Below are 121896 nucleotides of genomic sequence, written 5' to 3' on the forward strand. Positions count from 1 at the left end.
GAGACCTGAACCCCAAACTCCGCTCTCCTAGGCTAGTGCCCTAACCCCTGGACCATCCTTCCCCTCATTAATAATCCCAAGACCCCACCACCACCACCACCACCCAGCCCTGAAGTCCAGATCAGCCCAGCAGCACCCTGGGAAGCAGGCCTCTCTCTTTGGAAGGAGTTTGTCTTCGCCAAACTTCCCTCATCTGAGGCTGCCCCCACGCTGCCCCCTCCCCCCCGACGCGGCTGGCAGCTCAGGCTGGCAGGCCAAGAACGTGCCTGCTTCACAGTGAGGATTTCCCAGCGGGCTCTGGCATGGGAGTGACCCTTGCTCCGAGGAAGGCGGGCAGGTGTGCATGGCCTCACTGCTGAAGATATTACACAAGAAATTTTGTAAGACCTTCATGAACTGGGTCTTGATCCACAAAATACTTGATGTTCTGATGGTGCCAAACTTTTGTGCAAAGGAGGTGTGGCGTACACGTGATTTTACAACACAAAATTAAACAAGCAAATAGCTTACACGCACTGCTTGAATCACCAGTGACAGCCAATGGTTACTCATAGAATCATAGAATATCAGGGTTGGAAGGGACCCCTGAAGGTCATCTAGTCCAACCCCCTGCTTGAAGCAGGACCAATTCCCAGTTAAATCATCCCAGCCAGGGCTTTGTCAAGCCTGACGTTAAAAACCTCTAAGGAAGGAGATTCTACCACCTCCCTAGGTAGCGCATTCCAGTGTCTCACCACCCTCTTAGTGAAAAAGTTTTTCCTAATATCCAACCTAAACCTCCCCCACTGCAACTTGAGACCATTACTCCTCGTTCTGTCATCTGCTACCATTGAGAACAGTCTAGAGCCATTCTCTTTGGAACTCCCTTTCAGGTAGTTGAAAGCAGCTATCAAATCCCCCCTCATTCTTCTCTTCTGCAGGCTAAACAATCCCAGCTCCCTCAGCCTCTCCTCATAACTCATGTGTTCCAGTCCCCTAATCATTTTTGTTGCCCTTCGCTGGACTCTCTCCAATTTATCCACATCCTTCTTGTAGTGTGGGGCCCAGAACTGGACACAGTACTCCAGATGAGGCCTCACCAATGTCGAATAGAGGGGAACGATCACGTCCCTCGATCTGCTCGCTATGCCCCTACTTATACATCCCAAAATGCCATTGGCCTTCTTGGCAACAAGGGCACACTGCTGACTCATATCCAGCTTCTCGTCCACTGTCACCCCTAGGTCCTTTTCCGCAGAACTGCTGCCTAGCCATTCGGTCCCTAGTCTGTAGCAGTGCATTGGGTTCTTCCGTCCTAAGTGCAGGACCCTGCACTTATCTTTATTGAACCTCATCAGTTTTCTTTTGGCCCAATCCTCCAATTTGTCTAGGTCCCTCTCTATCCTATCCCTTCCCTCCAGCGTATCTACCACTCCTCCCAGTTTAGTATCATCCGCAAATTTGCTGAGAGTGCAATCCACACCATCCTCCAGATCATTTATGAAGATATTGAACAAAACCGGCCCCAGGACCGACCCTTGGGGCACTCCACTTGACACCGGCTGCCAACTAGACATGGAGCCATTGATCACTACCCGTTGAGCCCGACAATCTAGCCAGCTTTCTACCCACCTTATAGTGCATTCATCCAGCCCATACTTCCTTAACTTGCTGACAAGAATACTGTGGGAGACCATGTCAAAAGCTTTGCTAAAATCAAGAAACAATACATCCACTGCTTTCCCTTCATCCACAGAACCAGTAATCTCATCATAAAAAGCGATTAGATTAGTCAGGCATGACCTTCCCTTGGTGAATCCATGCTGGCTGTTCCTGATCACTTTCCTCTCATGCAAGTGCATCAGGATTGATTCTTTGAGGACCTGCTCCATGATTTTTCCAGGGACTGAAGTGAGGCTGACTGGCCTGTAGTTCCCAGGACCATCCTTCTTCCCTTTTTTAAAGATTGGCACTACATTAGCCTTTTTCCAGTCATCTGGGACGTCCCCCGTTCGCCACGAGTTTTCAAAGATAATGGCCAATGGCTCTGCAATCACAGCCGCCAATTCCTTCAGCACTCTCGGATGCAACTCGTCCGGCCCCATGGACTTGTGCACGTCCAGCTTTTCTAAATAGTCCCTAACCACCTCTATCTCCACAGAGGGCTGGCCATCAGCAATGGCAGATACGTTCTCAAATTGTAAATCTACAGGGTTTTTTCCTCACAGGCATGAATCAAGTGTTCTGTACTCAGGCCAGAACCTGCAAAGATTCATAGAAACAAGACGGACTGGCCACCTGAATACTTTGGAAATAATCCCCAGTAGTTTGGAAGAGATTCACAGCATCCTGTCAGACTTTGGGCATGGATCTGGCACCCTGTCCATTGAAGCAAGGGGCTGTTCGAAGTTACAGAATCACCCAAATTCTTGTTCTTCACCGAGGTTATGAAAATGATTTTGAATGGTTCTTGCTCCTGTGAAAAGTCACCTTCAAAAGGAAGGAATGCAGGGGTGGCGCGTCTAATAGGCAGGGGAAGGCTGTGCCTCCCCAAACAGCCCCACGTGGCCCCACCCACGCGCCGACAGGAGACCCCCCTTCTGCTGCTAGTTGGCCCCAGTCCAGGCAGGCTGCTCCTCTGCTGGGAAGGGAAGCCTGCTGGGGCTGGGGCAGATGGGACTTGGTGTAGCTGGGGCTGCCCAGTACTCGGGGGGGGGGGCCGGCCCTGAGACCGCACCACCCAGCACTTCAGGGCAGGGGGGAGATGGGTCCACACACCGCACACCACTCCGGGGCTGGGGAGGGGGGGTCCGTGCACCGCCTGGTGCTCCGGGGCTGGGGGCCGCACGCCATGTGGTGCTCTGGGACTGAAGGGGGGGTGGCCGCACCCCTGCCCAGTGCTCTGGGGGGCCATGCGCCACCCCATGGTCCGGTGCTGGGGGCCGCGTGCCCACCTGGTGCTTTGGGAGAACCTTAACGCTGCAGCAGCTAACGTGGCTCTAAAATATCCGTGGGTTTCACACTACGTAGTTCTTCTCCCTCCAGATATTCGCAGACTCATGTCCAACACCTCAGTCATCTCGTCACCAAGCTATACGCTATTTAACCCTTTAACTCCTACCTTGGAATTCAGTCCCTGGATCCTTTTTGTTGCTCTCCTCTGAACTCTCTCTAATCTGTCCGTTTCATTCCACACCTGGATAATGATGGCAATATTCAAGGTGCGTCTGCCCTGGAGCCAGAGAGAGGGATACCTCTCATTACCTCCCACCACTTGCTTTGCATGCGCAGTCCCAAATCTCATTGGCTTCCACATCACACTGCTTGTCTGCTTGTTGTCCATGGTACAGTACAGTTGCCTGTACCATTCCTGCCTTCCAGTTTCCATGCTCCCTTTGGGTATTTGTGTTTTAGATTATTTCCCTCCAAACTGGATCGCATTTCATTTCTTTGCTGCCCATGTTTCTGAGCTCCCCAAGTCCACTTCACTATCCCTTTGTCTTCTGGGTTATCTGCAACCCCTCCCAGTTTACAGCAGTATCAGCTGTGAATTTCATTAACCCCTTTCCAGGTGTTCCCTCTAGTAATTCACTGGACCCCACCCCACAACTCAACCCTTTGCTGTTTATCTTTATGCTCTTGCCGGCGGCTTTCAGTCATAAGAACGGCCATACTGGGTCAGACCAAAGGTCCATCCAGCCCAGTATTCTGTCTGCCGATAGTGGCCAATATCAGGTGCCCCAGAGGGAGTGAACCTAACAGGTAATGATCAGTGATCCCTCTCCTGCCATCCATCTCCACCCTCTGACAAACAGAAGCTAGGGACACCGTTCCTTACCCATCCTGGCTAATAGCCATTAATGGACTTAACCTCCATGAATTTAGCCAGTTCTCTTTTAAACCCTGTTATAGTCCTAGCCTTCACAACCTCCTCAGGCAAGGAGTTCCACAGGTTGACTGTGCGCTGAGTGAAGAAGAAGGGCATGACCACATCCCTTCCCAAGCCAATTTGAAATAGTTTTTCAAGGAAGATTTCATGAGATGCAGTATCAACTGCTCTAATAAATTCCAAATTCATTACAGCATCTGCATGCCTTTCAAGGCACTTATTTTGTAATCCTATCAAAAAAGCAATCAGGTTTGTCTAGTAGGATTTATTCTTTATAAATCCTGTGCAGTTTATTGCTTCTCGGTTTCTATTATCCCATAGATGTTCAGCAATTGTTCCTCTTCGTATTAATTACATTGTTTAGGGGGGTGTTGCCCCAGGATGGAGGGGTGTGTTCCTCCAGAATTGTATTAAGCTAATTGCAACCATATTGCATGCATTCAGGCACCATGAATTAATAAAACAGAACTCCACTTCGTTAAGGGTTTATTTGAACAAGTCGAGCTTCTGGAGACAAAGTCAAATATTAGCTGCAGGCTGGCAGTCTCTGTTAATGGTAGAAGGGGAGAAAAGAGGCAACAATTTGAGGCTGAAAGAAAATAATGAGTTTTGGGCGCCTTTGCCAGAGAAGCTTGTTATGACGAAGATGGTTAGGAATGTTTGTTGAAGTTAGGAGAAGTGATGACCCAGCAGGGGTCACTATGAGCTGTGTGATTTGCAAAAGTTAGTTATAAAAAGACTACATAATAGAGTGTACTTTGAACAGTTCTCTGAAGCTAGCCAGAGAGACATTTCTGACATCATACTCCCCAGCAGGGAAGCGACAGGCCATCGCTGACCTGCTGCTAATTACTCAATACCATCTCAGATTCTAAGTAATTATTTGGGATGTTCTAAACCTATTGCTTATGCTGCTTAAATCTAATAATTAGTAGTTTTAGCTAGAGCACGCTTACTTTCATCAATCTGTCATCAGCCGGACGTGCTGTGTTCCGACTGATTTATTCCGGACACCGCCTGGAGTGAAACAGTTTTAAGTTACCACTGCTGTGGGTTCTGAAAACGGGGGGTAACAGGGGGAGGAGGTAGATTTATAGAGCCACAATTGCAAGGATTGTTCTTATTTACTTATTGGAAGGCTGGTACTAGATTCATTTTTTTTCAATCTTTTCAGATTTCTCCAGTTGCCGGTATTTCTCAGACATGTCAGTGCCATAGTAGGTTTGGTAGTTAATTGCCTTAAGGTGCACGTCACAGGGAGCAGGGGATTTGAATAGTGTAAAAGGTGCAGGACTCCTCCCCATGCCCTCTTGCGTCCAGGTGCTATGCTAATTCCCCAATGAAATGAAAAAGACAAGCAAGACGTTCACCCAGACTGCTTATCCGGGACACAAACGCCATCCGAGTGTACCAGTCTGACACCCAGGGCCTTTACCCACAGTCACACTCAACCTCGATTCCCATCCTTGGAGCCGAGACTTTCCTGCTAACTGCAACTCTTCTCCCAGACAGGCCTCCTGCAGCTATCTGGCAGATCCCTCCCCGAGTTCCTTTCCTAGGAGCTCTCCTGGGAGCCCCTCTCCTCGGGAGAACAACCCTCCGGCTGAACTCTGGGCGCAAGCTTTTCCTTATCTGTTCGTTACCAAAGACGGGAACAGCGAAGTGACTCATCTCACCAACAGCTCCCTTCCCGGAAACTCTTCACCACTCTGGGGCCTGAAGAGCTGGGGCCACTAAAAGAGTTCAAAGAAAAGGAGGACTTGTGGCACCTTAGAGACTAACTAATTTATTTCAGCATAAGCTTCCGTGAGCTACAGCTCACTTCATCGGATGCATACTGTGGAAAATACAGAAGATGTTTTTATACACACAAATCATGAAAAAAATGGGTGTTTACCACTACAAAAGGTTTTCTCTCCCCCCACCCCACTCTCCTGCTGCTAATAGCTTATCTAAAGTGATCACTCTCCTTACAATGTGTATGATAATCAAGGTGGGCCATTTCCAGCACAAATCCAGGTTTCTCCCCCCCCCCACACACAAACCCACTCTCCTGTTGGTAATAGCTTATCTAAAGTGATCACTCTCCTTACAATGTGTATGATAATCAAGGTGGCCCACCTTGATTATCATACACATTGTAAGAAGAGTGATCACTTTAGATAAGCTATTACCAACAGGAGAGTGGGGTTGGGGGAGAGAAAACCTTTTGTAGTGGTAAACACCCATTTTTTCATGATTTGTGTGTATAAAAACAAACATCTTCTGTATTTTCCACAGTATGCATCCGATGAAGTGAGCTGGAGTTCACAAAAGCTCATGCTCAAATAAATTGGTTAGTCTCTAAGGTGCCACAAGTACTCCTTTTCTTTTTGCGAATACAGACTAACACGGCTGTTACTCTGAAACCTAAAAGAGTTCAGTTCCCCTTCTTGGCTGTATCAAAGTCCGGGCTACTGTCCCGGGGGGGGGGGGGTGGGGAAGAGAACCCTTTACTCCAGGACCCTATAGCGAGCAGCCGTGCCATATCCCTTTAAATAAACGGTGTCACTGCTACAATTCCCTGGGCCACTTCCCCATGGCCCCAGCACATTCTTCACCCTTACTTTGGGGCCTTGTCCTGGTTCAGTCCCAGCAGCCAGCCTGGCGCTCCTTTGCGTTCTCCCACCCCTCTGGTCTCTGCCAGCACTGCCCTGTCCAGGGTCCTGTAGCTCCCTCAGCCAGCCAGGCACACCATCCACACTCCTCCAGCTCCAGCAAGGAACTAACCTCACGCCCTGCAGCTCTTCTTATACTAGCCTGCTGACAACCACTCAAGGCACAGAGTGAGCTTGTCACTTATAATTATGGGTGGAAAGAGCATGGTATAATGTAGCATGGTGTTAGTATGTGTATGCTCGAGACGTGTGGGCCTTTTAATTGCAATTTACATGTTTACAAGTTGAAGTATAACTTTAAGAAGTACTGAGAGTGATCTCTCACAGACTGGCCATCTGTAACAGATTGTGGCACTCAGAATCATTTCACCTGTATGATGTTGCGGTTTGAATGCTCTTTAACTTGCATTTAAGGATTTGTGCTTTCAGAACGCCAGTAAGGGATCTGTGTCTGATTTATGGTTTTAGATTATTAGTGTGCTAGGGATTATTATTCCTATCAATAAAAAGGTTTCTTGCTTTGGAAAAGAATATTGCCTGGGTCAGTCACTTATTGGAAGGCCTTATCTGTGTCCTTCAAGTATTTCCTTAACCACCCTGGTGACCCATACCTTAGGAAAAACAGATTAATGGGGCATTAAATAGATTACTTTACGGACTCCCCCAAACCTGTTTTTCAATGAGTTCCTGAACCAGTTCTTTTAAAACTCTTGAATGCAAATTATCTGGACCTGCTGATTTAAAATTTCTAACTTCAGTAGTTGTGGTTTAACATCCATCTGAGATAACAGTGGAATAGGAAGAGTGGTATCATCATCATCATCTTCGGTACTATTATTGAAAATTCTATCACTTCCCTCTAATAATGGACCAATACCATTGTTAAGATTCTTTTTGTTCTTAATATACTTAAACTTCTTATTGTCCTTAACTCTGCAGGCCATAGATTTTTCCTTATGTGCCTTTGCTTCCCTTATCAGTTTTCTACAGTTCCTAGCTTCTGATTGATACTTATTTTTATCAACTTCCCCTTTCTTCCATGTGCTATATATAAATTTTTAAAATTGTTTATAGCCTTCACTTCCCTTCTAAACAGGTCAGTGTTTTAACCAGTACGGCCTTCTTCCTCAACTGTGGTATTAGGTGAGGGAGGTGTGGGTTGTGGCTAAATCAGACCAGGAACTCCTTGCCAAACATTTTTTACTCTCCACCCCAGACAAGGATGGGATGGATCTTCCTCCTGGATGGACTCTCGTCATTTTCTTAAGCTTCATTTATTGATCTTCCTCCCAAGCGGGCAGTCAGCTGGCAGCAATCAGCTCTGTATTACAACTGTCTCAAGGCTTCCTTGCTCCTCACATCCTTGCTGTGGAAACTCGAGCCCAGCTGTGTCCCTGACATGAACCCCATGGCTGGTTCGAGGGGAAGGCAAATGCTTATTAAACAGCAGCCTTGGACGCTGCATTTCTCCAGCACAGGCTGCAGCTTGCATTGGACTCACCTTACAAATGAAGCCCTGACAGCTCTTTCCCTGGTAACTGGGCCAGGCTAATCCATCAGACAAGTATCTCCATCGGTAGCTATTGACATCTGCATTAGGGATAAATGACTCGGGGGGACGTATGAGCAGGGTTCATGTCTCGCTCTGACTCCTTTTCTGCCTTTAAGAATTCAGATGCTGCAGCGCAGTAGCTGCTGTCGAGCGTCCAGGAAAGATTCGTCCCCGGCGCCTGCTCCTTTGAGGATTCGACTCAAGGCCACAGAACTTGGGCTGGGGGAGTCCTGGGAACTTGGGCGACAGGTGCAGGATTTCTCCTTTGGGCGGTGACACCACACCTGCCTCTAGTCCTTGTAGTTCAGAAGGTGCAGTATAAAGCTCTTGGCTTTCATCCCTCTGAACTAAATCCAAGGCCTGAAACTCCGTAACATCCAGTGGCTTCTCTGAAATGGGTTGGTGGCTTTTTATCCCGTCACTGTGGCTGGGTGAGCCCATTGTAAAACACCACAGAACTGGCAGAAGCTGTGGAAAGGGAGCGCACCTCCAAGGTTATTCTCTCCTAGGGGAGAGCAGCGCTGGCCTCTGGGATGGGCAGGCAGGGTGCTACCCATCTACCTCATCAGCAACATGGCAGCGGGGAGCAATTCCCCTGTCTTCCAAACAACCAGCTCCAACAGCTGGTTTGAATGACAGCTGAGCAGGCTATTGCCATTTGGGGCAGCCCGGAAGCGTCGGCTGAGCAGGGAAAAATCCCCTTATTCAAATCCCAGGTGCCCTTCGCTTACTAGTACCCTACAACGTGGCACATTCATGGTGTCGGCAGTCTCCATTTGGGGCGGCGCACTGCAGGGCTTTGTCGTGGCACAGGAACATCAGAAAGGAGCCACGATCTGTCTCACCCCCGTTTGACCCTGCTGTATCTTCTCTGATTTTCTTTGGGCAGGCACTTGGGGCCTATCGCCTCCAGCGTATTTAGGTTCCGAACTTCCAATCACATCAATGGAAATTAGGAGCCTAAATATCTTTGAGGATTTGAGCCTTGATGTCTGAAGTCATCCTGAAGCGACCCAATCTGACAGTTTTCACCCCCAGACGATTACTAATGAGGTCTCTAGCTGGATCAGAGAGACCACCGCCAGCCGGCTGTCAATCACAATGTTTAACACATTGCTGGAACATGCCTAAATATTCCGGTGATGGAGAGAGTAGAAAGTGTGTGTGGAACAGTTTTGCAGTCAATTATTGAGCCTGTGGCATTCAACAGCAAGTGGGTTGGAAGAGAAAAAGAACTAAGATCAAACTCCAGGGATCCTTTAGGAGCTGGCATCACGGAATGGAAAAAATTACTTCCCCTTGATGAGAGGCCATCAGCAAACGCAGCCCCATGGCTCTGCGCCTTTGATTCTTTACATAATGGGTCACTCATCTCCAGCTTACCATGAAGACACCGTCCTTTCGCCTACTTGAAATCCCATTGCACCGATGCTAGCAGAATGCAGGCTAAATGATCGCTGGTTTTGCCTTCACTAAAGAGCTGTAAGTGGAAGTACAAAGCACAATAACGAAGCGCACAGATGCTGCAAAACACAGCACAGCTAATACTGGCAAAGGCATTCACGTAACAGAGGACGCCGAGAGCAATTAGAAACCTGGGCAGGAGAGAGAGAAAAATGTTTTTTTACACTCGTCTCCTACTGAAATCGGAGGTCTCTGGGTACGTCTACCCTGCAGTTAGCCATGTGCCTGCGAGAGCAGCTAGACAGACCTGCATGACTTTGCTCGAGCTCGCAGGCTAAACATTGGCAGAATGACTGTAGCGCGGGAGTGGGCAAACTTTTTGGCCCGAGGGCCACATCGGGGAATAGAAATCGTATGGCGGGCCGTGAACGCTCACGAAATTGGGGTGGGGGTGCAGGCTCTGGGGATGAGAGGTTTGGGGTGCAGGAGGGTGCTCCAGGCTGAGATTGAGGGATTCAGAGGGCAGGAGGGGGATCAGGGCTGCGGCAAGGGGTTGGGGCATCGGGAGAGGCTGAGGGGTGCAGGCTCCAAGCAGCACTTACCTCAAGCATGGTGCGGCCCCCGACCCAGCACCCCAGCCGGAGTGCCGCCGAGCCGCGTGGTGAGGCTTGCGGGCCGGTTTAAAACGGCTCGCAGGCCGTAGTTTGCCCACCCCAACGTTGCGGCTCTGGCAGAGGCTTGGGTTAGCCCCCGCCCTGAGTCCAAGCCCACCCCACCCAGCCCCGTTGGGCTGAGCTCGAGTGGCTAACCTGAGTCTCTGCCGGAGCTGCACTGTTCACACTGCTACTTTTTACACGCTAGTGCAAGTCTGTCTGCCAGGCTGGACGGCTCGCTCACAGCTGCAGGGTAAACACACCCTACGTGACTGTGCGGTGCACACACTTGCAGGAATAGCAGGGGGGCTGCAAGTCAGGACCCAGGTGCAGCGACACAGCTGTGAGTGTGGAACAGATGACCAGAGGTGCAGGGTTGTTTATGGGGCAGGCTGGCGGCGGAAACAAACAAAAGGACGAATTCCTTCACACAACGCACAGCCAGCCTGTGGAACTCCTTGCCAGAGGATGTTGGGAAGGCCAAGACCATGACAGGGTTCAAAAAGGAACTAGGTAAGTTCATGGAGGATAGGCCCATCAATGGCTCTTAGCTAGGATGGGCAGGGACGGTATCCCTAGCCTCTGTTTGCCAGAAGCTGGGAATGGGTGACAGGGGATGGATCACTTGATGATTCCCTGTTCTGTTCATTCCCTCTGGGGCACCTGGCATTGGCCACTGTCGGAAGACCGGAGACTGGGCTCGATGGAGCTTTGGTCTGACTCAGTATGGCCGTTCTTATGTTATGGGAAGGAGAGCGGAGATCTAGATTCCAGTTGAAAGCTTTGTGTTATTAGTCCCTCATTTTCAGAGCACAACAACACTTACTCACCTCAAGAGAACACCCCACCCCATTTCTGGCTTGCAGCAAGGCTCCCTTCTGAAAAGGATGCCTTTGAATCTGTGGGGTTATCCATTGGGTTCCACTGTTAACCCCACTGAGCATCTTCCAAAAGCACTGAGGGGTGACAATTACTGCAAACACGCCTTACAAAGCATCTCCACCAGCATGAACATAACCGGGGCCCACCTGGAAGAACACTGGATGCCATGAAATCAATTCTGTGATTTATTTCAGTTGCTGGTTTACAAAAGACGCTTGAAATAATAAAAGCAGAAGTGAGTTTTCAAAGCAGCATAAAAGAGCGATTAGTATCCAGCCAACCCCGTATGAAACCCTCAAATGTACAGCTTAAATTGACAACAAAAGCCTCAATCACAAGGAAAATAAACACTCGTGCCCAAGCAAGGCAGCACTTAGGGCTTGACTAGCAGCTGGCCAGGGTCCAAGGTTTGGGCAGGCGGCCAGGTCAGAACTGACATCACTGGTCTCCAATCTGAACAGTGGACATCAAGGGGCGCTAGCTGCTTTCAGGAGATTTCATGGGACAAAAAACTCCTCCACTCATCTCTTATCGCAAAGGCATTGGCCATGTCTGAACTAGAAAACAGGCCTTTCTGGTTTGGGGGCCGAGCCAACCAAACCCAGACCAGTGAGTTTGAATGCCAGAGGTGGAAGCTTAACCCTACAAAACATTTACAGGGTTTCAGATGAGTGGTTCAGAATCATTACTAACTGAATTAGCTGTAGATTTAGGAGGCACTTGGGAAGTCACCCATCCCCTCTAAACTCTATTTCCTAGCTTGAAATGCTCAGTCACTTCCTAGCCAGGGAATTTCCTCCCCTGCCCCGCCTGGCCCCTCTATTTTTCTGCAGTTTACGTTATTTGCTAAGTATATAACGACTCTCGATTTACTGCTCCCTGCGGCTTTCAGACTTTGATTTGGCCTCCTCATTTGCTGGGAGAGGTCAGTGTCTTACATCACAACACATGCAGGAGAACTGCCTCAAATCAGAGCCTGATGCTAAAATCCCTCGCTGAGATGCTTGCATTCAGACGCAAGCGAAAAGAAAGGCCGTTATCCTGCTTGATGTGGCTCGCTGGGCCCAGGCTTCCCCACCTTTTCCGCTGGCTAGCTTGAAAACCAAAACCCAGAGGCAAAACCTAGCTTATAGGGAGTGCAGCTGCCCCCAGTACGAAACTGGCAGGGCCCACACCATTGCACAAGCAGCAAGATACTCAAATGAAGCAGGAAGCTGGAGGTTGAAATCTTCCAAGGGCAAATTCAGAGTTTCGAAATCTTCTGCAGCAAAGAATTGTCATGAACATCCTCTAGCCACTTGATGAGGATCTTATTCAGATCAGCTGCCCTGTAAAAACAAAAACACAAAAACACTCCGTGAAGCTAGGAATACTCCTTACTGTGCTTTCTCCAGCCTAGTTTCACGTCCCAAGGAATTAGGCTTCCATCCATTTCCTAGGGAGACTGCTCCGTAGCCCAACAGATTTCACAGCTGTCCTGCTTTGCTGTGGGGAAATATTATTTCCCATGGAAAGTTTAGAAGAAAATGATACCTCGTTACCGCCAGTTGTTAATAAAAAGTGGCATTAACGTGGGGAAAATGCAGGCTGCCAATTAGAAGAGGCTGAAAATTTGACCCAAAAATGCCTTTTTGACTAAACAGAACGTTAATTATTTTATTGTTCTAATTTTTCAATCAAAGCATTGTACCAAGTCCAATGCCCTACCGAATACTATTACATCAACACTCCTGCTTTTATCAACCAAACTTGTAATCTCTTCAAAAAATGAATTGGACAAAATCTATTTTCCATAAATCCATGTTTACTGGCATTAATTATTACCCTCCTTTAAATTCTTTGTTATCATAGAATCATAGACTATCAGGGTTGGAAGAGACCTCAGGAGGTCATCTAGTCCAACCTCCTGCTCAAAGCAGGACCAATCCCCAACTAAATCATCCCAGCCAGGGCTTTGTCAAGCCTGACTTTAAAAACCTCTAAGGAAGGAGATTCCACCACCTCCCTAGGTAACTCATTCCAGTGTTTCACCACCCTCCTAGTGAAAAAGTTTTTCCTAATATTCAACCTAAATCTCCCCCACTGCAACTTGAGACCATTACTCCTTGTCCTGTCATCCGCTACCACTGAGAATAGTCTAGATCCATCCTCTTTGGAACCACCTTTCAGGTAGTTGAAAGCAGCTATCAAATCCCCCTCATTCTTCTCTTCTGTAGACTAAACAATCCCAGTTCCCTCAGCCTCTCCTCATAAATCATGTGCCCCAGCCCCCTAATCATTTTTGTTGCCCTCCACTGGACGCTTTCCAATTTTTTTCACATCCTTCTTGTAGTGTGGGGTCCAAAACTGGACACAGTACTCCAGATGAGGCCTCACCAATGTCGAATAGAGGGAAATGATCATGTCCCTCGATCTGCTGGCAATGCCCCTACGTCTACATCCCAAAATGCCATTGGCCTTCTTGGCAACAAGGGCACACTGCTGACTCATATCCAGCTTCTCGTCCACTGTCACCCCTAGGTCCTTTTCTGCAGAACTGCTGCTTAGCCAGTCGGTCCCTAGTCTGTAGCGGTGCATGGGATTCTTCCGTCCTAAGTGCAGGACTCTCCACTTGTCCTTATTGAACCTCATCAGATTTCTTTTGGCCCAATCCTCTAACTTGTCTAGGTCCCTCTGTATCCTATCCCTACCCTCCAGCGTATCTACCTCTTCTGACAGTTTAGTGTCATATGCAAACTTGCTGAGGGTGCAATCCACGCCATCCTCCAGATCATTAATGAAGATATTGAACAAAACCAGCCCTTTTGGCATTTCGCTTGATACCGGCTGCCAACTAGACAGGGAGCCATTGATCACTACCCGTTGAGCCCGACGATCTAGCCAGCTTTCTATCCACCTTATAGTCCATTCATCCACCCCATACTTCTTTAACTTGCTGGCAAGAATACTGTGGGAGACCGTGTCAAAAGCTTTTCTAAAGTCAAGGAACAACACGTCCACCGCTTTCCCCTCATTCACAGAGCCAGTTATCTCGTCTTAGAAGGCAATTAGACTAGTCAGACATGACTTGCCCTTGGTGAATCCATGCTGACTGTTCCTGATCACTTTCCTCTCATGCAAGTGCTTCAGAATTGATTCCTTGAGGACCTGCTCCATGATTTTTCCAGGGACTGAGATGAGGCTGACTGGCCTGTAGTTCCCCGGATCCTCCTCCTTCCCTTTTTTTTTTTTTTTTTAAAAAAAGATGGGCACTACGTGAGCCTTTTCCCAGTCATCTGGGACTTCCCCCTATGCCATGAGTTTTCAAAGATAATGGCCAATGGCTCTTGAATCACAGCCACCAACTCCTTTACCACTCTCGGATGCAGCGCATCCGGCCCCATGGACTTGTGCTCGTCCAGCTTTTCTAAATAGTCCCAAACCACTTCTTTCTCCACAGAGGGCTGGTCACCTCCTCCCCATGCTGTGTTACCCAGTGCAGTAGTCTGGGAGCTGACCTTGTTCGTGAAGACAGAGGCAAAAAAAAGGCATTGAGTACATTAGCTTTTTCCACATTCTCGGTCACTAGGTTGTCTCCCTCATTCAGTAAGGGGCCCACACTTTCCTTGACTTTCTTCTTGTTGCTAACATACCTGAAGAAACCCTTCTTGTTACTCTTAACATCTCTTGCTAGCTGCAACTCCAAGTGTGATTTGGCCTTCCTGATTTCACTCCTGCATGCCTGAGCAATATTTTTATACTCCTCCCTGGTCATTTGTCCAATCTTCCACTTCTCGTAAGCTTCTTTTTTGTGTTTAAGATCAGCAAGGATATCACTGTTAAGCCAAGGTGGTCGCCTGCCATATTTTCTTTCTACACATCGGGATGGTTTGTCCCTGCATCCTCAATAAGGATTCTTTAAAATACAGCCAGCTCTCCTGGATTCCTTTTCCCCTCTTGTTGTTCTCCCAGGGGATCCTGCCCATCAGTTCCCTGAAGGAGTCAAAGTCTGCTTTTCTGAAGTCCAGGGTTCATATTCTGCTGCTCTCCTTTCTTCCTTGTGTCAGGATCCTGAACTCGACCATCTCATGGTCACTGCCTCCCAGGTTCCCATCCACTTTTGCTTCCCCTACTAATTCTTCCAAGTTTGTGAGCAGCAGGTCAAGAAGAGCTCTGCCCTTATTATTAGAGTCCCTTATCAGTCACTCCATTGTTTTGCCCAGGATCGATGCCAGGCTGACAGGTCTGAGACTACCTGGGTCATCCCGTTTACCCTTTTTAAAGGCCAGGGGAGTTACGACAACTTATTGAAAAAAAATCAACCCTAATGGTCCAGACTGGAGGGACTCACAGGCTAGAACCCAGATCTGCAGGGCTCTGAGCAACTGAAGCATCTATGCTACCACATGGCAGAGTGGCAATCAAAGCACTATAAAGCCTGGGAGACTAAGGACCACAGGAAGTGCCACCCACAGAGGACCTGATTGGTAGCACCTCCCACCAACTTCTGATTGGTCCAGGTGCACTATTTAAGCATGGAAGGAGTTCTAGAAAGCTGTCTGTGCAACTTGGTAGTACCCAGTCTTCTGCTACAACATAGCTCTTTCTTATTCCCTGCATTGGTCCCAGCTCTAACCCTTAGCTTGATTCCTGATCCCAGCTGCCAGCTACGATCTTCAGCTAGACTCCTGATCCCTGACTCTGGCTCCAATCTTCAACTTGACTCTTGGTTTCCGACGCCAGCTCTGACCCCTTGGCTTGACCCCTGATTCCTGTTCAAACTATCAGGCCCTACTTCTGCTCCGACCACTAGCCCAGACTCCTGGTTCTACCCGCTAGGTCAGACCATCCATATCCCAGTTTTGACACCAGTGAGCTCCTTGGTCAGCTCTTCTAAAACTCTTGGATGCAAGTTATCTGGAGCTGCTAATTTAAAATGTCTAATATCATTAGGAGCTGCTGTTTAACATCCTCCTGAGTTACTGCTGGACTGGAAAGTATTTCCTCATCCTGTGATATGAATCCATCATCTGGCTTTTTCCCAGTAGAGAAACACAGGTCAGCATTAACTCACTGACCTTTGTTCCCTCTCATCCAAGTTGGAATGTGCATGGGAGGGGGTCTGCATCAATCCTCCAGCAAATCCATTTCAGGCCAATGGATCAGCCAACACAACCCTGCTAGACGTCTTCAAAGGGGAAGACCCACTTGTCAGTGCCTACTGTCTCCTCGGTACGAACCAGTCAATCATTTTGTTCCCATCCATGCAGATACTTGATATTTTATCCAGTGGTGAGAAGCAGACACATGCATGTGACAGACACAAAGGTGCGGGGGGCTCGGTCTGCTCGGCTCTAACGATGCTTGGCAATAGGGCACAGTGACCTCAGCCGGTATGTGGGGGAAAGCTTGGGCTGTGATTTTTCTTCAAGGATTGAACTGTGAGGCCCGTAAGATGGTCACAGTCCCTGTGATTGTCAAAAATAGGTCAGTGAACTGGGTGTTGAAGGCTCCTTTACCTCCTAGGCTTTGAACACCTCCTTTTGGAGACACCCAGGATTCATGCAAAGAGAAGCAGAACATTTGCATTAATGGGTTGGTCCCTGGATACCATGGTGAGAGGTGCTGTGGAAACATCTGAGACAGACCAAATCAGCCCACCTTGTTCAGCAGTGGCCAACATCAGAGGAAAGCAACAAATTCCAGTGTGGGTGATTCCCTTCTGCCTCCCTGAAATTCCCCTTGGATATGGGATTCATTTCCCACCCTACAGTGCTGCCTGGTATAGCAGCGATGCCAAACAGCTACAGCAGCCCACTCCACCCCAGAGTGGCGTGATCAACACAGGATGGCAAAGACGGTGCAAGTGAGGGTTGACAAGCTAGTGCTGTAAAGCAAAAGGAAGTCTTTAAGCGAAAGGTGCCAAGTTCAGTAGCAGGATTAAGAGAGAGAGCAAGGTGGTGTCTAATTATCTGCTACAGCCACAATTCAACGAGCAGCCCTTTCCCCCTCCCCCCAGGATATGAATGATCTTCCACGTCCCGGGCACATCTTGATAGCAGTCAGTAAAAGAACCACCCAAGAGACAATGTCACTGGGAAAGTGACAGGGCATCGCCTCCAGATGGAGTGAACCCCAAGTATTTATTTCCAGTGATAGACACTGATGATGACAGACATCGCTTCTGCTGACTCCAGTCTCAGAGGGAGACTGTGCTAGATAATAAGAACAGGAGGACTTGTGGCACCTTAGACACTAACATTTATCTAAGCATAAGCTTTTGTGGAGTCTTCCTGTTCTTTTTGCTGATACAGACTAACTCTGAAACCTGTCAGTGCTAGATAATGTCACCCCTTTGTCTGACGGATGCTGGTATCTCAGAATTACTCACTGGACCATGATCAAAAGGCTGCTTGTTGATTGGCTCAGAGGATCACTTGTCTTCCACATTAGCCAATCACATAGTAGCTCTCTCATACAAGTGCTTTTTGACATCTGTTGTCAGTAGTCCATGCATGTTGGCTCCAGGATGGCTGGCGGGGCCAGTGACCGAGTGGTAAATAGAGGTTGCATTTAATACAGTTAGAGAAATGTCAGCACGGAACCTTGACCTTTAAATCATGTTTCTAATCGCATTTTAAAAAAAAAATCTCTTTCTAGTACAAATGGTGAGAGCTGCTAGCTCAGCAAAGAGTCAACACTCCTCAGAACAAATGCTTGTGGACTGAACGGTGTTAGAGTTTCTCTGAGAAATTAAAGACGGAAAAGACCTGTTATTAACAGTCACTTGTTCAGCACCTTCCAGCTGAGGATCTCCCAAGTGTTTCACAGCACTCCCGAGTTAAGCATCAACGCTGATCTTCATTCTACCGATGAAGCAACTGTGGCACGTGTACGTTAACAAACTTGCCCTAAATCACACCCAAGGAACTGGGACTAGACACCAGATCTATCTATAGAATAGACAGAATCATAGGGTTGGAAGGGACCTCAGGAGGTCATCTAGTCCAACCCCCTGCTCAAAGCAGGACCAATCCCCAATTTTTGCCCCAGATCCCTAAATGGCCCCCTCAAGGATTGAACTCCCCTAGGTTTAGCAGGCCAATGCTCAAACCACTGAGCTATCCCTCCCCACATCCAGGTCCTTACACTGGGGTCTATCACCAACACCTGAGCTCCCCAGTTGCGGCACCTAAAGCTTTTCCTAAGTCATATTGACCATTGATCAATGCAGAACTGGTCCTTCTACTATCTTCGCCAGTGCCTCATCTGGTAGAGTTTGAAGTATCCAGGAATAGGGTTTCCGTTGGTTGATTATTCTACAGATCTGACTGGCATGGGGGGAGAACAAAGCCCACAAATAGAGCATCGAGCAAGAAATAAATGTTATTTTTGAGGTGATGTTTTGATCTACTCTATTGGGATCTAGCAAGGTCAGCATTGCCCTTTCACACAGTTAAAAACCAATTTAGGGAATACTAAGAGTACAGATTGCTGGTTTTGCAAGCTCATGTTGCAAGCTCACCAACAATTTGTGCTTTCGTAGCTTCAACTTGTCACAATGTCTGGAATCCTTGGGAAATCCCCTGAAGATTGCATTTTGCATGTAGCTGGCATCCTAGAGTTCTCTATTTAATTCAGCTTTTAGAGCCAAATCCTCAGATGGTGTCAGTCAGCATAGTTGGTGTGAAGTCTGGTTCATACACAAGGCAGTTTTCAAGGGATTTCCCAAGAATTACATGTTGGGAGCTTGAAACTGAGACAAGCAGAAGCCACTAAACTGCAAACATGTGATGAGTTTGCAACATGAGGAACTTCTGCCAGAGCGCAAGAGAGAAACAAAATAAATAAGATGTAATCACATTAAACAGCCATGGAACCATTTAAGTTTTGAAAACATCCATTCTGACATTCCTGAGTTATTTGAACACTAAGGAAGAAGCAAGTTTTCACCCAAGGAGATGGTACAGATGCTGGTTGGCCAGTGAATGACTCCAACCCAGCTTTGTTTCAGAAGTTCATCGGGATTGGTGTGTCATCCTGAACGAGGAACTCAAACTTTGTCTTATCTGAGGAAACTTGGTTTTGCAATCAACCTGAACACTTGAAAAAAATCACGTTCCAGTGCAGTGATTGGGCTTTTGTGAACTATACAACCATACCAAGGTGTGATACTCCACATGGGTGCATGCGAGCATACAGAACTGAAGGAGAAGGAGCCAGGAAACCTTGAGTTCTAACATGACTAGACCTCTGCCAGTGACCTGTGTGGGGCTTGATGCAAGCCAATTAATCTCTCTTTGCTTCCGCTGCCTTATCTGTGGAATGAAGATTATAATGTCTATCATACGGGGAGTTGGGAGCAGAGACTAATTAGTCTTTGAAAGCAAAAAAACGCTGGGTGAATGCTGTAACTCTTTACTGATGCACTGTCACATAATGCTTATGGGCCCAATTCTCCTCTCCTGTATCCCAGTGGAACTGCCTTGACTTGAATGGAGTTACCCCAGCTTTACACCAGAAGACAAATCAGGCCCAGTGAGACCAGCTGGGAAAATCAGATGGGATCCAAACTCTCCCAAAATTTAAGGAGCGTTTAGGTCCCATGGCAAAATAATTCAAACAGCCCTGGGGGAGAGGGAAGTGGAGGAAGCTCTTCAATCCATTCCAACAGTCATGCAGGCAACTAACGAATCCTCTGCTGGTTCTTTTCAAGGTGGTCTCTGCTTAACATCCTTCTCCTGCAACGTCACTGCTCTCTGGGCCTGTCAATGGGAGGCGCTCCATGTAGCTTCGGATCAGGCACTCAAACCTCACATATAAATTATTACGCTTTAGTACAAAACGCTACAATCTAGTTCTGGTCAAGGAGCAGTTTCCATTACAAACCCACTCTGCAGGCAGCCGGTGCATGCCGAGAGAGGTGTGAGCCTGTTCTGGTATACGTGCTAATAGAAAGTAACATTATTCAGCACTGATCTCTCTCCAGCCTTTGGACTGTCTAACAACTCTGACCTTTACTGCACTAGGCACTCCTAACACTGGCATTCGTACCCTGTAAAGCCAGGAGAATATTCCGCCTTGCAATTTAGTTGACGAGAGATTTTATATTATCTTGTAAAACAGCAGAAACCGAGTCTGATTCAAGTGGTGCTGCAGAGAGATTTATCTATCGGCCGTTAGTATTTATCATATTACACATGCACTTTGCAGAAGTCCAATTGCGCCTGCTGACTTAACTGCCTTTCAGTCTATCGGCTTTTTTACAGCTTTTCTGACATTCAGGCAGACCCGTGATTTAATTCAAGGAGTCATGGATGAGCAGTCAGTGGGGAGTTATTTTCCAAGAAGCCTCCCTGGAGAAGATGAAGTGCTCTCTCTCAGAGGTGCAGAGGTTCTGGGGCATGAAGAAGGGGTAGGTGGGTAATTTGGGAGGATGGATCCTTTCTGTGGGGCTGAGCTCTAGGAGAGAAACGGAATGGAGACTTACATAGACAAGAGACAGAGACCTAGGGATGGTGGTTTCACCCACTGGCTGATGGGCAAGGGTAAAGGAATCTCAGCTGTGTCGTTTCCTTTCCAATGATATGAAGGTTTAAATTAAAGAAAGGGTGGAGCCTTTAATTTACACCTTTGGCCCCCACCTCCCATTGTGGGTCTCTATTTGCTTGGGCCAGGCCCTTTCAAATACCTGCAATGTCCTGCTAAAAGTCAGCAACAGCTAAGGGGAAGAAAGAACTCGCTGCTTTTGTGGAAGGGGACGGTAGAGGTAGCAATATGGTTAGCACGTCTTACACATCCCAAGTGATGGTGCTCCCCCCACTTCCCTAGGCAGATGGCTTCTCAAACTCCTTGGGAGGAAGGATGGGCCAGCAGTTAGGGTGATCGGCAGAGACTTGAGCTCAACTCAACTCTGACTGCCTGTGTGACCTTGGGCAAGTCACTTAACCTCACTGTGCCTCAGTTTCCCCATCTGTAAAATGGAGATACTAGTCACGCCCTCCCTCCCAGGGGTGTGTGAAGATAAATATGTTTGTGACAGAGTGAAGGGTCACATGCTGGGAGGGAGAGAAGAAAAAAAGGAGCTGACAAATTATCCAGTCCTCTCAGAGACTGCTGCCAGTGTGTGTGTGTGTGTGTGTGTGTGTGTGTGTGTGTGTGTGTGTGTGTGTGTGTGTGTGTGTGTGTGTGTGTGTGGAGGGTGTCTGGGCCTACATAAATCAGACCCAGTTCCTTGCAAGAGGGGGAGAAAGATGAGGAAGGATGCACTCTGAAGCAGAACCTAAGGAAAAACAGGGGCAGAAAGGGGCAGGGGTTGAAGAAAAGATCAGCACCTGCTGGGGAAAACGTATTAGGTTTGGGGGGCAGGTTCTAATACGAGAGCACCTGGGAGACTGGCCCCTATCAGGACAGTGCAATTAAAATGAAATAAATGCACCCTCTTCCCAAGTCTATGAACTCTTTACAGCTGTTAAATTTACAGTGTAACGCTTCCACTTCTTAGAGGAAGGATCTTTGCAGACCATTTCAGTGTTCCAGACTGTAGAGCTAAGTGTTAGTACAAATCCATAGCTCGGTAGCTAGTGCCCACGTTCTCTAAGGCTCTAGGGAAGAGAAGCAGCATAAACTTCAGAAAGGGTGCCTGTATCCACTGCATACAGCACACTTGTTTGCATTTCCTAGAAGAAAGCCTGGAAATGGCCATTCTGGCCCCTATTTAAAATGGAAAATATACCGAGGAAGAATGTGAAGAAATGAAGTAGTCCGATAAAGGATGGATGAGCTAAGATACACTATTCTTGTGAGAATTTGGAGGAGCCCACATCCCATGACATAAATATCAGGAGCATTACTAGTAGCCCCTCAAATGCATTCACCCTGCACTAGGAGGAATCCGTGTCAGAGATAAGAACGTACTCCATGAGGGAAATGTAGTATAATGGTTTATTGCTAAACGAAAGTCAAATTGAATTTGCCATTCACACTCCTCCTAGACCCTCGGTGCAGAAGCCTCCCCTGGAAACTGAGGCCTTGCCAGAGAGGTAAGAGAACTAGAGACTTTGGGTGTAGATCAGGATACATTAAATAGTGACACAGTCCTTTTGATAAATATTAGTACCTCAATTACTGTCTGAACTCCCCGGGGCCGGATAGCACCCACCAGTTCACAATGCTCGCGACTGGGGTACTCAGACACTCCAGTAAAAGGGGCCATATAAGGACCACAGAATGTATAGGTTGAACTTTGACTAAGTTTTGCCTTTTCCTAACGAACCCCCATGACTCCGGCTCAGGCCCGCTTGCCTCACCGTCCACAATTCCCTTCCCCCTCCAGTGACCTGGAGATGCTGATGGTAATTGCCTCTCCGTCACTGGGTATGTGAGCCGCACACACTTAGCTGTTCTAATCCGTTCTTGTGAGACGATCCCTCCCAGCCTGGCTCATCTTTGGCTCTCTTTCGCTGATAATTACTTGTGTTGAAATAAGGGCCAGCTGAGGACATGGGCTAAGCTAATGAGGCTACTTTAATAGAGCTCATAAAAAAACCCCACGCCCCCCCAGCGGGCTGCACCGCACCATTCTTTACACAATCGCAAGCTGCCAGAGGACAAGCTTGGAAGCTGCAGCACAGTAAGGCAGGGATGCTTGGATCGCACACGAGCTGCCGGAGGTCCCAGCTGGGCTGATGTCACTGAAGACTTGCCCTGCAGCCCAGGGGAGCTCCCCATGCGGCACGACCGGGGCGGTAATGAACGCTCTCGTGAGCTGGTGGGCGGGACGTGCATTTGGGGTCAAATCCAACAGTCCCCATGCAGGCAGAACCTCCACTGACCTCACCGGGGGATTTTGCCTAAGTGCCGCAGCAGCTGGCTCGGTGGGGGTAGCCTCTCCGAATTCTTGTGCTGGGCCATGGGATGAAGACGAAGGCTCGCGGCAAAGTCAGGAGCTGTGTTGTGGCCCCGGGCGGTAATGCTGCCATATGCACAGGCCTAATTCATGGAGGTGCTGAGCCACCCTGGCTCCCTCTGAAGTCAATGGGAGCTGGGGGCGCTCAGCCCACTGAAAATCAGAGCCAAATACACAGTGATCTGCCATGACCCATTTGGTCTGGTCCCTCCAGCATAGGCTCATACTTGTCACTAATTCATTTAGCTAATTGCACAAGGCTTCATCATCGAGCCGGGGGTGCAGGGGCAATAATCCGTGATGATCCCTGTGGGCAAATCAGTTCACGGATCAGACCACAAGAGCTGACTGCCCTTACTAGCTCCGCTTGCAGGGCTGCGAGCGTTCTCAGTCACCAGACCCATCCGAGCCTTTAGCAAACACCAGCCACGGCGCCCCACTCCCTCACCACACCTATTTAGACTTGCCGAAAGCTCGCTCTGTGCAAGGTCACTGGAGCGAGAGCTGGCTTCCAAGCAGCGCTTACATTCAGGCCCCCAGCGGGTCTTTAACCGCTCGCCAACCCGCCCCCGCTGTGCATGAGGTACCTTTCCATCTGAATCCAGTGTCCGCACTCTTCAATGTGGCCCCGGGTCAGCTGGGGAATCTGGACAGAGGTGCAGAAGAACAATGAGACACGGTTTCGCTCCAGAGAGGCTGCCGTGCCCCTCAAAGGTACAAAGGCTTTTAGAACAGGTTGCTGCTTAGGACCGGCCGTATGGGATCAGCCCCATCGAGCCTGGCACTATGACCCCAGCGGTGGCCAATTCCTGACGCCTGAGAGGAAGGTCAACTCCCTGGCCCTGGTGTGTGGTGCTATACCTAGCTCGAAGAGCATTTCGGCCTGACCCCTGCATGTGGCCTGAAGTATGAGGTCTGATCGCCCTTCTCAGCTGGCACAGCTTACGGGATTTATGCAGCTCGTTAGTCAAGGAAGCTGCAGGCTTTGGTTCAAGGCCCTCCTGCTTCTGGGAACTCCCCACAGTTGCTTCACACGTGAAGCATGAGCCACTTACGAAGGATGCATTCAACTGGGACGGAGTCTGAGGGAACCGACGTCAGCCCAACGACACTGGAGATCCCTGGCCGCCGGGGAACCAGGACGCCATCAGGCAGCGTCTTATCAGGGTGGATAAGGGTGATCACTTACCCACTCCTCCATGCCTTTACTCAGCTTAGGATGGAGAACAAAGTCCTTCCCAGCAGTAACCATCAAAGCTGGAACCAGGATCTGCAGGGGGATCAAGACAGGGCTAGGAAACGAGACGCCCCCAGATCAAATCGTCCGCTCTGTAAACCATCTCCTTCCCCAGCGGGGTAGCGATCAATAGCCACTACCAGCAGTGTGGAGTGGGGCAGACTCGCCTGGACTCCAGGGGAGTGCGGTGGGCAGGGGACAAGAACTGTGGTTACCTGGCAGCTGCCCGGCTCACTGCGTGGCCTCCTGCACCACCTTAGGAGCCCAGATCTGCAAGGACGGGGAACACGGCTAGGGAGAGTGGATTGCTCTCAGACCAACAGGCCTTTACAAGCCACGGCAGGGACAGGAGCTGGGAGAGCCAGGGGCTGCCACACGGCAGTGAGTCTGGAGAAGTGGCAGCCCTGCCACCTGGCTGTCCCACTCTGCTGCCTGCCTGCCTCCCTCCCCAGGTGATGATGCGCTGCCCAAAGGCCACGCACAATGGTGCGCATGAAACACCTGCAGAAGGGGAGCCCCAGGGCTTGTTGCAATTGCTCCTTTGCAGATAACCACACTTGAATTTCAATCCAGTTATCCGGTGTATGGAGAGCATGGGCGGCGCGTGAACCACCCCCCTTCGGGGAGGCTAGTCCTCTGCCCCCCCACCACCTCCCAAGGCCCTGCCCCCCCCCCACCTATGAGAGCCCCAACCGCCCCCACCCCTGCGGATGGAGGAGCCCTGGCCCACCCGCCCCGACCCCCAGGCCACTGGCTGCTCGAAGCCCCGAGCTCCAGGCCACCAGCTGGATCTGAGCCCTCACTGGCTTCAGGGGAGAGGGGGAGTGTGGGTGGGGCTGCAGCATGGGTTAGGAGAGGCTTTGATACCCACCGCCCCTGAGGGAGAGCTACAGGCTGAAGCCCCAAAGCTTTGCGACCTTGGCAGGTATTTCTGCTCTACTGTACAGGAAATCACTCGGGGATGCTCGCCCATCCGGAGGTACAAGGAGCCCTTTTGAACTGCCCCAGTTAGGACAATTTATGCCCATCCAAGCCCTGTGGCCATCCCAGCCAGAGCACCAGCAGACAGACTGTAGAGAGCAATTCTGCACTGGCCCCAAACGATCATTCCTCGATCTGAGACCACGCTGACCAACCAGCCTGACCTCCCGCGTCAACCAGCCCTGAGAAAACAGCTGGACAGAGGGAGTAGCTGGGCTCTAATGACCCTTTTCTGTCCCTCTTCTCTGAATTCCCCAGGGTAGCTGCTGACCCAAAGAGAGCAGGGCAGGGACAATGCAAGCAAGACCAGAACCCCAGAGGGACATGCTGTCACACACTGCCCTGGGGGCGAGGGAGAACGGCTGGGACATGACCACTGTCTAATATAAATCACGACCCAGCCAATCAATGCCTCAGCTGATCTGCAGTGGAGGAAGTGCCCTAGGCTAGAGGCCACCCATGAACTCAAGAGTTGTCGTTTATATTTGTTGAGACTGAAAAGGAAGCGAGGTCACAGAGCCGGCGCATGCCGGCGCATTCACTGCTCCAGCCAGTTGGTTAACCGCTCAGTGCCCTTTGGGTGGCTGGTACTGCCCTCTTGCGAAGGCAGCCTCGCTGAGTGGTTAGAGTACAGAACTGCTGTGAGACCTTGTCATGCCACCTCACTTCTCTGTGCCTCAGTTTCCCCAGCTCTGTAAAGCATTTTGAGATTTCCGGAGGAAGAGGGCTGCATGAGTGCCAACTCCTGTTCTTCCGAGCACAGCCAGGCTGACCCCAAGTTCCGGCGTGGAGAATAAGGGAAAGCAAGAAGGGGCAGAACAACACCGGGCACTGCGGCAGGGCAGTTTGGCAACTGCTGAAAGCAAATTCTGGGACTGTGTTCAAATCCTGCTGGGGTGGTCAGGCAGATTCTTAAAGGTATTTAGGTACCTAAAGCAGGCATCGCAGTACCTTTACAAATCTGGCCCTAAGTCCATAACCTACTGCAGCACCCCGTCCCGCTCCTGGCCAGTGGAGGATGGTTGACTCCGGGTGTTTTGACCAGGTGACAGGGATTTCAGCCCTCCACAGCCCCATATTCTCACCCTCTGGAAACTTTTCCTTTCTTGCGTGGAAAGGAGCCCCTGGGGGAATAGGCACAATGCTCCTAGAGGCTGAGAAGGAACCAGTTGCCAGTTCACTCCATGGGATGTACTGAGTGGGGATGGGTGTGTCTCAGTCCCAACTGCGGGATGACCCACAGACCCACAGGATCCCCAGGTCAGGCTCCCACATGGGGGTACCACGAAGGGCACCCTGCCCTTTGCCAACACTTTGCCTCTGGCAGAGAACACAGACATTCCAGATGCCGGATCCCAATGTGCCTGCAAGCCTAGAGGAGGATAGACAGATGAGCCTAGCGCCTGTTACCAAGCTATTGTGGAAGTAGATAAAGGGAATTTGGATGCAGGTCTCTCTATTGAGCAGGAGTCAGGCTAACTCTAGCTTTAATAACGTGAGATTTGTAGCAGCGGGGATAGCGCAAAGCGAGTGGAAAACAACTGTGAAAGAGGCTGTTGTGACCTTGTATTAGATAAGAATAGAATGCAGACTGTAAGAGAAACGGTAAGAAAAATAAGAGATCATGAAGGAATATGTATAAACAATATGCAGTTGTTGCTTATTATTGTCTGTAATAAAGGTATAAACACTTGCTCTAATTGTTTTCTTGTAGACACCTGCCTAGGTGGGGGAAACCCTGTGTCCGAGTGCACTCTCTCCCTCTGTGCAATTGCTTGAGGTAATAACGTGTATCCGATTTGCTGCACCCAACCCGAGAGTGAGAACTCTGGTTTTTTTCTCCGACACTACTGTTAATTCTGCTCCAGGTAACGAAGGCACCGCGGGCTGCTCCCAGCACGGTTCCTCATCTGCGAGTGGCCCAGGGTCCGGGATGGAGAATGCGAACCCAGCTCCGGCCCCTGCTCCGAGATCAGAGCCCAGAGGCAGCTGCCGAGGGACAGCAGCACTAGGATCCGCTCTCACCTTCCTGTCTTTTGCAGAGACACTCCACTGCCAATTGGCTTGCATGTTCCGGTACCAGTTCAGTGGTCTCCTAAGGGTGAGACAGAGAGAGAAAGGTGGGAGGGACTAAAACCATTAGTAGGGATCCCCGAGACGTTCTCGGTTGCTGCATTCCTTGGGGAGGTGCAGCTGAATCGGCAGGCCGAGATTTTGGCTGAGTTGGTATTTCCTTGCGACCCCAGGGCAGACCCCCCACAGCCCTCTTTGCTGGGCTTTCTATGGTGGTTCATCTTAGGATCCACTTGGGAACACGTGCAAGGCCTCCACGCAGTGGGGAGATTCTCAGGAGCCCCAGGCAGGGGACAGAGCGGTTTGTTTGCAAATGAAACAGCCGAGGGCCTTACAACAACTTCCCTGGGAACATCCCAGGCAGAGCCGAAGTTACCTCCCTCTCGCCAGCGCCAGACTCTTGCTTCGTTCTTTAGCTTAGCTTTTACCTGAAGCCAGACTTTTTATACTGCTGGATGAAGTACTGGAGATCTGCTCCCTGTAGGATCTGGCTTGGAGGTGGGTCTTCTGGCTTGCCAGCCAGAAGCCCTCCTGCAGAGAGAAAGAGAGAGAGGGTGAGAACATCTGCTAGGCACCGTCATGGGCAGGATCAACTGCAAATGATCCCGAGGCCGTGGCTCCAACAAAGGACTAAGGGCTTGCAGAGTGCCTCTGCAGACTCCCTGCACCCACCCTCTCTGTCTGTGCCGAGTTGTAAAGCCGGGTGACGCTCTGTGAATGGGATTTAGGCCGAGACAGGGAGCCCTGTGGTGACGGGTGGATGGCATGTGAGTTTCCTGCCGGCCCAGGAGTTCAGGCTCCTCATTTAAACAGCTATAGGAGCGGCCTCCTCTCCAGAGGCGCGTGGCAGCTGCAGCTCCCACGGAGGGTGCTCAGCGCCTGTGACCGCAACACCGCTTATTTAGGCACTTAAACGTGGATTTAGGTGCCTCGACTTTATGCACCAGAGCTCGTGATGTTCGGCCCAACGGCTACAGGGGCAGTGGGACAGAGGCCCAGTGGTGCCAGCTGGCAAAGGGTTCTCTAGTTTGTAACAGCAGCGCCTAACACGCCCGACAAACTCACTGCACCTACCACTCTGCTTTCACAGAATGTATCCATACCGGGGGTCACGTGAGCCTCACATGCAGCCCTGGCATGTCTAGGTGAGAACACGGCACCGGTAGAACTCACAGTGTGACGTTAAACCAATACGGTTAAACTGGTCCAAAAGGCGGGCCCACACTCCTCGTTCGCTGCGAGTCTCGTTTCTTTTGGTGTGAGACTCCTTTATTTCAGTTTCGCTTGCATGGCTTGAGAACAGGTTTCAGCTAAACCCAGATTAGCTGTTCACACTGAAATCCACACAGAGGTTCGCTCTAGGCTGGTTTCAAAGCCAACTTCAAGTCCTACCAGGGCATCTTTCTCCTTTGGACCGGCCCTCAGTGCCCGGAGTAGAACCCTGCAGCCCTCTGCATAGGCCACCCCTCCAGCTCTCCTGCAGGTTTTTGCAGGAGCCCCGTTTCTGGGCACGTGCCTCCAGCTGGAGCTGCGTAATGAATGCTTATCGCTGCTGCTATTTATAGCGCCCTTCTGCAGCGTGCATTGGTGGGTGATTTGATTAGAAAGCGCTGCGTAAGTGGATTTGCAAGAAAGGGAAGAAACCCAAGAAGGGAGATAGGAGTTTCAAAGCGTTGCCTTCAGGGGCTCTGGTTATCATTCAGCCGCTCCACTCAATCCCCCTGGCCAAGGCCTCCCTGCTGCTGCCCAGCTTTTAATTAAGGGGACAGGATGAAGGGTGTTTCTCAGATTGGTTCATAGATTTCACTACTCCCACCCTCGCCTAGTGCATGATCTACCCAGAGCAGCTTGCAAAGAAAAGCGATTTCTTTCTTAATACCAGCCTCTCTCCTCCCTGGAGGCACACAGGCCGGTTTGTTACTGCAGGGTTTCTCCCAAGCCTTGGGCTGCACACGCTGGGGTGTTATTGTAGGGTTGCACAATTATGGGACAATATGGACTATTATGGGACAATTCAACGCTTCTTTCTATCCACTCCTCCGTACACCTTCTCTCTCTCCTCCATCCCCTTCTGTCGTGTCCCTGGACTTTCTTTCGTCCAATGAACAACTCTACAATAACATACCTGCGAGCGTAGCCCAGCCCTTGCAAGCAAACCAATCCTTTGTTATTGTAGGGTTCCTTGTGAAGTCGGGTCCATTCATAAATGATCTGGAGGATGGTGTGGATTGCACTCTCAGCAAATTTGCGGATGATACTAAACTAGGAGGAGTGGTAGATACGCTGGAGGGCAGGGATAGGATACAGAGGGACCTAGACAAATTGGAGGATTGGGCCAAAAGAAATCTGATGAGGTTCAATAAGGATAAGTGCAGGGTCCTGCACTTAGGAGGGAAGAACCCAATGCACCGCTACAGACTAGGGACCGAATGGCTAGGCAGCAGTTCTGCGGAAAAGGACCTAGGGGTGACAGTGGATGAGAAGCTGGATATGAGTCAACAGCGTGCCCTTGTTGCCAAGAAGGCCAATGGCATTTTGGGATGTATAAGTAGGGGCATAGCGAGCAGATCGAGGGACGTGATCGTTCCCCTCTATTCGACATTGGTGAGGCCTCATCTGGAGTACTGTGTCCAGTTTTGGACCCCACGCTACAAGAAGGACGTGGATAAATTGGAGAGAGTCCAGCAAAGGGCAACAAAAATGATTAGGGGACTGGAACACATGACTTATGAGGAGAGGCTGAGGGAACTGGGATTGTTTAGTCTGCAGAAGAGAAGAATGAGGGGGGATTTGATAGCTGCTTTCAACTACCTGAGAGGTGGTTCCAGAGAGGATGGTTCTAGACTATTCTCAGTGGTAGAAGAGGACAGGACAAGGAGTAATGGTCTCAAGTTGCAGTGGGGGAGGTTTAGGTTGGATATTAGGAAAAACTTTTTCACTAGGAGGGTGGTGAAACACTGGAATGCGTTACCTAGGGAGGTGGTAGAATCTCCTTCCTTAGAAGTTTCTAAGGTCAGGCTGGACAAAGCCCTGGCTGGGATGATTTAGTTGGGGATCAGTCCTGCTTTGAGCAGGGGATTGGACTAGATGACCTCCTGAGGTCCCTTCCAACCCTGATATTCTATGATTCTATGCTTGGAGAGGAGGGGAGGGAGCCCTGGGAACAGCTTGGCAGTACCCCCCTCTGGCAAGCGTTTGAAACTTTGTTGATGAGAGAATTCCGCCTCCGCCACTAACAACAAGACTGGGAGATAACTGGGGAACGGGACAACAAATTCCTTCCCACCCGGCCCATTTCGTACCCTTACCTTGCTCCCGGACATTGGTGAAGTTGAGTGGAACAGGCAGTTGGTCCTGCAAGAGAAGTGGCTCTAATTAACAGGAGATAATTAACTCCCAGGGCAGCCGGCCAGAGGGGAACTCGGAGAAAAGCCTTGGGAACAATTATGCGGCGCCAGGGATTGATGTATGGGGTTGGATTTAAAAAAGCTACGTGCATAGCTTGGCTGAGCAGTAATCAAGGTGCGAGGGTCAGGGGAGGGAGAAGGGGCGGGGGGCAACGAGAACAGGGCCATAATAGTTGAAGTGACCCAAGAGGCTACAGAGCAATGGGGTGAAATTCACAAAAGTTGGGAAAAGCTCCGGGGACAGCAAGACGGATCTGCCGGTGGAACAGACTCCATGGGGAGGGGTGGGGCACCCCAGTGCTGGTATGTTTCATACTGGCCCTAGGGACCGTGCTGTAGGAACAATCCTACCTCAGGACTCTGACCCCACATCTCTGGCTCCTACAGTTCTACAGGCCAGACTGAGACACTTACGTGAGCACAGGAGCCATGCTGGGAGTGGGCGGGGCCACAGGGAGGATGCTCCGCCCCCTGGCATGCTGACATTAAATATGGAGCCCTATCCAGCTTGTCTTGACATTTACTAGGGCAGAAAAATCCCAACAGCTCTTTTCCCCAGTGATTCCATGACTCCGTCTGCCCCACGCAGAGGCCAGGTTATGCAGCATTGCTCCTCGTTAAAGCTGTTGGCTCCATCTCCTACGAGGGCTGCACCTGGACAGGAAGCTAACGAGCCTGGAAACGTACCATTATTGGTTAACTCCACCGTGACAGGTTGGCGTTGCAGGGCAGCTGCAGGGAAGTGACAGGCCAGGCTGTGAAATGGTTCCCCAAAGCTCCATATGAAGGTGCTTTTGTGGCCCACAGCAGCACTGGGCCTCCCCTGTGCTCTGCTACCAAGCACAGCCACCAGAGCCACCGGGGAAGGGGCTTGCTGGGGCCTTCCGAAGCCAGGAGCCAACAGACCAAAGCAGCGCTGGATTTGATCCGCGCACACGGAGGCTGGTGCTCTTTGTAATGAGGCTGCTTGGATTTTAGGACCTGGCCCAGTCCTATCCAGACCATGCACAGTCCTACCCAGAGCTTTGCTTGCCCGGCTTGGAGCAGACATTGCAGAAAGCTCTAACCCAGCCAGCCCCAAGCAGCACGAGATGCTGCGTTTGGGGCGAAGGAGGATCCCAGTAATTTGCGAGCGGGCCCCGAGCGCCCCATGCTGCTGTTGGAGCACACTCACTCTCCGCTGGGACAGAAAACAGTCATTACTTGATGCCTGAACCCCGATGCCCCAGTGGCATGCAAAAGAGTTGGTTCAATTCCCAGGCTGATCTCACTCCCTGGACTTTCACAGGACGGACTGTTACTCCATTGGCTCTGCAAAGGCCTGGAAGCCAAGCCAAAGAACGGCAGCAATGGGCCATATGTCCCTGCTTCAAGCATGTGGCTCCCCCTTCGACCCCCCTGGATTTACACTGTATATCAGGTAAATCTCATTATCCCTGAGTTAGTGATGGCAAAGAGCAACCGACAGTGAGTTAGCAAGTGAGCCGGATTAAAAAATAAGCCTTAACTATGAATCTTTCTGCCTTCCAGACTTCAATTTTGTTTAAATTATAAAGCTCTATCAAGGGTTTTTGCCCTGAAGCTGCTGATAAATATTTACTGCCTCTGTTCTAGGTTAATGAAGTTATTTGTATTGTGCTCCGAGAAGGAGATTAAGAGACTTGATGTAACCCCTGGAGAGTGTTCAGGCTGTGCCATATGCTCAAGGCCCTGCGCCCTCCACCGAGTCCACCCCCAGCCACAAAAGCATGGGACAGAATTGAAGCATGTTTCCTTAAAGTACATCCCAAGCCCTTACTAGTGAGAACATGGTCTTCCAAACGTGAAATGGAGGTAAGGCAGACACCAGTGCCTTGGTTGAGTCTGCAGACAGCCCAAATTACTGTCTTCAAGAAAGGTGTGAATTAACACCCTGTTCATCTCAACAGAGCATGTTAACTCTGAAACGTACCCATGATCTAAATGCCAACATTCTTCTCCAAACATCCAGCGGGCCCATCACCGTTGGATGGAGTAGCAGAAAGCAGGGTCGGGGGTTGCAACAGTTGGCAAAAATTCCAGCTGAGTCTTGATGCCAAACCCCTCCCGCCGGAATTTATGGTCAGGCCTCCCCAGGTGAGAGAGATGGGAGCAGAGAGTTAACTTTGTGTACTTTCATCGTCAGGGTTATAAGACTCCCTGGCCACAAACACGGCAGCTATTTGGGTTCAGTGCTGGGTGCAGGCTGTGGCCGGATCATCAGCCTCTGCTTCTCCTCCTTCAGACCCCAGTTATGGGATAAAGATCACACAAAGCCCCGCCCTGCCCAGCCGCATGCCCCGCCCTTACCTCCTTTCTGATGGATCGGATTATGATCCTAAACGTCCTGCTCAGATCCTTCTCCAGCTCAAGCTCAGCAACACCCTGAAAGAGAAACAGCAGCAGCTGCTTTCAATCACCCTCTCCAAAGAGGATCCAGAATCCTGGCGGGCGGCTTGGCGGGAAGAGGCCTGCCGGGTAGTACGGAACCTGTTTCCCAGGAATGGGGTGTTTGGTTGTTATCAGCGCAGCTAGGATGGTGACATTTCAAAAGACAACAAAACGCTACGTTAGGAGAACTTGGATCTCCCATGGTCAGGGGACCGGAGAGCTCAGGGCCCTTTTATCTCTGGTCACCCAGACGGCTGTTCAGTGACCTATGTGAAATGGGTACATGGCACAGCGCAGCAGAGGGCAGAGCAGCCCCACGTTTCCATGGCGTCGCTGGTCCAGGGAGCTCCACCGCTCCCGACAAACAGTCTCACCCCGCCTCAGCAAAATAGGGGACACAGCCACTTCACAGGGACTTAACTTCTCTCCCCACTCATTCTCCGTGTAAGTCCCACGGCAAATCAGAGGTAGAGTAGGAAACAGCACCCAGGAGTCCTGGCTCCGAGTCCTCTGCTTGGCCCACTGGAGGAGATCAACAAGGATGCCAGCAACAGTGCCAGACATGACAGCAGTTTTGTAACACACACACCCATCTGCTAGGGACTAGACTGAGACACCGCCCCCTCTCCCCAACTCATTTAACTTAGGGGCTACCGAGCAGACGTCAGATGTGAAAACTTCTGGTGGCCATCCAGGGGAGCTGCAATCCAGCTGGTGACCTAAAGAGTGAAAGGCTCCAATAACACATTACCAATCCCCTGCCGGCCACCAACACAGGTGGAATGTGAACTGGCACCCAAAAGGTACGAGGCTCTGACACATTTAAAGATACGTTATCCTAAGACCCTGCAGAAGCCAGTCAATAGTCCTGGTCCCCGGCTTTCTGGGCTGCCTATTTGCTAACACGCCTGAGCTGTCGGCTGGAACTGATTGAATGGCCCTGCTTGCATTTCAGTTCTGCTCTCACTCACTCGAGCTGCCAATTAAAACGAAGCACCTATTAAAAAGAATTCATTTGGGGGAAAATCCAAATGCTCTTAGAAGGAGAGAGAAGGGGAAAGATTAATCAGCTTTGGGGCTGGGGGATTTTTTTTTTTGCAGGTTCCCCACAGCTCCATCAGGGCCGATAATGCATTGGGCGGGCAGGCGTGTCTTGTCTACCAAGTCCAGTCTGGAGGCTCACATGTGCAGTGGCTTCGCATGTACTGAGAACAGGGGAAGCGAGGGTTAAACGCAATGAGGGGTTCTGTCCTGCCCTGCAGTGACAATCTGCGATGGGGAGGAGACTGCAGTTGTGAGCAACGCCTGGGAAAAGACGAGAATGTTGCTTTTCATACAAAAAAACCCCCAATTTTAAAGCCTCACAGAGAGAGCAAACAAGACAGAAAGCTGGGTGGCAGGCGCGCACCCCAGATTTCTCACCATATTTTGCAGACCCAAGAGGCAGGGGCGCTGGAACGGGGGAGGCCAAGGCCCGCCCATTTTTGAAAGTGTATAGGCATGGCCCGTCCACTTTTCACCATGGGCCCGGCCCTCTGCCCCTCCTCTCCCCCCCCCCCCCGAGGCCCTGGCCCAGCCAGGCAGGAAGCTGGAGCCCAGCCCAGGTAAGAGCGGCCCGGGGAGCCCAGGCAGCTGTGGGGAGCCGCAGACCCTCTACCTGCCCTGGGTGGAAGGCCCAGGGGTTGGGGACATAGGCTGAGGGCTGCTCTTGGGTCCTCCCACCCCGGGCAGATAGAGGGGCCCAGGCTCCCCAGCCCAGCTCCAGATTGGCCAAGGGGCAGGGCCACGGAGTGGGTGAGGCCTCAGGCCCCCCCACTTTTAGGAAGAATCTGTCGCCCCTGCCAAGAGGCTCAGGCAGTTTGGAGAAGCAACCAAAGGGTCAGATTTTTTCTGCTGTGTACCGAGTGATGCTAACCATGTCAGGGTTTTTTTTAGGCTGCAGGAGACACAGGCCAGGTTCGATTCTGGATGTTGTGGTACCCTGCAGCCTGGCGTTTCTGGATGTCATTTTCTTCTGACTCCATGTAATGGATTGGAAGGGGTTACCTTATTTCAATGGGACTCAAGGTTTCATTATCCACCTCCCACAGGATGGGCCATAGGGTAAAAAAATACAATAACATCGATCTGATTGGTGGGGGTGGCATGGACTGATGTCCATTCTGCGATTCTAAGAGAGAACCCCTATCTAAGTGCTAACGACAAACAATACCCAACTCTTAAAGGGATTTTCATCAGTAGATCTCGAAACACTTCACAATTTTAAATGTATTTATCTTGACAACACTCCTGTGAGGTAGAGCAGTGCTGTGATCCCTTTTCCAGAGGGGAAACTGAGGCATGGAGCAGCTCAGCGACTTGCCTAAGGGTACACAAGAACGGACCAGGAAACTGAACCCAAGACTCCCAAATCTTATGCTATTGGACCACTTTTCCTGTACATGTATGGCATTGTTTAAGTATGGCATTGTTCCCACTCCACCATAATCTTGGACCACAAATCATGCGTCTCCAAACAAGTATCACTCACCACTATGCACTTCTCCCTAGTGAGAGATATGGGGGAGGCCTGGAGCATCCTCTACAGGTTGTCTACAACACTGGATTTCTAGGAGAGGAACTTTACTGTTGTGTAAGCCACTTAAATCAGAATCTTTTTGGCCCGAACTGAACTGTAGCAAGCACTGGCATGGAACGAGGCAGCCCGCAGCACCAATTCACTCCATCGCAGTAGGACACCAAGAATCTGGCAATTCCAGGAGGCAGAACGCAATTACCCAGTGTGGAATTTACCCAGGGCGAACGGGTTAACTGCTTTGCTGTTGGGAAAAGCACCATGAGTTCTTTGACGACCACAAGTGCCTTGGGTTCACGTCTCATCTGAGGGACGGTCCCTCCACCAGCAGGGCCTCATGGCGTTGTTTACATGCACAGAAACACTCAGCTATCGGTTCCCATCTGCAAGAAAGCCGTCCGCACCCGGGAACGGATTGCTCTTCTCAGAGCCAGTATCAGCCATCGCCGATGGACCCATCTTGCTACGTAACGCAGACATGCCCTGTCCCCCAGGAGCCCAGCTACATCTGCCAACAGCCAAATCTCCTATGAACCTCCCAAGACATTTGAATCACCCGCTTTCCGGGGGGCTCCATACCGTACAGCAGTCGCACTGCTCTTGGCTGCCGCCTGCAAGCTAGAGGGGAAGGCCCTGACGCGTGCACAGGGAACCCTTGAGAGTAAGGATGCTCGGACGCCAGGGAAAAGCTGCAGGGAGCCCACGATGTAGCACCCCTGCAGCGAAGCAGCATGGGGCTCCCAACAGGGTCAGCCTGCTGCGCCCCAGAGTTGTGTTGACGTCCGTCAGCCGGAAGAGCCTCCCACTTGAACTGACTGGATGCAGAGGGGGCCAGGAAGTGATGGCGCCACTAAAACTCTTACGGGTCCTGCGCTCTGAAGCCCCAGATGCCTAGTGGCCCTGGAAAGTGCAAGAGGGCTGCCAAAGTGGCAAAACGATGGAGGGGAGAAAAAGACAGTTGGAAATAGAAGCCCAGCACAGAGAAAAGAGTAGCAAGGGGCTGCTGCCTGGAGCAGAGGACAGAGAATAGCCATGGGCCAGAGAACGGGAAGGCTGAGGGCAACCACTGACTGATGGAGGTTAGCGAGAAACTTCTAGTCAGGGCAGGTTACTCCCTAATTACCCCTAGGGGTTTTTTTTGCCCCTTCCACTGAAGAGTGGGATGCTGGACTGGGGGGATCCCTGGGACGATCCAGACTGGCCGTTCCTGTGTTCCTAATTCTGCCCATCATTAACATTCACTACCATTGGCCTGGTTCCTCAAGTGACGTCCTAAGTAGAGTGCCCATTCAATTTAAGGACTCTCTGCATCACAAAAGCGCCAAGTCAGGTGCCCTGGTTCCCACATGGTTAATCTCAGCAGTGCAAACAAGACTGGCCCATGGTGCACCTGGGAAGGAGGCCGGGACTGTTATGTCCCCTCTCAGGCTTCTCTTTTCCAGACTAAACAAACCCAATTTTGTCAATCTTCCCTCATAGGTCATGTTTTCTAGACCTTTGATCATTTTTGTTGCTCTTCTCTGGACTTTCTCCAGTTTGTCCACATCCTTCCTGAAATGTGGTGCCCAGAACTGGACACAATACTCCAGTTGAGGCCTAATCAGCGTGGAGTAGAGCAGAAGAATTACTTCTCTGTCTTGCTTACAACACACCCTGATAATACATCCTAGAATGAGGTTCGCTTTTTTTGCAAGTGTTACACTATTGACTCATATTTAGCTTGTGGTCCATTATGACTCTTGGATCCCTTTCCACAGTACTCCTTCCGAGGCAGTCATTTCCCATTTTGTATGTGTGCAACTGATCATTCCTTCCTAAGTTGCATCCTTCCATCTAGGTTGCATTTCCCTAGTTTGTTTACGAGAAGGTAGCGTGACAGTACCAAAAGCTTTACTAAAGTCGAGATATACCACGTCTACCGCCTCTCCCCTATCCACAAGGCTTGTTACCCTGCCAAAGAAAGCTATCTTTCTGGGTACATGCTGGCGTTACCATGGGGATCTTCCCACTGGATGAGAAGGAGCTTCCGGAGGCATCATTGGTGGTACCTCTCCAGACTCTTGAGGAGCTGTCGATAGGTCATCCAGGCTTTGCATCCATAAAGGAGTGTAGGAATAACAATTGCTCTCCATTACCCCTTGTGGAAATCTGGACCCATCAGGCAAAACTGAGCCCACTCAGCGCTTCCTGCAATTTTTCTGCTTCTCTCCAACGCTCCGCCAGGCTGACGTCCGCATGGCAGCGGCTCCACTTCCTTGGGAAGCTGCCGTGGTGGTGGGAGTGGGGGAGCGCGCGCAGCTGGGAGCTGACGCAGGCTTTCCAGGGAATACGCAGTAATTTCATTTAGCTTTGCCCAGCGGAATCGTTAGTCGGCGAAAGGAGAGAATAAATAATAAATGACAGGCCCTGGCTCTCCAGCTGTTTGGAAGCAATCAGAATTAAAACCGTCTGGCTGACGCAGCCTGGCATGATAAGGGGAAATAAATCCAGCCTGTCACAGCCCTATTTATATTTGCTTCAGGCTGAAGGTGTTATTCTAGCTAGTACCAGGCGCAGGGATGTGTGGCGGGCGTGTGGCACAGCCATGCCTCCTGTAGGGAGTAATGCACACAGCTAGCTTTGGGGAGCAGGACAAAAGAGCCCCGGAGGAGAAGACAAAGGATTTCTGGCTGGCTAAAACTGACTCTCTCTAGGGACAGGGTTCTATTGTTTGAGGGGACAGACAGACCCACACAGATACCTGCTGGGGGTCTGAAGAAGTTAGGCCTTCCGAGGCACACCTCCAGGTAGAATAGACACAGGCACAGACCATTAGTGTTTTGAAATCCATTTACACTTCCATTAGCTTTGCTCCTACTATTGAGATTAAACGATCATAGAATCATAGACTATCAGGGTTGGAAGGGACCCCAGAAGGTCATCTAGTCCAACCCCCTGCTCGAAGCAGGACCACTTCCCAGTTAAATCATCCCAGCCAGGGCTTTGTCAAGCCTGACCTTAAAAACCTCTAAGGAAGGAGATTCTACCATCTCCCTAGGTAACGCATTCCAGTGTTTCACCACCCTCTTAGTGAAAAAGTTTTTCCTAATATCCAATCTAAACCTCCCCCACTGCAACTTGAGACCATTACTCCTCGTTCTGTCATCTGCTACCATTGAGAACAGTCTAGAGCCATCCTCTTTGGAACCCCCTTTCAGGTAGTTGAAAGCAGCTATCAAATCCCCCCTCATTCTTCTCTTCTGCAGGCTAAACAATCCCAGCTCCCTCAGCCTCTCCTCATAACTCATGTGTTCCAGTCCCCTAATCATTTTTGTTGCGCTTCGCTGGACTCTCTCCAATTTATCCACATCCTTCTTGAAGTGTGGGGCCCAAAACTGGACACAGTACTCCAGATGAGGCCTCACCAATGTCGAATAGAGGGGAACGATCACGTCCCTCGATCTGCTCGCTATGCCCCTACTTATACATCCCAAAATACCATTGGCCTTCTTGGCAACAAGGGCACACTGCTGACTCATATCCAGCTTCTCGTCCACTGTCACCCCTAGGTCCTTTTCCGCAGAACTGCTGCCTAGCCATTCGGTCCCTAGTCTGTAGCTGTGCATTGGGTTCTTCCGTCCTAAGTGCAGGACCCTGCACTTATCCTTATTGAACCTCATCAGATTTCTTTTGGCCCAATCCTCCAATTTGTCTAGGTCTTTCTGTATCCTATCCCTCCCCTCCAGCGTATCTACCACTCCTCCCAGTTTAGTATCATCTGCAAATTTGCTGAGAGTGCAATCCACACCATCCTCCAGATCATTTATGAAGATATTGAACAAAACCGGCCCCAGGACCGACCCTTGGGGCACTCCACTTGACACCGGCTGCCAACTAGATATGGAGCCATTGATCACTACCCGTTGAGCCCGACAATCTAGCCAGCTTTCTACCCACCTTATAGTGCATTCATCCAGCCCATACTTCCTTAACTTGCTGACAAGAATACTGTGGGAGACCGTGTCAAAAGCTTTGCTAAAGTCAAGAAACAATACATCCACTGCTTTCCCTTCATCCACAGAACCAGTAATCTCATCATAAAAGGCGATTAGATTAGTCAGGCATGACCTTCCCTTGGTGAATCCATGCTGGCTGTTCCTGATCACTTTCCTCTCATGCAAGTGCTTCAGGATTGATTCTTTGAGGACCTGCTCCAGGATTTTTCCAGGGACTGAGGTGAGGCTGACTGGCCTGTAGTTCCCAGGATCCTCCTTCTTCCCTTTTTTAAAGATTGGCACTACATTAGCCTTTTTCCAGTCATCTGGGACTTCCCCGGTTCGCCACGAGTTTTCAAAGATAATGGCCAATGGCTCTGCAATCACAGCCGCCAATTCCTTCAGCACTCTCGGATGCAACTCGTCCGGCCCCATGGACTTGTGCACGTCCAGCTTTTCTAAATAGTCCCTAACCACCTCTATCTCCACAGAGGGCTGGCCATCTCTTCCCCATTTTGTGATGCCCAGCGCAGCAGTCTGGGAGCTGACCTTGTTAGTGAAAACAGAGGCAAAAAAAGCATTGAGTACATTAGCTTTTTCCACATCCTCTGTCACTAGGTTGCCTCCCTCATTCAGATACTTTGGTTTAATCCCAGGTCTGGTCACTCTATTCATTGCTGGTCACAGATGCCCTCAGGGAAGAAGTGCAGGGGCTGAACCTGCTGGCTAAGCACAGTGAACCCCAGGGCCTGGTCTGAGAGTGGAGAACTGCAGTATTTCATCCCAGGAGAGGTAAAGACCCAAGGCCTGGCACCGGAGAGCGTGCATTTGAAGAGGCCAGAGCGGGGACAGAGGGACAGCGAGCCCTGTAATGATGGCACCTGCATTCAGAAATCCTATTTACACTGGCTCTGGAGGGATTACCTCAATGGCCCTGAAGTCCCAGGCTGTTCTAGGGTTTTGTACTGCTACCCAGCCCCATAGTATCTAGGTGCTTTCACCCCCCAATACTAGTTGAACTGGGATAGGAGCCACACTGCCAGGCCATACTGCGCTTCTGTGAATATCCAAATGCTCAGCTGCTAGACCACGGGGAGTTCTCTGGCCTGTGTCAGCCAGGAGGGCAGACCAGACGATCACAACGGCCCCTTCTGGCCTTGCTACGAGTAAGAATCGAGCTAGAGAGAACCTCACTCCGCAATGACTTTGCGATGTGTCCTTCACTGCAAGCCTGGCAAGCCTAAAGGAGCCTATCAGAGGGGAACAGGTAACATATGCGCATATTCATTTGAAGCCCAGAAGCTGACATTGCGTTTCCTGAGGCTGTATCAGGCCCCTTTTGAGGTTTTGCTTTCTTGTTAAATGCCAGGGGCTCCCGCTCTCCCCCTCAGCGGTCAGCCAAGCCCTGGGCGTGCAGCCACCCTGCAAAGCCCAGCTCAAGTTCCTGCCACCCACTAGTGCTCTGCTTCCCCACGTGCACCGTGACGACTTCTGGGGGCGCAGCCCACATGTTCCTGCACTGCAGCAAACCAAGCCGCTCTATGATTCCACCCCACTGAAGCGTGGGAGAGCTTGCCTGGCCTGCTGGGCACACAGGGGCAATTGTGGGAAGGCCCTGGAGGACTATCAGCACCGAGCGATTTAGCCTGCATCCTGGGCTACCAGCCCAAGTGAAAGCGGGACATAGGTTCCACCCCACACCCCGAACGGGACCAGCTAGCCTGAGAAGAAAGAACCATGACACTCACGGGAGAGGGATATATGTGTGGGGAGGGGAAGCTGGTTAGGGGCCATGCCTGGGTAAGAGCCTGGACTAACTGCAGCGAAGACAGATCTCCCCATCCTCACTTTTGTAACAAAGTTTTGCAGTGGGCGAGACATGCTGAACAGCCCTCAAAACCCCAAACTTCCCTTCGTCCTCAGAAACAGACCCAATACCAACCGCTTCCACGTCCACGTAGCCTGACTAAATGCAGTGCCAGGCTCAGGACTGGAATGGAGATGCGGGGGCGGGAGGGAACAGGATTGGGGTGCAGTAATTGAGCTGTGTGAAAGGTTTGTGCAACACCCGAGTCTGGCCAGCATCATCAATCTGTCACTTTCATGAGCACTAATAAAAAAAATTCACTCCCAACCATCTCAAAAGGGAATGCAGTGGTTCACCAGCCTCTTTGCGTCGCTATTAATTCCGGTCACTGTCTTGCAGGAACAGACTTCAAAGTATGTTCTCTGCCCATCCAGACTGGAAACTGCCTTCAGAAGAAACAGATGCTCTCATCCACCCACCCAGAAACCACATGCAGAGGAGGCTGAAGTGTAAATGCAATTCCCATTAGCTAGTGCTCATCAACTCGCTCTCACTACATGCCCTTCACGGTGTCCCGGCTCACCCCCTCCTAGAGTGACCAGATCCCAACAGTAAAATATCAGGACACATGAGGGAGGTGGGGGGTGGAGGTGGTGATATACCGTATCATACATAAACATGTAGAAAACCATTGATATTAATAGTAATGGTATATAGAATCATAAGACTGGAAGGGACCTCGAGAGGTCATCTAGTCCAGTCCCCTGCACTCGTGGCAGGACTAAGTATTATCTAGACCAGTGCTTCTCAAGCTTTCTGATGTGGGGGACCGGCAATTTTTTTCCCCAATGTGCGCGCAGACCGGCAGCCGATGGCTCGCGGACCGGCAGCGGTCCCTGGACCACCACTTTGAGTAGCACTGATCTAGACCATCCCTGGCAGGTGTTTGCCTAACCTGCTCTTAAAAATCCCCAGTGATGGAGATTCCACAACCTCCCTAGGCAATTTATTCCAGGGCTTAACCACCCTGACAGTTAGGAAGTTTTTCCTAATGTCCAACCTAAACCACCCTTTGCTGCAATTTAAGCCCATTGCTTCTTGTCCTAGCCTCAGAGGTTCAGAAGAACAATTTTTCTCCCTCCCCCTTGTAACTACCTTTTATGTACTTGAAAATGGTTATGTCCCCTCTCAGTCTTCTCTTCTCCAGACTAAACAAACCCCATTTTTTCAATCTTCCCTGACAGCTCATGTTTTCTAGACCTTTAATAATTTTTTGTCGCTCTTCTCTGGATTCTCTCCAATTTCTTCACTTCCTTTCTGAAATGCGGTGCCCATAACAGGACACAATGCTCGAGTTGAGGCCTAATCAGTGCGGAATAGAGCGGAAGAATTACTTCTTGTGTCTTGCTTACAACACTCCTGATAATACATCCTAGAATGAGGTTTGCTTTTTTCTGGAACAGCGTTACACTGTTGACTCATATCTAGCTTGTGGTCCACTATGACCCCCCCAGATTCCTTTCCGCAATACTCCTTCCTAGGCATCATTTCCCATTTTGTATGTCTGCAACTGATTGTTCCTTCCTAAGTGGAGTACTTTGCCTTTGTCCTTACTGAATTTCATCCTAATTGCTTCAGACCATTTCTCCAGTTTTTCCAGATCATCTTGAATTTTAATCCTATCCTCCAAAGCACTTGCAACACCCTCCCAGCTTGGTATCATCCGCAAACCTTATAAGTGTACTCCCTATGCATCTACATCATTGATGAAGATATTGAACAGAACTGGACCCAGAACCGATCCCTGCAGGACCCCACTCGTTATGTCCTTCCAGCATGTCTGTGAACCACTTTCAACTACTCTCTGGGAATGGTTTTCCAACCAGTTTTGCACCCACCTTATAGCAGCTCCATCTAGGTTGCATTTCCCTGTTTGTTTATGAGTAGGTCATCCTTGACAGTATCAAAAGTTTTACTAAAGTCAAGATATACCACATCTACCACTTTCCCTCCTACCCACAGGCGTGTTGCCCTGTCAAAGAAAGCTATCAGGTTGGTTTGACATGATTTGTTTTTGACAAATCCATGCTGACTGTCACCTCAGTCCCTGGAAAAATCATGGAGCAGGTCCTCAAAGAATCAATCCTGAAGCACTTGCATGAGAGGAAAGTGATCAGGAACAGCCAGCATGGATTCACCAAGGGAAGGTCATGCCTGACTAATCGCCTTTTATGATGAGATTACTGGTTCTGTGGATGAAGGGAAAGCAGTGGATGTATTGTTTCTTGACTTTAGCAAAGCTTTTGACACGGTCTCCCACAGTATTCTTGTCAGCAAGTTAAGGAAGTATGGGCTGGATGAATGCACTATAAGGTGGGTAGAAAGCTGGCTAGATTGTCGGGCTCAACAGGTAGTGATCAATGGCTCCATGTCTAGTTGGCAGCCGGTATCAAGTGGAGTGCCCCAAGGGTCGGTTTTGTTCAATATCTTCATAAATGATCTGGAGGACGGTGTGGATTGCACTCTCAGCAAATTTGCGGATGATACTAAACTGGGAGGAGTGGTAGATACGCTGGAGGGAAGGGATAGGATACAGAAGGACCTAGACAAATTGGAGGATTGGGCCAAAAGAAATCTGATGAGGTTCAATAAGGATAAGTGCAGGGTCCTGCACTTAGGACTGAAGAACCCAATGCACAGCTACAGACTAGGGACCGAATGGTTAGGCAGCAGTTCTGCGGAAAAGGACCTAGGGGTGACAGTGGACGAGAAGCCGGATATGAGTCAACAGTGTGCCCTTCTTGCCAAGAAGGCTCACGGCATTTTGGGCTGTATAAGTAGGGGCATTGCCAGCAGATCGAGGGATGTGATCGTTCCCCTCTATTAGAGATTGGTGAGGCCTCATCTGGAGTACTATGTCCAGTTTTGGGCCCCACACTACAAGAAGGATGTGGAAAAATTGGAAAACGTCCAGCAAAGGGCAACAAAAATGATTAGGGGACTGAAACACATGAGTTATGAGGAGAGGCTGAGGGAGCTGGGATTGTTTAGTTTGCAGAAGAGAAGAATGAGGGGGGGATTTGATAGCTGCTTTCAACTACCTGAGAGGTGGTTCCAGAGAGGATGGTTCTAGACTGTTCTCAATGGTAGCAGATGACAGAACGAGGAGTAATGGTCTCAAGTTGCAGTGGGGGAGGTTTAGATTGGATATTAGGAAAAACTTTTTCACTAAGAGGGTGGTGAAACACTGGAACGCGTTACCTAGGGAGGTGGTAGAATCTCCTTCCTTAGAGGTTTTTAAGGTCAGGCTTGACAAAGCCCTGGCTGGGATTATTTAACTGGGAATTGTTCCTGCTTCGAGCAGGGGGTTGGACTAGATGACCTTCTGGGGTCCCTTCCAACCCTGATATTCTATGATTCTATCACCTTATTATCTTCTAGTTGTTTGCAAATTGATGGCTTAATTATTTGCTCCATTATCTTTCTGGATACAGAAGTTAAGCTGACTGATCTGTAATTCCCCAGGTTGTCCTTATTTCCCTTTTCATAGATTGGCACTCTATTTGCCCTTTTCCAGTCTCCTGGAATCTCTCCCCTCTTCCATGACTTTTCAAAGATAACCGCTAATGGCTCAGATACCTCCTCAGTCAGCTCCTTGAGTATTCTAGGATGCATTTCATCAGGCCCTGGTGACTTGAAGACATCTAACTTGTCTAAGTAATTTTTAAACTTCCTCTTTTCCTATTTTAGCCTCTAATCCTACCTCCTTTTCACTGGTATTCACTATGTTAGACATCCAATCGCCACCAACCTTCTTGGTGGAAACCGAACCAAAGAAGTCATTAAGCAGCTCTGCCACTTTCACATTTTCTGTTATTTCCCCCCCCGCCATTGAGTAACAGGCCTATCCTGTCCTTGGTCTTCCTCTTGCTTCTAATGTAGTTATAGAATGTTTTCCTGTTACCCTTTATGTCTCTCGCAAGTTTGATCTCGTTTTGTGCCGTGGTCTTTCTAATTTTGTCCCTACATACTTGTGTTACTTGTTTAGATTCATCCTTTGTAATTTGACCTAGCTTCCACTTTTTGTAAGACTGTTTTTTTTTATTTTTAGATCATTGACGATCACCTGGTTAAGCCAGGGTGGTCTCTTGCCAGACTTCTTATCTTTCCTACACAGTGGGATAGTTTGCTCTTGTGCCCTTAATAATGTCTCTTTGAAAATTGCCAACTGTCTAATTGTTTTTCCCCTTAGACTTGCTTCCCATGGGATCTTACCTACCAACTCCCCGAGTTTGCTGAAGTCTGCAGAACAAGAACACAGTCAATTCCCTACTGTCAGAAAGCACAAGAGGTATCCCCAGAAGACAGTTTGCTACGAGGAACATTAAACCTGATCGCACAACCCTGACTGCAAGGGGATCTCTGGCGGAAGCTGTGGATGACACTCACGCTCCATGAGACAAGGCTCATGCTGTCTAACCTGAGAAGGGGACTTAGTGTTCTGGGCCCCGATCCTGCAGTGCAGTGATTCTCCTCCGCATCATGGTGCTGGCAGATCCTGGTGCTACAGTGAGCCATGGGTGGCTCAGCCCAGAGCAGGGGGATGCTCCAGTGCCAGAGAGCCAGCAGAGCAGTTCCCTATGCCACTCCCCTCCTGCTGCCAGGGATAGCGGGCACGCCATGCACCCAGCCAGCTCGGTAGTGGAGGAGCACAAAGGCCAACTTTCCCCTCTCCAGAGCTGAGCTGCGAGCTCCTCAGACTACGTACAAATGGAGCCATTAGCTACAGGGTGGCCAAAACGTCTTGAGCTTAATCAAAAGTGGAGTTTTGGAGCTGGCAAAGGAGGAATTAAAATTTTGCAAGTCTGATTTCAGGCTTGATTTGAAAAAAGCAGATTCTCTTCCCTGAAGGCACGAATTCGCAGCTGCCGTTTCTATCCGTTGGACCGGCGGGCACAGCTGGGCGGACTGTAGGCGCTAGTATGCGTACCTGCAACCACCGGCTCTTAACTCTCATCGCTCTTGTGAAAGCTGCACAAGCCAATCCGAGCTGAAGCTAGCACTAGCAGGGACGGCAGCCCTGGCGTTCGAAGCTTTGGAAGCAGCTTGCGTGCTCCCATCAGACCCAAGGAGGACGCCTGTCTTGTGTGCTCTCTGCACGGAGCCTAGGGGTTCTGACTGGGTTTTCATTCATATTCCCTACATAACCCAGGCACGAGACCCCAGACTCCTCGAAAGCAAGAGACTCTTTGGCCTGAGACCTTAGGAAGTGAAACCAGTCAGTGTCACAGCTTCCCACGCATTTCACGACCTGCATTGTAGAACGCTGTAGCGATATAGGTCTGCGTCTTACTGCAGTGCCTACACAGATCTCGATGCTGGTCTCATGGTCCTGCCACCCCTGCCTGCCGCTTCTCCCAAGCCTGTCCTGCTTCTGCTGGCCCTCACCTCCCTCCCTCCATTGACCTGTTGCACACTGGGGTGGAAAAAGGGGAGTCCTCCCCTCAGTCCTCAGCCGGGGGAAGCCTGAAGCCCTAGTGGTCTCACACACCCCTCACCTCCTCCATACAGTGATTCACCACCTCAAACCTGCAGCCAGGCTGGGATTTTCAAAGGAGTTACGCACCTAACTCCTCAAGGGGCTCTTTTAAAAATTCCAGCCTAAACTCATACAGTCCCTCCTGAGGCAGCAGTAATTCTCAAGATTTCCCGACTCCCAGTCCTGTGCTCATTCCCATAGGCCACACCACACCCAGGGGCCCTGGTAAGCTTCGGGGAGATGAGGGGCAGGGCTGGCCTAGCAGGGGGAATTGTAGGTCAAGATCAAGGGCCATGAGCAGAGCCATGTGTGCAGGGAACCCTGGTCTGGAATAGTAGGAGTGCTGCAGGTCAGGAGTAAGGTGCATCAGCAGAAAAGGGTGTGGGGGAGCCCAGGGTCATGTGGGGTGGACTGAGCTATGTTGGCAGAGCTGTGCAGAGTGCAGGGGTGTAATTCTGCCAGCACTGCAAGAACAGGGGGTGCTGCAGGCCAGAATTGAGGTGCCTCAGTAGAGCTCTGTACTCGGAAGCGTATACAGCTCCTGTCCTCATTAAGCCAAGGTATTCGTCCATCACTCTGCTAGGCAGACAGCAGTCCAGTTCTCATTGCTGACCACTGCAGCAATGCACCACGGGATGCTGAACAGACTGCACCCCCCCATCCCATTTAAAAAAAGCAGACGACAGAAACACTGCTCTGTCTGGATCCACTGCACCCTATCCAATTTGGAGTCACGCATGTGGAAGGGCGAAGAAAGAAGCCGAGAACGTAAACGGTTTCAGTTGGATATAGAGACTTAACTTCCAGATGAAGACAGCGTGTTGATGGCGTTTAACAAACTGGCGGTTAAGGCAAAGCTGTGATTTCTGCTCAAACCTGGGATTTGTCAGGCTAGAACAGCACACATTTGCAAACCCTTGATGTTGAGAAAGATTACCCCTTGCTAGCTGACTCGGGGGGCTGTTGCCTGCCAGAGGGACGAGCTTTAAAGATAAAGGTTCGTCTTGAATTATAAAGCCAGAGGATATCTGACACGGCTCCTAGAGCCAGGTACAGAACGCTGGTTTGGGCATGTGATTAAAGGCTGTTTCATTACGCCACGCAGTCGTCCTGGGATATTTATGAACGACTGTTCACGGCTGTTCCATAGTCCTGCCTGGGGAACACTTAGTTAGCCCTCGTCTGTGCAGTTGTCCCATTTGCTCATGCAGAGGCAGCCAGGATGCAGCTTCCACAGTCCCCTCGTGAATGTGGTCTCGGACATTCAGGCAAAGTGAAGAGATGCTCATGGGCTCACCTGGAAGGAAACACCCACCGTGTATAGCACATGGCTTCATTTGCCTAGCTCAGAAAGACAACTCAACCCCACCTAGTTTAACAGGATTCCAGAGAGTCAGGGGGTTTCAAACCGGGGACTGATGCAGCCTGGCTGCTGCTCTGGGTAAATCTCACACTAGAAAGACACAGTTTAAAACCCCTGGTCAGCAAAGCAGCTCCAAACTAATCACAGGTCAGCCACATACCCGGATGGTAACTTCCAGGCCCAGACATCACTCTGCTTCTGGTTCAGAGCCTCCCCGTCTTCCCCCAAAGTTTTCCAATAGCTCCTCAATCCTCCAGGAAAGTGAGGCTGGACCGTAATCTCCCCACCCAGCCACCGCGCTCTGCTGTGAGAATCAATACTATGCCCGCATCTAGCCCCTCCTAAAATCCCATCCCTGGCTCCCTGCTCCCTTCAGTTCCTTACTCTCATCTTCAAGGCCCTGCGCATCCAAGCCCCTGCCTACCACTCAGAACATCTGCTTTCATTCCCTCTGCCAAGGCCTCTTTGCTCAAAGGGCAGGAGCGTCTTCCTATCTTGAAAGCACCAGAAAGTCCGTCTGTTCTTTCTTTATCTCCTCACCTGCCTGCCAAGCGTGACAAACAAAGCTCAGCTCTGCTTCTTGGGTGGAAAACACATGGAGGAGCAATCTGCCTAATTATCATTTAAAAGACAAAGTGTGAAGGGAATATGTGAGGCCAGGGCGGAATTCATGCTGGAAAACTTGCCATGCACCACCAGTCTGAGTCAGCTAATCGGACTTCTAACATGCTCTAAGTGATGCAAGGCTCGGCCTTCTGCCTCCGACAGGAGGAAACCCACTTGCCATCCTCAGCGCAGCTCAGAGGCTCGGCCCCCAGCTACGAGATGAGCATGTTAAAGGTTTGTTATCCACCTGTCCTCTGTCGAGAGAGGCTGCCCTCTACATTTCGTTTTTCACAGAGAACAGGGACTGAGCAGGTGGAGTTCCCACCTGTTCCGAACAAAGGGAACATCTATACTACTGCTAAAGTCGATCTAACTTATGTCACTCAGGGGTGGGAAAAAGTGATGCAAGTTACAGAGACCTCCCACTAAACTGGAAGGAGAGGTAGATACGCTAGAGGGTAGGGATAGGATACAGAGGGACCTAGACAAATTGGAGGATTGGGCCAAAAGAAATCTGATGAGGTTCAACAAGGACAAGTGCAGAGTCCTGCACTTAGGACAGAAGAACCCAATGCACCGCTACAGACTAGGGACCGAATGGCTAGGCAGCAGTTCTGCGGAAAAGGACCTAGGGGTGACAGTGGACGAGAAGCTGGATATGAGTCAACAGTGTGCCCTTGTTGCCAAAAAGGCTAACGGCATTTTGGGCTGTATAAGTAGGAGCACGGCCAACAGATCGAGGGACGTGATCGTTCCCCTCTATTCGGCATTGGTGAGGCCTCATCTGGAGTACTGTGTCCAGTTTCAGGCCCCACACTACAAGAAGGATATGGAAAAATTGGAAAACGTCCAGCAAAGGGCAACAAAACTGATTAGGGGACTGGAACACATGACTTATGAGGAGAGGCTGAGGGAACTGGGATTATTTAGTCTGCAGAAGAGAAGAATGAGGGGGAATTTGTTAGCTGCTTTCAACTACCTGAAAGGCGGTTCCAAGGAGGATGGATCTAGACTGTTCTCAGTGGTAGCAGATGACAGGACAAGGAGTAATGGTCTCAAGTTGCAGTGGGGGAGGTTTAGGTTGGATATTAGGAAAAACTTTTTCACTCAGAGGGTGGTGAAACACTGGAATGGATTACCTAGGGAGGTGGTAGAATCTCCTTCCCTAGAAGTTTTTAAGGCCCTGCTTGACAAAGCCCTGGCTGGGATGATTTAGTTGGGGATCGGTCCTGCTTGGAGCAGGGGGTGGGACTAGATGACCTCCTGGGGTCCCTTCCAACCCTGCTATTCTCTGGTTCGATGATAAGCGCGATCCACACTGGCGCTATGTCAGCAGGAGACACTCTCCCGTTGGCAGGCAGCGTCTTCACCAGATGCGGAGCATCTGTGCCAACGTAGCGCTTCTAGTGTAGACCTGCCCAGAGTAAAACGAAACCACTTGTACTCTACCCTTTCTGCCTCCCTGGGGCTTGTAACTCAAATCAAAGGCCTCAACCTGAGTTCTCCCCAAAACGTATCTGTTCCTTCACTATCCTAGCAGGACCTCTCCTGACCTCAGCCCTTCATTCCCACAGCCCCCAAGAGACACACTCGTACCCTGGGGCTAGCGAATGAGCTCCTCCTGCCAGCATCAATCCACTGCAATCACTCCACACCCGCATGTAATTACTCCGCATGCATGGCTTTAACGCCAGAGACTTTCCCAGGCAGGCTCCAGCACGTGGCACTTATTAGGGCTCCTCTTCGTCTCGATCCACTCTGGACCTCTCTAGGAAGAGCCCATTTGGAATGGGTTTCGGTTCACGCAGACATCTGCCAGCTGTGGCGGGTCCCGCAGCCACGCGGCTGTGGGCGTGTCTCTAAGAGGGATACTGGGCTGCCCTGGAACTAACCCATTGCCTTTGAGGGCACCACACAAGAAACATGAGTTCGAGTCTCAGCTCTTGATCCCTAAGCCGTTGGGTCGGAGAGCCGCACTGAAGCAGGATGTTCTGGCCCAGTGGGGACAGAGCACAACATCCCTCGCCAGGAATGGGCCCCAGTCCCTTCTGTTCTTCTCCTGAACAAGGGTTGGTGGGGATCGTGGAAAAACTGGAGGGATCTTTTCAGGACACAAGGGGCACCCAGGGGACATAATAAGGAAGCAGACAGGTTCCACCGCCGCTGCCGAGCCAGGGGCTTTAATGTGGCCTTGGCAGCCGCCCTGTGAATAGCTGAGGCGTGGACGTGTCACCTCAGCGATGCACAATAGCTCGGGTAGAAGTGAGCCTGCTGCCCCATCCTGGCTCAGCAGCGGCTGACGGCTGCTTCCCTAGCAGGGGGCACGCAGCAAGGGAGAGTTCGGTTACATCTGATTCGAGGATGAGCCCCACTCACCCTGGGGCCACGCAGGGACGCCCCCTGTTGCCGCAGAAGTCCAGCTAGGTACATACTGGGACACAGTTCCCAGCAGGGGACTTGATGCGTGTGCACTGGTTGTGATGCAGAGTTCAGGAGCAGCTATCGGCCAGAGCGGCCAGGCGCCACGGTGCGCATGTCCTGGAGGCAGAGCTACTTTTAAGTGCTTTAAGGCTGCACTCTGCTGCTACAGGAGACTTGGGGATGCCTGTGCTAGCAGGGGACTGGGCTCAGTGTCCCCTAGGACTTACCAGCTGGTCATCGCTGGAGAGTGTCAAAGTAGCTAGAGGTGATGAAGACAATCCCGCCATGCCCTTCGCTGATCCCACTTCGGATTTGCTTGTGGCGGCTTGTGAAACTTTCCATGCTTTGGCTGTGCTGGAAAAGGCCAATGGGAGCCTTGCCTAGTCCAGGCCAATGGCCTATGCTCCTGAGCACCGCACACGCCCATTAGTGTTGCAAGCATCTACTGTCCTTAACCTGGCACTGCCCATGTCCAGTGCCTGTAATGCATGGATAAGCCTCTTCGACCAAAGCCTCTGAGGCTCCGAAAGCAAGCGCCGAATTTGTTACGCAGAGTTCTTTAAAGAGGCGAGCAGGGGAACTCATGAATCTTGCAGATACTTGCGCAAACCCTGCAGTGTCTTTCTCGATCCCATGACACTTCCTAGACACTTGGACATTGGAACTGGTTTCCACAGAGGTTGAGATGTCCAAGGGTGGTAGGATGGGGGGGGGGGGGGAAGCAGTGCCCAGGAGTCTGCGATTGTTCATTAACTCTTTTGGAATAGCGCTATGGGATCTTTAACCCCCTGCCTTGATAGATACCAAATACAGGCAGAATCAGTCTCAGTTTCTCAGTTTAACATCTCATCTGATGGACAGAGCGTAACTACTGGTACACGCTATACCATCAGTGGGGCATATGGCCAAGAGCAGATGTCTCATCAGAAGGAGAGAGATTACCAATGGAACCATCTCTCTCAGGCCAACTTTCCCCGCTACAGCTGTTTTATTACCTTGCGAGTTCTCCTTTTCCGCTCAACTCCATTTATGGCACTACGGGGCTAAATCTTTGACAGGCAGAAACGATCAGAGCTAGACTGAAGACAATCCAGTTATATGGATTTACAGCAGCTCCAAATCTGGCCATCTAGCCAGAGCCATCGTTTACATTTCCTCAGGTAGAGTTCCCTATTGATGCACTAACATCACGGGACTGGCAGGAAGGCAGAACAGAACCGGTGGACCACAGGTATCCAGCGCACTGGAAATAGAATGTCTTTGGCTCGTACTCACCGGCTCCTGGAAATAAAGCTGATAGTCAAACACAGGATGGGCTTTGATCATGTCCATGACATTCACTTTGGGGTTCGCGGGTTTGTATGGCGTGTTCAGCCCAGCCACCGCCCTAAGACACCAGCAGCAGGAATCAGAGAGGGAGAAACCAAAAGATCCAGTTTACAAGCAAGAGCGATATGCTCTGATTCAAAGGGCAGACTCCGAATCTGCACACTGGCATTGGGCTGCGCACACACACAGGGGCGTTTACATAGGTCAGGAAGTCGCCCATGAGCAGGCTTCTGAGAGAAGTGTGATATGGACCTTTTCAGGGGCTCCCTCTGAGCTTCAAGCGCGTGGAGCTCCTTAACTAGGACTCCACCGCAAAGGAGTCTGGGGGAAGCAGAGCCATTGTTTCTGTGATGGGAGGGCAGCAAGAGCAGCAATTGGTGAACTGGGGTGGGGGAGATGGATAGCAGAGACTGTCACTCCTATTACACCCCAGGCGTAACAACAACATGTTAAGGACCAGATCCGCAATGGGCACAATTCACCATAATCATATTGGCCTACACAGAACATCAATTTACACCATCTAAGAATCTGGCCCCGAGTGCCCAGAGCCGTACCCTGTGGTGAAGCATCACTTGTCAGTGGGGAAGGGCCCAACGAAAGAGGTCACTGAATCCCAGATCTACTCAGTCCACAAACTAAGGCTCTAGCCACCATCACACCAGTCCTGCAGGCTGGTTTCAGATCCAGCTTCAACAACTGGCTGAATAATTCACCAGGAATTGGCTTAGGCTCTAGGACCCTTACCGTGGCAACATGCATTACATCCACATCGAGAGATCAGAGTTTAAGACCAGAGAGGTTGGGGCAGACCAGCAGGAGGATGTGCAGAGAAAACTCACTGGATTGGGCTGCTCCTCAGGCTGCACTTGTTCAGTGGCTAAACAGAGAAACTGTCTCCTGGGCTGGCATCCCGGCTACTTTTCCCATCACTAGCTTCACCTAGTGAGGCTCTACTCTGAAAAGGGTCCCTACAAATGGTTTTGTGAGAGGTCACGTTTGTTATGCCTCAGTGACTCCATCAAGCATGCTCAGTTGGAACACAGATGTTTTCCTCCACTAGCCAGCACTGGGAACTCAAGCTGGGCTCAGAGTCATGCTGGCATCTTTCCTTCTCACATGGGACCACCACTTCTAAAGGTCCTGTGAGGAAAATTGGGTGCTTGGTGACACCTGTGCAACCCCAGTGCTTTCCGGTTAGGACTTCAGTAGCACCTGAGCAATGCCACTGATTTACACAGGTGTAACTGATCAGAATCTTGTTAATGGTGCAATTGATGATGCCCCCAGAGGAAGAGAATCCAGCTCACTTGCTCTCAGCTGTGTTGGCTCTCGAGGGCTAACGAGAGTAAAGAGCAGTAAAAAATAACCTTTCGCCCCTAAAACGAACAGTTCTGCCTCAGACACTCACAACAGGGAGTAGAACTGGTGAGTCAGCAGAGGCCTCTTTGTACACAGTCACTTTTCAGAGTAGAACCTCGCTTCTAACCAAGTTTTGAGCAAATAAATATTTTCAAGAGTCAAGTTGGTGACTGTGGTGATAATTTATATGGTGGAAAAAAAAACACCTTCTGGTCACATTAGTGGGAATCAGGAGCATTTTCTCAGCATTCTCTTCCAAAAATAATCTAATTTCAGGACAGATTAAAAACAACAACCCATGACTAAGTCAGAAAGCTCATTCCATGATACCCCCCCCCTCTTTGGAGATTAAATTATAGGGGAGACATCCGATGGTGACTTACCTCACTCGCTCTGGGTAAAAGAGGGCCATGTTCCACACCACAGCTCCGCCCCAGTCATGGCCGATGAACACTGCCTGGGAAATGCCCTAGAGGAGTACAGGAAACAAGGAAGGCGTCATTGTGAGCATGTCAATGGGTCAGTGATTTTGGGGAGCAAATGTGGTTTTCAGGGCAGAAGGAACTCCAGATACTCTGGCTAGGAACACAGGAGAGTGATTCAGCACTTACCAGTGGGCACGAAGGGTCTTTGGGACAAGGAGACATTTGGAAGCTCTCCACCAGCCAGAGTGAGAGAGGAGTGCGGCTCAGCTTGCCAATGTGGCAACGTCTTTCTTCCCTACACATTCAGAGCACTCTGCGCCAAACCAGGGGTCTGTCCATCGGGGAGGGGTCGGCCAGGGACTACAGAACAGGCCAATGCTCATTGTTCCCCAGCCCTGGGAGGATGGGGAAAGGGACAGCCAGAGGAGGTGCATTTCCACAGTCCAGCTGCAGAAGCTCTGAGAGCATGGGTCCAATGCAGCCGCAAAGCTAGGGAGTTCTGCTTCATCCTGTCCCCGTGGCAATCACTGCTAGCAAAGCCAGGGAGCAGAGTTCTTTGCTGGCACTTAGCTCCTAATCCAGCAGGCTGGGTAGCCCACCCAGCGTGAAAACCAGCCTACTAGTGACCTTGCAAACCCTCAATCCAGCGTACCAGTCTGTTATCACCAAGGACAAACTTCCATTCACAATGCCCCGGACTCCACCCAGAGCCTGGGGCCGAGCACAGGAACCAAAGCTAGCCTCCCGCCAACCTACAAGCCGGCTGTCAAGTGCAATTCATTTAGCTGCTGGCTGGAGTTTTGCTGGGTCTTTTACAGATGAATCAATTGCTCTCCTGACTCCTGCTGGCTGGGAAGTTTAAGGCCAAAGGCTGGATTCAAAGGGCACCTGGGACGTGGTGTCAGCTGGAGTCTGTGATGGTCTCACTCCCGTAGCCCTCCTGACAGTGCTGTGCTAATGTGTAAAAGAGCCTCTATTGATGTAACTTACAAAGGAGCTGGGAGGAGGGGTTTCTTCCCCATAGCGCCTTACGTCTCCTGCTAGTTGCATTCCTTGTGTCTCTCGGCATGTGGCTTACAGGAATTTAGCCTCCCTTCCATTTACATCAGGTGGCCAAGTTTGAAGCGGATACGTAAGCAGCAGGGTCAGTTACGTGTAGGCAAGTGGGTACAAATCAAAGGCAGGGCAAGAAAATTTGCAGTAGCATAAATCATCAATTTAAGCAGGACAAACCCTTCGCGTAAACACACAAACTACTTTAAACTGCTCTTAAGCTTAGTTCAGTAAGGCCTGGTCCATACACAGAGTTTCACAATCCAACTAGAGGTGCGACTTTAAACCAGTTTAGTTAAAGCAGTTCAAAAGGGTACAGGGGCACTCTTACTGGGGTCTGAGAGGGGCTTATTATAGGTTAGCCTGAACAGATCTCTAACAGATTTAGGACAAGGCACTGGAATAAGTCAGGATATTATGGGTTCTAGTCCCAGCTCTGCTACTGTCTGGGCAACTCGCTTCCCTGCCCTGTGTCTCAGTTTCCCCCTCTGTAGAATGGGGATAGCGATATTTGCCTTTCTTTGAAGAGCTGCAGGTGGACAGTGCTACGTGAGAGCTAAGCCTTGCTGTTAGCCACCACCTCTTAAAACACCGGCTTCGCAATGAGGGCTCAGCAGCTGTCTCTTATTGTAGGAGGCCTGGCCTTGCCACAGAAGGTCAGAGGGAAAGGGGACCCGGCTCTCACGAGAGGCCACTAAACCAACTGCAAAACAGCAGCAAGACGAGGAAAGCAATTTGTTCCAGTTTCGATTGGCCAGGCCCGGCCCGGCCTTACCTTGAAAGACCATGGTCGCATCAGTTTCAACAAGATACAGCTCAAACCACAGCGCTCCCTGTTTAGATGTTATTTGTGTGTCCTGATAGAGGCTGGGCCTGGCCAGACTCTCTCTCCTCCTCTGCACGTCCAGCCTTGCTACAGTACCGAGCTTCTTCAGAGGGCACAGAACCCCCCTGGGGAGCTGAGCCCCCTTGCGGGGACCAGGTGTCACGTCTGGATTTCACAACTACTACTACTTTGTGTTTCACTGAAGCGCTCACAGCACTTACAAATGGAGGCACCATTATCCCCAGATGGGAAACTGAGGCAGAGAGAGGGGGAAGTGACTCACCCAAGGTCACACAACTCATCAGTGGCACAGGTGGGAAGAGAACCCTGTGCATTAGCCATTGGACAACACTGCCTCCTAGTTAAAAGGGGACTGGATACCGAAATGAACCCAAGCCACTGTCCTGCCTGCCTCCTCTCTGCTAGTCTAAGCTACTTGCATGGCCCCTACTTCCATCATACCCGAGCGCCTCACGATCTTCTATGCGTTTATCCTCACAACCCCCCTGCGAGGCAGGGCAGAGCCATTAGTCCCATAGTACAGAGGGGAAACTGAGGCACAGAGGGACTAAGGCCCAGTGGTATTTAGGTGCTTCACTATTGAAATCAATGGGAGTTGAGCCCAGATCCTCGAAGTGACTTGCCCAAGGTCACATGGAGAGCCAGGACTTGAACCCAGGTCTCCCAAATCCATGCCTTAACCATCCGTCTTCATGTCCGCTGGGGTCCAGGGGCTGATGTGAAATGAACTGGTGGGTCTCAGTTGAGTTCCCTGTGGAACAGGCACACCAAAAATGACCCGCAGAAGTGGCACGTTGCTAGCAGTCTCAGCTGACAGGTTACAAACTCAGCGTGTCACGGCCGATGAACAGACTTCCCTCCCACCTCTAAGTGGGGGACACTCGCAGGGGTGCAGGGAAGCTGCTGTTCTGTGTCTACTCAAGACCCTCAGTGTGGTCCCCTTCCGGCTACGGCTGGCCACTGCCAGAGCCTCATCGGCACCGTGCGTTCCAGCAGGGGCGCACGGAGCAGATTTTGATTTAAAACCAGGCTCCTTTGTGAAGCATTTTTCCCCCAAGCTGTGCAACTGCTCAGACGCCAGCTGCTGCAGCAGCAAGAAAGAAAGATCAAGGGCTTGTCAAAAGGTTTTACAATCCGCAGCGGTCACCGGGCCGGGAGGGTTTAATGACAATGTATCGGGTTGGGGCTGCAGAAAGAAAAAAAGCAATCGATCAGGAAACTGCAGGCCCTTCCAGGCAAATGATCCTTAACCGTCCCTAACCAGAGGGGAGCAGCTACCCAGAGCTATTGAGCAGAGCTGCTCCATATGGAACCGCTGGCTCACAGCAACGGCCCGTGCGCCGAAATGGAGATTGAACAGTGCTTAAACAGAGCAGCCATTTCAGACCCAGAAGTTACACTGCAGATTAACGCCCAGTCCCCATCTCCCAGCGCAGGAGACAGAGGGAAGGGCAAGGGGAGCAGATTTCCAGTCCCTTCTGCAGATTCTAGTTCCTCCCAGGCATGCTAGCTGCATCGTTGTGGGTTAGGGTGACCAGATGTCCCAATTTTATAGGGACAGTTATTTGGGGCTTTTTCTTATATAGGCTCCTATTACCCCCCACTCCGTCCCGATGTTTCACACTTGCTATCTGGTCACCCTATGTTAGGTACATACCATAGAGACACAGCCCCGCCGGCAGGGCCACTCTGGAGGCAGGCAGGCAGGGAAGGGAAGGCGGCTCGGGGAAACCCCTGTGTGCACGGCACGGGCAGCGAGGATTGGAATAGAAGGGACTATGCCTAGTGCTGTGTCGTCACCCCTCCTGGCACAGCACCGGATCCACCTCTGCCGCAGAAATAGTACGTCCCGTTAGCCAGCACATCGCCCCAGTGCCACAAGAGGCACTTGACGGAGGCATTACGCTGGCCAGCCACTGCTGTGGACGTGCTGCACCTCCGCCCCCACCCAGGGGCCTAGCTGAGCATGCCGTCAGCGATGCCGATGTACGAGGTGGCCATGGGTGGCGCATCAGCTGCCCGTTCGGGGAGGCCTGCCCCCAGCCCTTCTTCCCCACCCATCCCCCACTGGAGCCCCCGAACCCACACATGGCCACCAGCCCTGGGCCACTCAACCAGCCCCAGCATCCCCAGCCTCAGATTGCCGGGCACCAGTCTCAGCCACCCTGAGTCCTGGGCCACAGGCCGGCCCACCCAAGCCCAGACCACAGGGGAAGAGCGAGAAGCAGGAGGGGTCTCTGGGTGAAGCGTGAGTGGAGCCATGCCTGGCTGTTTGGGGAGGCTCAGTCTCCCCTGGCCTGTGATACCCACTGCCCATGGGGGTGGCCCAAGACTGGACCCAATAGGGGTATGTGGATGAAGGGCCAGAGCTAGGATGGGGTAGAGTTGGGGCTGGGGATATTAGCAGAGCTGGGGACGGGGAGCCTGGACCTGGAAATGGCACAGATCAGGATTGATCGTTGCCCTTCTTTGCTCCTTTTCCAATTTTAATAGCTATTTTTAGAGTCACATTTACCTAAAGCGTAAGGGTCCTTCTTGATTAATTCAGCAAACTCCACCACCACCCCCAGCACACCTGACAGGTGTGTAAAACATGGGTTAGAACGGCAGAATCTGTCCACATATGTGTATGCATTCATGAATGGGATATTAAACAATCTGGTAGAGTACTTTGCCCAAGGGCAACATAACCCAACCGCCAGCCTCACTCCTAGGACCAGCCACATTTACTGGCAAATCTTTCCACAGCTCTGCCCCATGTGACATTTGCACGTGAACAATGGTGTGAACGCTGGGTTAATCAATATCGGACTTAAATCCAGCCAGCCTACAATGCACAGACTGCAGAGAGATTTATTCCACCTCTTCACAACAATCTGATCGTTCTCCATACAGTCAAATGGATTGGCCAGCTCTGAAGTCTAGGTAGCAGTCACTGAGGAACAGCCCAATAAACTGGCACCTCCTCGCCGGGAGTCCTGGAAATCAGGAGCAGATATTGATGCGCCAGGACTTGCACTTTGAAAAGCTTACGAATATTGGTTCTGCTCTCGCTGCATCTTCGTGAGCAGATGACTAAGAGCAAGTCTGTGGCTTACTTTTGCTGCCTGTTTTCGCCAAAGCAGATTCGCGACTGAAATATGGTTGGATCTGAGGGAAGATGGGGGCGGGAGGAGAAGAGGATGGTCAAGAGCATCCTCTCTTCCTCTCCTCTAATGGAGGAGAAGAGGATGGTCACACTTGACTGGAACTCAGGAGATGTAGAGTCGCTTCCTGGCTTTAGCCAGAGCTCTCCCCATTCCCATGCTACCTCCCAACACTGCTGTGAGGCAGGGGGGAAGTGCTCCTAACCCCATTCTACCGAGACTAAATGACTGGCCTAAGGTTCCTTGGCAAAGGAAGGAACTGTAAGCAGACCTCCTGAGTCCCAGGCCAGCACCCTGACCTCTGGGCCATATTTCGTCCCCTATCAACCCATCACTTTCGTGAGCAGTCAATTCCATCCGTAGACTGAAGGGGCCCTGTCCCAGGTAGGTGCCCAAAGTGAAACCTAGCATTTGCAAAAAATGCATCCACAGAGCTGTAAGATGCCAAGTTAGCATATCGGCTAAGACTCAGCTCAAGAAAGGGCTCCATTTGCGACTCACCTGGAGGAGCCTGCAAGAATCACAGCTTGAATCTTGGCTGGAGTAGCACGGAACAGACCCACACACACAGTCACAGCCTATCTGGCCACCAGGTTACTCCTGGGGGAATTCTACGCCACTGGGCACATGCAGAATTCATCTGCCCACCCACAGATATTTTTTCCCACTGCAGAAAATACATTCTGGGGGAGAGGCGCCACAGTTATGCCTTTCGCCCACCAGTGGCTGCTGTGGCACCAGAACAGAGGGCAGTTGGCTCACTGGCCATAGCAGCCCAGCAGCCAATACGGGGGAGGAGAGGCTGCATTCCCCACAGCACCCTGACCACGGGGCCAGGTGAGGAGGCACAGGATGGGTGGGGGGGAACAGACAGAGCAGGGCACATGGGGCTACTGGGGGATTACATGGACTGGGCTTCAGAATGGCGAGTGAGGGGACAGACTGGGGCAGGGGCTGCATGGGAGAGGAGGGTGCAGGGACACAGGGACGGGAGAAGAGAGGTGGCTGAGTGGGGTGCAGGGACACCTGGGGACAGGGGCAGATGTGCCTGACTGAATGGGAGAGGCTAGGGGTCAGCTGGGGTCTGCCTGGGAGAAGCTCCCCAACTCTGTAACAATCCCACCCCCCAAAAGGTTCCATACTTCTCCCACCCACACCCAGCAACCCCCAGGTTCACTCCCAGGCCCTCTTCCCGGCAATTACGTTCCTCTCCCTCAGCTCCTCCGTTATCCCTGACTGCCCCAAGCCTTTGCGCTGCTGCTGAGGGGTGCGGGAAATACTTTTCTGCATTGCAGTTTAAATGAATTATTACTCAAAGCTCTCTCTTAATATGCCGAGTAAGGAATCTATTTGTCAAAAAACAGTTCCTGAATCATTTTTGTCGTCTGTATTGTTACACACATATGTGCCCACAGGTGTTTTGAAATAAATTACCAAAATAATTGAAGCTGGCATGATTATAATATGTTATTTTGACAAATAAAATATGAAGAATTCTGCAAAATTTTTAATTTTTGGCACAGAATTCTTCCAGGAGTAACCAGGTGCACTGGGGAGATTGCAGATTACTGGTGAACTGCAACCGTAATCCTGACATACTAAGCCACCAGCACGCATCACCTAGCTCCCACACGCAACCCTTCCATAAACAAACCAACAGCATGTGCAGCCCAGTGCTACATATAACCCTACCACAAACTGCAAGCGAGCCCAATAACCCATCTGGGTACACACAGCAAAGAGAAACATCCCAGTTACAGCACCCTCTCTCTATGGGGCTAGAAAAGAGTACAGTAAGATACGCTTTTAACAATTACCAATACCTCTCTCAAGTCAAATGAGTTGCATTAGGGAGCATTCTAGTCTGTAACGAACCTTGGATTCTAGCCAGCATTTGAATAATGAAGTGGACATGAACACTGGTCTTGGACTGAAATCAGCTTGGCAGTGGATGGGGTTGTGAAATTAACAGCTGAACAGTTATAACAAGAGACACATGGACCGTGGTGTGAAAAGGCCATCCGAAGAACCCACTAAGCATTCCCAGCCTTTGAACGGAAAAGGGCCCAATGGAAGAGGCTCGGGCATCTCTTGCTGCAGTCCCCTGGAGTAGGATTTAGAAATGCATTCATGGGAACACTCTATAGAACAGCCTTCTAAGAGATTCTGAATTGAACTGGACAGGCTTGATTCTCCACGGCCCTGCTCCATGCACAGACTCGTACACTCCCGGACAAAGCAGGAGTAGAACTATGTACAGGTGCTAATGACAACGCAACCTGCAACACGGTGATGGTTCATGGCTCAGCAATCCTAGCTCAGGGGCACTCAACAGCACATGGGTACACAATCAGCAGCTGGAAATATCTGCCACTCCAAGTATGGCGAGTGTTCCATCATTAGGTGACTTGTCCCTCTCTTCCTGGAGTCAGCTTGTCATGGGGAACTAGCTGTCCCCGAACTCCATACCATACTTAATACAATCCCTTTTGTAAAGCGCCAGATGGAAAGATGTTGATCTATCCCAGCCCTGGGCACCCACCCACCAAGAAAAGACCGCCCCACGCTGAGAACCTAATCAACCCCGATGAAAGCAGCAGGGCCTGCCACAATGGGCTTATCAAGGCTAGGAAGGAGAGGTTGGCTCCTTGTGACATTTCACTTTTAAAAGCCTTTCATGATGCTTTCTACACAGCCGCTGCTGAAAGGAAATGTTAATTGGGTTTCTGGAAGACTGCGGTGGTGTCAGAGAAGGGCTGACATGTAAGATCTGACTTATCAGCCCGGGAACCCTTGTGCTGCAGTTGAGTCTGCACATCAATTATATGACAAACTCAATTCCTCCATCTTATCTTCCTAATTATTTTTCTTTCACCCTGTCCATATTCACCGCCCTGGAAAAATGCATTAAATGGATCATCACAGATCCTAACAAAGCTAGGAACAGCAGGAGCCGAATTTCCAGGCTTATAGAAACTGAAGGTCATACTAGATGAAAAAGTTTACCCTGAGGTCACAGATTTGACCTACTACCTTGAAGTTGAGAGAGTATTCATGGTCTTGGGCTTAGCTAGGTCCCAAATTTTCTCCTACAAGCACTGAGGTAGCTCCAATGTCTTAGAGGTAAGAAGTCCCTTAGAGCAGCGGGCCAGCCGCCAGGCAAGCTTTGCTCCCAGATCTCACGCGCGGTAGGGTCCCTCTAGCAGTCCTGGAAGGTGCTACGGCTACAGAAGGTCATACCCATAGAGAGAGGTGGTTGCTTGGGGAGACCGTATGGAACCCTGAGAGCTGTAAAGCTCAGACCGTGATACCCTGAGCTTTCCTGGGGGAAAGCCAACAGCGTGACTGGAGCACAGGGGAGACGAAGACCCATTCTATTCACCAGGCAGGCTGCCACACCCTGAACCAGCGGAAGCTTTCCTTGAAGGGCTTGCCTTCCCAGGCATGGCACATTGCAGCCAGCCAACCTGCAGGTCACAAGAGCAAATATTAACCCTCCTAACATCCTTGGGAGGCATCCCCAGTCTGGGGAAACTGAGGCAGTGTGGGTGAGTGACTTGCCGGGAGTGAGTCACTCTTGAGCTGGAAGTTGAGCAACCATCCGGGGGCCACGGCAATTAGAACCCTGCATTCAGTCCAGGAAAGCCAGAACTCAGAAAGGAGCTGGACAAAGAGCCTCTGAAGCTAACAGCAGGCCGGAGGGGTTGAGTTACGAAGGAAGACTGAGAGGTAGGTAGGTTGATATCACTTGGTCAGGGGGGCACTCATGGGAGGGGCAGGGCAACTCAAACATTCGGGGGGTAAATAGCAAGAGCGGGAAGCAATAATCGGTAGGTGGGTGACACACGCCCCTCCATTGTACCACCTGTACAGAGACCCCAGCAATGAGGGTGGCATAAATGATTGTACGTGGCAGATTCATGCAATACCATTGACGTTTTAGGTCAGTTCCCTGCCCTCCTCCGAAGATGGACCAGGGAAGAGTCTTCAAAGGAAAGTCAGGGGCTTCTGTCATTTAGGACATTTAAAGAGAGGCAGCATGGTCTAGTGGACAGGATACTGGTGACCTGGTTTTATTCCTGGCTCTCTGTCGCTGAGCAGCTGTGAAATCTTGGGCAAGTCTTATTTAGACTGTAAGCTCTTTGAGACGGGGCTATCTATGGATATGTACAGCACCTAACACAATAGGCCCCAAATGAGATCTAAGTGCTCTCTATATCAGTGCTTCTCAAGCTATCTGATGTGGGGGACCGGCAATTTTTTTCCCCCCAATATGCACACAGACCAGCAGCCGATGGCTTGTGGACCAGCACCGGTCGGCGGACCACCACTTTGAGTAGCACTGCTCAAAATAGATAACAGGCTGGCAAAAACCCTAGATATTATACTATAGGGAACAATCTTGCATTGGCTGGGGGAGATGGACACAATCAGTCTCCTCCATTTCTTGAATCATGCCGTTGTTATAGGGTTCCTGTTCTGTTTACACACACACACACACACACACACACACCCCCACCCACCCGGCTCAAAGCTGTGCTTTCACAAGCAATCACAAAAACAACAAGGAGTCTGGTGGCACCTTAAATACTAACAGATTTATTTGGACATAAGCCTTTGTGGGTAAAAAACCCCATCTCTTCAGACCCAGAAGTGGGTTTTTTACCCACAAAGGCTTATGTCCAAATAAATCTGTTAGTCTTTAAGGTGCCACCGGACTCCTTGTCGTTGTTGTGGATACAGACTAACACAGCTACCCCCTGATACTAAGCAATCACGGTCACTCAAAACATAGTTTAATAAAAACACCAGCATTGCACTGAAGAGATCCTCAGACACACAATGCACAATTAAACCAACCTGCTAAACACGTTTCCAGCCACCGCAAACGTTGCAGAGAATTTCCAGGCTAGGCTGCTGGGATTTGGGCAGCTGACGGTAGGAGCTAAGCACACAAACAGCATTCCCATCAATCAGACTGCTTAGGAGACAGGATAGATTTTCCTTTTCGGGAAGGATCAAACAAACAAGTGAATAAATACCTGATTTTTCAAAAAGCGAGTGTTATCTGATGAGCAAGCAAAGTTTGTTTTGTCCCAATTGCTTTAAGTACCTAGGGCCTCCCAAGAAACATAGATTGATACGATCTCCTGCAAAACATTTTTTAGATTACTTACCTCCTGGGATCAGTAGCACGGCTCTTAAACTCCATCCCCATACAGTTATAGCTGGGCAGCAGATGGTGCAAAGAGCATTTCATCTGCAAGCGAATTAAGTGAAACATGGAACACACCCCTCCACAAATGGGTTAGCCACACAGATTTAACAGTTAGCACTTATATGGCGCGTCCACGTTTAATTAAATTTCAGATGCTTGCCACTGCCATCTGGATCGTGACAAGAGGGCGGCTGAGAAAGGGCCTTTAGAGTGGGGAACGGGCAAGAAAAATAATGGAAGAACCATTCAAGTAAGCAACCATTCAAGTAAGGAGAAAGGAAAGGATGCTTTGAACAGTTCATCAAGTGCTGCCAGGCACTACAGAGCATTTGATATAATGTCTGCAGGAGGAAGGACTCCTGAGGGATTCAAGATGAGATATGGAGCCTTTCATCTCTAGTTTGCCATTTCAAAATCTGACCTGGGTTGGTAGTTAACTCAAGGGATCTCCCTTGACATTAAAGCGGCAAAGAGATGAAAGTACCTCTGGCTCTCAGCGTCTGTAAACTGAATGGAGTGAGGCTGGGAAGAGATTGTCTCATGGCCTGGGGACAGCCGTAGCAGCTGGGAATATTCATCCAGAAGGACCCCAAGGAACATTATAAGCCACACAAGGGACCACATTGCCCCTCACCTAAATGCAGCAACGTATGGGGTAAAACACGGCAGCCACTTAACATCACACATCAATGCTACACAATTATAGAACAAAGTGATAAACAGCCTTGTTCACTCTACAAGGGGGACATTTTAGGGTTGGCAAAATGCAGCTGTATGCCCAAAACAATGGCTTTTTAGCCAAAGCCCGGCTCTTGGATAGGCTGCCCTGGGACCCTGAATAACCACCAGTAGCCAGGACGACAAATACTTTTCTGTCTCATCCAACAGATAGCACCTCCAACAGTGCCCCCTAGCACCAAGCCGGGGCACTGCTTCCCTACCAATTAAAGGAAAGAGAGTGCTCAATGTGAACGACACTTCCTGCTGCACATGGGGGTTCCTTAAAAACTGCCCATCCACACACTGACCCAGCCTAGCTACAGAGTTCTCGGTAGGCAAAGAGTTAACAACATAACCTTTCTGCCACTGGGAAGTCTGCTTACTCAGAAGCGTCCAGAACACACAGAGGAGGGGGAAGCTGTAGCGGGGTTGATTCTTTATCAAGTGATTCAGGCATTGTTTAAAAATTATGTAGCAGAAGGTTCCCAATTAGCCAGTGGGTATTTAAGATGCAATTAAACTTCTCCTTCAAGCAGCAAAGCAAAAAAAGTTGTCACGTTCCTTGGAAGAACCTGCAGATGGCAAAGAGGTTTTAATCCTGTCCCTGTTGCTTTACACTGGATTCTCTTTCAGCAGCACATGTGTCCTTGGAGGGAAAGCTGGCAACCTACATAGCAGGATGATGGGACTCACAAGGAATGCATTAGAGAAAGGAGCTAGCAGAGAGTTGGCCAACTGTTTGTGAAATTTCCTTTGTGAAATCCCAGACAGCTAATTCCTTCAGTAGTAAAGACCACAGAGGGGCATAGCAATTAGAAATGATGAGCATCTGTCAGGTTGTCTACACATGGAATACAGAACAGTACATACGTTCAGCCAGATATGGAGAGAGGCAGGGGCCAAGAGTGGAATCTCAACCAAGCAGAGCCGATTGGGCTTGTTCCCACCAGGTCTACAGGGGTCCATCTACACGACCTATGGGCTTTTGAGTGTAGGGAAGAGCACCACATGATGCAGGATACTTCAAAACATGGCTGTATAGCAATGTATGAGAAAATGCTACTTCCCTCCCAGGCCTTCTCCAGACTGCTTGCACTGGGCAGGATACAATTCAAGCCAAACTCTACCTGTAATTGAGATGCAAAATGCCCAAATTATTGATACCAGGTTTGATCTCTTAGGTGGCTTGTGAGGCTGGGCCAAAAAGGGTTAAGCAACTTGCAGGCTAATTGATCCAGATTCAACCTTTAGAGACACAGTAGTAAACAGTTGTGCTTTTTGTGTGTTTACATATATCTTGTTAGAGGTTGACAATGTAACCAAATAGTTCCTGTCTATGGCTGTATTCTGTTAATTCAGAGATCAAAAGAAGATCTTAACATTTAAATGTACTGATATCACTGTCTTAATTTCTCTTTGAAGTCGGTGGTCAATCTTCTGTAAAATGACGAAGATAAGCAACTGCCTTATGTTAATCCATGTAGCTAATTACCAGGGATGTTTGGGAAATGGGTCTACTTCCAAGCCAAAACGATTGCCTATTCTTCACCAAGGACTGCATGCTGCACCAGAATCATAGAATCGTAGAATATCAGGGTTGGAAGGGACCCCAGAAGGTCATCTAGTCCAACCCCCTGCTCAAAGCAGGACCAATTCCCAGTTAAATCATCCCAGCCAGGGCTTTGTCAAGCCTGACCTTAAAAACCTCTAAGGAAGGAGATTCTACCACCTCCCTAGGTAACGCATTCCAGTGCTTCACCACCCTCTTAGTGAAAAAGTTTTTCCTAATATCCAATCTAAACCTTCCCCACTGCAACTTGAGACCATTACTTCTCGTTCTGTCATCTGCTACCACTGAGAACAGTCTAGAGCCATCCTCCTTGGAACCCCCTTTCAGGTAGTTGACAAATCCCCCCTCATTCTTCTCTTCTGCAGGCTAAACAATCCCAGCTCCCTCAGCCTCTCCTCATAACTCATGTGTTCCAGTCCCCTAATCATTTTTGTTGCCCTTCGCTGGACTCTCTCCAATTTATCCACATCCTTCTTGAAGTGTGGGGCCCAAAACTGGACACAGTACTCCAGATGAGACCTCACCAATGTCGAATAGAGGGGAACGATCACGTCCCTTGATCTGCTCGCTATGCCCCTACTTATACATCCCAAAATGCCATTGGCCTTCTTGGCAACAAGGGCACACTGCTGACTCATATCCAGCTTCTCGTCCACTGTCACCCCTAGGTCCTTTTCCACAGAACTGCTGCCTAGCCATTCGGTCCCTAGTCTGTAGCTGTGCATTGGGTTCTTCCGTCCTAAGTGCAGGACCCTGCACTTATCCTTATTGAACCTCATCAGATTTCTTTTGGCCCAATCCTCCAATTTGTCTAGGACCTTCTGTATCCTATCCCTCCCCTCCAACGTATCTACCACTCCTCCCAGTTTAGTATCATCCGCAAATTTGCTGAGAATGCAATCCACACCATCCTCCAGATCATTTATGAAGATATTGAACAAAACCGGCCCCAGGACCGACCCTTGGGGTACTCCACTTGATACCGGCTGCCAACTAGATATGGAGCCATTGATCACTACCCGTTGAGCCCGACAATCTAGCCAGCTTTCTACCCACCTTGTAGTGCATTCATCCAGCCCATACTTCCTTAACTTGCTGACAAGAATACTGTGGGAGACCGTGTCAAAAGCTTTGCTAAAGTCAAGAAACAATACATCCACTGCTTTCCCTTCATCCACAGAACCAGTAATCTCATCATAAAAGGCAATTAGATTAGTCAGGCATGACCTTCCCTTGGTGAATCCATGCTGGCTGTTCCTGATCACTTTCCTCTCATGCAAGTGCTTCAGGATTGATTCTTTGAGGACCTGCTCCATGATTTTTCCAGGGACTGAAGTGAGGCTGACTGGCCTGTAGTTCCCAGGATCCTCCTTCTTCCCTTTTTTAAAGATTGGCACTACATTAGCCTTTTTCCAGTCATCCGGAACTTCCCCGGTTCGCCACGAGTTTTCAAAGATAATGGCCAATGGCTCTGCAATCACAGCCGCCAATTCCTTCAGCACTCTCGGATGCAACTCGTCCGGCCCCATGGACTTGTGCACGTCCAGCTTTTCTAAATAGTCCCTAACCACCTCTATCTCCACAGGGGGCTGGCCATCTCTTCCCCATTTTGTGATGCCCAGCGCAGCAGTCTGGGAGCTGACCTTGTTAGTGAAAACAGAGGCAAAAAAAGCATTGAGTACATTAGCTTTTTCCACATCCTCTGTCACTAGGTTGCCTCCCTCATTCAGGAAGGGGCCCACACATTCCTTGGCTTTCTTCTTGTTGCCAACATACCTGAAGAAACCCTTCTGGTTACTCTTGACATCTCTGGCTAGCTGCAGCTCCAGGTGCGATTTGGCCCTCCTGATAACATTCCTACATGCCTGAGCAATATTTTTATACTCTTCCCTGGTCATATGTCCAACCTTCCACTTCTTGTAAGCTTCTTTTTTATGTTTAAGATCCGCTAGGATTTCACCATTAAGCCAAGCTGGTCGCCTGCCATATTTACTATTCTTTCGACTCATCGGGATGGTTTGTCCCTGTAACCTCAACAGGGATTCCTTGAAATACAGCCAGCTCTCCTGGACTCCTTTCCCCTTCAAGTTAGTCCCCCAGGGGATCCTGGCCATCCGTTCCCTGAGGGAGTCGAAGTCTGCTTTCCTGAAGTCCAGGGTCCGTATCCTGCTGCTTAACTTTCTTCCCTGTGTCAGGATCCTGAACTCAACCAACTCATGGTCACTGCCTCCCATAAACTATAAAGGGGACTCTTGGGTCCTGATCCTTTCTATCTCAAATCTGCTAAAGCTTTATCAGAGGAAGCACTGAGCCACAAGACTGAGGTCTCCAATTTCACTTTGGGTCACCCTGATATGGAACATTGGACTATATCCATGGACTAATTCTGAAAGAACTCTTTGCAACACTCAAGTTCACTGTCTCTACTATGAAACTGGTCGACAAACTCGATTCATATCTGTATGTATAATGATCTTTTAACCAATACTCTCTCTCTCTGCTTTTTGAATAAATTTTAATTTTGTTAATAAGAATTGGCTATAAGCATATCTTTGGGTAAGATCTGAAATATTCATTGACCTGTGGAGTAACGTGTACTATCCTTTGGGACTGGCAGAACTTTTTATATGACGAACAAGATTTTCAATAATCTTCATCGTATTTGACGTGGCTGTCGGGATGGAAGCCCAAGGCTGGATTGCTTTAACGAAACTGTGTTTTGGCTTCTGTGTAACCAGTATGGTATTGTAGAAGCTGTTTTGTTGCTAGCTGGGTGAATCTAAGTATTGGAATAACCACCAGGTTTGGCGATTATCTGTCCCATTCTTTGCAGTTTGCCCTAATCGAGCAGCTTCAGCGTGCTCCCCACCCAAGACTCTGGTCACGGTGGCGTAGTCTGACTGGGATACAAATTACCACAGGTTAATTGGGTTTTTTGGATCAGAACCACATGTGTGTCAAAAATTAATTTTGATACTGGAGAGTTTTTAAAGGTTAAAAATCAGCTACAGATCATATGAAGATCTTGACAGAAATTAACAGAAATTGAAGAATTATGCTCACAGAGGGGGTTGTCTTTTAAGAAAAAGGCCCCAGAGGAAGAACTGAAAAAATCTGTTAACGGTCAGCAATCAGGAAGCAGGAGCAGTAAGAAACAAGCAGCAACTTGAACATGAACAAAAACTGGCAGATCTTTGATTGCAGAAAAAGTAAAAGATAGCGGATATGGACTTAAAGAATAGCCTCAGAGATTTGAGATTGGTGAGGCATATGCAGAGAAATCAAGATTTGTATTAAAGCCCAGATCAGAATAAGTATAATCACAACACGAACGCATGAACAGTATAACAGAACAACCCATGTTACACAGACTGACGCATCTTACGGGGAACACACAATGAAGATGGAAGAGGGAACCCTTCTTCCTCGAGTTTGGTGTTAAGGTTCCCATGGTCCGACCATCCCAACTAGGGGCCGGGTGTACTCCTCTTTTCTGTCCCTTTCCCTTTCCTCCACATGTCTGGGACCATATCTGCTTAAGTTTCAGCCCCCTGCCCATGTCTGGTATTCTGTGGGGACCAATTTTAGCTGCTTGTATGGCCATGCCAGGCCAATGCATTTCACAGTGGCTTTGACCTGTCAATGCAGTCTCAAACCTGCTCAGAAAGGTTCAAATAAACTCTTAAAACCAGACTATTATTGTGGTTACTATGTTTATATTGCTCAATCTTATGACCCTTGGGTCAATCAGTCATGCTAACTCGAGGCCTTATGCTAACTGCTAACTTATGGCCCAGCCTGTTTAAGACATTCATTTTACATACTCTTACTTACATTACAGCTTTAAGTGTTGATTTCTTAAACATCTTAACATGTCTTGAAGGTACACAGGCCTGAACCCAGATTATGAATTACCCAAGCTTAGGTCAGCTCATACTTGGAAGACCAGGTCAACATACCCACCTTCCAAAACTCACATGACTCCTTGTTTCATGATGGCCATAAATAAGGCCCCAATCCTAAGAGGTGCGGCCAACCCCTCACTCACAATGAGCACAAACAGGAGTAGCAGGTGTTCAGCACCTCACAGGATCAAACCCACTGCGGACAGGAAGAGCGGACTCTTCCAGCTCCTTGAAATGAAAAAGAACAGAGTTGTTCCCAAAAGGCACAAGGTGTTTTCAAATATACACATGGCCAGCAAGCCTCCGGACACTATGAAGTTTTAAAACGGGCGTAGCCTGATCAAATAACCCTAGCCTCAGCAAGAACCCTAGCCGCGGCATTCCTTAGCGTGCACTTGCTCACAATAGGCCCGAAGTCCGGAGAAGAGAAAATTACGATGAGCAGTTGAAGAGAGAAGTGGGGTTTTTATCCACGAAAGCTTATACCCAAATAAATCAGTTAGTCTTTAAGGTGCCACCAGACTCCCTGTTGTTTTTGCAGATACAGACTAACATGGCTACCCCCTGATACTTTGTTTCCTCTGAACCTTTTCTCAATAGAGGGGAGCCTTACTCCAGCAAAATTACAGACACAATTAAGAGACGTTTTGGGGCAGGGCCACGGCCACGTTCAGATCTGTGGCAACGGCTGCCTTCTGCTCAGAAACGTACAGAGGATGGCAAACATTTTATCTATTGGGAGCGAGTGGCTGTAGCTGCTGGAGGGTGAGTGGCATTTCCTTGGAGTCTTTGCTGTTGAGGGCACAAACATGCCCTGCAGTCACATTTCCCTATGCACTGCAGGATGGGGATTGCCATCTGGGGGACATGTTTACAATATATGGGGACACTGTTCTTATAGTCTTATCAATAACATAACATAGGAATGGCCACATTGGGTCAGACCAATGGTCCATCTAGCCCAGTATCCAGTCTTCTGACAGTGGCCAGTGCCAGGTGCTTCATAAGGAATGAACAGAACAGGGCAATTATTGAGTGATCCATCCCCTGTCGTCCAGTCCCAGCTTCTGGCAAACAGAGACTAGGGACACTCAGAGCATGGGGTTGCATACCTGACCATCTTGGCTAACTGATGGACCTATCCTTCATGAACTTATCTAATTGTTTTTTGAACCCAGTTATAGTTTGGCCTTCACAACACCCTCTGGCAAGGAGTTCCATAGGTTGACTGTGCGTTGTGTGAAGAAATACTTCGTTTTGTTTTAAACCTGCTGCATATTAATTTCATTGGGTGATCCCTGGCTCTTGTGTTGTTTGAAGAAGTAAACAACACTTCCTTATTCATTTTCTCCACACCAATCATGATTTTATAGACCTCTATCCATATCCCCTCTTAGATGTCTCTTTTCCAAGCTGAGAAGTCTGTCTTTTTAATCTCTCCTCATAAGGAAGCTGTTCCATGCCCCTAATCATTTTTGTTGCCTTTCTCTGTATCTTTTCCAATTCTAATATATCTTTTTAGAGATGGGGCAACCAAAACTGTTCAAGGTACCATGAATTTGTATAGTCGCATTATGACATTTTCTGTCTCGTTGTCTCTCTCTTTCTAATGGTTCCTAACATTGTTCGCTTTTTTGACGGCCGCTGCACTGAGCCGATGTTTTCAGAGAACTATCCACAGTGACTCCAAGATCTCTTTCTTAAGTGGTAAGAGTTAATTTAGACCCCATCAGCTTGTATGTATAGTTGGAATTATGTTTTCCAATGTGCATTACTTTGCATTTATCAACATCAAGTTTCATCCACTATTTTGTTGCCCAGTCACCCAGTTTTGTGAGATCCCTTTCTAAAACTTCACAGTCTGCTTTGGACTTAATTGTCTTGAGTAATTTTGTATGATCTGCAAATTTTGCCACCTCACTGCTCACCCTTTTCCAGATCATATATGAATATGCTGAAGAGCATTGGTCCCAGTAAAATATTTTGGGTATACAGTACCCTGCAGTACTGCTTAGGGGCCCCAAGGCATGGTTCAGGACCCCACTGTGCCAGGTGCTGTACAAACAAAAAGATAGATTGTAAAATCTTTGGGGGCAGGGGCTAAGTAAACGGGTGTCCCTTGCAGGTACCACTGCGCTGTTAGCACAGAGGAATAATGGTGTAGTGCACGCCTGTGTGAAATGAGTTTGGCAGATCTCAGCCCAGACCCACCAAGCAGGCAGGTGTCTGCATCACAAAAACTATCACTGCTGTTGGTCCCTTTTGTTGGCAGCCTCAGAGAGGTGGTCAGGGATTGAATAGGCCAGGGGGAGTATGTTCACCTCTTGGCCAGAGAAGTGGTCTCTCCAGGTGAGGGCTGAGGCTCACTGGTGTGCTGTGTTTATGAAGATTAAGCATAGCCCCACTGTGCAGAGGGCTGTTCCTATCTAGTTAGAGTCCCTTCAAACTATGGCTCCCGGGCCAGATCCGGCCCCTTGGGGCTTTGGATCCAGCCCATGGGATTGCCACCCCCATGAGCCCCGCGCCGCTCTCGGAAGCACACCCCACACGCCTCCTGCAGACCAACTCCCTGCCCTGAGCTCCCTGTCTGCACCTCAGCCCCCTGCAGCACTCTGCACCCCAACCTTCTGCCCTGAGCCCCCTCCCACACTCCGCAGCCCTCCCTGCCCCACTGCCCTGAGTCCTCACCCACACTGTGCACCCCCTCCTGCACCCCAACCCCCTTCCCTGAGCCCCCTTGTACACACCGCACCCCTCCTCTGCCCCACCCCCTTGCCCTGACTCCCTTCCTGCACACCGCACCCCCACCCACACCCCGCACTCCCTCCTGCACCAGCCCTACATTCATGGCCCTGCAAGCAATTTCCCCACTCAGATGTGGCCCTCGGGCCAAAAAGTTTGCCCACCCCTGGCATATACACATGTATTATCGAAATACATATCTCATGCAGCGTATTGTATTTTCCTAATAAAACCAAGTTATTTTTATCTATTTGAAGGATACAAAAGTAGGGTGAAAAAAATCAGAAAAAAATGAATAATACTTTTTGTAAAACCTGGGCATTTTTCAGTAAAAATCAGTTTAAACTGAAAACAAAGGGGATTAATTATAATGCTGTGACAGGACAAACCAACCATCGGAATGAGGGGCACAAAGGCCAGCCCAGAACTTATGTTCAGTGTAGGGAATTCTGATCAATTTGCCCCACAGAAGACATGACAGCTCAGCCCTATAAGCACGTATGCAGGGTCAATACACTCTCCAAGTTAAGGCTGCCAAGAAACAAAGTAATCAGACACCAAGTGTGTCAAATGTCAGCATTAAACAACAGATACGTGCAGTCAAGGTAATTTAGATAAATCCCCAGCAGTTAAGTCGTTAGTTTAAAAAGTCTAGACAGAAAAACCATTCACAGAGGAAAGTAGAGTCCAATGGTTAGGACACTAGCCTAGGAGTTAGGAGGACCAGGGTTCAATTCCTTGCTCTGCCACAGACTTCGTTTGTGACCCTGGTCAAGTCTCTCTGTGCCTTAGGGTACGTCAACACACCAACTAGAAACCCACAGCTGGCCCGTGCCAGCCAGCTGGAGCTCGCGGGGCTGTTTCATTGCTGTGTAGATTTCCGGGCTCCAGCTAGAGTCCGAGCTCTGGGACCCTCTCACCTTGCAGGGTCCTAGGGCCCAGGCGCCAACCCAGGTCCGGAAGTCTACGCAGCAGAAAAACAGCTCTGCAGTGTGAGCCCGAGCCAGCTGGCACCAGCCGGCCCTGGGTGTCAAGTTGCTGTGTAGATGTACCCTTAGTTTCCTACCTGTGCTATGGGGATAACAGCCTCCCCTACCTCCCAGGGGTGCTGGGAGGATGAATACGTTACAGATTGTGAAGCACTCGATACTATGGTAATGGGAAGGAACACAAGAAAGATAAATATTTTTTTAAAAACCTTAACTTAACTTAAAAACCCCCCGGCACAATTGTTATCCCAGCACTTTGCTTTTTGAACTATACCGAAGCTGCCTGAAAACTCCCACAAAACCTTAAGACTTTCACCTAGAGAAGCCCCAGGAAGAAGAATTTGAATCTAGATCGGCTCAAAGAGCTGGTGGAGCCAGCTCATTTCCAGCTATAAGTTCCGTAAGATTCATAGAGTTGATGGCCAAGAGGGACCATGTGCTCATCTAGTCTGTCTTGCTTTGCCACACAGGCCATTAAATTTCACCCAGTCACCCATGTACTGAGCCCAATAACCTGTCGCGGGCAGATAACGACACCTCTTTTGTAAAGCGCCTGGAGATCTGTTGATAAAAATAATGCTGTACAAGAATTAGGTTTTATATTGTTGTGTTTGGCTAAAGCAAATCTTCCAGAAAGGCAGCCAAGTCTTGATATGAAGAGCTAAAGAGATGAGGGGAATCCACCATGTCCCCTGGTAGTCTGTACCAATAATTAATCACCCACAGTGGTAAAAATCTGCCTTATTTCCAGTTGGAAATGGTCTGGTTTCAGCTTCCAGCCATTGGCTCTTGCTCTGCCTTTCTCCACTAGGTTAAAGAGCCTCAGTACCTGGTATTTACTTTACACTGTAATCAAGTCACACCTGAATTTCTTTCTCTCTCTCTTTTTTTTTTATTTATAAATTCAGCTCTTTGAGCCCCTCACAAGAAGGCACAGCCTCCAGCCATTCAGTTTCTGTGTTGCTCTTCTCTGCTCCACCACCAATATGTCAACATCCTTTTTAAAATGTGCTCACCAGAACTAGCTGCAGTATTCCAGTGCCAGTCTCACCCGTGCAGCAGACCGAGGTAGAATCATCTCTCTGCTCCTACTCACCACTCCCATTCACCGCCCCCAAGGATTGCATTAGCCCTTTTCTGTAACCACATCCCACTGGGGGATCCTGAAATTTTCCTCAGCATCTTTTCTTTCTAGGATACAGTCCTCCCCCCGTCCCCCTTCTTTACTCCTACATGTATAATATTGCATTTGGTTGAATTCAAGTCACATTTTGCTTGAATGGGCCCAGCTTCCCATGTGATTGAGATTGTGCTAACTTCCCTGCCCTGATCATTTACCCTTCCATCAATCTTCAGGTCAGCAGCAAATTTTACAAGTCATGATTTTGTATTTACTGCCAGATCGTTGATGAAAACATTCAGCAGCATGAGGCCTAGTCCCAATCCTTGCATAACCCCACTAGAAACACCCTCGTTGGTGTCATTAGAGATCCATCAAGTAGACAGCTCTTAACCACGCACACATTGAGTGGACTGAAATTGTATAGGGTTAATTTTTTACCCAGAATGTCATACGGTAAGAAATCAACCATGTTACAGAAATCTAAGTATATTACATCTATGCAATTACATTTATCAACCAAACTTATAACCAAAGAATGAAATCAGGTTTGACAAGCTGTATTTTCCATAAAGCCACACTGACTGGCATTAATTCTCTTCCTATGCTTAATCCTCTATCAGTTGAATCCCATATCAGCTTTTCCATTATTTGTCATGGAATTGATTTCAGGCTAACCAGCCTATAATTACCCATCCTGCTTGCCAGTGACGAATTCTGTATCCATCATAACGAGGTCCAAAACAGAGATTATCTCATGCTGGTTCAATACCTTGTGTTAGAAAATCACCATCTATAATTATTAGAAACTGTAAAGGGCATGTTAATTGTCCCATCACAGCGCTAATATCATCAAATTTCTTCTTAATGACATTTTCCCATTCTTCTTGCTTGTTATCCAGCCTCCTGCCACTGGTATAAAAGCAACTGAAAAAACATTCTCTTCACATCCTTTGCACACATTGGTGCAATCTGTTTTCGACACTGAGTTTGAGCGTGTACCTCATTTGCCTCCTTAGCATGCTCCCTGTTAGTTTAATACGTTCCTGGCTGCTCCAGCTAGTCTCCAACTGAGACTAGCATCCCCCCACCCATGAGATACAGGCCCTTCTTTCACTGGAATGTGGCCCCTCTCCACCAACCCTCTCACTTCATACCAGCCATGCAGACGATAGTTCATCTTCAGTATTTTCTGCCTTCTTCTCAGAGATCCTTCCAGTCCCACAAGCAAGAGATCACCTGGATTTTCCTCCTCTTCCGCTCCCCTCCAAGATCCTTGAAGTGTTCAATAATCTGTATAGTTACACACTGGAACCAATGATATGGCATCATGTGGATCACCATGACTGGATCACCAGATGACTTCGCAATCCCGTGTCTTCTCTCCAGGGAGACAGCACACAGTCCTGCTGTCCTTGTGTCTTTCTCTGAAGTCTGTCTGCTCTCCTCCACCAATGACGACTGGCTTCTTAGGACGGTTGAAGAATATTTCTTGGTAGCTGCTTGCTTTTTACCACCAGGATGCTCATCAGGTGGGTCCACTGTAGCTTTCCATTCCATCCCGTCAGAGACAGGAACCTCAGTAGCTGACTTGCAACGTATCGGAGAACTGATACTTCGAAAGGGTGAACATCCCCTGGTTCTCTTTCCCCTCTTGGTCACCAGTTGTGAGCCCACTTCTTTGGTTTCTATTCTCTCCAGTTCCATGATCACTGATTCCCCCCAGTGGTGTCTGTGGCAATGATTTTGGAATCTAGTCTCCAAGAATCATAAAAACGTAGGGCTGGAGGAGACCTCAAGAGGTCATCTAGTTCAGTCCCCTGGACTCACGGCAGGACTAGGTATTGTCTAGACCATCCCTGACAGGTGTTTCTCTAAAATGCTCTTAAAAATCTCCGATGATGGCGCTTCCACAACCTCCCTATGAGGGAAGACTGAAAAAAATTGGATTTGTTTAGTCTGGAGAAGAGAAGACTGAGAAGGGACATGATAACAGTTTTCAAGTACATAAAAGGTTGTTACAAGGAGGAGGGAGAAAAATTGTTCTTCTGAACCTCTGAGGACAGGACAAGAAGCAATGGGCTTAAATTGCAGAAAGGGAGGTTTAGGTTGGATATTAAGAAAACCTGTCAGAGCGCCTGGTTAAGCACTGGAATAAATTGCCTAGGAAGGTTGTGGAATCTCCATCATTTGGAGATTTTAAAGAGAAAGTTAGAGAAACACCTGTTAGGGATGGTCTAGAGGGATGGTCTAGATAATACTTAGTCCTGCCATGAATGCAGGGGACTGCACTAGATGACCTCTCAAGGTCCCTTCCAGTCCTACGATTCTAATTGATTCTTCTCCTTCCTACGGGTAGTGCTTTGTATTTATCCTTACTGAATTTCACCCCATGTAATTCAGACCATTTCTCCAGGTTATCAAGATCATTTTGAGTTCTGATCCTGTCTTCCAAGCACAGATATGGACTGAAGTTTAGATCTAGATCTGGTATTTGAGATCACCCACCCCACTTACCAACATTCTTTCCACTCCTCCAGGCCAGGATCGCTTTGCAGGGTTTACATGCAGCATCAATAGCAACAGTAATTTTTATGGGTTTCAGAGTAACAGCCGTGTTAGTCTGTATTCGCAAAAAGAAAAGGAGTACTTGAGCTGTAGCTCACGAAAGCTCATGCTCAAATAAATTGATTAGTCTCTAAGGTGCCACAAGTACTCCTAGTAATTTTTATGAGATTCTGGGCTCAGGATTACAGGATTAACGATGAACTTCGCCAGCCTGTGATACACAGAAAGTCTGTCTAGATTATCTTTGGTCCCTTCTGGCCTTAACGTATTAAGCATTTATTGATGTAAATGGGACATCAATAAGACTTAGGCCAGGTCTACGCTACGGGTGCTGCCGTAGGTATGCTGCTACACGCCCGGAGTGTGGACGCAGGGAAGGTTGTGTTGTCCTTGGAAATTAATCTCCCCATCTGATGGTAGCTAGGTCAATGGAAGCACTTGATCACCTTCTCTGTGGGCTGCCCTGCACCTGTTGTACCTCCTGCTGATGATCCTAATGGTCCTTTCAGTCCTTAAACAGAAAATCAGAAATCCTGGCCCCAGCAGTCCCAGCACTCTGTAATGAGCAGCTGACAGGACATCAGCAGACGGGGCGAGCCCCGCTGTTACAGCACACCCAGCCCTGAATTCTTAACAGGTCCCTGTCGGCAGCTCCTTGTTTAGGACACACACTGTCTCACCCTGCTCCCGGATGGAAAGGGGAACATGACGAGCCACGCTTGTGCAGCTGAGGCGAGCAAAAAGCCCAATCCCCTTTTTTGCTGGAAGCACTAAAACCACCGGCCTGCTCCCCCTCCCCACCTCCCGTGCTGCCCGCTCCTTCACCGATTGCCACGGCAATTTATTAATCCCAGACTCAGCACTGAGGGGGTGGGAGATGAGGGGGGTTTCCATTCCACAGAGGGCACCAAGTGGCAGGCGCCCTTAGAGAGAAGACGCACAGCTGGAGACGACCACCATGGTTAGGCTGGAGCAATTTTCCACAGCGAGGCATGGGGCCTTCACTCAATTAGGAGTTCAGCCTCTGTGAGCTAACTGGAGTCAAAGAACATGCTCCCTCTTCTGCCACAGAGCCGCCTGCTAAGAGGGAGGGAGGGACAGCAGCTTCAGAGACCAGCCCTGAATGGTTCCGCACAAAGGCTACGAGGCTTCGCGCTCTCAGACCAGCTCCCTCCCCATGCCGACGGCAGGGAGCTCCTCCAGGCAAGGTTGCTGTGACTGATGCATTAAGGCAAGTTTTCCTAGCTGAAAAGGGGCTGCAGGACAGGAAAGGCCATCACGGGGGCTGGGGCAAGGCGCAGGCCCCCAAGCCTCTCCCACACCCTGAGGCAGCTGCATGGCTGTAGTGTCGGTAAAGTGGATGGGCACTGTGGAAGCCCCCGTGTTCTGCTGAGGCCTTGTCCATGCTGGGATTGTTACCTGTGTTTGCTCGATTAACGCTAGCGCCAGTGTACCAACCCACATTACAATCACACCTTCCACTGCAGCCTAGGCATAACCTTAGTGAGCTGTCCAAGGTCACACCAAGAAATTGAACCCCCAGGAGCTCCCGAGTCCCAATCAAATCCTTAACCGCAAAGCCAACCTTCCTCCCCAAGATCCAAGACCATTCCCTTCTTTCTGAAGTCTTCACTATTTTTGATGCTCTCTGATTATAAGGTGAAGTTCTCACTGATGGAAGATGCCAGCCTGGCAGCCTTGGAGTCCTTCATTCACAGGGCAGGCTCACCACCTGCACTGCCCACTCCCCAGATAGCAGGTCCAAACCCTGACCTGGAAATACTGCTTTTAGGGCTAGGAGGGGCAGTTCAGTCTCATTCAATCCCAGGTTACTGCTAAGAACGGAAGCCCAGTTTGCATCAGTTGCAACGGACATTTTGGGCAATGCAGCTAGTGGTCCAGCCAGGACTGCACACAGGCCATCAACCCATTGGCCTTCAAACAACCAGATAACTTTCATCTCCCACGGAGCAGGGGCAGCTTTGAACTCGTGACTTTGGCAGCAAAAAACGACATTATTCTAGCGCCAACCCCTTGATCGTCCCTTTAGTGTCGGTGTCCAGTTAGCCGGGAAGAAATTTCACACACAACTGCAATTCTTCCCCCCACAACCAGGTGGAAAGTGCTCCTTGGCCTCCTGAAGCTCAGGCCAGCTCTTAAGAGCCGGCCTTTCCCCTTCAGTTTCATTTTTTTGTTTTCCACTGGAAGCGGGAAAAACGGGTTGCACAGTACCCCAGGGCGATGAGAGGCCTTCTGAAATGCTCTGCACCCACACACCTGGGGAGCCAAGTCCGCGATGCCTTCCCCAGCCTTAACGAGAGTCCTGATCAAAGATTAAATAAGCCCTCAAGCCCTGCTGGTCGTAGAGCTCAGCAGGGCTCCTTCCCATCCCACGTTTACCCACAAGGCAGGTGCTAACCACCCAGAACTTCTTCCAAGATGCAGAGCAGGCTTCTTGGTGACCCCTGCCTCCATTTCCAGCTCTCCCCCTGCAGAAAAAGAAGCTGCTGACGGAGAAGCTCTGCAATTGGGCAAACTATAATCCCCTGCAGGTTCAACCGAGTCGTCAGAACTCCTCACCCTGCAAGGAAATGGCTGCTTTCACCCACAGCAATGGCCCAGCCGCCTGCAGCATGAGATGCCATCCCATCCGCTCCCCATAGGCTCTTTGAAAATAATAGACAAGCTTGGAAAAGCCAAGCACTTTTGAGAGCTAGCCAGCAGCCGTGACTTGATCACGGCACGAGAAGCGGCACATCTCACAAAATGGAGAGAGAGAAGCTGGACCAGTACCTGGATGGGAATCCTCCAGGGAACAGCTAAGTCTCACAGACAGTCATATCCAGCCTGGCTCACTGTTGGACTAATGGCCTAGCATGGCATTAGGGAATGCTGTACTGCCCTCTTGGAGATGGCTATGCCGTGTTCTGCATCCCACTTATGGATCCTGAACCATTGAGGGGATGTGTGTCAGAGGATTGCTATTTACTTCCCAAGCAGAGTGAAAAGGAATAAGGAAGTCTCTTCAAATACAGACTTACATGACAGGGTAACAAGCCTTGTGAATGGGGGGGAAGCGGTAGATGTGGTATATCTTGACATTAGTAAGGCTTTTGATACTGTCTCGCATGACCATCTCATAAACAAACTAGGGAAACACAACCTAGATGGAGCTACTATAAGGTGGGTGCATAAATGGTTAGAAAATCTCTCCCAGAGAGTAGTTACCAGTGGTTCACAGTCATGCTGGAAGGGTATAACAAGTGGGGTCCTGCACGGATCAGTTCTGGGTCTGGCTCTGTTCAATATCTTCATCAATGATTTAGATAATGGCATAGCGGGTACACTTATAAAGTTTGTGGACAATACCAAGCTGGGAGGGGTTGCAAGCGCTTTGGAGGATAGGATTAAAATTCAAAATGATCTGGAAAAACTGGAGAAATGGTATGAAGTAATTAGGATGAAATTCAATAAGGACAAAGGCAAAGTACTCCACTTAGGGAGGAACAATCAGTTGCACACAAACAAAATGGGAAATGACTGCCTCGGAAGGAGTACTGCGGAAAGGAATCTGGGGTGGGGGGGGGTCATAGTGGACCACAAGCTAGATGAGAGTCAACAGTGTAACGCTGTTGCAAAAACAGCAAATATCATTCTGGGATGTATTAGCAGGAGTATTGTAAGCAAGACACAAGAAGTAATTCTTCCGCTCTACTCTGCACTGATTAGGCTTCAACTGGAGTATTGTGTCCAGTTCTGGGCGCCACATTTCGAGAAAGATGTGGATAAATTGGAGAGAGTCCAGAGAAGAGCAACAAAAATGATCAAAGGTCTAGAAAATATGACCTATGAGGAAAGATTGAAAAAATTTTGGTTTGTTTAGTCTGGAGAAGAGAAGACAGAGGGAACATGATAACAGTTTTCAAGTACATAAAAGGTTGTTTCAAGGAGGAGGGAAAAAAATAGTTCTTAACCTCTGAGGATAGGACAAGAAGCAATGGGCTTAAATTGTAGCAAGGGGAGTTTAGGTTGGACATTAGGAAAAACTTTCTAACTGTCAGGGTGGTTAGGCGCTGGAATAAATTACCTAGGGAGGTTGTGGAGTCTCCACCATTGTGGATTTTTAAGAGCAGGTTAGACAAACACCTGTCAGGGATGGTCTAGATAATGCTTCGTCCTGCCTTGAGTGCAGGGGACTGGACTAGATGACCTCTCGAGATCCCTTCCAGTTCTATGATTCAATGATTTTTTAAATTTAACTGTTAAAGTTGTGGCAACAAAAATGAAGAACAAGCCGTAAGTTGAAAATTGCAACCCTCTCAGCTGCTGCATGGAGGAGTCTGTTACTAGAAGGCTCTTTAATTGAGCGGATAAAGGCAGAATTTAGCTCCCAGCCACTGCATCTCAGCTCGTTAATTTCAAACTTGAAACAAGATGCACATTTTCAACAAGGAGGGTCATTAGCCATTGGAGCACCTCCCCAATGGAAGGGATGGACTCTCCATCAATTGGAGTCTTAATAGAGATTAGACCTCTTAAACCTGAAATCCTTGGGCATGGTGCAGTAAACACTAGGGGAAATTCTGCAGCCTGTGGTATGCAGGAGATGGTTGGAACCATCTCTTCTGGCCTCCACATCTTTGGGGAGAAGATGGTGGGTTCCGTTGTGGAAGAAGGCACAGATACATGCAGGAGAAGGATAAAGAAGGGGACATGTCCTACCGGCAGGACGAAGGCAACATGGGGAATGGAGCAGTAAGATCAGAAATGCAGGCCAAGATGTGCAGACCGCTGGGATGAGAACAGACAGCTTAAACGCAATAGGAAGAGAAGTTTCAGAGAGCACCGGGGCTGTGGGGAGAGACTTACGATTTGGAAGCATGCAAGCTACGCTATTCCTGAAAATAAAGGTTGGCAGCAAGTTTGCCCATCAGCTGGCAGGATATTTCTGAGACTTCTGTCACTCATCAGGTTATACACCAGCTGGAGTACAAAAGCACAGCAATTCCTTCATCCTCCCTCTCCATTTCAGAGATGTCTAGAAGTAGCGTGGTGGGGCTGCTGCATTTATGGTCTCAGCAACTGGTCAAACACACACAGTCTGAGACTGGCTTTTCCAATCCACCTGGGATCGGGGTCACTCCGGGCTCCTCTTCTTTTGTGCCTCATCCCCCATAATGCAGGTTCTGGGGACCAAACTGGTCCCTCACTGGAGCTGTATGACCGTCAGTGGGTTTGCACGGATGTCACTAAGTGGGGCTCTGTGAGCAGAAGCTAGGAGACCATTCTGCTAAGGCACAAGGAAGAACACACTGCAGTTCACTCGCCTGTAACCAGGCCCTGTGGAGCTCTCAGGAGTGAAGCAAGAAGCACTGTCATGAGGGTCAGCTGCAGTTCTGATGCCAACATACAGCAGAGCTGCTGAAGAAGCCCCCCTTCCCCCCCCCCCCGGGTTTTTGTTAAAAAACAAAAAACAGTCTCTTTACAGAGCAGGACAGCACTTCAGGCTAGGCTAGCTCTCTGGGAAGATGTTCCAGGATATAGCAGGGAAAACCCCCGACAGACACTGACATTTGCCTGTGTCACTACTCTCCCCCCCCACCCCACCTCCTCCCCACCCCAGACACTGGTCATCTCATTTAAAGGAGTAGGGATTGATTCTAGTCTTTCAATGGGATGGAAGCCACTAAACACTGTCCTAATTATATTGTCAAGGCAGATGAATGGCCCCAGTGGTGCCAGGAGGGTATATTATTTAATACAAGAGGAGTCAAGCTGCTGACCTTGTCATTTGCTGCTTTGCTGCGCAACCGCCCATGTGTCAAAGGGAAAAGCGTTCTCCATCACCGAAGGGCAGCAAGACAGGATTTGCACGTAAGTGAATTAGAGGTGGATCAACCGACTGGTTAATGATATACTGAATGAATTCCAGACAGAATGAGATCAGGGCCCATCTAAGTCCAGCGTCCTGTTCGCTACAGTGTCCAGTAATAAATGCTTCAGAAAAATATGCAAGGATCCCTGTGGAATAACCTACCTATCTTTTTTCTTAGCTCACGGCAGCAAGCAGATGGCTTACACCCCAAGGCATGACTGTTTAAATACCTTCTTCTAGCTGGGCTACTCTGTTCACAGTATCCACAATGATTTTGACTTCTCTTAAACATGGTCCTCAATTCTTGGCCCCCCGACACCTAGTTACAGCAAGTTCTGCAGGTTAATTATGTAAAAAGACATTTCCTTTCATCAAGTTTTAAATGTTTGCCCTTTAGTTTCTCTAACTGCCTCTTTTCCATGGAGGGAAGGAAAACCAGGAGCACTCAATTCACCAGTCCGTTACAATTCATTGCTTTGTTAACAGCTACCATGTTTCCCTCTTATTAAATCTCCTCGGTAGATGTATCAGCCCCAGGCTTGTCCATTTCTCTCCATACTGAAGTCCTCCCATGCCGCCACTCGCTGGCACCCTCTCGCGAGTGATGATTGAAACACGCCCTGTTATTCCAGCTTCTAGAGGAACTGCCAAATTACTCTTCCAAACTGTACAGTGATCTCATAAATTGAGCGTCCTTCTTCTAAGCACTCCACAGGGACCGAACGCGTTTCATTCGCAACCTTATCATAAATAAATAAATAAATATCAGCGCAGTTCTCTAGAAGTGAAAAGCTAGCGCAGGAACCCGCTTAAAGCAAGCCACTTCTTCACAAAGCCAGGAGAGAGAAAACAGCTGGGGATTCCCCAGTAGCTGGATGCTGAAGCTCTTACAGTCTGGAGCTGCACAAGCTCCTGTGTGGATTACCTGCCCCTTGAAAGACACAGGGTGTCTACACTGCAGCTGGGGGCATGCTTTCCAGCTTGAGCGGGCAGCCATGTACTAGCTCTGCTCGAGCAATCGTGCTGAAAAGAGAAGCGTAGCTGGGAATAGCATGGGCAGCAGTACAGGCCACTGCCGGAGTACAAACCAGCCCGGAACCCCTGGGTACATACTTGGCTGGCTAGCCCAACCCACCAGCCACGCTACCCCCCAGCTGTACTGCTATTTTTAGTGCACTGGCTTGGACAGAGCTAGCTCATCTGCCTACTCAAGCTGGGAATCATGCTCCCAGCACAGACATACCCACACAGTGACCCGAGGGGAACGTACCACAAGTCTGCAATTCTTTGCATGTCCTCTATAAGATAGGTTTCAGAGTAACAGCCGTGTTAGTCTGTATTTGCAAAAAGAAAAGGAGTACTTGTGGCACCTTAGAGACTAACCAATTTATTTGAGCATGAGCTTTCGTGAGCTACAGCTCACTTCATCGGATGCATGCCGTGGAAACTGCAGCAGACTTTATTTATACACAGAGAATATGAAAAAATACCTCCTCCCACCCCACTGTCCTGCTGGTAATAGCTTATCTAAAGTGATCATCAGGTGGGCCATTTCCAGCACAAATCCAGGTTTTCTCACCCTCCACCCCCCCACACAAATTCACTCTCCTGCTGGTGATAGCAGTGGGGGGGGGTGGAGGGTGAGAAAACCTGGATTTGTGCTGGAAATGGCCCACCTGATGATCACTTTAGATAAGCTATTACCAGCAGGACAGTGGGGTGGGAGGAGGTATTTTTTCATATTCTCTGTGTATAAATAAAGTCTGCTGCAGTTTCCACGGCATGCATCCGATGAAGTGAACTGTAGCTCACGAAAGCTCATGCTCAAATAAATTGGTTAGTCTCTAAGGTGCCACAAGTACTCCTTTTCTCTATAAGATAGCAACATCCTTCCCTTCATCCACACAGCCCCCTCTCTTCTCCATCAGCCCAGGGAACCATTTACTTCTGCAGTTAGTAAAAAGCAAAGCCCAAGAACTTATGCTGAGCTAGTCTAATGCAACAAGTCTACAGGTTAATTGCTGTAAGAAGAGAGAAGAGACTGCAATCACTGCCTTCATCTCTTAGGCAAGCACAGCAATATCTCCCAGCAGAGGCTGTATCAGATATTAAACTAATAGTAGGTTTGATCTTAGCCAAGAGGCAGAATTAAACTATCCACTCCAACTGCTCAGCGAGTCACCAGGGATCTGCCTTTCATCTTCGCTCCCCCACTTTAATTCAAGATTACAAGAGATAAAGCTTTACAGGCATTTCCATCATCTCTCATCTCTCCCTGGCAATTTCTGTTCCCAGCAAGTCTGGGGTAACATTGAACAAGGAGGAACGGTGGGTACAAGTTACACATCTCATAATGCTTTTCCCCAGGATCTCTGGCTGTGGCCCAAACCATTTGGATTTGTACACCTCTGTACACTGAGCAAAGGAAAAACATAAGTCACAGGGGGGTTTCTCACCAGTTTGTCCAGGAAAACCACAAGATCCTGTGAGGGGGAAAAAAGAAATAGATAATCAGATTTCTTAGCCATGAACACGTCACTATCTTAAGTGCCAACAGAAGAAGAAGGCTGTTTGCCTTTACTAAGAGATCTCCAAAGTCACCTGAGATCCAATACACCTCCCCATCCCTACAAGGTCAAGGCCCTGTACTCCAAGCCTTCTGTTTAAGATTAGATAGGAAGGATGGTCTGGGAGGGAGACACTGGGCTGGCATTCAGGGGATTTGGATTCAAATTGCCAGCTCAACCAGAGCCCCTGTGTGCCTACAAGAGGTCACAATTATGCTGAAGTTCCCCATCTATAAGATGAAGATAACGTTTTGTCTTTTTAGACCTTTGGGGCAAGGACTCTCTCACTATGTCCATGCAGTGCTTTGCACGATGGGCCCTGATCTTTGCCCCTCAGTGTTACTGTCACTACTAATGAAGATTATACAACAAGAAGACCTCATCCTGGCATGAGGGAGCCTTTCCTTCCAGGATCTGCAGTGTTGCGTGTAGCCTGGCAGAAGAAGAGCAAGCTACACTGTACGACACTGCAAACCACTAAGCAGAGAGTCGGATTTATACTGCACTCCTTGCTGAACTAAGTTCAATAGCACAGGTCCCTGAAGTTGGAAACAGCAGCCATGGAACTGCCTTTGTTCTCCCATCCCATACTGTACCCTTTTCTACCGTCCAGAGACGCACCCGGGTCAGAACCTTAACTAGGGAGCTCCATAATACACACAGACCTAGGTCACAAACAGAAATCAGGACACAGTCTCCTACCTTGCATATTTCTTCCTGGGAATATTCTTCTATGTCTGCAAACAACAAAAATTAATTATTGAGCTCAGTTAAGTGCCTTTCCATTTAATTTTTAACATTCTAAATCTGCCATGTACCAGGCTGCGGCCCCCTGGCTCCCACCAGCTCTACAAAAGGTCAGTACACACCAGGATTCATCTCATCAGCCACTGCACCGTCTTTAAGGGTCGGGGGGGGGAGGGGGGAATGGGAATGTCCCTAGGATTTCCATAGGCCTGCTCTGGGACACTGATTAAGTACAGCTGCTGGGTTCAACCCCAGAAGTGGGTGCATGTTAGTGGTGGTGGCAGCAGGTGGGGGGGTGGGGGGGAAATGATCCTTCTATGGCAGTTTGTCAAGTGCTTTGGGGTTCAGGATTAGAGGCCTGGCACAGCAGAAGGACGTGCTGATCCGATTTCAGATTCAAGGGCAGGAGGCGGTATCATGAAAAAGCTCTCTGCCTGCAAGGTAAAACAAGAAGCCCTCCTGAAACAAATTCTGAAGTCTCCTCCTATAAGCCCTGCTATGGAGGATTGAGGAGTAACTACAGGGGGGATTTAAGGAGACAGCAGGTACTGTCACTTCCCAAGCTGGACTATGACCAGGGCACCAGCAGCCAGAGCCACTCAGCGACTAGAGCGATGAACGGTGCTATAAGGGACTAGGTAGATGGAAACAAAGATTAGAAAGTCTTGCAAAAAAAAGCATCAAGGAGCTCTAACAACAAATGGGTCAGGGCTAATCTAGACCAACAGGAGCAGAGATCACACGTCTGCACCAGACCCTGCAGAAACCAATACATATCAAGAGTGTACTATGGTCCCCAACCCCTGCTGACTGTGATCCTAGGAAAACCAAGGCCTTTGTACCTACCGCAGGAAGGAAATTAACTGCAGTGACCTTACAGGGGCTGCTCCCCATGCACCAGCAGGGGTTGGCTCCCCCACATCCACTCTCTGTCCAGACATAAAAGCCCTCTGGAAAAATGCCCCAGCCGTGCTCAACCAGTTCCTAGGCAAGCACCTCAGATGTGCTGGCCTGATTTCAACAACGTTGTGAGTGATGGGATACTTTACCACAGGAAGCAAATGAGTATTTTCCAACCATATTAAAAAGGAACTCGTCAGTTCAACCACTGGTTACTGGGCTTGAGGAGGGAACCAGCCGGCTGGTGAGAGTCTACAGCTGGTGTAGGGGAGAGGACCGGCATTGTCCCTTCTGGCCTTAGATCTACCAATAAACACGGCAGTGGGTGTAACTCAATGAGCAGATGTGAGGGGGCTGGGAAACATGGGGTGTTGGAAGGAAGTGGGCTCTGGGTAGCCATTAAAGAGTACAGCGGGCACTGGTAGTACCTAGGTAGAGGCAGCTGCAGAGAAGGGTACTGACATGGCCCTCCTGATCACTTATATGTAGTATCCCTTTTCTCCCAGACCTTAGACTGCAGACTCCTTGGGCTGATGTTCTTCTGTGCTTCGCTAGGTTTGGAAAGCGCCCAGGGCCAGATTTAGGTGCCTGAAGACAAAGAGGCGCCAAACAGGACTTACAAAAGTGCCTAAGTGAGTTAGGTGCCTCTCTGCATCTTTAGGTGCCAAAATACCTGTGTCAATCTGGCCTCTGGTCCATTGTGGGCACCACAGCAACGTTCATAGTGAAACGATATTAAATTAACAGAGCACAAAGCAGTGAGGGCTGCTGCTTTGATCAGGCCTCAAGATTAGCAATGGCATTTCACAGGGCCTTGTACCACCAGCCCTTCTCTTCCCAGCCCGCCTCGATGTTCACTCTCAGAGTCGTGCGCGAATGCCCTGAAGCAAAAACGAAGATGCACTGTACAAGAGAAAGCTATTTGGCGTGACACAGATATTGCATAACAATGTGGTTACAGCCTGGACCAAAACCCAGTTAGAACCAGCAGGTTAGGAGGGCTCTGGGGATCCCAGCCAGACGCCCAGCCTCTGTAGTAGAGCCATGCAGGGGAAGACTCAGGAAAGCAGGGTAGGGTGGGTGGCAATAACAAACCCACTCTACCAGCTAGCCACACCACTCAGCTCCTCCTGCCTTGGGACAGGGGAGTGCGTGCTGCACTGTTATTGCTATTCATCAGGCCTGGATGGCTCCAATGACGCTCATTCCCCAGGCTTCCAGATGGCTCAGGGGATCGTTAACGGGGGACAGAGCCTCTCGCTCCTAGTTTGCTGGTTCAAATCCAGCCCAGGCTGGTAGTGACAAAGTCACTGAGATCTAGCAGCTGTTGGGTAGTTCATGCAAGGAAAGAGGGTGTCAGCTGTAGGTTCTCCCTACGGAACACCACCACTTGTTGGCAGCCGCAGCCAAGGCCAAGGATGGAATGGGTCAAGGAAGATCACCACCTTGGGTTTTCTTACAAGGTTTCCCATTCAAGTGCCAACCAAGCCTGACCCTGCTCAGCTTAGAAGTTAAAGGGGCAACTTGGGTATCTACAGCCAAGTCACCTCTTCTTGAGCTATTCTCCCAAGGCATCCTGTGGGCAAGTTCACATCAAGGTTGTGCCAGGGGTGGAAAGAGACAGAAAATTAAAATAAGACAACTTGAAACAGTCCGTGTCGTGAACAGCACTTTTATAACTGACACGCCAAGTGGTTTCCTCCTTGACACCAGGTAAACACTGGGAGGCTTTTGTATTTACTTTCCCTGCTTCAGAAGCATTTCAACTCCAAGCCACTTCTTAGACAAACACTAGAAGGAATAGATTCCCAGGGTGAGCTCAAATCACACCAGAAGATTCTAGGAACCCTTGGGAGGTTATGGGGGAGGACAAGGGTGGGTCGGCAGACATACAGATACCAAGTGCATGTCAAGATGGTTTGGGGCTGCTGTTCAGTTTGTGCCACATCACAGACTTAGAAGTTAGCGCAAGGGAAGAGATGTGTCAGACTATCCGGTTCTTCTCCCTGCAAGGGTGCAATTCTTCCCTACAGTCCCTATAGTCCCAGGAACTTTAGCAAAGGACAGGACATTCTCCCAAGAACCAGGGCTTTCACTACTTCCCTTAGGAGACTCCTGCAGCCTAAATAGTTCTCACCAAGAGTCAATTCTACCCAAGAGTGAATTCTACCCAATATTCAGCCTCAACTTCACCACAATAGTCCTAGCTAGGACCCAACCCAAACAGACACGCCAGAAGGCGGTGGAACAATTTATCTCTGCCCTTCGTTGCTGAAGGGAGGAGGAGAGGATTTGAAACCCGACTGACCTGGGGGAGCAGTGGAATCTCCGTAGCCTTTCATATCCAAAGCCAGGACCCGGAAGCCAGCCTCAGCCAAAGCAGGGATCTAGAGCAGAAATATAAAGAAACACGTGACCTTGAAACAGACGTGCATCTGCTGTAGCTCACCCCACAGCTGGGAAGTGGACCTCCATTTATTTGAACTGTCCCCTTTTAGCATCCGTCACTATAGCTACTATGAAACACCAGTCACAAAAGCTAAGATGCCACGTGAATTCCATATGCTGGAAGGGGCATAAGAACGACAGCAGACACTGTTCTAGCAAATCTTTGTAGCCAGGCAAACACGGGCAAGAAAATCCAAGCCAGCTAGCACCACAGTCAGAACAAGACAAGAAAGAGAAAGTCAGCCACTAAAGAGGAAACGTGCCTTACGTGGTGCATTGGCATTCCGATTCAGGCCAAGGCAAATTGCAGAGGCTGAGGCCAAGAGAATAAACCCTGTATCAAGGCAGAGATTCCTCGGGGGTTAGAGGTGGAACGTGAACATCATACTAGGCATTCAATCAGCGAGAGGGAAAGAGGGCTGGGCAGCAGAGCTCATTTGTGCACAATCACCTCTTGGCTGTGGGTTCAAAAATGTGCTTTGGGTCATAGAATCACAGAAGCGTAGGACTGGAAGGGACCTTGAGAGGTCTAGTTCAGTCCCCTGCACTCAAGGCAGAACTATGCAATAACTAGATCATCCCCGACAGGTGTTTGTCTGATTTGTTCTTTAAAACCTCCAATGATGGAGGTTCCACAACCTCCCTAAGCAAATTTATTCCAGTGCTTAACCACCCTAACATCCAACCTAAACTGCCCTTGCTGCAATTTAAGCCAATTGCTTCTTGTCCTATCCTCAGAGGATAAGAAGAACAATCTCTCTTCCTCCTCCTTGTAACAACTTGTTATGTACTTGAAAACTGTGATCATGTCCCGCCTCAGACTTCTCTTCTCCAGACTAAACAAACCCAATTTTTTCAATCTTCTCCCACAGATCGTGTTTTCTAGACCTTTAATCATTTTTGTTGCTCTTCTCTGGACTTTCTCCAGTTTGTCCACATCTTTCCTGAAACATGGCGCCCAGAACTGGACACAATACTCCAGCTGAGACCTAATCAATGTGGAGTAGAGCAGAAGAATGACTTCTTGTGTCTTGCTTACAGCACTCCTGCTAATACATCCCAGAATGATGTTTCTTTTTTGCAATAGTGTTAAACTATTGATTCATATTTAGCTTGTCATGCACGATGACCCCCAGATCCCTTTCCACAGTACTCCTTCCTAGGCAGTCATTTTCCATTTTGTATGTGTGCAACTGATTGTTCCTCCCGAAGTGGAGTACTTTGCATTTGTCCTTATTGAATTTCATCCTATTTACTTCAGACCATTTCTCCAATTTGTCTAGATCATTTTGAATTTTAATCCTAAACGCCAAAGAACTTGCAACCCCTCCCAGCTTGGTATCATCTGCAAAAGTGTACTCTCTATGCCATTATCTAAATCATTGATGAAGATATTGAACAGAATCAGAGCCAAAATTGATCCATGTGGGACCCCACTCGTTATGTCCTTCCAGCATGACTGTGAACCACTGATGATTACTCTCTGGGAACGGTTTTCCAACCAGTTATGCACTCATCTTATAGTAGCTCCATCTAGGTTATATTTCCCTAGTTTGTTTATGAGAAGGTCATGCGAGACAGTATCAAAAGCCTTACTAAAGTCAAGATATACCACATCTACCGCTTCCCCCATCTACAAGGCTTGTTACCTTGTCAAAGAAAACTATTAGGTTGGTTTGACGTGATGTGTTCTGGACAAATTCATGGTGACCTATTTATCACTATCTTCTAGGCGTTCGGAAATTGATTATTTGCTCTATTATCTTTCCCGGTACTAAAGTTAAGCTGGCTGGTCTGTAATTCCCTGGGTTGTTCTTATTCCCCTTTTATGATTGGCACCATATTTGCCCTTTTCCAGTCTGCTGGAATCTCTCCGGTCTTCCATGACTTTTCAAAGATTATCACTAATATCTCAGATACCTCCTCAGTCAGCTCCTTGAGTATTCTAGGATGCATTTCATCAGGCCCTGGTGACTTGAAGACATCTACCTTGTCTAAGTAATTTTTAACTTCCTCTTTCCCTATTTTAACCTCTGATCCTACCCCCTTTTCATTGGTATTCACTATGCTAGATGTCCAATTGCTACTAACCTTTTGGTGAAAACTGAAACAAAAAATGTAATTTAGAACTTCTGCCATTTCCACATTTTCTGTTATTGTTTTTCCCCCTCATTGAGTAACGGGCCTACCCTGTCCTTGGTCTTTGCCTTGCTTCTAATGTAGCTGTAGAATGTTTTCTTGTTATTCTTTATGGCTCTAGCTAGTTTGATCTCGTTTTGTGCCTTGGCCTTTCTAATTTTGTCCCTACATAATTGTGATAGTTGTTTATATTGATCCTTAGTGAACAAACTCTTCAGGATTGGACTGGTGGGGTACGTTGCAGGTCACAAGTGGGAGAGGTGGGAAATCAGTGAGAGAGGTACGGAGCCCAGACAGGCTATAACAGGGGGCTGCAGAGCAGGACTGAGGTGCTGCAACAGGGTGGCTTGACCCTTCAGGGCCGGAGGGCCTGGAGCTAGCCAACCTTGCTCACTAAAGTGGCCCTGCTGGATCGGACCAGTTAATTACCTATCAAGGGCAGCAGCTGGCTGCAGTGAAGGGGGAAACTCAGGAAAACTGCAGAACTTACAAGAGGCTCCTGCAGGGAAGACCCCAGTACCAGGCGGTTTGGAAGTCAGAGCCAGAAACCTGAGGCTCCAGCCAGCTAGGACCTGTGAGCGGCCTGCCAAAGCAGGAAGGGCTCCAGGCAGGAAGGCGTGGGAGGAGGGTGTGGCTGACAGGAGAAGAAAGCCACGCCAGACCCTGGAACTGGCGGCTTCGGGTGGAGCAGCCTGGGACAGAGGGAGAGCTCCCTGTGTGGCAGATCAACCAGGGCCAGGTCTGAACTCTTGGGTTACCATGGTGGCCTTGGGCCCCTGAGGACTGTGGGAATCACTTGTGTTAAGCCAGCCCCGGGTGAGGCGTGGTCAGCCACAAGAGACTGTGTGGAGTTTAAGAGACCCAACATGAGAGCTCACAGAGGCAGCAGGGTACCTGCGAAGCGAGTGCTGGCCACAAGGGGCTGCTACAGGTGGCCCAGCAGAGCTGAGTGTAGGCCCCAGGCTGGAATAGCAGTGTGGGGAGATAGGGCAGAAGCGAGGGGCCAAGCGGAGAGAACAAGGTAGTGCCCTGCAGCACTCAGCACTATGCCTTCGCTTGCTGCTCCCAGCCCCTCTCGGGAAGCAGGCAGGTCACTGAACACCTAGAGCTGTGTGCCAAGACTGTCACGCAGCAGATCTCATTGCGGCTTCAGTCCAAATCATGTGCTCAGGGGACTTCCCACCAACACCCGGTAATTACCACCTGCCGGAGCATTGCTGTCCAGGACAGTCTGTTATTGCTCTGAGTCTGGCCAGGGCAAGTTCCTCAGGTCTCTGAGCTGACCGAAGGCAGGGGGGGGGAAGCGCGGTTGCCATCACGGCCCAGCCGATCAGTCATTTCAGCAGAGCAGGAGGGGCTGGGAGAGGGAAGGAAGAGGTGACAGAGATGGAGGGAGGAGCTCTAGATTGCATATGGAAGAGGGCGATGGGAGACATACCAGGAATGAGGTGGAGTCAGAAGTGGCCTCCACCCCTCGCCATACAGTCACACAAGTGTGAGAGCCCCCACAAGTCCCCCCTTATTTCTTATCACAGAAGGCCACACTCTGGCATAACAAATCGCCACAAGATGCTGCACAGAGGTGGATGATAACACACAGCACCGCTGCCAGCCATTAGCCTGGCTTGGCATTACCTGGTACCTCCAGGAGAACCAGGATTCAGGGAAGCCATGGCAGAGGCACACCACTGGGCCATTCCCCATCTCGACAAAATGCAGCTGGACTCCAGGCTAGAGGGAAGAACAGACAAAGAGCACAAGTTTATTCCCTGCCCCACAGTCCTTCCCCGCCCCACAGTCCTTCCTCCTCCGTTTTACCTGCAGCGGTTACACCCCACCCCCTTGCTGCGTGCCGGCATACGGAAGCCGGCCACAGCGCCTGGCACTTGGGTCATCGGCCATCCAGAACCTTAGCCCCTGGCTGTAAACATTTCCCACCTTCCCGTAGCCTGGCCTATTCTGCAGCAGAGACCAGACCAGTGCTCTCTCTGGTCCGGTTTTAAAGGATTTGACTTCCGGCCTGGCCCTCAGGAAACAGTCTCACATGGTCAAAAAACATCCCCCCGTGTAAAGTCTCTATCTGCCTTACTTGAATTTCAGCCCATTGCTGTTAAACACCACACACTGTGACCCGACCCTCGATATAGCTCCTCTCCCTCCATGGCGCCAACACCCTTCAGATGTATGAAGAGTGCCATCACTGGATACTTATGGCCCTCAACACCATAGTACTGGGAACCTTCACTACCAAGATGGCTTTCCCAACACACTGTTTGTTACAGCCTACCTTGATTGGCACATAACCATGGGTCAGGTTCACTGGGTCACACGCAACTGGCTGAGTCTCTTCACGGCCAAGAAGCTACATGGTGAATAAAGAAAGTTCTCAGTTCTATCCCAGACACCCCCACTGCCAGTGATGGTGCCCAGCAACTCAGTGGCCACAGGCTGTTTGCACCAGATAACTTTCTACTGCTCAGCCAGCCTTCTAAACCAGCCCCACCCTCTTTGGGAAGCTTCCTTCATTCAAAATGGCCATAGCTCATTAGGCGTCTAGCTCAGGGTTTCTCAAACCACCCCCTTCTGACCACAAAAATTACTACACAACCCCAGGAGGGAGGACCAAAGCCTGAGCCCACCCGAGCCCCACCACTCCAAATGTGGGGACAAAGCCCAAGCCTGAGCCCCGGGTGAGGGGACTGAAGGCCAAGCCCCGCCGCCCTATACCCCAGCAAGCTTAACATCAGCCCTGGCGACCCATGTTGGGGTCCCACTGCAAATCTAGCCGTTTGCCCATGTTATGAAAACCCCAAGTGATCAGGCAAGACTGGCAGTATCTGCAGAAGAGAGAACCCAGACTGGCTAAGACAACCTTTGGCGGGGCGGCATGACGGAGTCCAGGGCTGGGCGAGCAGTACCGGAGTGCTCTCACAGCCGAGGGAAGAGGAATCGGCCTTACTCATCCAATGCCATTATTCCTTGTCAGTTCTGAATGGAAACAGGCCAGGAGGCAGCTTTCAGATCCAGAGGCCACCCAGCAAGCTCAGGCGGGAGGTACTGATTTCAGTTCCTCTCCGATTAAGGGGATTAAATTAATTCACGGCTTTAAACATAAATACCTACACTAAGGGGAAAAGCACGGGAAGGAAGACTGCATGCATCTCTAGGTGTTACATGCACGTTGTAGAACCCAAGGTACACCTGTTAGAGCTCCCCAAGCCCTGTTAAGGGTGAGGATTCCCTGAGAAGGGAGAGAGGAGAACTGTAAAAGCAAGCAATAAAACAAGATTTCCACGCCACTGTAGTACACCAAGGATACTACTTGGTCTCTTACTTCCAGTGCTTGGTCTTTTGGGGAGACCATCAATGAGGAGGGCCAAATTGGCACTAACTTTGGTGGTGGTTTGCATGACATGGGCACCTGCCATTGTAGGAAACACAATGAAACACATGGTTTGTTTTTTGTGGTAACCTAAGCTACCAGTCAGCTACCCAGTGGTGGTAGCTGCCAGTCAGGTCTGGATTGGAGCTTGTGACCTATAGGAAAAAGGCTTTGTGCTCAACCACCAATCCTTCGAACTATCCATTTCCACTCAAGTACATACACCAATGCTAGGCACCCAAATGAAAAGCCATTGGGCACCTAGAGCCTTATTTGGGCAGCTCGGATGGGATTTTCCAAAAGGTACATTGCTTCTTTAGCAGCACAAGTCCCATGACTGTCAGCCGGATACTTTTAAGTCACTTGGATGCTGCTGAAAATCTCACCCCTACCAACCACCTCATGTCAGGCACCTCCACAGCTCTCCGCTACGTTACAAGACAGACTAAAAATCTTTTAAAATCGTAATTGCTACTATTTGTACTACTGTAGTGCCTAGAAACTCTAATCGTGGATCAGCGCCCCTCTGCGCTAGGTGCTGTACAAAGATACAGGCTGTAAACTCTCTGGGGCAAAGATCAAGTTTAAGACAAGAAACAACAGGCAGATACAGCAAACGGGTAGTGGGGAGCACAAGGGAACAATGAGAATACCAGTCAAGCAGTGGTCACAGCACACCCGCTGCCTAACTTTTTGGGTTTAAAATATTCTGCCAGTTTTGATCGTCAAAGAATTTACACCCCCAATGCGGATTTTTGCCTCAGCATGGTATTAGCAACCTAATCGCAAACATTTAACACTTGTAAGATGCTTTGAGATCTATGGAAGAAAAGCATCACATGTAAGTGATACGTACTTTCACATAAGTGGAACAGCCTTAAAACTAATGTTGTGTGCAGTTGTTGTAGCCATGTTGGTTAAAGGATAAGACAGACACAAGGTGGGTGAGGAAATATATTTTATTGGGCCAACGTCTGTAAGTGAAAGAGAAACTTTTGAGCTCTAAAGCTTGTCGTCTCTTTCACCACAGAAGTTGGCCCAATAAACTATACCTCACCCACCTTGTGTGTGATAAAATAAAGGTCAGAGTGACAGTGCACTTCTGCACAGCAAAGTCCAGCCTCTACTAACATAGCTCGGTGAACCATTAACCACGCCAGACAACTCTCCCAAGGGTGAGAGAAAGGGTAGAAGCTATAAGGAACCCTCTGTAGGGAGATGGGAGAGGAGCTGCGTACAACAGAGCCGACGTTACAACAGGTCAGGAAGAAGGAGTCTTGGCAGATGGCAGGCTCTGCAAGGTATTAACCTATGAGCAAGAGAAGCGTGGAAAGCTTCACTCAGGCTCTGCAGGTGGTAACATGATCTGCTTGTGATTAAATAAGCCAACATTAGTCAAACACTGCAAAAGGTGAGAAAGGCTGAGTAGAATTACAATCACTAGGCACCTTAGCGAAGGAGAAACCACCTCTTAGTACTGATCCTCAGGGCACCACACTATTAACCGCCTTCCGTGCTCATTAAAGTCTCACTCTGGTTCCTAGCTGACAGTTCTTAATCCATTACAGGGCTTTACCTCCTTATCAGATCCACCTGTGGGACTTTTGAAATTAATTGTATCTGCCAGTTCTTTTGACAGCCTCCTCTATCTTGCTACCTCTTCTACAGAATTCTAACCGATTAGAGCAGCAGGATTAACCCTTCCATGACTTCCTCCCGTTTTATTACATTCACCCAGGTGCATCATAACGGAACCATGTTCTGCTCTCACTCTGGATTGACAGAGGCGTTAGTAACGCCATCACTACACCTGAGTTACTCTGGATTGACAGTGGCATAACTGACAGCCCAATTTGGCCCTCTGTCTCTAACAGAGACGGGCGAAATGAGGGGATTTTTACTTTCGGGCAGCCTCATCTGATCTGGGTTTCGTTTTTGCCAAGTCAGGAGTGATCTAGACCTGGGCTCAATTTGACCGGAACCCTGAAAGGACAAGCCCATGACATTTCAGCCTAAAGGTACAATATGCAAGGGATTCTGAGTCCGCGAACAAAAACAGGCCTTGGAATAAAATCAGCATCACAACCACACTTATAGCATCCCTCAGAAAAACAATGTACAGTGCAGGGTCAAGAGAGCCACTCTATGGAAATTTTGCTCTAAATTATAGTACGCTAGGCAAGAGCAGGAGTCCCTATCTACAATAGGGTTAGGATATTTCTACAGCACCCAGCTTTGTGGTATCTAAACTCTGAACTATGTATTCTGTCCAGAGGAAGGAGACAGTAAATACACAGATGCATATCGCACTTAGCCACTAGATACCTGAATTCCACACAAGTCCTGCAGTTCCTTCAGGGCAGCATCAGTGTCCTTGACAAGGATGGTGGCTATTCCCATTTCCCGGGCTGGCTTTAAGTTAGCTCCAATGTCATCCAGAAAAATAACCTGAATTCAGGAGAGATTCAGAACCTGGGGTCAGTCAAGGAAGAGGAGAGTTTTGGGGAGAATGGGGGGGAAGGGGACGTTGCTGTGATTCCCCAGTGATTTGGGCCAAGAGATTTTCACATCAGTGTCTACTGATTTTGGGTGCCCAACTTGAGAAGCCCTGGTTCACAGCCAACAGGTGTGCCCAGCACTTTCTGAAAGCCAGGCCCCATGCCTATGTCTAGTTGGGTCGCTTTGGGCAGTCTTTGCCATTGTCCCTAAACTAGAAGCAAGTTGCGCCTTCACCTCCTGCGGTTTCGCCTTCAGCACGCCCAGTGCATACTCGTAAATTCGAGGGTCCGGCTTCTTCAGACCGATGCGACAAGACTCGATCACCAGATCAAAATGTCTCTTCAGCAGAGAGAGCGTGAGAGCTGTGAGGTGTCTGTGAGGGCTGTCATCTATCCAGTTATTTGTGAGCACACACGTCCTGAACCCTGTAACGGGACAGATGATTAAATGGGTCGAGGGGCTATTCCGACTGGGAACGATTAAGGAGAATCCTTTTCTTTCCATTACCCAGCTGTCTATCAGCAATTACACATCTTATATCTGTATGTCCACTTTAACCACAGAGGATCTCAAAGAGCTTTACAAACGAAGGTCCCAACTTTGTGAGGCTCTACTCATTCAAGGTGTCTAACTCCTGAAGTCAGGAGGGACCATTCGAGTGACGACTCCCTGTTGAGCAAAGGGTGCACAATCAAGACCTTCTAACACCACCCAGTCAAGTAATCCTGTTCAGAAATTTACCAAGTTCCATCTTAAAGTCAGGTAGGTTGTTAGATGAAGAGCACAACGCTTCTGTTATACAACAGTTTGGGACAGGAAGTGAAGACAAATCCCATGTCCCAGTGAGACTGTTGGTGGAATTTAGGTAGGCAGAATGGAATCTGGCCACCATCAGAGGTTTCTGCTTCTGGCCACTGGGTTGAAGAAATTGGCAGGACTTCATTTTGGGAGACCGAACAGTCCGTCTAAGGTAGCCGCTCCATGCAGATTTGGATGCAGTCTCTTTCTAAGGCGGTGGTTCGGTTGCTCAGGTCTCTTTGGCCTAGTCCCAACTGAGGATTGGGTTTTTCTGTTTGTTTCCAATAAATCCAGCTGCTCCCAGGATTAATGAAAACCAGGTCTGATCCAAAGCCTATTTAAGTCAGTGGGACTCTTTCCCCTGAAGCCAACAGGCTTTGGGTCAGGCTCATAGTAACTATAATTTCCCCCTCCTCTGGAGTTAATGCCCTCCAAAGCGACACAGTGTTACAGAGATTGCTAGACTGTTTAGTTAATTGTTGTTGGCTTGGTGACAGCATGCCTGATTTATTTGGTAATAACGCACAGAGAAAATATCTAATTAGTCAAGTGGTGGTAAGTAAATATCAGGGAAGTACTTTGAAAATAAAGAGCCGCATCTAAGCCTCACGATTTCATTGGTTAGAGGATTTGGAATGGTTTGCTGATGAGTGATGGCTATCTGCTGCTGCCAGAGATCAACGGCAACCAGCGCTTTGGGAAGGGTGCGCCATGGGAATTCAGGATACATTTGGGCCAGGGATGGAACATTATTATGTAAAGTAATGCACACTGGAAAAAATAACCCCAACTATACATACAATATGATGGGGGCTAAATTTAGCTACAACTAATCAGGAGAAAGATCTTGGAGTCATCGTGGATAGTTCTCTGAAGACGTCCACGCAGCGTGCAGCGGCAGTCAAAAAAGCAAACGGGATGTTAGGAATCATTAAAAAAGGGAGAGAGAGTAAGACGGAGAGTATCTTATTGCCCTTATATAAATCCATGGTACGCCCACATCTTGAATACGGCGTACAGATATGGTCTCCTCATCTCAAAAAAGATATACTGGCATTAGAAAAGGTTCAGAGAAGGCAACTAAAATGATGAGGAGTTTAGAACGGGTCCCATGTGAGGAGAGATTAAAGAGGCTAGGACTTTTCAGCTTGGAAAAAAGGAGACTAAGGGGGGATATGATAGAGATGTATAAAGTCATGAGTGGTGTGGAGAAAGTGAAAAAGGAAAAGTTATTTACTTGTTCCCGTAATATAAGAACTAGGGGGCACCAAATTAAATGAATGGGCAGCAAGTTTAAAACAAATAAAAGGAAGTTCTTCTTCACACAGCGCACAGTCAACCTGTGGAACTCCTTGCCTGAGGAGGTGGTGAAGGCTAGGACTATAACAGGGTTTAAAAGAGAAATGGATAAATTCATGGAGGCTAAGTCCATTAATGGCTATTAGCCAGGATGGGTAAGGAATGGTGTCCCTAGCCTCTGTTTGTCAGAGGGTGGAGATGGATGGCAGGAGATCACTTGATCATTACCTGTTAGGTTCACTCCCTCTGGGGGCACCTAGCATTGGCCACTGTCGGTAGACAGGACACAGGGCTGGATGGACCTTTGGTCTGACCCAGTATTGCCATTCTTATGTACTTATGAACAGCCACGGTCAGAAAGGTAACAGGCACAGCTATGCATTTATAGGGAATAGAGCTCTACTGAGAGACACGTTCTCTGGGAACGGATGGCAATCCAAGCGAGACAAGATGAACCCAGATGAGACACAAGCCATCAGTTCAGGGGAGGCAGGGTGTAGGGTTATTAGTGATGAGAGAGAGGACGGATTGCTGGAAGCAGCAAGTGTTTAGGAGGGATTAGGAAGAGAACCACCTGCGTGATGGCAAAGGAGGGCAGCATGGCAGAAAGACCAGGAAGGAAATGAAAGTCAGTGAGGGGAATGGGAAGAGCACAAGGAACAGGATGGGGTTTGGGGCGATGGGGGGGAAATGAGAGCAGAGATCCAGATGGGAACAACGTTGCTAAGACCATTTTTCAACATGGTTATTCTCCATTGTGGTTGAGCAACACCCAACACGGGAGGGACTGTGCTGGTCCAAACCCTCCTATGGGGTGACCACCAGTTAGCCTGCAGCACGGTTGCTGTACCACTGTCAGGGACAAACATTGGGGTGGAGTACAAATCCACAAGACAGCCACACAAACTCTAGCATGGGCAAGCCAGAGATTCTGCCTGCATTGCCTTCAAGATGCAAGTCAAAGACTAACTGCACTAAAAAGAGTCCTTGGAGAAATATTGGCAATCAAATACAGTGGGTCTATGGAAGGAAGAAAACTGGATCTAGTCTTCACTGCAAACATTAGCCAGGTTTAAACATGGTTTTAGTCCAAGCAATTTCTGTCCACAGTGGCAAGAAGTAAGCTCATTTCCTAACCACATTTTAACCTAGTGACATACCAGGCTTGAGACATGGTCCTTCAGTGTATCTATGAACCTATTTTTTCTGTCCACACAGGCAAAGAGAAACTCTTTGGTAACAAGAACGGGCCAGGATCGCACCTGAACGTGGTTACTGGTGTAGCATAGCTGGGAGGGAAGGAATGCTAACAGCAAGTAGCCATCACTTACCATTGTTCCTGAGAGTTACAGCAGCTTGCAGAATAGCAGTACTGAGCTTTCCTTGTGTCATAATATCCTCAAAGACCTGTGCTATGGAGAACTTCTCCGGGAGCAAAACCCCTGAGGAGGCAGCAAACCTCTTGCAATCCTCTTCCAGCTCAGAAACCAGCTTAAAAACACAGAGTTCCCATCACCCAAAGGAGATCAAGTTATATGTCAACACAAAATGAGGAAGTCACTAAAAACTCTGAGTCCCATCAATACATACGCTCCGCATTAACTATTTCCTAATGAAGTTTAAGGGTTACCAATAAGCTAGTATTAAAGACCCCTCTCCCCCAGGAAGCAGGAATGAAAGGACTTAGCCCGAAGGTATAGAGAAACCAAGTACATTGTGTTTTAGATCTAATTAAATAGCATTGGACATAAGCCAAGTAATTAATCTACCACTGGTGGAGGCTATTTCTCATGGTGAAATTGCCAAGCTATAGCAGATTTAAGCTCATCCTGAGGCCAGACTAGCTAAGCGTGAAAGTGCAAAGTTACCGCTGTCAAGATTCAAACCTAGCCCCTTCGTGGCCCAAAGGCAATAGCTTCACCAGGTGAGCCAAGAAGAAACCTTGTCTTGGCAGGACATCTGCACAGCTTGTGTCCAACACATGTCGTGCCCTGCCCATCTGCTCAACTCTCTCAGCGCTCAGCTGAGATGATCTCTTACCTGAGATACAGTGATCTCTCCTCTCATTGCTCTGGCATAGGGACCACTGGGGCCTGCTCCAACAATGACATTTTGCAAAAAGTTCCTAAAAATGAATGAATACGTTACAGTAAGGAACGAACAAGCAGCAACTGGCTCCAGGCTGCTGCTGTCAAGTTACAACTTCCTGCAAGACAAGGACCGAGCGCTGTCCATACACAGGCCGGAACGCATTCAGCAGTTCAGTTCTATTCTAAAGAGGGACTGCCAAGAAAGCTTCTCACTCCCCATGGATCTTTGATTCATCAAGTGGGGGAAACGTTTTTTCCTTTGTCTCCTGTTGACACTGCAGAGTGCTGAGAGAGAAAGCCGCATATTACTCTCCTTACGCACCATCTACCCATTGGTCCCGCAAGCCACAGAATAAAACCCTGTAGCATGGGAGGGAAAGTCACTTACAGAAAAGACGTCATCTTACTTGAGAGCACAGGGCCTCTAAGTCAAACATTAGAGATGAAAATGACCTATTAAGCTAGTGGGCTAAATTAATCCCTGGTGCAACTACAGTCAAGTTAAATCAAAGAATAAGCTTGGCTCATCCCTTGCCACTGCAGTGTTGCTCACAATACTTTCCCATACGTTGTACGGTCCAGAACTGGAGCGCAGGTGCTGAAGCTTCTATCACTTCTGCTAAAAGGATATTGGTGGTCTAGCAGATTTTACATCAGGAAAGCTTTTGTGATGTTCATCTCAGATTTTCCCTTTGCTTCATTTCATCCTGTCACTGATTTGTATTGGGAGGCAGCGCGTGGCCTAGTGGACAGAGCAGGAGACTGGGACTGCTGGGCAACCTTGGGAAATTCACGTCACCTCCCTGTGCCTCAGTTTCCCCATCTGCTTAATTGGGATGATCGTGACCTCCTTTCGTAAAGTGTTTTGCAATCTATTATTAACTGTAGTTGTTTCATGATTGGGGCCTCAACGTTAGAGCCCTGTGCGGATACAAAATTTGCATTTGCATCCGATCCGCAAACACGGTCCACGGATATCCGCAGATTTGCAGGACTCTACTCATTGTGACTATCTTAGATACTTCTATGGCCCCATTACCCTAGTACCTCAGCACCTCACCAAGCGCTATCACCCCATTGTACAGATGGAGACTGGAGAGAGATTAAGTGACCTGGCCAAGGTCACACAGTGGGTGTCTGTGGCAGAGCAGGAATCGATTTCTGGTCTCCCACAGCCCACGCTGATGCTCTAACCTCTAGACCAGGAGTGGGCAAACTTTTTGGCCTGAGGGCCACATCTGGGTATGGAAATTGTATGGCAGACCATGAATGCTCACAGAATTGGGGGTTGGGTGCGGGATAGGGTGAGGGCTCCAGCTGGGGGTGCGGGCTCCGGGGTGTGGCCAGAAATGAGGAGTTCAGGGTGAGGGAGGAGGCTCTGGGCTGGGGCAAGTAGTTGAGATGTGGGGGTGGTGTAGGGCTGAGGGCTCTGGCTGCGGGTGCGGGCTCTGGGGTGGGGATGTGGGGTTTGTGGTGCAGGAGGGTGTTCCAGGCTGGGACCGAGGGGTTCGGAGAGTGGGAGGGGGATCAGGGCTGGGGTCGGGGCATGGGGAGAGGCTCAGGGTTGCAGGGTCCAAGCGGCACTTACCTTAAGCGGTCCCGGAAGCAGCAGCAGCATGTCCCCCCTCCAGCTCCTATGTGGAGGCATGACGCCGGCCATGAGGCTCTGCGTGCTGCCCCACCCGCAGGTGCCACCCCTGCAGCTCCCATTGGCCGTGGTTCCTGGCCAATGGCAGCTGTAGAGCCGGCACTTGGGCGGAGGCAGCGTGCGGAGCCCCCTGGCTGCCCCGACACGTAGGAGCCAGAGGGGGGACATGCTCCTGCTTCTGGAAGCCATGCAGACTGGGGCAAGCCCCCGCTCCCGCTCCCTGAGTGGAGCTCGAGGGCAGGATTAAAAGGTGCGATGGGACAGATGCGGCCCATAGGCCGAACTTTGCCCACCCCTGCTCTAGACCGTCCTCTCTCTTCCAATTCTCTGCACCTCTCACAGCAGCACACAGGGTGGCACAGGGTGGCACTTTCACCCTCTAGAGCAGGGGTTCTTAACCTTTCCTGAAGCCTGCACCCCTTTGGTTCTCAAAATATGTTCTCGCGCCCCTTATCAAAAATCGTTGAAGTAGGTCAGTTCTTTAAACCTAGATATATTACAGTAATTGCTAAAAAATGTATGATGTTAATAAACACACAGGTTTGATGAAACAAGTAGTTGTACTTACGTGCCTGGGCTTAACTTGTGTTTTCGATGATTTGCCTTCTAAAAAAAATCTGCCCTGTCTCGCATCCCCAGAAAGGGCGTCCTGCACCTCCAGGGGGTGCGTGCACCCCGGGGTAAGAACCACTGCCCTAGAGGCAGGATTCTTGCAGTGCCTCTGATCCAATGCACTTCCCCTTAGGGGGGGCCCCCAGCAGCAGGACCTCAGAGAGGGCACCCATCCACACCAATGACTAACCCAGCCCCCACAACGGAGGGCCGGGAGGGAACTTTTAAAAAATGCCCCTATTTAAGGCTCAATCCTGTGAGATGCTGGATGCCCTCACCTCCCACTGGCTGCCCACCAGCATCAAAGCCTTGCTGGTCAGACTACAGAGCCGACGTGCAGCTACCCCACCCAAACTAATGCCTCCCCCCGGCCCCGATTACGCCCTGAAAACCCCTGAAGAAAGTGCCACAATCCCATCTGCTTTAGCAGCAGCTAAATGCACAGCTTAAACTGCATTAGTTCATTTAATCTTCCCTCATTAGCTTAATCCTTCCGGCCCCTCCAGCCATTTTGGAAGACTTTGTTCTATCAAGGGTTGGAGCAACAATTTCTCAGACACCTGGCTCCCCTCTCGCCAGGATCCAGCAGGTAACGGAAAGTCTGACACATCAAAAGAAACAGGAGAAGCGACAGGAGGAACTAAAAGGATAAAGGCCTTTTGAATGGTAAGTCGCATCACAGATCAAGTGGGGCCGCTCCAGTTTGTTGCTGACCTTAAGACTGTTTAAATAATCAGATCGCAGCCAGTCCAGCTCCCTGCCAACGCAGGCTAAACCCCTGTAGCATGTTTTCTAGTGTATTGTCCACTCTGGTTGCCAGCAACCCAAAGAACATAGGTTCCAATGCTCCCAAATAGTCACTGCTCTGTTGACATGTTTCCTTCCCTGGTCCATTTCACCTTCTTCTTCCAGGGGCCACACTAAGTCCTTAGACATCCTTGAAGATGGCTACGCTTGGAAAGGTTTGATTTTTTTTTTTTTTTTTTAAAAAAACAGTAAGTGTCAATTTCACGGTACACACACGAACCGAGGAAAAGTATTTCCATCGAGCATAGTATAAAAAGTCCTGCTGGAGACCTGACAGTTTGATTTACGGATATTTACTTAACATATTTTGACTTGTGCTGTTGACACTTGGTGTTTTAAGTAATGCACCGGGAGGCATTCTGTTCTTTGCTGCTGCATTGCTGCATTAGAGCCATTGTTATATGCTTGGTGGAATCCAATTTTAACCTTTCGATCACTTTGATTGATAACACTGGTGTTTGTTTCTAAGCATTTTTTTCAATTTAAACGTTCACAATTGCAAGGACCTGAGGGCGGCTCAGACAACTGGGAAAGAGGGATCATAGAAGATTAGGATTGGAAGGGACCTCAGGACATCACCTAGTCCAAGCCCCTGCTCAAAGCAGGACCAACCCCAACTAAATCATCCCAGCCAGGGCTCTGTCAAGCTGGGCCTTAAAAACCTCTAAGGAAGGAGATTCCACCACCTCCCTAGGTAACGCATTCCAGTGCTTTACCACTATGTTTTAACTAATGCTGCACAGCTGCTGCAACACCCTTTGAAAGGACGCATTCACAGGATCCACTCTGCTGCCCAGTGCAAGGTACCAAGCCAGGAGCAAGCCCCCTGCTGCCCACCAGTGTTATGAGACTCCAGCCCTGGCGCTGAGGGGTTTCCACGGACAGCGGCTGCATGCACAACCGGTGCGGGGACACATGGCTCAGCACAGCCTTAGCCTGGTGCTTGCACCCTCCAGACACTGGGAGGGCGTTGCACATTCAGCCCTTGATTTGTGGGCAAAGATTAACCACAGTGGAGGGGGGCTAGGCCTGCCTGAACGAGAGGGCACCGCAAAATTCTCAATTTTCAGGGGTCTCCTCCGCTGAGAACCCAGCTCTCCGACATTTCTCCGACAGTATCAGCGCCATCTGGCACCAGTTCCCTTTCTTGCGGCTGTGCTGGGGCAAGGCCTCTTATGGCCACTTGCTGGTCTGCCATAGGGGAGTGCAAGTTGCCAGGATCAGGGATATCAGAACAGGGATTAGACACAGTAACGGCTGACGCCACTTGACAGCATGTTCAACTTCGTTCGTTTCCCCAAAGGTGGGGCAAGAAAAACAGACAGGGCAAGAGAGTACGTGGATGACATTCATCATAGCCAAGACGTGAGAGGAAAGACAGCCCTGGCGTACCAAGATGGCTCGTCCTCGTAGCTTAGAAACTGGATGGGGCTCAGGAGATCCAGATTGAATTCCTGGCTCTGCCAAGCACGCAGCGGCAATAGCCCAGTTCCTCATCTGTGAAATGGGGATACTTCCTTTCTCCCACCCTGTGTCTTATTTACTTAGCTTGCGAGCTGGTCAGGGTAGGGACTGTACTACTATGTGTATGATCTCAGCTGGGGTGTCTGGGCCTGACCATAATATGAAAAATATAAAAACCATGTCCAAAAATGCAAAGTTAACAAAATCATCTTAAAAAAAGGAGGAAGACTTGTGGCACCTTAGAGACTAACAAAGGTATTTGGGCATAAGCTTTCGTGAACTAAAACCCACTTCATCGGATGCATACAGTGGAAAATACAGTAGGAAGATATATATATACACAGAGAACATGAAAAAATGGGTGTTGCCATACACACTGTAATGGGACCAATCAATTAAGGTGGACTATTATCAACAGGAGAAAAAAAAAACATTTGTAGTGAAAATCAGTATTGCCCATTTCAAAACAGTTGGCAAGAAAGTGTGAGTAACAGTAGGGGAAAAATTAGCAAGGGGAAATAATTTTTACTTTGTGCAATGACCCATCCACTCCCAGTCTTTATTCCAGGCTAATTTAATGGTGTCCAGTTTGCAAATGAATTCCAATTTTGCAGTTTCTCACTGGAGTCTGGTTTTGAAGTTTTTTGTTGGAGAATTGCGACTTTTAGGTCTGAAATTGAGTGACCAGGGAGGTTGAAGTGTTCTCCGACTGATTTTTGAATGTTATAATTCTTGACGTCTGATTTGCATCCATTTATTCTTTTGCATAGAGATTGCCCAGTTTGGCCAATGTACATGGCAGAAGGGCATTGCTAGCACATGATGGCATATATCACATTGGTAGATGTGCAGGTGAACGAGCCTCTAACGGTGTGGCTGATGTAATTAGGTCCTATGATGGTGTCCCTTGAATAGATATGTGGACAGAGTTGGCAATGGGCTTTGTTGCAAGGATAGGTCCCTGGGTTAGTGTTTTTGTTGTGTGGTTGCTGGTGAGTATTTGCTTCAGGTTGGGGGACTGTCTTACCCTCTCCATTTAGAGCTCCCACATATTGATTTCTGAACTATGGGGCAGCGCAGAAGGACAAGTTAAAGTTAACCCCCCCGCCCACTAATTTTAGCATATGTCAATTTTTAACCAGTAATTATATTGACTGGAAAACTTGATTTTCAATGTCCAACTGTACTAACCAAAAAGGCTGCTAGAGTGAAGGTGGGCAGAAGTTTCACACTCCTGCCAGTGGATTCTACTTCACCACAGGGCGAACAGATTCTTCTTCCATGCACCCGCCACCAATATGATCAACTCTGTATTAACAGAACATTGAATGGTGTATATAGAGATCCCCTTCTCAGGTGTGGAACCCCAGAACCTCTGCTCTGTGTGATACAGAGGCCTGTTCTCTGAAGCTGTCTATGATCATAAAAATTCAGTTCAGCCTGTTACATAAAACTGTAGAAGTCACCAGAAGTTAGAGGCCAACAGATTGGTAAAAACTGGGACTGTTTATGTTAGAACTGTGCTAATGGGTCTGCAAGGCTCCTGGTAAGCTGAAAGACCGTAGAAATGTTCACAATGAAAGTCCTCAAAATGTGTTTTAATGATTAATTTTGATGCAAGGAGGTTGCCCCCACATCTTAGACCATGTTTATCTGGGAGTCAGTACATGACTGGACTGGAAGGAGCAAGCGCTATCTCTTCCTGGGACCCCAGAACCCACCATCACATCACTGGACCTTCATTGTCCTGATCCTGAAAGGGATCCTGACCAGGCCAGGCCAGGCCAGAGGGGTAGCCAGATGACATCACCACCTCCAGATGATTCAGCTGAATCCTGAACATCTATAATATGAGACTTGGGTTCTAATGTTTCCCATTCTCTCTCTCTGTGTAATCAGAGCCTGGCTTAGCCACCAAGACAACGCCAGCCTGTACCTCAGCACTGAGTCTGAGCTGACCGGCCACAACAGGCAACGTCTCAAAGGGCCCAACGCTGATAACAGTTTGCCAGGTATTAGATGGCTGACTGGACCACTTGCTGGGTCTGCGTTTCTCCAGCAGCAAAGCTGCAAGTGAGAGTCAGCCCCAGAGACAGAAGCCGTGTTTGCGATCTTTGCTACTCTTGTGTGGGTTTCATTTTATCTTACAGCAAACGGCTCCGACTCCTAACAACTCCAGCCCACCAAAACTAGACTTTTCTCCAAAAGAGAACAATTAATAGCAACTTTAATCCCATCTAAAAGATTGCCAAGCAGAGTTCCCTCTCCCCCATACTCTATACAGCGAAAGAGAACAAGGGACACTGTTACAACCAACGTCTCAATAATTCATGTTTCAAATGCTTTAACTCTTTTTCCCCCCTGCTTTTTCTGCATCTGGAATAAAATATTTTTGATGGTGGTTTTTACAATGGGAGTCACGAGCAGTAACTTGTCCTGAAACCCCAAACCGCATTGAACTGGATAGCGTAACAGTGAGCAAGGGTTTTATTAACATCTTCTCCCTTGCTGTGCCCAAGGCAGGCTCCTAACCCATGACCTCTCTTCTCACCCGAAATGCAGATGCCTTGTTGAGGTGAGGAAAGAAAACACTGTGCTGAGAATGGATACCAAGCAATAAGCCCAGCTACTGTAAGAGGAGCTACGCCCAACGCAGCTGCTTCAGCACAGGATCCTACCCCTTTAGGGCTACATTCTGCCCCCAGGGTAGCCCCACTGAATTCTGTGAGCCCTCCTATACCTCAGAGATAGGTGCCTATAAAAGAGTGGTAATGAGAATTTAACCCTTCAGTCCCTGAAAAAAATGCCTATCGTTAGACATGTAACGAAGACAGCCACAACTATGTTAACTGTTAGGACACTGGGGCAAAATTCCTCCTAGGTGATGATCCCAAAGATGCACTTACTCCCAGGTATTTAACAAGATTATATTTCCGGTCAGCTCGTCTCTCATCTGCTTTCCTATGCATCATCTTCTGCCTTTACAGCGCATTTGCTGCATAGCAGACTAAAAATCCTGGGTGCTTTTTACAGTTTGAGTTCTGTGTGTAACCTGGCAAAAGAAGCCTGGCAAGAACATGCCCCCTACTTCCATTATTAATTTATTGCATGATGGCATCTCAGGCTTCTTTTTAAGGAAGCATCTTAACATGCACGTGGCAAGATTTTTTTTGCCAAGGAAAGAGATTCTTGAAGTACCATGTTAAAAGCTCTACCACAAAAAAAAAAAATTACATTACTGATAGATCTTTGTTATCTTGAACGAAGAAAGATTCACTTGTGCGCAATCTTGAAACAAAATGAAATGTACTATTTCTAGGGCAATGCCGTTTTCCAATTTAGTCTTACTTTAAGGAACGGTGACCAAATCAGAGAGGATCAATCTTTTCATTTCAAAGGTCGAGTTAAGATCATTATCTTGTCCTTCCGACACATAATTTTACTGCAAGAGATGTTTGGTTACTACAACCCAGATATAATTACATACTGCAGAAATCCCCCTGCAATTGCATCTGGATACAGTAGTCTTCTTTCTATGCCAACTGTTTGCGCACTGTAAATCAGCTATCAAATTCATCCCAAGAGCTGGGCTACAATTCAATGGAGAGTGAAGCGTTCACCAGCTGCACATGAATACACATGCAGCTGGGAGCTTTGGGATAAAAGGTGTGGAAGAGAGAGAGACACACCCTGGAGCACGAGGCCTGGTCCAAGACCTAAGGCCCAAACCATAGTCAGCAAAGTCAAGCCATGTCATGAACCAAAGTCAGGCCATGGATTAAAGCAGAGGCTAAGAAATTTACTATCCCATACACAATCTTGGCAAGGGCACTGCTAATGTTGCAAAACACAGGCACTCCTAAGCAGCAACCGATATGGGGGATCACACTCCAGAAGATTAACACAGGTACATCCTGACCCAAGAAAAGAGGGTTTGACAGAAGGGATGAATAGGGATATTTCGCCCAAGGCACCTGGCTCAAGATACAAGGGGAGGTAACAAGTAGACATCATGAAACACATAATGTGGTACGTAAGTTGTTTGTCGGAGAAGCTAGCCACTCCTGTCCCCTGTCCAGTGAAGCTTACCAGATGGTGACAACCAGCAGTAAGAGTAACCTATAACATGGATGGACAGTACTGTGTAGTAACTAATTACATGAAATTTATATATGAAGGCCTCGTTTGTGATGTCACCACTCCAAATTTCTGTATCAGAGGGGTAGCCATGTTAGCCTGTCTCCACAAAAACAACAAGGAGTCCAGTGGCACCTTAAAGACTCACCGATTTATTTGGGCATAAGCTTTCGTGGGTAAAAACTCCACTTCTTCAGATGTATGGAGTGAAAATTACAGTTGCAAGCATAAATACACTGGCACATGAAGAGAAGGAAGTTACGTTACAAGTGGAGAACCAGCGCTGACAAGGCCAATTCAGTCAGGGTGGATGTGATCCACTCCCCTTAATTGATGAGACGGTGTCAATACCAAAAGAGGGAAAATTGCTTTTGTAGTGAGCCAACCTATCCTGGAAAATGATCCCTCACTCTCACAGACCTTGGGAGGCAGGCCAGTCCTTGCTTACAGACAGCCCCGCAACCTGAAGCAAACACTCACCAGCAACTACACACCACAGAAACACTAACCCAGGAACCAATCCCTGTAACAAACCCCGTTGCCTACTTTGTCCCCATATCGACTCTAGCAACACCATCATAGGACCCAACCACACTACCAGGGGCTCATTCACCTGCACAATGCGATATACGCCATCATGTGCCAGCAATGCCCCTCTGCCATGTACATTGGCCTAACCAGACAGTCTCTAGGTAAAAGGATAAATGGACACAAATCAGACATCAGGAATGGTAACATACAAAAGCCAGTAGGAGAGCACTTCAATCTCCCTGGACATTCAATAACAGATTTAAAAGTAGCCATCCTGCAACAAAAAAAACTTCAAAAACCGACTTCAAAGAGAAACTGCAGAGCTACAGTTCATTTGCAAACCATTAATTTGGGCTTGACTAGGGACTGGGAATGGCTGGCTCACTACAAGAGCAATTTTCCCTCTCTTGATATTGACACCTTGCACACAACCATCAGCCTCAATGAGAGCGAAGCAAGAGTTTACTAATTAAGGACCAAAGCCTGCCTTCAGAATCACCAAGAGATCTTCCTCCAGCCCAAATAGGAGTCTTTCCACCTTCCACAGCAAGATGTCCACTAATAAAGGTCAAGCCAAGCGGAAACGAGCTCAAACCCACAGACTCCACCATAGTCACAGCGTAGCAAAATCTATTTTTTTGGCCCATTTCAACCAACTCTCTCCACAATCGCTTTTTATTTAGCTTATTATTGAGAGAGGACAATGCAGGGCACACAGCCATGGAGCATCACATGGCTTTAGTCTGAAACCTTGATTTCACAGGAATGTGTTACCAGTTATACCTCTATAGTTATACAGGTATCAGAATCATAGGGCTAGAAGGGGACTGTAAGGGTCATCTAGTCTAACCCCTGCCAAGATGCAGGATTTGTTGTGTCTAAACCAGGGGTCGGCAACCTTTCAGAAGTGGTGTGTCAAGTCTTCGTTTATTTACTTTACTTTAAGGTTTTGCATGCCAATAATACATTTTAACGTTTTTTAGGTCTCTCTCTCTAAGTCTATATAGTATATAACTAAACTATTGTCGTATGTAAACAAGGTTTTCAAAATGTTTAAGAAGCTTCGTTTAAAATTAAACTAAAATGCTGATCTTACACCGCCGGCCCGCTCAGACCGTTGCCGGCCTGGGGTTCCATTCACCTAGGCCGGCAGCAGGCTGAGTGAGGCCTCGGCCAGAACCCCGGCTGGCAAGGGGCCGGCAGCCAGAACCCCTGACCGGCAGCGGGCTGAGTAGGGCTGGCAGCTGTGACCCCAGACCAGCAGTGGGCTGAGCGGCTCAGCCAGCTGCTGGTCTGGGGTTCCGTCTGCTGGCTCCTGCCAGCCAGGGTCCAGGCTGCCGGCCCCACTCAGCCTGCTGCCGGTCTGGAGTCCCGGCCCTGACCACATAGAGTAGGTACCTACCTTCTCCCTGGTTCTAGCCATTCTCTTCCTCTCTCTGCACTGAGATGACGGTGGGCGTGTGCTGAGAACAGGGCTGGGGGTGAAGGAGCAGGCTGCGGGTTGGGGTGCAGGGTCTGGCCAGGAGCTAGAATGAGGGAGGGAGCTCAGGGTTAGGGCAGGAGGTTGGGGTGTGGAGCGCTTACCTGGGCAGCTCCCATTTGGTGCGAGGGGTGCAGGTGGGAATGTGGGGGGTGGGGGTGTGTGCAGGAGCTCCTGTTTGGTGCTCAGGGTGGGAGTGGGGATGTGGGGGGTGCAAGAGTCAGGGCATGGGGCGGGGGGGCTGGGTATGTGTGGGGCGTGCAGGAGTCAGGGGAGGGGGCTGTGACGAGGGTGCAGGAGTCAGGGCAGGGGGCTGGGTATGTGTTGGGGGTACCGGAGTCAGGGCTGGGGTTGTGGGGGGGGTGCAGTGGTGAGGGCAGAGGGCTGGGGGTGCGCGAGGAGGGTGCAGGGGTCAGGGCAGAGGGCTGGGGGTGCAGGCTGGGGTGATGGGGTGCTCCCAGCCCCCTGCCCAGAGTGGCTCACAGCAGGGGACTGGAGGGGATATGCCCTGATTCCACCCCCTTCCCCAAGATCCCCAGAGCACAGAGCGGGCTGCAGCTAGGCTTTTACCTCTCCCCTCTGTAGCAAGAGCCGTCAGCTGATCGGCCGCAGGGAGGGAGAGGAGGAGGGGCAGCGCGGGAAGGGGGAAGCTTGCCTGCTCTGCAAGAAGAGAGCAGGGGGCAGAGAAGAGCGGGCCGGACCGGGCAGGATTTTTAGTGGCATACTGCTGTCTGCCTGGGTCCGGCAGGCAGCAGCATGCCATTAAAAATTGGCTCACGTGCCGTGTTTGGCATGCGTGCCATAGGTTGCCAACCCCTGGTCTAAACCATCCAAGGCAGATGGCTCCAGCCTCCTTCTGAAAACCTCCTCTGAAGGAGCTTCCACGACCTCCCCAGGCATCTGCTCCATTGTCCTGCTGTTCTTACAATGAGGAAGTTTTTCCTGAGATTTAATCCAAATCTACTATGCTGGAGTTTGATCCCCTGCCTCTCGCCATGCCCTCTGTGGCAAGAGAGAACAGCTTTTCTCCATCTTTTTTAGGGCAGCCTTTCAAGGATTTGAAGACCACTCTTGTCTCCCCTTAATCTCCTCTTTTGCAAACTAAACATGCCCAGATCCTTCAGCCTTTGCTCGCATGGCTTGTGTTCCCTCCCTTTGATCATCTTTGTCGCTCGCCTCTGGATCCTTTCCAGTTTCTCTTCATCCTTTCTAGACGTTGGTGACCAAAACAGGACATAGTCCTCCAGCTGAGGCCTGACCAGAACCGAGGAGAGTGGTACTATCACCTCCTGTGACTTGCGCGCTGTGCCTCGTTTAATGCAACTTAAAATTGCATTTGCCTTTTTTTTTTTTTTGCGCAACAGTATCACATTGCTGTTGTAAAAAACCTCACGTTAAGGTTGCGATACATCACAACTCCCAGCTCCTTCTCAGCAGTGCTGCTGCCGAGCCAGTTATCTCCCATCCTGTATTTGTGCATCTGTTTTTTCTTCCCAATGCGTAGCACCTGCCACTTGTCTTTGCTGAATTTCATTGTGTTGTCTATAGCCCAGTTCTCCAATTTATCAAGATCCCTCTGAATCTTAGCTCTATCCTCCAAAGCGCTTTGTGTCACCTGCAAACGTGATCAGTGTGCTCTCTAGTCCTACATCCAGGTCACTGATAAAGATGTTAAACACCACCGGACCCAGAACAGATCCCTATGGAACCCCACTTGAGACCTCCCTCCAAGCCGACATCATTCCATTACTCTTTGTTCGTGGTTGTTTCATCAATTATGTATCCACCTAATGGTAGTTCCACCAAGCCTGCATTTCTCCAGCTTACTTATCAGAGTAGGGTTGCGAACTTTCTACTAGCACAAAATCGAACACCCTTGCCCCACCCCCTGCGAGGCCCTGTCCCCCATTCACTCAATTCCCCCTCCCTCTGTCGCTCGCTCTCCCCACCCTCACTCACTCGCTCATTTGCATCGCACTGGCTCAGGGGATTGGGATGCAGGAGGATGTGAAGGCTCCAGCTGGGGGTGCGGGCTCTTGGGTCGGGCCAGAAATGAGGACTTCAGAGTGCAGGAGGGGGCTCCGGGCTGAAGCAGTGGACTGGGATGCAGGAGGGGGTGAGGGCTCTGGGGTGGGGCCAGGGATGAGGGGTTTGGGGTCCAGGAGGGAGCTCTGGGCTGAGGCAGTAGATTGGAATGTGGGAGGGAGTACGGGCTCTGGGCTGGGGGTGCGGATTCCAGGGTGAGGCCAGAAATGAGGAGTTCAGAGTGCAGGAGAAGGTTCAAGCTGGGGCAGTGGGGTTGGGTGCAGGGGGTGGGTGAGGGCTCCAGCTGGGGGTGCAGGCTCTGGTGTGGGGCCAGGGATGAGGGATTTGGAGTGCAGGAGGGGCTCTGGGCTGGGGCTGAGGGTTTTGGAGTGAGGAAGGGGACTCCGGCCTGGGGTGGGGAAGTGAGGGCTCCGACTGGGGGTGCAGGCTCCAAGGTGGACCTGGGGATGAGGAGTTTGGGGTGTAGTAGGAGGCTACAGACTGGGACCAAGGGGTTCGAAGGGCAGTAAGGGATCAGGGCTGGGGCAGGGGGTTGAGTCGCAGGAGGGGGTCAGGGGTGCAGGCTCCAGGCAGCACTTACCTCAGGCAGCTCCCAGAAGCAGCAGCATGTCCCCCCTCCAGCTCCTAAGCAGAGGCATGGCCCCGTCTGCGCAGTTCCCGGCCAATGGGAGCTGCGGAGCTGGCACTTGGGGTGGGGGCAGTGCGCGGAGCCCCCTGGCTGCCCCTACACCTAGGAGCCGGAGGGGGGACATGCCGCTGCTTCCAAAAGTTGCAGGGAGCCTGTCATAGCCCCATTGCACCGCCAACCAGACTTTTAATAGCCTGGTCAGCAGTGCTGACCGGAGCCACCGGGGTCCCTTTTTGACCGGGCATTCTGGTCGAAAACCAGACACTAGCAACTCTATATCAGAATTGTTGCCGGCACCCAGTGCCGAGAGGCTGAACAACAGCTTGAGTGGTTCGTACCATCTTAAGTACCATCTGCAGCCTTACAGTATAGCAGCCTATGCATGCCATGGCTGGCCCAGTAAACAGTGGTGCTATTCCCAGTACAGAGCACCCTACCAGCTTCTCGGTTGTGAGGGGATTCTTCATATTGCCCTCTAATGCCGTAGTCAGTCGCCGCAGGGTCTTTTCTCGTGACTCAACAGAGGTGTCTCGGGCATTTCTAATCTTTCCTTTGGGCAGCGTGGCAGTTATGGAAAGATGAGGAACTCCATGAGCTATATAACAGCTACCTGTCCAGTTGGCTGGCAGCACCTTGTAAGCCTCTCGGCACTGGGTGCCGGCAACAGAATGATATGTATCCATAACACACCATGTTGGGGATCTGGGACACGGGTTCTCTCATCCCAAAATCCTGGGGTTAGCAATGCTGCAGTCCCTGCAATCTGGGCCTGGTGAACAACGTGGGACCCAGTTCCCAGCACAGCATTCCACATTCAAACCTGTAGTAGAGAGAGAGCGCGCCTGGAGCACGGGGCCAGTTCAAACCAAGAACAGGTGGGCTCAGAGCAAGAATCACTGAGTGAAATTCTACAGCCTGTGTTCTGCAGGAGGTCAGACCAGATGGTCATAATGGTCCCCTCTGGCCTTAAATCAAAAATAGAGAGATCTATCTAAACTTCGTTAGCCCCATTCACTGACATGCAATTTCCATATAATCTCCAAGTTTGGCTCATTATATTGGAAAGCTGTTTCCCTTATTATAGTTTTTTTTTCCACCCTCTTTTCCAGCTTTTTCTCCTTAACCTAAGTACAGTGTTGCTCCCAAATTGAAGTGTGATTTCCCCCACCTCTATTTGTTTAAGTCTTCTTGTTTATTAACAATCAATTAGAAATGCAGCCAGGGCTCCCTTTGCTACTCCTTAATAAAAGGAGATGAGGGCAAATGAATTCGTTCAAACCATACATTCTTTTTCTGCACTAGAACTTCCCCCAATCATTATAAATTAATTTGGCTTTCTTAAAAGCATAAGGCACATATACATCAAACCCGTAACTTCAGAACTGCCGCACTTCGCGGAACAGACATTGAGACTCACGTGAAAGCTACAGATTTAGGCCACAAATCTAAATTACTAGATCTGAACGTGGAATGAAGTCCTGCAAACGAGGATCCCACATTGGCCCTCACCCAGAAACTATGGCTCCCACCCAGGAGGAGACCCAGTAGAACACCAGATGGCCCCTAACATGCAACAGGTACCACTCCCTTCCCATCTCCCAAAAGTGCCCAGCACTCCTCCATCCAGGACATATAAGCATTCTGATTCTTTAACAAAAGCCCTTCGGGTCAAGATATATGGAAATTGGGAGCCTCCCACACCCAAGCACCTTGCACTGCTCTATCCAAGAGGAAGAGGATCACAGAAATGTCAGGCTGGAAGGGACCTCAACAGGTCCAGCCCCCTGTGCCGAGGCAGGACCAAGTAAACCTGGACAGTTCCTGACAGGGGATTGTCCAACCTCTTCTTAGAGAGGAATCTCATGACGGGGATTCCACAACCTCCCGTGGAAGCCTGTTCCAGAGCTTAACTCCCCTCAGAGGTAGAAAGTTTTCCCCTAATATCTAACCTAATCTCCCTTGCTGCAGATTAAGCCCATTCCTTCTTGTCCTACCTTCAGCAGAAAAGAAATCACTTCTTCTCTTTATCACAGCCCTTAACATATTTGAAGACTTATCAGGCTCCCCCTCAGTTTTCTTTTCTTCCAGACTAAACATGCCCAGTTGCTTTGATGTTTCCTCACAGGTCAGGTACGTTTTTGTTGCTCTCCTCTAGACTCACTCCAATTTGACCACATCTCTCCCAAAGGGTGGTGCCCAGAACTGGACACCCCCACTGAGGCCTCACCTACACTAAATGGAGCAGGACCGTTACCTCCTGTATCTTACCCACGGCATTCCTCTTAATATGCCCTCCAGAACGATACTAGCCTTGCTTACCACTGCATCATGTTTATGATTCTCATTGAACTTGTGACCCACTATAACCCCAGAGCCTGTTCAGCAGCACGGCCTGTCTAGCCAGTAACCCCCCATTTGGTAGTTCCGCACTGGATTTTTCCTTCCTAAGCATAGCTCGTCTCTATCGAATTTCAGCTTGTTGACTTCAGACCAACTCTCCAATTTGTCAAGGTCATTCTGAACCTCCTCTGACATGCCCTGCAACCCCCCCACACCCCAAAATACACAGGTTCCCTGACCCTCCCCCCACACGCCCTTCAACACCCACACCCCAAATTCCATGGGTGCCCTGACCCTCGCCCCACACGCCCTTCAACCCCCCCGCCCCCCAAAATACACGGGTTCCCTGACCCTCCCCCCACACGCCCTTCAACCCCCCACCCCCCAAAATACACGGGTTCCCTGACCCTCCCCCCACACGCCCTTCAACCCCCCCGCCCCCCAAAATACACGGGTTCCCTGACCCTCGCCCCACACGCCCTTCAACCCCCCCGCCCACCAAATACACGGGTTCCCTGACCCTCGCCCCACACGCCCTTCAACCCCCCCGCCCCCCAAAATACACGGGTTCCCTGACCCTCGCCCCACACGCCCTTCAACCCCCCCGCCCACCAAATACACGGGTTCCCTGACCCTCGCCCCACACGCCCTTCAACCCCCCCCGCCCCCCAAAATACACGGGTTCCCTGACCCTCCCCCCACACGCCCTTCAACCCCCCCGCCCCCCAAAATACACGGGTTCCCTGACCCTCGCCCCACACGCCCTTCAACCCCCCCGCCCCCCAAAATACACGGGTTCCCTGACCCTCCCCCCACACGCCCTTCAACCCCCCCGCCCCCCAAAATACACGGGTTCCCTGACCCTCGCCCCACACGCCCTTCAACCCCCCCGCCCCCCAAAATACACGGGTTCCCTGACCCTCGCCCCACACGCCCTTCAACCCCCCCGCCCCCCAAAATACACGGGTTCCCTGACCCTCGCCCCACACGCCCTTCAACCCCCCCGCCCCCCAAAATACACGGGTTCCCTGACCCTCGCCCCACACGCCCTTCAACCCCCCCGCCCCCCAAAATACACGGGTTCCCTGACCCTCGCCCCACACGCCCTTCAACCCCCCCGCCCCCCAAATACACGGGTTCCCTGACCCTCGCCCCACACGCCCTTCAACCCCCCCGCCCCCCAAAATACACGGGTTCCCTGACCCTCGCCCCACACGCCCTTCAACCCCCCCGCCCCCCAAAATACACGGGTTCCCTGACCCTCGCCCCACACGCCCTTCAACCCCCCCGCCCCCCAAAATACACGGGTTCCCTGACCCTCGCCCCACACGCCCTTCAACCCCCCCGCCCCCCAAAATACACGGGTTCCCTGACCCTCGCCCCACACGCCCTTCAACCCCCCCGCCCCCCAAAATACACGGGTTCCCTGACCCTCGCCCCACACGCCCTTCAACCCCCCCCGCCCCCCAAAATACACGGGTTCCCTGACCCTCGCCCCACACGCCCTTCAACCCCCCCGCCCCCCAAAATACACGGGTTCCCTGACCCTCCCCCCCAAACGCCCTTCAACCCCCCGCCCCCCAAAATACACGGGTTCCCTGACCCTCGCCCCACACGCCCTTCAACCCCCCCGCCCCCCAAAATACACGGGTTCCCTGACCCTCGCCCCACACGCCCTTCAACCCCCCCGCCCCCCAAAATACACGGGTTCCCTGACCCTCGCCCCACACGCCCTTCAACCCCCCCGCCCCCCAAAATACACGGGTTCCCTGACCCTCCCCCCACACGCCCTTCAACCCCCCCGCCCCCCAAAATACACGGGTTCCCTGACCCTCCCCCCACACGCCCTTCAACCCCCCCGCCCCCCAAAATACACGGGTTCCCTGACCCTCCCCCCACACGCCCTTCAACCCCCCCGCCCCCCAAAATACACGGGTTCCCTGACCCTCGCCCCACACGCCCTTCAACCCCCCACCCCCCAAAATACACGGGTTCCCTGACCCCCCCCACACGCCCTTCAACCCCCCCGCCCCCCAAAATACACGGGTTCCCTGACCGTCCCCCCACACGCCTTCCACGTACCCCACCCCCCCCATGCCCTGCACCCCCCCACACCCCACTCCGCCCCTGAGCCGTGCAGGTGGAGCAAAGGCCGGGGCGCTGAGAACGCAGTGCGGGCGACCCCAAAACACACAAAATTTACCCATCATTCCTATGGGCTTCACTCCCCCGGCACCCCGAGAAGCCGGGGCGGGCGGGCGGGGGCTAGCGCCTACCTGGGCAGGGCCAGCGACGCCTCGTAGCGGCCGAAGAAACCCAGCGGGCTGGGGGTGAAGAGCACCCCGCCCACGTCGAACAGCACCAGCCGCCTCGCCAGGGCCATGGCCACCGCCTGGGCCGCTCTGACGAGCCGCGACCCCCTCAGCCCCTTGCCATCGTGCGCCGCCTCGGGCCCCGCCCCTTGCCCGGGCCACGCCCCCTCCCGGGCCACGCCCCTTCTGGCGCGCCCGCCCTGCCCTGAGGGCCGGGCTCCTCTGGGTCCTAGAGCCCGCGGGGACTTGGTGCAGGGGCATGACAGCAGCAGCAGCAGCCCCGGCAGGGGGCGTGGCTCCTTCGCTGGGCACGTGCGTGGGAGGGGCAATGGGGCTTGCTGGGCTGGTGGTGGGAGGGGCTGGGGCTCAGCAGCCCAGGGCAGGCAGAGCGTAGGAGCGGCCAGAGCAAAGGTCCATCGAGCCCAGGCTCCGGTCTTCCGGCAGGGGCCGATGCCAGGGGCCCCAGAAGGACTGGGCAGCATGTGCCATGGCCAAGCGATCCACCCCCTGTGCTCCCGTCCCCGCTTCTGGCAGCCAGAGGTTCGGGGACACCCGGAGCATGGGGCTGCCCCCTTGACCGTCTTGGCTGATAGCCATAGATAGACCTGTCCTCTGTGGACATATCTACTTCTTTTTTTGACCCTATTATAGTTTTGGCCTTCACGCCATCCCCTGGCGAGGGGTTCTACAGGTTGTCTGTGCAAAGAAATACTTCCTTTTGTTTGTTTTAAACTTGATGCCTGTTCTTTTGACCTAAGAAGAGAAGCCCTGTCAGCTACCACAAGGCCTTGGGGGAGTGGTTAGATAACCACACAGGTCCAGTGTACCCCGGAGTTCTGCAAGAAGAGAACTGGGGGA

The 121896-nt window shown here is 49.8% G+C and overlaps 1 protein-coding gene across 1 annotated transcript; it reads right to left on the bottom strand.

Moving 5' to 3' along the window:
* Window positions 1-11188: 11188 nt before the first annotated feature.
* On the bottom strand, window positions 11189-121182 carry EPHX2 (epoxide hydrolase 2). The gene is made up of 19 exons (XM_084624749.1): window positions 121003-121182; window positions 102984-103068; window positions 102275-102434; window positions 99081-99271; window positions 98673-98795; window positions 95253-95327; window positions 94601-94696; window positions 90687-90765; window positions 87434-87468; window positions 86621-86647; window positions 54370-54455; window positions 52571-52682; window positions 32930-33004; window positions 30503-30548; window positions 27623-27725; window positions 27147-27216; window positions 24093-24173; window positions 23491-23549; window positions 11189-12344 (listed from the first exon to the last, which is right to left on the bottom strand). The coding sequence occupies exons 1-19, from the start codon at window positions 121107-121109 to the stop codon at window positions 12260-12262; spliced, it is 1695 nt and encodes a 564-aa protein (XP_084480875.1). The 5' UTR covers window positions 121110-121182; the 3' UTR covers window positions 11189-12259.
* Window positions 121183-121896: the final 714 nt, after the last annotated feature.

Source organism: Lepidochelys olivacea (genome assembly GCF_965140295.1).
Source record: "Lepidochelys olivacea isolate rLepOli2 genome assembly, chromosome: 3".
Lineage (NCBI taxonomy): Eukaryota > Metazoa > Chordata > Testudines > Cheloniidae > Lepidochelys > Lepidochelys olivacea.

Bases quoted from the DNA above. Each gene is read 5' to 3' on its own strand.
- EPHX2 (XM_084624749.1), bottom strand. From the start codon at position 121,109: ATGGCCCTGGCGAGGCGGCTGGTGCTGTTCGACGTGGGCGGGGTGCTC. The intron at 102,435-102,983 runs GTAAGAGATCAT...TGTGTTTTTAAG, and splicing joins GAGAGATCACTGTATCTCAG to CTGGTTTCTGAGCTGGAAGA. The intron at 52,683-54,369 runs GTAAGTCACCAT...CTGGTGTCTTAG, and splicing joins TTTTACCCAGAGCGAGTGAG to GGCGGTGGCTGGGCTGAACA.